General features: G+C 43.8%; 1 protein-coding gene across 3 annotated transcripts; it reads left to right on the forward strand.

Moving 5' to 3' along the window:
• The first annotated feature begins 372 nt into the window (after nt 1-372).
• On the forward strand, nt 373-91,566 carry NIPAL2 (NIPA like domain containing 2). Of its 3 annotated transcripts, none has more exons than XM_027561463.1 (11): nt 373-592; nt 27,872-27,940; nt 28,991-29,162; nt 45,640-45,699; nt 56,481-56,602; nt 71,950-72,046; nt 78,822-78,957; nt 80,882-80,970; nt 87,740-87,803; nt 88,931-89,025; nt 90,879-91,566. In XM_027561463.1, the coding sequence occupies exons 1-11, from the start codon at nt 458-460 to the stop codon at nt 90,989-90,991; spliced, it is 1,152 nt and encodes a 383-aa protein (XP_027417264.1). In that variant the 5' UTR covers nt 373-457; the 3' UTR covers nt 90,992-91,566. The 3 variants fall into 3 exon arrangements, with proteins under 3 accessions (XP_027417264.1, XP_027417265.1, XP_027417266.1); XM_027561465.1 differs by lacking the exon at nt 373-592 and adding an exon at nt 16,243-16,345; XM_027561464.1 differs by lacking the exon at nt 87,740-87,803 and having other exon boundaries at nt 397-592; nt 90,879-91,563.
• Nucleotides 91,567-125,938: the final 34,372 nt, after the last annotated feature.

Raw genomic sequence — 125,938 nt, forward strand, 5'->3', positions numbered from 1 at the left:
CGACTCAATGGACATGAGTCTGAATAAACTCTGGGAGTTGGTGATGGACAGGGAGGCCTGGCTGCTGCGGTCCATGGGGTCGCAAAGAGTCGGACACGACTGAGTGACTGTACCGAATTGAATGTCTCCTTTCACTCCTGTTCACTTTAAAGTGTTGACTCGGCGCTCCTGGGCTTGGAAGCGTTTTGGCCTTGAGCGCATCCCGACCCCGCGCGCAGAGGGGCCCGGCCCGGGAGGCCGCAGCGCGGGAAGGCCCCTGGGGCACCTGGCACCGCGCGGGGGCGGGAACCAGGTGGCCCGGGCGCGCCCGCTTTGCCCGGACACCGAGCAGGAAGTGGCTCCGGCGCGGCCCGGGCGCGGCCTCCGCAGGGCGCGCCTCCTCCGCGGCGCCTGGCGGGTGCGGCTGGGCCGGGAGGCGGCCGGAGCCAGAGCCCCGGCGAGCGGGCAGCGAGTGCTCATGGCGGCGCCGGCGCCGGGGGAGCCCGGGGCCGCCGCCTCGGCCGTCCTGGACGAGCTGGCTCGGAACTTCACGTATGGGGCGCAGGGCGCCGGCAATGGCTCCCTGTCGGGCGCGTGGTACCGCCGGAACCAGGTAAGGTCCGGCCGCCCCGCCGCCCGGGGGGGGACCGGGTTGGGGCCGCCCTCCGGCCGACGGTCCCGAGGACACCGGGCTGCCCACGTGGGCAGAGCTGACACGCAGTTTCCACACGTGGACCTCACTGCCCGGCGTTCGGGAGAGCGGGGAAGCCCTGGGCAGCAGCCCCCGGGAGTGGGTCACACAGGCCGGCGGTTCTGGGCCTCTGTGTCCCCACACATCCCTCCTCTCCAGCCTCTTCTCCCAGATGGACTCTAAGGCGTGTGGGGGCAACCCTCCTCCACCCGTATTCGCCCCCAGGATCATTTTACAGTTAAAAACATGAGTGACACTGTTTCTCAGAATCAGAGAACTGGTTCAAGGCCACCAGATAGCACCTCTGTGCAGATGCTCTGAGCGTGACTGTGTGTGTGTGTCCCCAGCGTGTCAGCTCAGCTCCTTCCATTTCCGCACAAGAACACTGACATTCTCAGGTTGCAGTTGCCAGACTCTCTCCTTGCTCACCGGCCCTGTGGGAAAACGTCGTCAGCCTCAACAACGCCCATGTACGCTGGAAACACACATTTAACAAGATCAAAGGGGATTGGAGCTGCCCATTTATTTCAGGCTTGGTTTAAGAGCAGGAGGGGGGAAAAAAGCCCTTCCTCTAGCCACATTTATATTCTTTCAAGAACGAGCAAGTGGTCTTGATATGGTGGATTCCAGGCTCCCTTCTGTTTTCATAATGTGTTACTTTGTTCTTGTTCTTTAACAAATCAATAGGTCTTTTTATTTTACAACAGTGTAATTATAAAATATCTGTTGTTGGTCTAAATCAGGGGCTTTAACCGTAATCAAACACCTGGAAGCCTTTATGCTTGCCAAGTGTTTTGAATGTTAGTTTCTGAAATGTTAGAATTTTGTTTTCAAAAATTTAGCTCAGAAGATAACTTACTTATATAAGGACAAAATAAACGTGTCCACCTTATTAGTTTTCAGCAGAGGAGAGAATGTCACTTTGAGTGTGCTTTACCACAAAACATACTAAAACAGGAAAAGTGAGAGGGCACTGAGCCTATTAGATTCCATTTCTCCTTCCTTCTACCAAGAAGAGTTACAAAGACTGCTTTTCATGGGGAGTTCTTTGAGCATATCTGTTATACTATGCTTATGCTAGCTTATGTTATAAAGCATATTATAATATGCTAATGCTAGAAACAGTCCCAAGAAAAGTCAACTGATTTTTTTGGTCTTTTTGGTAAAGGAATTAAAGAGTTAGTAAATGTGACCTGAGATGGCATCATCCAAAACAGGAGAAAACATTGTTTGCAGAGCGGAAATCTCTGTAGACATTAGTTTTCTTTAATGGTTCCTGGAATTCAAGATTGTCTTGGCTCTCTGACACCGAACATAGCTTATCATGTGACGTAAATGTGAAAACTTAACTTTATGTTTGCAAGGCTTAACTTGCCTTTGACAGTATAGGTTTGTACAGGTTAGAAAGAGTGTATCAGGAATATGCTAATTGAAACTACTCAGTTGACACGTGAACCATAGCTAGTTTGAGGTAAGACTGTATCAACTTTTCCCATTATTATGCAGATTTAGACTATCTTATAAGATTTTGGGATTTTAACTTTTCATTGATTGCATTTGTTTTTAAGCAAAAGTAAAACTTGATTTTTAAAAATTCATTCAGCAAAAATTTTATTGAGTGCCTCTTGTGCTGAGCAGGCCAGTAGAAATAAAATGGAATCTAATTTTTCTTTTCTTTTTGAACATTAACTGATTATGTACTGTGCTTAAGTCGCTCAGTCGTGTCCAACTCTTTGTGACCCCATAGACTGTAGCCATGGGGATTCGCCAGGCAAGAATATTGGAGTGGGTTGTCATGCCCTCCTCCAGAGGATCTTCCCAACCCAGGGATTGAACCCAGGTCTCCCATATTGCAGGTGGATTCTTTACTATCTGAGCCAGGAGGGAAGCCCTAACTGATTATAGATAGCTGCAAATGGGAGTGGCTTCAAGAAAACGAAATAAGGGATATAAGTTTAGGACTTCCACACTCAAAGTTAACCATGGTTATTGGATGGTGGTTTAGTCACTAAGTCATGTCCAACTCTGGTGACCCCGTGCGCTATAGCCCACCAAGCTCCTCCCTCCATGAGATTTCCCAGGCAAAAATACTGGAGTGGGTTGCCATTTCCTTCTCCGGGGGATCTTCCCGACCCAGGGATCAAACTCCGGTCTTCTGCATTGCAAACAGTACTCCTGCATGCAGATTCTTTACTGAGTGAGCCACCAGGGAAGCCCTGATTACTGGATAGCCAGAGTTTAAATTTTATTACTACTGAAATACTCGGACAGTGTCTGTTCAGTGATAGCTCAGCTCTCTGTGGTTTTTTAAGAGATAACCATCAGATCTGATAAATTAACCTTACTCACAGAAAAAGAGCAACTTCCCTGAAACACATTTCAGGTGACAGATGAATATTTAACAGTGCCTTCTTAGAATCAGTGACATCTAAAGCAAAGATGTGAGTGGTTTTAGAGGAAGAAATCTCCAAACAAGTAATAAGTGGGAGTTCAGAGGGGAAAGTGTTCTAGGGAATCAGGGAAGCAAGGCTTTTGCCCAATCTGCATCATTTAGGCATCTGCCTATACAAGTATAAATGCAATTAAGTTCTGCCAAGGTATTTTCTTTATGTTTGATCCACAAGTTTTCAGTAGAAAAAGATAATGCTTCTAAGATTATTATTGAACTCCCCACTTTGTATAAAGCACTGTGGAATATTCAACACAGTCTTTAGACACAAACTCTTCCTTCCTTCTTGTTATTAGATGCTTGGGGAAACGAGCTATGTAGGTAACTCTAAAGCAAGGCAGTATGTTTTAAGTGTCATGTGAGGGATATAAAGTCCTTTGGGAATTCAGAACAAGGTGGGTTTTAGCAGGGGCCATCAGGGATGTTTTCCAGAGAGGTGCTATTTGAACTGGACACTTAAAGACAGAGTTTCATTAATGAGAGTTCACAGATGGAAGGCATTGCAAGAAAGGAGAAAGTCTGCAGACGAAGGAGCAGCCCACATGGTCTGGACAGGTGCCCTTCTGAACGTTTTTGTACGTAGAGTAGAAGTCAGTGGCCGTTCTGGTTGCAGTGGAAAACTGACAGTGACCGGAAAGTGGAAGTACAGTTTCAGGTCTTAGACGTCAACATGAGTTGCCTTGAAGGACAACAGGTTAAGATGTCTGGACTCTGACTGGTAGACAGTGGGGAGCCAGTGAAGGTTTTTTTTTGTGAACAGAGAGTGAAGCAATCAAAGCAAATTCTGCTGCTGCTGCTGCTAAGTCACTTCAGACGTGTCTGACTCTGTGTGATCCCATAGATGGCAGCCCCATCAGGCTCCTCTGTCCCTGGGATTCTCCAGGCAAGAATACTGGAGTGGGTTGCCATTTCCTTCTCCCAAAGCAAATGAAAGACATTTGAATTAGAGTTGGCAGTGTGAAGGAGCCTCAAACAGGCCAACTGTGGACTGAATCCAGCCTGTAGATGTGTCTTGTGTCAAACTGCACAGAGGTTTAAAAATGTTTAATACATTGCCAACATTTAAAAAATGAGTATGTAAGGTTTCAAATTTCCATGATCTTTTTAAACATCAGAAGTGCTAGCAACTTGGCCCTCTTCCCCACATGATAACTGTGAGGGGGAGTTCACAGCGCAGAACATCTGTGCTCCCCACTTGGGCTGCCCCCCTGCTGTCTTCTCTTTTACCTACTGACCCCTGTAGGTATTTAATTTGCAACAAGCGTCAGAGGCTGTTGTCTAGTTTCTGCTGTCAACTAGCTCAGTGCATGTAGGCAAGTCACACTGGGCTTCAGTTTTCCTTGCTGGTAAACTCATGCTTAGAATGAAAGACCCACAGTCTTTTTCATGTTATCTGGTTGAATAAATAAGTGCTAATCCAGCAAGGCTGTAGAGGGAATGGCCAGGAAAGAATGAACGTGGGAAATATTGTAAAGGAGGGGTTTCGTGGCTGTTTCTTTAAGTTTATGCACGTTGCTAAATGTCTAAATTCAAAAAGATACTGTCAGAAAGGTTTCTTCTGCATAGGGTGGATGAAGAATTCAGATTTAATGTCCTTTGTTTGAACTTTTGATTTTCAATGGCTTGAATTTTTAAAGTCAACATATTTAAAGGAAAATTGATACATCTTGGCAGGGAAGAGGGGAATGGAAGAGACTGACATTTGTTATGCATTTGCTATGTGACACTTTATAGCTATTATCTCATTCGAGCCCCCCAACAACCTTGTAAGATATGTATTATCCTCACTGTTCATGTAAGGAAATTTGTGTTAAATCACTTGCCCCCAGATCTTACAGCAAGTAAGGTCTAAACCTAACTGCAGAGCTATTTTTATTCCATGCCTGAAGGCCATTGCTTAGAAACTAAAGCTTGAAAAGAATGTGGTAAGGGAAATGAATATGGCTTGTCTCACTGGACTAAAGAAAAATCACACTGCGTTTTATAGTGCCCTTTTATTGATTTTGCTTTGCTACCATTTATCTCTTTTCTGCTGGTCACTGCATCTGATTGCCTCTTAGAGACAGAAAAGTGTCAAAACTTAGAAATACCAAAGGGCGAGGTGGAGGTTACTGGTCCTTTCCATTTCATTCCCAAGAAAAGCCTCTTTTTAAATTTTGTTTATACTTATTGACCTTTTTTTTTTTAAGCCTTCCTTATATAGCCAATGTGGCATTTCCCCTTTACCAGGTTTTCTTCAAGAGGTACAGTATAAGGCAGCAAAAAGGAGGAAGGAAGAAATCAATTACCTCCAAGCAATTGTATCAAAGCTTTTCTAACCATTATCATCATTGTAGTCACCCCATGGTCCTCAATTGAGGAACAGATTCTTAATGCTGTCGTGAATTTGTCACACCACATGTTTGCATTTAAATCTACCTGTCACTCTCACTCTTTGTGACCCCACAGGCTGTAGCCCACCAGGTTCCTCTGCCCACAGGATTCTCTAGGCAAGAATGCTGAAGTGGGTTGCCATTTCCTCCTCCAGAGGATTTTCCCAGCCCAGGGACTGAACCCGTATCTCCTGCTTCTCCTGCATTGCAGGCGAATTCTCTACCACTGAGCCACCAGGAAGCCGATTCCTACTAACTAGTTATAAAGTTGCATTCATGCAGTCAGCTAAGTTCAGGCTGTGGGAAACTTCTCCAGTTTACAGGTTTATGTGGCTCAGCTTCTTCGCAAATCACTTTTACGGGGAGATAAAAGGGGGAGAGCAAGGATAGAGATTCTCCTTGCAGATTAAAATACAACTAGAAGAGATATTAGACAAAACAGACAGTCTCCCTTCACAGTGTTCAGGGATGCACACTTCTGTGGTGAAACCGTAAGGGAAAGGAAGGAAGTGATTGCCACGAAGTCAGACCAGGGTTTTCTTGGGCAACGGGAGAGGCTGTGATGGGATGAAGCAAAGGGAGGGCTTTGGGTGGGCACCCAGTTTCTGTTTCGTGATCTGGATGCTGTTATGAGAGTGTTTGCCTTATAATAATTCATTTTAGTAATTTGTTTGTCTATATCATTTTCTTTGCAGTTGCCTGTATCTATTATATTCCACAGTTTAAAAATGTTTAAAAATATTATCAATGCTATGACTGTTCAACTTGCTTGTTTTACCCAGATAGTGTGGGAAATGGTACGCTGTATTCATTTTGTTTGCTTAGGAGAATTATTTAAACAATTTCTTTTTAAAGTGTTGGTGATTGTTCAAATTGGCATTTGAGAGTTTACTGTGGAAAAGATGACTTTCCCCTAAGCTATCCATTTTGTTCTAGGATAGGGTGTTTTAAAAAGCTTGGCCTCTTTACTAGATGTGTTGGCAATTTTCTTAATTTCTCCAAATCTTGACTTTCTCTATCAAAATGGTAATAGCAATAACACTAATAACACTATATACCTTATAGGGTTGATGTAGGAATAAAATAAGATAATGTATATCAAATAGTTAGCAGTGCCAGACACATAGAAAGCACAGAATAAACACTAGCTAGGGACTTCCCTGGTAGTCCAGTGGCTAAAACTCCTTGCTCCCAAGGCCCAAGTTCAATCCCTGGTCAGGGAACTAGATCTCACATGCCACAGCTCAAAGACAACTAAGACCTGGCCCAACCAATTAAAGGTAATCTGCAAAACTGTTTTTCAAAACTAGCCATTATTAGAAGTATTACAGTCAACCTATGCTACAGGAAGTATCATAAAATATATATTTCTAATGATTAGTCATTACTGAATTTCAGTCAGTTCAGTTGCTCAGTCGTGTCCAACTCTTGGCAGCCCCATGGACTCCAGCACACCAGGCTTCCCTGTCCATCACCAACTCATGGAGCTCACTCAAACTCATGTCCATCGAGTTGGTGATGCCATCCAACCTTCTCATCCTCTGTCATCCCCTTCTCCTCCTGCCTTCAATCTTTCCCAGCATCAGGGAAAGAGTCAGTTCTTTGCATTAGGTGGCCAAAGTACTGGAGTTTCAGCTTCAGCATCAGTCCTTCCAATGAATATTCAGGACTGATTCCTTTAGGATGGACTGGTTGGATCTCCTTGCAGTCCAAGGGACTCTGAAGAGTCTTCTCCAACACCACAGTTCAAAAGCATTAATTCTTCGGCGCTCAGCTTTCTTTATAGTCCAACTTTCACATCCATACATGACTACTGGAAAAACCATAGCTTTGACTAGATGGACCTTTGTTGGCAAAGTAATGTCTCTGCTTTTTAATATGCTGTCTAGGTTGGTCATAGCTTTTCTTCCAAGTAGCAAGCGTCTTTTAATTTCATGACTGCAGTCACCATCTGCAGTGATTTTGGAGCCCCCGAAAATAAGTCTCACACTGTTTCCATTGTTTCTCCATTTATTTGTCATGAAGTGGTGGGACTGGATGCCATCATCTTCATTTTTTGAATGTTGAGTCTTAAGCCAACTTTTTCACTCTCCTCTTTCACTTTCACTTTCTTCTTTTTTTTTTTTTTCCCCTCTTTCACTTTCATCAAGAGGCTCTTTAGTTCCTTTTCATTTTCTGCCATAAGGGTGGTGTCACTTGCATATTTGAGGTTATTGATATTTCTCCTAGCAGTCTTAATTCCAGCTTGTGCTTCATCCAGCCCAGCGTTTCACATGATGTACTCTGCATGCAAGATATATAAGCAGGGTGACAATATACAGCCTTGACGGACTCCTTTCCCGATTTGGAACCAGTCTGTGGTTCTATGTCTGGTTCTAACTGTTGCTTCCTGACCTGCATACAGGTTTCTCAGGAGGCAGGTCAGGTGGTCTGGTATTCCCATCTCTTGAAGAATTTTCCACAGTTTGTTGTGATACACAGTCACAGGCTTTGGAGTAGTCAATAGAGCAGAAGTAGGTGTTTTTCTGGAACTCTCTTGCTTTTTCAGTGATCCAGTGGATGTTGGCAATTTGATCTCTGCTTCCTCCACCTTTTCTAAATCCAGCTTGAACATCTGGAAGTTCACAGTTCATGTACTGTTGAAGCCTGGCTTGGAGAATTTTGAGCATTTAACTCATTGCAAATGGAAATAAGAGAAATTTTGTCAATTATTTGATGCAACTCTCTTTTCTTTAATCCAGAACCAACTGTTTCTCTACCTCCACTGCCTTCCTCACTCCATTTGGTGTTTGGCTCCCCTTCACTCTCCAGACATAGTCACATTACAGAGCACTTCTTGATTGCAGTAATTTCCTAGTTGGAACACTTGTCATCTAAGGCAAGTGTACTAAGGCAAGGATTCCCCCCATGTCTTCTGCCTCTTTCCAGACTTCTGGATTGGGGAAGGATAGAAGTGTGGCCCTGGGAACAGCTGACAGGATTTGGTGTCAGAAGTGTGATGACATCTTCAGATGCTGACGGTAGTTTAACCGACTAAGGACCAGCACCCCAGCTTGGGAAAGCTCATGGTGTGTCAGCGTTAAGACTTAAATGCTGTTTATTTTAGCTTGGGTGTTTTGGTTTGTTTGTTTTGGCTTGTTTTTTTCTCAAGGTCCAGTATTCCTCCACTCAGTTCACGCCTTTTATATTGCACTTTACGTAAAGTCAGAGCTCTTCAGCACTCTGTCCTGGTCCACAGCCCAGAGGCTAGCAGGTACCACTCCACTTTCCCCTCCACCTAGTTCTCAGCACGTGCACACCTGTGCGTTTATTTCATCTTGTCACTTGGCCTGATGGCCACTCCCAGCGTGTTCTCCTGTCGTCTTTAGCACATGCCAGGAGATGCAGAGTAAACACAGGCTTGTGTAAACACAGGCAAGCTTATATTTAGTCATGAGCTCCACACCTCACCAAATATTGTGTTTGTCCTGGCGTGGCTCCTTCAGAGACCCACCCTGGTCTTGGCGGGTTGTTCCGAGGTCTGCCAGCAGCCTCAACTCTGTGGCTCCCTAAGCCACCCCCTCACCTTCTCAGCACCTCTCAAATGGTTTCCCCGTTTCAGTGACCTGGGCCTGACCTCTGTGGCTTGCAACAGGGGTCCATCTCTCTTCTGGCTTTGACACTTGGCTTCCCGATGAAGAACGCTTTGTAAACTAAGAGGCTTTGGTTGGCGAGTCCCTGGAAATCTAACTTTAACTGGCTTAAATAATAGAGGAAATTAATCAGTCTGGATGACATGGAAGGCCGGAAGAACTCCGGTTCCACACCAGCCTTGATCCACAGGCTGCAGTCGCATGGCAAACACAGGGTCTCCCTCTCCTCTTCCACTTCTGTTCCTCGGGGCTGTTGATCCCACTTTTTGCAGGCTCACCCCTGTAGCCTTCATCCTGCCTTTTCATTTTCAGGAAGGAAAGCTTGACTTTCTCCACCAATGAAAATCCATTGCCTTTAGTCTGACTGGACAAGGTTAGGTCCATATCCTTTCCTAAACCAGTTGCCAAGGCCCAAAGAACATGAGCCCTTGGGAAGGGCTGGATGAAAAAGAGGTCCTGTAGCTAGGATGAGAGATACTACGTGGCCCTAACAGCAGTGACCACTGGGTAGGCTGGAGTCCTCCTCCTCTGGTTCACTGTCTTCTTGGGCAGCCACCTCTCCCCCCCAGCTCATCAGAGACCTTCACTTTCTACATCCTGCCTCAGAGGAGCAGCCCCAGAAAAGTCACCCCAGTGTGGCCCACCTTGTCGTTGTGGGTGAACCAGAGCAGTAATCTCCTTAAAAGCTTAGTTATAGGATCAGTTTCTGAAATATTTTCCTTAGCGTCAACTCTAAGCTGTGACTTATCTCTAAATTCTAGACTTACCACCCTCACTCATGCTCTCTCCCCCAAGAGGGGCTTCTAGAAAAGCCTCTTGTCTTTCTGCAGACAGAAAAGTCAGAGGGTATCTGCTGGCAAAAGGAGTATCTCGGTCTTGCCTCTACCTGCTTAGTGATGTCTTTACCATCAACAACCACCTCTTCAGAAGGCAGGAGCCTCCTAAAAGTTTAGTGGATTTAGGTGAAATAGGTGTGGTATGTGAGTGCAACGCTGTATGGAGTCCTAGAAGCCACGTCAGCATTGCTGATAATGTCATTCAAGGTTGAGGTCAGTCCTGTGAATTCTGGGAGGTCTTTATTTCCTCTTCAGCCTCTGGACTTGCAGGGCTCTGATTGTTCCAGGGCTATTTGGGAGACAGAGATACTCTGTTCCCTCATTACAGCCCACACTGAGTTTGATCAGCCAGTCAACAGTGACGGCCCAATGCAGCCAACATTCCACTCAGTAAAAATCACAAGTAGAGAGCCCTTCTCAAGAGCGTTGGGCAGTGATACCAGAGAAATCGGAAACATGGACTCTGTCCTCAAACTGTAGCCATATATGGGGTGTGATATATGTAAATTAGATCACATATCCATTATCCAGGGCTTCCCTGGTAGTTCAGCTGGTAAAGAATCCGCCTGTAATGTGGGAGACCCCAGTTCAATTCCTGGGTCAGAAAGATCCCTTGGAGGAGGGCATGGCACCCCACTCCAGTATTCTTGCCAGGAGAATCCATGGACAGAGGAGCCTGGTGGGCTGCAGTCTGTGGGGTCACAAAGAGTTGGACGTGACTGGGCAACGAAGCGCAACACAGCACATACTTTATACGGGGCTTCCCAGGTGGTATTAGTGGTAAAGAACCCACCTGCCAGTGCAGGAAACAGAGGCACAGGTTTGAGCCATGGGCAGAAAGGTCCCCTGGAGAAGGGCGTGGCAACCCACTCCAGTATTCTTGCCAGGAGAATCCATGGACAGAGGATCCTGGAGAGTTACAGTCCATAGGGTCACAAAGAGTGCACACACACAGGCATACATTATACAGTGTACAATGTGTGTGTGTGAAAGATGTAGACAGAGAATGAGAATGCCTTAGAAATACTTGAAAAACCACAGTTGAAGGACTGGTGTGAAGCTGCCCTTGCTTATACAATCTGATGGACTGCTTCCATTGTGCTTCCAGGACTAGCATAGTACAGTTACATAATTGTACGTGAAGAGAGCCAGAGCAGAAGAGGAGACAGTGTGAAGTGCCTTTGGATGTGACTGCCTGAGCCGCGGCAGTGGAGAAACGAGTGGTTCTTTGCGAACAAGGTACAAGTGGACCCCCTGTCACAAGCGGCGGCCACAGCCACGAAGTCGAGAATAGTCCTGAGTTCCATGCTCAGCATTTTATTAGACTTCTGAACTGTTCTCTCAGACCCAAATCACAGTCACCATCTATGAGTTCTTTGGGTATCAGAGGTGGGCTGACCATAAGGTGGGTTGGGACCTGGTTGCTGGACCAGTGGGATGTGAGAATTTTGCCAGGAAAGGGGGAGCTTGGGGTTAGGGGGATTTATTTGGTTACGAGTACTGGCCCTTTAGAGGCAATGGAGTGTCCAGGTCACAGTGTCCCAGAGGAGAAAATCTGCACTTGATTCCTGCCTTGATGTCAGAAAGATCTGGTCTGGTGGGTGGAGAGGGCCGCAGGAGTCTCGGGCAGATGCGTGTCAGTAAGAGGCAGTGTCACTATCTCTCCCCCATATCGAGGCAAAAACTCACCCAGGGGCTGGGGCCTGACATACACAGTGGAGTTTAGTCTCCAGGAGGATGGAGCTGGCAGAATACAGCCCAAGTTCAAGGCTGGCATTGCTCTCAAAAGAGTCATGCACTCTTGAAACCCAATCAGGTGCGGGGGAAAGAGCTGTAATTCAGTGAGCTCCCAGGTTTTCCACCTCAAGGGAGGAAGCCTCTCGCGCATCCTGGGATTTCCCTGCAAAAGGCAGCCGGCAATCCTGCTTCTTTGAAAACAAAGAATGACCAATTTAGTTAAATTATTATTAAGAGTATGTTCTTAAAAAGCTAAAAAAAAAAAAAAAAAAGAGTATGTTCTTGCAAATTTGAAAGGTATGGGACCTCATATCTGGATGCAAACAATAGCATTCTTTGTGTTCAGCATGTCAGTCCTTGTTTCAAAGATCCCCTTTCCAACGTTAAACAGGATTGATTTGTTTTCTAATAGACCCAAGTTTAAGATTTCCTTAAGTGATATCTCACCTTTCTTGACTATTGTTGTTCTCCTTTTAATGAAGTGTTAAAAGCCCCCAAAGGATGTCTTATTAAATTTTTCCCATAAATTTGTTCTGCTACAACTTAAATTTCTCAAAAACAACAAACATGGTGGCTTAGTAAGCTAAGTAAGGCTTATCGTTAATGGGGTTCAGTTTTTTAAGATAACAAATGTATAATCATGTAAGTAAACGTGTTCCCAAGTAAAAGACAAAATGTAGCAGTGCTTAATTGTATGGGAAGGCAGTATGTTGGGCTTTTCTGCCTGGGTTTTTGAGGTTGATTAAAAATTGGCATAGACTAGCTTGTAGAATAGCAACGATACGCTGTGTTTTGTAACCCTGACCTTTTCTGTTGGCTTTAAATCACCAGATTTGGACCCAATGCTATGAGACTTTCTCAGGATAGAAAGGCAATAACCTTATGGCGTACAAAAACCAAGATAACAAATTAAAAATCTCTTCTGGAATGAAATTTTTTCTTTCTTCATTTTTACGTATGGGATTATAGCTTTAACTTAGTTTGGGTTAGTACTGCAGACAATGCAATTATCTACAAGGGCAAAGGAGATTAGGGGTAAGAATAGTCCAACCCATTCAGCATTCTAAAAAGCATTACATTTTTCCAGCGTTTGCTGCAATGAATGTGAATATTGTTTCTTCATGGCCCTGTTGTAGTTAACTCTCCACATTTACCCTCCTTCTTCTGAGATCCCAAAGAGTCTCCTAACTGGTTTTGCTGTTCCCTGGCCTTGCTCCCTCCCAGTCCATCCTCCACACTGCGCCAGGATGTCTAAATGTCTCCTTTGAACCTATCCTTCTCTGCTTTAGCATCCTTCGTGTTGCAGCACCACCTGCAGACCCATGGCGTAAAAAGGCTGCTGCCTGCCCCTCCAGTCCAGCTGTACTGGAGTCATGCCAGTGTAATTACGATAAAGATCTTGAGACAAGAAGATTAACCTGGATTATCTGGATGGACCCTAAATGCCATCACATGTTATCTTTTTTCTTTTTTTATGAGAGGGAGACACAGGGAGATTTCACATGGAAGAGGAAGGCAATGCGGCCACAGAGACAGAGGTTAGAGTGATGCAACCATAAACCAAGGATGTGCCAGCAGCCACCAGAAACTGGGGGAGGCACGGAACAGATTCTCTGCTAGAAACTCTAGAGGGAGTGTGGCCCTGCCATCTTGATTTCAGCCCAAAGAAATTGATTTGGAGCTTCCAGGCTCCAGAACCGTGAGAGAGTAAATTTCTGTTGTTTTAAGCCACCAGGTTTATGCTGATTTGTTACAGCAGCTTCAGGAAGCTAATATACTCTCCAATCTAGGCAGACTTGTGCTTTGTCCCTTCTGTTCGCATGGGTTCTATAGAGTGTACCTCTATTAGAGATTTCACAGGTGGTAGGCGGGGGGCTTCCCTCATAGCTCAGTCAGTAAAGAATCTGCCTGCAATGCGGGAGACCTCGGTTCAATTCTTGTGTGAGGAAGATCCCCTGGAGAAGGAAATGACAACCCACTCCAGTGTTCTTGCCTGGAGAATCCCATGGACAGAGGGGCCCAGTGGGCTACAGTCATGGAGTCCAAGAGTCGGACACGACTGAGTGACCAAACCACCACCAGGCTGTTACTGGGCTTCCCAGGTGGCGCTGGTGGTAAAGAACGAGCCTGCCAATGCAGGAGACGTGAGATGCGGGTTCGATCCCTGGGTCAGGAAGATCCCCCTGGAGGAGGGCATGGCACTCTACTCCAGTCTTCTTGCCTGGAGAATCCCATGGACAGAGGAGCCTGGTGGGCTACAGTCCACAAGGTCGCAAAGAGTCGGACATGACTGAGTGACTTAGGAGCAGCAGCTGTCTGTTATTGGTCACTTTTTCTACCTCTTCTGAGCTTCTCGAGGATTCTTTGCATCCTTTGGTTCTGAAATAGGACCTAATATTTATTAGTTGCTAAATAAATACCAAATGGGTTCATGACTGAGCAAATAGCCTCTGATGTGGACTTTGTCTGTCTCCCATATCCACCATCTTCTCTGTGGTCACTTGCATTTCATGTCCTTTTCCTCCACCTTCATATTTTTCACAACCAGTGTCTACATGTGGTTTTAAGTTGTGCAGTGGTCTTATTTTTCTCATTAATCTCTTTCCTTAGTTCAGCCAGCTTCCTATTTATTTCTCGCTTTTTTTTTCTTTCCTTGTTATCATCTCCTCTTTGAACTCTTTTAAAATGAACCCATATTCTCTTTAAAAAATTCATTGAGCCTCTAAAGCAGATTTCTTAACTTCTTAGTTTGGAATTTTTCCAACCTATAGAAAACTCAGAAGAATAATACAGTAAACACCACATGTCCTCATCTGGAGATTCACTTGTTAACACTATACCACATTTGTTTGTTCTTGCTCATTCTCTTTGTCTCTCCCTCTCTCTTCCTGTTTTTTATTTATATTGTCACGTATCACTTGAAAGTAAATTGCACACATTATGAATCTTTACTCCTACAAATTTAAGGGTGTATTGCGAAGACTTTGGATGTCTCCTATCCCCTCCCAACGTTCTGAAAGTGAGATTGCACCTGTTGACTAGGTGCAAATACAAAACCACCCCAGCTCACTCCTGAGAGTTTCCTGTGAGATGAGATGAACTGAATACTCATTTCTCAGGCATATCATCCCCTTTAGGTTCAGGTTCTGTAAGATCACTCCTTCACTGATGAGTTGACCTAAATCCCTTAACCTGTGATGTTTCCCATACTAAAAACTGGACCTCTCATTTCCATGTTCAGGGATATTTTACTGCCTGGAACAGGAGATAGCATTCTTCTAGCTGTGAGTTGAATATGACTATTATAGTGTTCAAAACTAGCTCTCACTCTATGGTTCTTTTGAACCATCTACTGGCTCCACCAGGGTCTGATTCCAAATTTATGTTTTGAAGGCAGAGCCAGAGACTGGAACAGACTATGACCAATTCCACACATCCCTATTATCATATCCCATCACCATCTGGCCAAACTCCTCCACCCATGGTTATAGGTCAGTAACTTTATGTGAAATATCTAAAGACCATTCTGGCACCAAAAAGTAGGATAGAAGATTGTTGTTCCAAGTAAAACAAAAATATCCTGAGTACTTATTAGTGCTGATATTTTCAAGCTCATTCTCCAGAAATTTTTGCTGTGGCTCCCACCATCTTTTTGCCAAAACATCCTGGAAAAGCCAGACCTTAAGCTGCAGTAGTGACAGGAGTGAACCCTACAAAAATAAAGGGCACCTTTCTGTGTTTCTGGTCTGCACTTGTAATCACATTGTTAAGATGTCGAGCCCCTTTGCTTCTTTTATCTTTGCTTTAGTTTATGTGCACTAGGAAAAAGAAACAGATTCTGCTAAGTTTAAAATTGTGGAAAACGAACATTGACTAGCCAGACAGTTACCTATTGCAGTCTATGAGGAAACAGTGATTCAGACGTGAGCTGGGTGCCTGGGGGCAAAATTGGTCTGGTATCTATCTAGCTGTGTGACTTTGTGCAAGTCACTTTCCTTCTCCAGCTCTCTGTTCTCCTTCCTGACCACCAGTCTCCAGATCAATAGGGAGGGGAGAAAAGGGGGTAGGGGGAGGAGAGGAACCTGAGCTTCCATTAATTCTAGTATGCTGGAAGGCAGAGAGCACTCTGAATAAAGTAATGAAGTAAACTAGATGTCTCTTAATTTATTAAGTGGCAAGTTTATAAGGGCTGCTCGCTGTATGCAAATGACACCACTGATTTCTGATGAGGATTCTGTTATCATTAAAGCACATTTACCAGAGGCTCTAATTGGAAACAGGGTTTAGTAGTGCTTCAGTTCAGTTCGCTTCAGTTCAGTAGCTCAGTTGTGTCCGACTCTCTGCGACCCCATGAACCGTAGCACACCAGGCCTCCCTGTCCACCCAAACCCATGTCCATTGAGTCGGTGATGCCATCCAACCATCTCATCCTCTGTTGTCCCCTTTTCTTCCTGCCCTCAATCTTTCCTAGCATCAGGGTCTTTTCAAATGAGTCAGCTCTTCACATCAGGTGGCCAAAGTATTGTAGTTTCAGCTTCAACATGAGCCCTTCCAATGAACACCCAGGACTGATCTCCTTTAGGATGGACTGGTTGGATCCCCTTGCAGTCCAAGGGACTCTTACCTCAAGTTATTCTAAGTCCTTGAAGGTAATTAAACCACCTTTTCTGGGAAAACATTGCAAATTTGAACCTCCCCATCGCAACCAATTAGGGACATTAATGAGGATTTACTGAATTACTACTATTTACAGGTATGTGTCAAATGAATTTAATGAGTATTCAATTAACCTTGAATAACTAGGTAAAATTTCAGAAAAACAAAGAATAATATATACCAGTTTATACAGTGCACAGGCATACTTCTGAGATATTGCAGTTTCAGTTCTAGGCCACTGTAATAGAGCAAGTATTGCAACAAAGTAAGTCACATGAAATTTTGGTTTCCTAGCATGTAAAAGTAATGTTTACACTTGCATTGTCTATCAAATGTGCAATTATGTTACATTTTGCATTGTGTCTTAAAAAAAAAAAAACAGTGTACATACCTTAATAATTCATTGCTAGGACTTCCCTGGTGTTCCATTGGTTAAGATGCCATGCTTCCAATGCAGAGGGCCTGGGTTTGATCCCTGGTCAAGGAACTAGATCCTGCATGTTATAACTAAGACCTGGCACAGAAAACTAAATTTATATATATGTATCAGATCAGATCAGTCGCTCAGTTGTGTCCGACTCTTTGCAACCCCATGAATCGCAGCACGCCAGGCCTCCCTGTCCATCACCAACTCCGGAAGTTCACTGAGACTCACATCCATTGAGTCAGTGATGCCATCCAGCCATCTCATCCTCTGTTGTCCCCTTCTCCTCCTGCCCCCAATCCCTCCCAGCATCAGAGTCTTTTCCAATGAGTCACCTCTTCGCATGAGGTGGCCAAAGTACTGGAGTTTCAGCTTTAGCATCATTCTTTCCAAAGAAATCCCAGGGCTGATCTCCTTCAGAATGGCCTGGTTGGATCTCCTTGCAGTCCAAGGGACTCTCAAGAGTCTTCTCCAACACCACAGTACAAAAGCATCAGTTCTTCAGCGCTCAGCCTTCTTCACAGTCCAACTCTCACATCCATACATGACCACAGGAAAAACCATAGCCTTGACTAGATGGACCTTTGTTGGCAAAGTAATGTCTCTGCTTTTGAATATGCTATCTAGGTTGGTCAACTTTCCTTCCAAGGAGTAAGCGTCTTTTAATTTCATGGCTGCAGTCACCATCTGCAGTGATTTTGGAGCCCAGAAAAATAAAGTCTTACACTGTTTCCACTGTTTCCCCATCTATTTCCCATGAAGTGATGGGACCGGATGCCATGATCTTCATTTTCTGAATGTTGAGCTTTAAGCCAACTTTTTCACTCTCCACTTTCACTTTCATCAAGAGGCTTTTGAGTTCCTCTTCACTTTCTGCCATAAGGGTGGTGTCATCTGCATATCTGAGGTTATTGATATTTCTCCTGGCAATCTTGATTCTAGCTTGTGTTTCTTCCAGTCCAGCGTTTCTCATGATGTACTCTGCATATAGGTTAAATATGCAGGGTGACAATATACAGCCTTGACGTACTCCTTTTCCTATTTGGAACCAGTCTGTTGTTCCATGTCCAGTTCTAACTGTTGCTTCCTGACCTGCATACAGATTTCTCAAGAGGCAGATCAGGTGGTCTGGTATTCCCATCTCTTGAAGAATTTTCCACAGTTTGTTGTGATCCACACAGTCAAAGGCTTTGGCATAGTCAAAAAGCAGAAATAGATGTTTTTCTGGAACTCTCTTGCTTTTTCCATGATCCAGCAGATGTTGGCAATTTGATCTCTGGTTCCTCTGCCTTTTCGAAAACCAGCTTGCGCATCAGGAAGTTCACGGTTCACATATTGCTGAAGCCTGGCTTGGAGAATTTTGAGCATTACTTTACTAGCGTGTGAGATGAGTGCAATTGTGCGGTAGTTTGAGCATTCTTTGGCATTGCCTTTCTTTGGGATTGGAATGAAAACGGACCTTTTCCAGTCCTGTGGCCGCTGCTGAGTTTTCCAAATTTGCTGGCATATTGAGTGTAGCACTTCACAGCATCATCTTTCAGGATTTGGAATAGCTCAACTGGAATTGCATCACCTCCACTAGCTTTGTTCATAGTGATGCTTTCTAAGGCCCACTTGACTTCACATTCCAGGATGTCTGGCTCTAGGTCAGTGATCACACCATCATGATTATCTGGGTCATGAAGATCTTTTTTGTACAGTTCTTCTGTGTATTCTTGCCATCTCTTCTTAATATCTTCTGCTTCTGTTAGGTCCATACTATTTCTGTCCTTTATCGAGCTCATCTTTGCATGCAATATTCCTTTGGTATCTCTGATTTTCTTGAAGAGATCCCTGGTCTTTCCCATGCTGTTGTTTTCCTCTATTTCTTTGCATTGATCGCTGAGGAAGGCTTTCTTATTTCTTCTTGCTATTCCTTGGAACTCTGCATTCAGATGTTTATATCTTTCCTTTTCTCCTTTGCTTTTCACTTCTCTTCTTTTCACAGCTATTTGTAAGGCCTCCCCAGACAGCCATTTTGCTTTTTTGCATTTCTTTTCCATGGGGATGGTCTTGATCCCTATCTCCTGTACAGTGTCACAAACCTCATTCCATAGTTCATCAGGCAATCTATCTATCAGATCTAGACCCTTAAATCTATTTCTCACTTCCACTGTATAATCATAAGGGATTTGATTTAGGTCATACCTGAATGGTCTAGTGCTTTTCCCTACTTTCTTCAATTTAAGTCTGAATTTGGTATAAGGAGTTCATGATCTGAGCCACAGTCAGCTTCTGGTCTTGTTTTTGCTGACTATATAGAGCTTCTCCATCTTTGGCTGCAAAGAATATAATCAATCTGATTTCGGTGTTGACCATCTGGTGATGTCCATGTGTAGAGTCTTCTCTTGTGTTGTTGAAAGAGGGTGTTTGCTATGACCAGTGCATTTTCTTGGCAAAACTCTATTAGTCCTTGCCCTGCTTCGTTCTGTATTCCAAGGCCAAATTTGCCTGTTACTCCAGGTGTTTCTTGACTTCCTACTTTTGCATTCCAGTCCCTTATAATGAAAAGGACATCTTTTTTGGGTGTTAGTTCTGAAAGGTCTTGTAGGTCTTCATAGAACCATGCAACTTCAGCTTCTTCAGTGTCACTGGTTAGGGCATAGACTTGGATTACTGTGATATTGAATGGTTTGCCTTGGAAACGAACAGAGATCATTCTGTCGTTTTTGAGATTGCATCCAAGTACTGCATTTCAGACTCTTTTGTTGACCATGATGGCTACTCCATTTCTTCTGAGGGATTCCTGCCCGCAGTAGTAGATATAATGGTCATCTGAGTTAAATTCACCCATTCCAGTCCATTTGAGTTTGCTGATTCCTAGAATGTCGACATTCACTCTTGCCATCTCTTGTTTGACCACTTCCAATTTGCCTTGATTCATGGACCTGACATTCCAGGTTCCTATGCAATATTGCTCTTTACAGCATCGGACCTTGCTTCTATCACCAGTCACATCCACAACTGGGTATTGTTTTTGCTTTGGCTCCATCCCTTCATTCTTTCTGGAGTTATTTCTCCACTGATCTCCAGTAGCATACTGGGCACCTATTGACCTGGGGAGTTTCTCTTTCAGTATCCTATCGTTTTGCCTTTTCATACTGTTCATGGGGTTCTCAAGGCAAGAATACTGAAGTGGTTTGCCATTCCCTTCTCTAATGGACCACATTCTGTCAAATCTGTCCACCATGACCTGCCTGTCTTGGGTTGCCCCACAGGCATGGCTTAGTTTCATTGAGTTAGACAAGGCTGTGGTCCTAGTGTGATTAGATTGACTAGTTTTCTGTGAGTATAGTTTCAGTGTGTCTGCCTTCTGCTGCCCTCTTGCAACACCTACCGTCTTACTTGGGTTTCTCTTACCTTGGGCGTGGGGTATCTCTTCACGGCTACTCCAGCAAAGTGCAGCCATTGCTCCTTGCCTTGGACAAGGGGTATCTCCTCACTGCCCTTCCTGACCTTCAACGTGGGATAGCTCCACTAGGCCCTCCTGCGCCCGTGCAGCCGCTAGCCATCGTCTGAGCCTTCAGTGAATCATAATCTTTTTGCAATAGTAGCATCAAATATCACTGATCACAGATAATTATAACAAATACTATGATAATGAAAAAGTTTGAAATATTGCAAGAATTACCAAAATGTGATATACAGACATGAAGTAAGCAAATACTGTTGGAAAAGAGGTGCTGAAAGACCTCAATGCAGGGTTGCCACAAACCTTCAACTTGTGCTTATCTGTGAGGCACAATAAATGAAGTATGTGTCTATTAGCAGGAAACTGCTTCTGACACCTGCTTTATACCTAAATATTTCAGTAGATATGAAATAACTAGACTTTAGAGGATAGCAGGCAGCTTTCTATTACACACAAGTGGACCCTTAATTGTTGAAATCTGAATTCTGGGACAAGCTTGTTTTCTCATGAAACTGAGTGTTTACTGAATTCCAACCCCAGTTGATTATAAAGTACTCCGTTTGAGATCTTCCTAAGGCCAAAGGTCAAAATTTACTATTTCTAGACAGTTTTTAATCAATCTGAGAGTAGTTAAGTTCAAATAGCCTTTAATAAACAACTTCTCTGTGCCAGAGACCTGTGCTAGTCATTAGGGTTACAAAGATGAGTTGGTAAGTCACAGCTCTGCCTTCAAGGAGCTTATAGTCTCCAGGGAAAATACACCTGTAAAGAATAATTATAGGGACTTCCCTGCTGGTCCAGTGGTTAAGAATCAGCCTTGCAGTGCAGGGGAGTGGGCTTCAATCCTTGGTCAGGAACTAAGATCCCACCTGCTGTGGAGCAACTAAGTCCACGCCACAGCTAAAGAGCCTGTGTGCTGCAACAGAAGATCCCACATGACGCAACTAATACCAGTCAGTTCAGTCCAGCTCAGTTGCTCAGTCTTGTCCGTACTCTTTGCGACCCCATGGACTGCAGCACGCCAGGCCTCCATGTTCATCACCAACTCCCAGAGTTTACCCAAACTCATGTCCATTGAGTTGGTGATGCCATCCAACCATGTCATCCTCAGTCATCCCCTTCTCCTCCCACCTTCAGTCTTTCCCAGCATCAGGGTCTATTCAAATGAGTCAATTCTTCGCATCAGGTGGCCAAAGTATTGGAGTTTCAGCTTCAGCATCAGTCCTTCCAATGAACACCCAGGACTGATTTCCTTTAGGATGGACTGGTTGGATCTTCTTTCAGTCCAAGGGACTCTCAAGAGTCTTCTCTAACACTACAGTTCAAAAGCATCAATTCTTTGGCACTCAGCTTTCTTAATAGTCCAAAAATACAACCAAATAAATATTTTTTAAAGATAATGATTATAGTACAGTTTAATATATGTACTGATGGGCATGTATATTCTGACCTCAAAGGGATGTCAGAAATGCTGAACTTGAGGATAGATCTGAGGAACTTCTCCATAATTCAGTACAAAGAGATAAGAGTTGGAAAATATGAGAGCTATTTTAGGGAAAAAAGAAATAAAAAGTCTAACATACTTGTAAGAGGAGTTCCACATGGAAAGGATAGAGGGAACCATAGATACTGGACTGTAATCGTGTAAAATGTCAACATCGAGGGGAAGGCTGGAGGAAGGGTGCGTAGACCTACCTCGACGTTTCTTTGTAGCCTACCGTGAATCCATAACTATTTCAAAATTGAAAGTTAAAAACCATTTAACAGTAGTTACTAACAGAATATAAATAAGATATGTAACTTCCCTGGCCAGAAGAACAGGGGAAAGAAAAGAATAAAGAAAACTCAGTCATTTCAACAGGATTCAGGAAAAGAGAAATTAGAAAGCAAAATAAAAAAAGTAAGATAAATGCAAAAACAAAAATGACATTGAAATAAATGAAAATATGTTTATAGTCACAATAAACAAAATGGACTCACCTCCCCATTTCACAAAGTGTCAGGGTTTTTTTAATCCAGTTATTTTCTGGGTATTAGAGATGACTAAAATATGACACACAAATGTTAAAGTGATGTGGAAAATGGCAAATATCAAAAGAAAGTATATTAATATCAGCTAAAATAGATTTTAAAGAAAAAACATTGAGATTAGTACTTAATGATAAAAGGAACAATTAGCTGGGACGATAAAACAATCCTGAACCTGTATACACCTGGCACTATGGTCTTAAAAACATAAAGCAAAGCTCAATAGATTTAAAAGGAAAAATGGGTAGGTACACATTTGAGTGTATTTTTAACATAAAGACGCTTACTCCTTGAAAGGAAATTATGACCAACCTAGACAGCATATTGAAAAGCAGAGACATTACTTTGCCAACAAAGGTCTGTCTGGTCAAGGCTATGGTTTTTCCACTAGTCATGTATGGATGTGAGAGTTGGACTGTGAAGAAAGCTGAGCACTGAAGAATTGATGCTTTTGAACTGTGGTGTTGGAGAAGACTCTTGAGAGTCCCTTGGACTGCAAGGAGATCCAACCAGTCCATTCTAAAGGACATCAGCCCTGGGTGTTCTTTGGAAGGAAGGATGCTAAAGCTGAAACTCCAATACTTTGGCCACCTCATGCGAAGAGTTGACTCATTGGAAAAGACTCTGATGCTGGGAGGGATTGGGGGCAGGAGGAGAAGGGGACGACAGAGGATGAGATGGCTAGATGGCATCACTGACTCAATGGACCTGGGTTTGAGTGAACTCCGCGAGTTGGTAATGGACAGGGAGGCCTGGCGTGCTGCGATTCATGGGGTCGCAAAGAGTCGGACACAACTGAGTGACTGAACTGAACTGAACTGACACATTTGAATGTATTTTTAACATACCTCCCTAGGTAATTAATAAACAAACAATCCAAAATTTAGTAAGAATAGCAAAGATTTGAGCAATGAATTAATGGAGATAGATGAATAGATAGAATATATAAAATATATTAACTCAACTATTAAGTAATTTTTTTTCAAACATACATGGATCACTTGTTTGACCTTACACCAGCCAGTCACAAATTTTAATTTACACAGTATAATAGGTGAAAGGCAAATGTTAATTTATACACAGCATGTTTTCTGCCCACAACTCAGTAAAATTAGAAATTAGCAAGAAAGTGAACATCAACACCCCATTCATTTAGAAATATTGAAAAATACACCTTTTAATAATATAGGCTCAGATTAAAATAAGATGATCATAAAATATTTAGAACTAAATGCCAGTGAAAACTGTGGATGCCAAAAGTATGCAGGCAGCTAAAACAGAAGATATACTTAGAAATGAGTATCCCTATTTGCATATATCACTGGATAGAAGCAGAAAAAGCTGATGAGTTAAGAGTTCAAATGAAGAAGACAAAAAAGGAAAAATGGAGTAAACAAAATTAAGATATTAAAAATAAATCAAGGAAGGAAAGAAATATATTTATGTTAACTTCATAAAAACAGTCATTTATCTCTGGGAGGGAGAAGAGACTGAAGTAGAGCTTGTTACATTTGTAGCATTTTATTTCTTTGGACAAAAAAAGTAAATGCCTGTGTTTTTAAAATCATTTTTTTTTTGGTAACAACTTTATTGAAATATAATTCACATAGCATATAATCTACTCATTTAAAGTGTACAGTTCACTGAGTGGTACAAACATCACCACAATCAACTTTAGAACATTTTTATCACCTCAAAAAGAAAGCCCCAGCCTTTAGCTGTCATGCCCAAGGCCCTCCTCCTTCCCATCCCTAAACAACCACAAATCTGCTTTCTGTCTCTATAGTTTTGCCTAATCTGGACCTATCATGTAAATAGAATCTTAAAATATGTGCTCTTCTGTGACTTAATTCTTTCACCCAGCATAAACTTTTCAAGGTTCACTTAGGTTGTAACATATTTCATTACTTCATTCATTTTTATGGATGAACAGTATCCCATTGTATGAATATCCCACATTTTGGTTGTCTGTTCACTACTTCCACTTTTGACTAATCTGAGCAATACTGGTATGGAGATCTGTGTACAAGTTTTTGTATGGACACATTTTCATTTCTATTGGATTTATACCTAGGAATGGAATTGCTGAGTCAAATGTAAATTCTGTGCTTAACTTTTTGAAGAACTGCCAGACTGTTTTCCAAAGTGGTTGCACCATTTTATATTTCCATGAGCAGTGTGTGAGAGTTCTGATTTATCTACCTCCTTACTAATGCTTGTTATTATCTGACTTTTTATTATAGCTATCTCATTTGGTATGAAGTGGTTTATCACCATGGTTTTGATTTGCAATCCCTAATGACTAGTGATGTTGAACATCTTTTCAATGTGCTTATTAGCCATTTGTCTTTTTCAGAGAAATGTCCATTCAGATCCTTTGCCCATTTTTAATTGGGTCATTTGTCATTATTACTGCATTATATGAGTTCTTTATAGATTCTAGGTATAAGTGCCTTATCAGATATATGATCAGATGTATGATTTCCAAATATTGTCTCCCATTTTGTAGATGATCTTTTCACTTTCTTGATCGTGTCCTTTGAAATACACAATTTTTTAATGTTAATGAGTCCAATTATTTTTTTCTTTGTTGTTTATGCTTTTGATGTCTTATCTATGGGAATCCATGGCCAAATCTAAGGTCACAAAGATTTACCCTTGTGTTTTATTCTGAGAATTTTATCGTATTGGCTGTTACATTTAGGTCTTTGGTTGATTTTGAGCTGATTTTTTTGTATATGGCATGAGATCAGCAGCCATCCCATTTTACATCTCCACTAGCAGTGAACAAGAATTTCAGTTTCTCCACATCCTTACCAAAGCTTACTATTATTTTTTAATTGTTTTGATTTGCCTTTTGCTAATGATTAGTGCTATTGAGCATGTTTTCATGTGCCTATTGGCCATTTATGGATCTTCTTTGGAGGAAAGTCTATTCAAGTTCTTTGACCATTTTTCAGCTGCATTGTTAATTTTTTTGTTGCTGTTCAGTTGTGGGGGTTCTTTATCTATTTTAGATACCAATCTTTATCAGATACATGATTGGCAAATATTTCCTCCCGTTGTGTGGGTTGCCTTTCACTGTGCTAATAGTGTCCTTTGATGCACAAAATACTTCACTGTTGATAAAGTCCAACTTATCTATTTTTTCTTCTGTTGCCTGTGCTTTTCATGTCATATCCAAGAAATCATTGCCAAATCCTGCTAACCAATTTCTAAACACTGGGCCTGGTGGTGTTTAAACTACTCAGTGAATCATTTAAAGAATTTTGAAGTAAGTTATTTCTATTCACCAATTTACTTTTATAATTACAGAAGATTTTCATAATTACTCATTCAATCCCAAACTTCTTCTGAATTTTTATTTTCCTGATTACTGCCAAATGTACTCAATTGTAAATCGAAAGCATGGAAATAGCACATTAGATTATGATACAATTGTTCCCCATGAGGAACAGTGATCAAAATTGTTGCCAACTGCCTTTATTAGGAAAAGAAAATTCTTAACTGATTAAAGACTATGGATATTATATGTCAGCTATTAAATGGGTTTTCAGCTTTTCTGCTTCATTTTTTAAAAAATACTGAATTTCACTTCAGCACGCATAATAAAGTTCTAAAACTTCAAAGGCATTTTGCATACTGAAAAGGGTTCCTTGTGCTTGTAATGTTCATTTGAAATTCAAATAATGCTTTGGAATTTGAAGCTAGTTAAAAGTTCTGTACTAAAGAAGAAGAAGGGGGAAGAGCCCTTCTATCATTACTAATTCTTACTACTAGCAGATATTACATCTTTGTACCTAGATGCTAAGTCACTTCAGTCGTGTCCGACTCTGTGTGACCCCATAGATGGCAGCCCACCAGGCTCCCCTGTCCCTGGGATTCTCCAGGCAAGAACACTGGAGTGGGTTGCCATTTCCTTCTCCAATGCATGAAAGTGAAAAGTGAAAGTGAAGTCACTCAGTCGTATCTGACTCTTAGCGACCCCATGGACTGCAGCCTACCAGGCTCCTCCATCCATGGGATTTTCCAGGCAAGAATACTGGAGTGGGGTGCCATTGCCTTCTCCGTGTACCTAGATAGTAGCAGTAAATACATCTTTTGAAGTTATCAAATAATACATATGCTATCTATAGTAAACATCTTGGACAATGTGTCAAAACTTATTTTTTTAACCTCTGTAGTTCTTGTTTTAAACCACTATATGCTTTTTCAAGCAAGTGTTTTTTTAAGCCGCTCATTGTGTATAGTAGATGATGTAGAAGACTTGGTGGAAGCCTAAGACACGATCCTCTTCCCTTGGAGAATTTGCCATCTCTTGATAGAGCCTGATGATACACAGGACAGTATAAAAGAAGAAATAGGGACGTGCACCGTTTAGATTCTGAGACAGTAAAGATGGGCTGTGGTGTCTGAGACGGTTGTAAGGCCAGGAGGGTGAGGTCTGTTTGGAATGACATCTCCTTCGGGGAAGGAGATGCTGCCTGGGTGAGAGGAATGACCTGAGCAGGGTATGACATCTGACCGGAGAAGACGAGAACCAGGTTACCCAAGGCAGAGAGAGCACCTTGAGTGTGCTGTGGACAGCAGGCGTTCAGGATGAGGATGGATTATGGGGAGCTGGAATAGTAGTTTTATATTCGATGTAGTTGACTGTAGAGAGGGATTGTGGGTTCTTGACCAGGGGAGCAGTGGAAAATTTAGTCTGTCTCCGGTAGAGTTCATAACACTTTAGAGGTAAAAGGATTTTGGAAACATCTTATCCAACAACCCCTGTCTACTGGATCCAGGGATCTGAAATAGCTTGCTCAAAGTTGCCCATCAGAAAATAGCAGATCTGAACTTCAGATTTATCCTTTAATTCCAAAGCCAATGATCTTTCTTTCATACCACAGTTTCCCAAAATACCTTCCCGTCTACCAGAATGTCTTAAGAAAAAGAAAAGAAAAGAAAAAAAAAAAGAGGGAGAAAAGCATTCACATACTTGAGGCAATGAACACCCCAATCAGAGGAGTTGCTGAGGAAAATTGAAAACAGGATAAGAAGCATCTTACTCCAGTACTCTTGCCTGGAAAATCCCATGGATGGAGGAGCCTGGTAGGCTGCAGTCCATGGGGTCGCAAAGAGTCGGACACAACTGAGTGACTTCCCTTTCACTTTTCACTTTCAGGCATTGGAGAAGGAAATGGCAACCCACTCCAGTGTTCTTGTCTGGAGAATCCCAGGGATGGGGGAGCCTGGTGGGCTGCTGTCTCTGGGGTCGCACAGAGTCGGACACGACTGAAGCGACTTAGCAGCAGCAGCAGCAGAAGCATCTTAATGGGAAAAAGTGAGAACCTGATGACGATTTATTTTAGTAAATGGAGCAAGTACCTAGAGAATTAAATACAGATTGAACTAGTTCTAAAAAATAATATTTGACTAAAGTGAGAAATTAATCCTAATAAAACCGTTGTCCGTATTCCAAATGACCCTGGCAAATGGGTGCTACGGAAATATTTGCAGAATGAATGAACAAAGGAATGAATGTATCAACTTAAATTTTTGTAGTTTTTTTTTTTTTTTTCTGGTAAATATCTTACAAGTGCTATTTAAAGAAAGCATTTTCTTTTATAGATTCACCTTTTTGGAGTTTTGCTGGCCATTTTAGGAAACCTGGTAATCAGCATTTCCCTAAATATTCAGGTAAGAAGAAGCTTATTTTTCTAACTCTGTTGTTTGATCCAAGAACACATTATGACTTTAATAAGCCTCAGACACTCTTGCCTTCTTCCTCCATTAAAGAAAGTGTATCTTATGTCCTTATTGATACAAAGACAGATGTAGTACTGATTGGATTGTATTCATGTTTTTTCTTCTGATTTTAAAAGAAGTTAAAAGTTTTTGTGAACCTCTTATTAATATTGTATACCCCAGTCAAACTTCATGTGAATTTGTATCACACTGAGAAAAGATGTTCATAATGTTGGCATAAACCAAGATTTATTTAATGTTCTACATTTTCTTATAGTACTTTTATTATTTTCTGAATAACTTCTGAAGCTTTTAAAAAAAATTTAAAGAAAAAATTTTAAAGTCATCTAGAATTGTACATACTTCTTAAAGAAGTGAGTTAAGTTATCATAAAAATCAAGAGGGAAATAGGGCTTTATTTAATGGCCAGTTTTTCAGGAATTCACATGTTTGCAATAAAAGAATATATTCAAAGCAGATAGAAATGAGTTCCTCCATCCCAACCCTCTGCTACCAGAGCTTTCTGCCCTGTAACATTTATTGTGGTAGCTACTTTGACTCATCCTAAGATATGCTTTCTTTAAATCCCTTTTCCAAAGGTGTTTCTTTAATAATTTAGCATATTTATTTCAATGATGTTTATTTTGGGAACCTGATTTTTTTTTTTGACAATCTAATAAAAGAAGTATTTTGGTGTGGTAGAATAAAAAGTCACTTAACTCCTTAACATACATCCCACCTTTAGATAGTAATAATGATATTTATTCACAGAGCTATGAGAATTAATTAATATTGAAGAAGGCCCTTTAAACTATAAAATACTGTGTCAGTATGAGTCACTTTTAGTATGTTTGGAACAAAACAGAAAATCATAATAATTGCTCTATTATAATCGGCAAATAAATTTAAGAGCCATGAAGCAATTTTATAGGACCAAAATTTTCAAGGCAAGTTTTAGTTACGTGGAAATGTTTTCTTATTTACATTCTGTTTGACTTCTAGAAGTATTCACATCTCCGGTTGGCACAGCAGGAACACCCAAGGCCGTACTTCAGGAGCGTGTTGTGGTGGGGCGGAGTCATACTGATGGCCCTGGGAGAGATGGGAAACTTCGTGGCCTATGGAGTCGCCCCCATTACTCTCATCGCTCCCTTAGGCTGTATGTCTGTTACAGGTGGGCCATTTCTCTGTGTTTTGACAAATAGAAATTCTAAGAGATCAGAATAATCGGTGAAAAAACATCCAACTGAACACAGGCCCAGAAGAAAAAAGTCTGTTTCCTTTTTTCTTAGCATGCTCACTTGGAACAATTATACTCCTAATTTCAGTTATTCATTGTCATGGTGCCCCATTAACCATGAAGAAACTGGCATTTTGTAGCTGTAACGTTTATGTTTAAAAGCCTGATTCCTGGTGTCTGAGTCAATAAATCAACAGCCACAGCAAATGTTATACATGCTTTTTAATCATTAATGAATTATCTTAAAACATTTGTGATAGAAGGACATATTTTATTCATATGTTAAACTGACATGACATGTAGAGTCCTTGATGCCTGATCCATAGTTTAGCATCTCTTTTACATTAAGAGTTAGATATATTACTATCTCTAAGAATGTGTAATTTTACAGTAATGTCATAATTAACCTACTTTCAAAATTTTTTATGACTTGCTAGATACATTTAGACAAGAGAATATGGGATGTTGCTAAAGACTAAAGAAAAAGCAAAAATTACTGCTAAAAAAGAGAGCAAATTCTCTAAGCTCTGTTAAAATCAATAAAATCTTTTGAGTTTCACCCTTTATCTGCTGCTATGGAAACAGCATGTTTCTAAGTTTCTGTGAACTTGGAATCTTCATTGAAATAGAAACAAGTTGATGGTTATTGTCTGGTAGCAACTAGATCAGGCATATTATCCCAAGTGTAATATTTTCCAAAAAATTGTATGATATTCTTTTTAAAAACATAATTTAAACTGAAATAATGTATACTCAAAGGGAAGTTTGTTTCATTTTGAAAGCAGTCTCCCCTTCTTAATCATTTAAAGTATCTTATTTAAAATAATTTCATAATGTACAATAATAGAATGGTTAGCAAAGAATGCTTTTTTGGCTTTCTAGAAATTGTTCAGTTAAAATCACCCTACTCTGAATAGGCACACAATTTATATAATCATTTGACATTTTTAACATTCAGATAAAATCAGCAATTTGAAAGTATCTTATCAAAATTAAAAAAAATAAAACAAAAGCTGCTTCAGATCAGATCAGTCACTCAGTCATGTCCGACTCTTTGCAACCCCATGAATCGCAGCACGCCAGGCCTCCCTGTCCATCATCAACTCCTGGAGTTCACTCACACTCACGTCCATGGAGTCGGTGATGCCATCCAGCCATCTCATCCTCTGTCATCCCTTTCTCCTCTTGCCCCCAATCCCTCCCAGCATCAGAGTCTTTTCCAATGAGTCAACTCTTCGCATGAGGTGACCAAAGTATTGGAGTTTCAGCTTTAGCATCATTCCTTCCAAAGAAATCCCAGGGCTGATCTCCTTCAGAATGGACTGGTTGGATCTCCTTGCAGTCCAAGGGACTTTTAAGAGTCTTCTCCAACACCACAGTACAAAAGCATCAATTCTTCAGCGCTCAGCCTTCTTCACAGTCCAACTCTCACATCCATACATGACCACAGGAAAAACCATAGCCTTGACTGACGAACCTTTGTTGGCAAAGTAGTGTCTGCTTTTGAATATGCTATCTAGGTTGGTCATAACTTTCCTTCCAAGGAATAAGCATCTTTTAATTTCATGGCTGCAGTCACCATCTGCAGTGATTTTGGAGCCCAAAAAAATAAAGTCTGACATTGTTTCCACTGTTTCCCCATCTATTTCCCATGAAGTGGTGGGACCTGATGCCATGATCTTCGTTTTCTGAATGTTGAGCTTTAAGCCAACTTTTTCACTCTCCACTTTCACTTTTATCAAGAGGCTTTTGAGTTCCTCTTCACTTCCTGCCATAAGGGTGGTGTCATCTGCATATCTGAGGTCATTGATATTTCTCCTGGCAATCTTGATTCTAGCTTGTGTTTCTTCCAGTCCAGCGTTTCTCATTATGTACTCTGCATATAGGTTAAATAAGCAGGGTGACAATATACAGCCTTGACGTACTCCTTTTCCTGTTTGGAACCAGTCTGTTGTTCCATGTCCAGTTCTAACTGTTGCTTCCTGACCTGCATACAGATTTCTTAAGAGGCAGATCAGGTGGTCTGGTATTCCCATCTCTTTCAGAATTTTCCACAGTTTATTGTGAGCCACACAGTCAAAGGCCTTGGCATAGTCAATAAAGCAGAAATAGATGTTTTTCTGGAACTCTCTTGCTTTTTCCATGATCCAGCAGATGTTGGCAATTTGATCTCTGGTTCCTCTGCCTTTTCGAAAACCAGCTTGCGCATCAGGAAGTTCACGGTTCACATATTGCTGAAGCCTGGCTTGGAGAATTTTGAGCATTACTTTACTAGCGTGTGAGATGAGTGCAATTGTGCGGTAGTTTGGGCATTCTTTGGCATTGCCTTTCTTTGGGATTGGAATGAAAACGGACCTTTTCCAGTCCTGTGGCCACTGCTGAGTTTTCCAAATTTGCTGGCATATTGAGTGCAGCACTTTCACAGCATCATGTTTCAGGATTTGGAATAGCTCAACTGGAATTCCATCACCTCCACTAGCTTTGTTCGTAGTGATGCTTCCTAAGGCCCACTTGACTTCACATTCCAGGATGTCTGGCTCTAGGTCAGTGATCACACCATCGTGATTATCTGGGTCATGAAGCTCTTTTTTGTACAGTTCTTAGATATTAAAAAAAAAAAGGTATCTTATCTTCTATTTACTATTGCATATACTATGTACAGGGACATTCTTTATATTTTTTCCTTCTCAAAATCTAAGAAATAATAGATAAAAAGGTATAGCTATATTGTGCTTCCCCACTGGCACTAATGGTAAAGAACCTGCCTGCCAATGCAGGAGACATAAGAGATGCAGGTTCTATCCCTGGGTCAGGAAGATTTCCTGGAGGAAGGCATGGCAGCCCACTCCAGTATTCTCTTTTGGAGACTCCCATGGACGTAGGAGCCTGGAGGACTGTGGTCTGTAGGGTCGCAAAGAGTTGCACATGACTGAAGTGATTGGCACGCACGCATAGTTATATTGTCACCTTGAGACTTCTGTAGGCCCCGGTTGTTCTGAAAATGTTGTATTATTTTTCATAGCGACTGTCTGTTCAGAGCTCATCTCTAGTTTCGGTTCTTCTGCTTCGTGCTGTTTCAGTGCAATAGCCTAGAACAGAAGTATCCAGGCAGATCACACAGAGGCCCGGGGGAGGGCTGAGTGCACCACATTGTACTGAAATTCTCCGTTTATCTCAAATCCCCTGCTCCTGGGAAGCTTTTTTCTGGGAACAAGAAAAGAGCCATTCCAACTAGCACAAAGGAAGGCGGGTGTGCCGGATTTATTATAAACACCAGAGATCTCACAGAAATGAAGATAAGCCAGGCCGCTTGAGACCCGAAGTGAGAATTCGGAAATTATCAGAGATGAAGGGCCAGCCCTGATAAACTCCTCACAGACCTTCAGTGAAGCCGCCTGTGAAGCTGCTTGTCTCGGCCTGACTTGCTCGAAGCTCTCATTAATAATGGGAGGTTTTAAGTTTAACTGCCTACCCCTCGGACAGTGTCCTGCCAGCTTTCCTGGAGGGGTGGGGCAGTCCACCCACCTTCGGACTTGGAGGTGGGCTCTTCTCCAGGCTCTCCTTCGTTTGTCTTCGTCTACCCCTAGCCTGGATTAATGCTTCAACTTTAGAGCATTTTTAGCAACCTCCCTCTCTACCCATTTAAAATGATTCCAAGAAGTAAAGCTATAGCCTCAAACAAATTGTTTCTTGCTTTGCAGTCTTTGCACACGGTAATATGTGCTCACAAATAATATTCCCACAGCACTCTTGCTTTGAATTCAGGTCACTGTGCAGCGCTATGGGTGGGTAAGGGATGCTGGAGATGCAGGATTTTCCCCAGGACAACCCCCTACCACTTTTATAATTCTTTATAAAGGTTCTAGAAACTCTAGAAAACGTGAAGCGAAGGGGACAGTATTTTTTAATAAATACATTATCCTAAGGCTGTATCTACAGCTGAGGCAGAAAAGGGTCTACACTTCACTAATTTCATTTTCCCTATTATTTCTTGGGAGCTTCAAGAAGGAAATCAAACCTTCCTATGATTTTTTTTTTAAACAAAGGTAATATTTGTTGCAATGTTGCATGAGAGACTGCATATTCTTTTCTGGCTTTTCTGCTGTCTTTTGTGGCTTTCAAAGTTTGAAAAGAAAAAAAAAAAAGAAAACTGAAGTCCAAACATTTTTTTTTTTTTTTAAGTTTTAGCTCTTAAATCCAAGTGAAGGAACTTTCTTCCATCTTCTTCATTTACCTTGGGTAGCCTGGTTCATACCAACACACTGTGTTCCTTTTCCTCCTCTCCAGAAGTAAGGCGATACTGTGTGGGTCACTAAGCCCAGGCTGCTAATATGTCAGTCCCACTGCTTTGTCTTACATAATCAAATTCCTCCTCCCTTTGTACACTTCAGTGCAACAGATTTTTTTTTAGGACTAGCACGTAAGAAGCACTACAGTAACCACCAGGGACATTTCAGTTTGTACTCCACCCACGTTCTCGCCTTGAACCATCTTCCCTTCTAGTCTTTCTTTCCTTCTCTCTGTGTGTCCTGCTGCTCTACACGGACATGCTTACCTGGAGGTGGCATCTTCTCAGGCACGAGTTTTACTGATGGTTTCATAGGCTTTCTAAGAAACAAAGAATTCTGTAATCAAGCAGGTTTCTGCAATATTGGATTTAAAACAGTACACAGGTTTCCTGAGTAGAGGATTTCTTGAGGCTCTGGGATAGGCCCAGGCATGCTGTCAATTTTTCAGAAGCAAATGCAGTAAGCCAGCTTTCCAAATCTATTGTCCACAAGATGCCTTTATAAGAAGCATCTTAAGGGACAACAGTTCTGCAGAAAACCCTCTAGAGAGTCCTTACGGCAACGCTCACAAGCAGTCAGAGCGTTCAAGAGACTCAGACAGGATAGATACCTGGCCAGTACCTACAGCAGGGTGGGGAGGTGGATAATGGGAGTAATCCTGATACACAGGCAGCTCTGAATGCCCAGGCCTTGGTCCTCTATTGGATAAAGAGGCTCAGAGCCCTCATATTCTTGTATCACCTTCTACTTTTACCTTCCTTTTCTCACTGGAGAGCTTTCTCAGTGAATAATAAGTACAAAAGCTTGTTCTGGCCAAAATGCTGATTATATGCTGGCAGGCCTCCCTGGTGGCCCAGACAGTCAAGAATCTGCCCACAATGCAGGAGACCTGGGTTCAATCCCTGGGTTGGGAGAAAGAAATGGCTACCTCCATTCCCTGGAGAAGGGAATGGCAACCAACTCCAGTAATCCATGGAGAATCCCATGGACAGAGGAGTCTGGTGGGCTACAATCCATGGGGCCGCAAAGAGTCAGACATGACTGAGTGACTACCAGTTTCACTTTTTTTCATGGTTAATTCTAGGAGTTTGTTTTTCCATTAATTAAGAAATCTTAAGAGTTGGTGTTTCAATTTTGTCTAAAGCCTTGGCTGGATACTCTTCCCAATAAGACAGGGCAGTAGAATGGTGACGAGTACCAGCCCTAGGAGCTACGCCTGGAAAGCTCTGTGACCTCAGGCAAGTGGCTTAGATGGGTTTATGCCTCAGTTCCATCATCTATAAAATGGGAATAGAATCAGTTCTTCCCTCAGAAGTTGTCATGGGAAAGAACTGAGCAAACAAACACTGAAGAACAGTGTTGGATACACAGTGCAGTGTTTGACGCAGTGACAAGTCTGGCCATCGTCACTGTGATTTATATTTTTAATTAACTAGAAGCAGAGTACATTATTCTTTATAAGGGACTTTACTTCCGTGCTTATGAAGACGGCTGGTTGTTAAATTCTCAAAAATGAATGAACCACTCAAGAAATGCCTTTTATTGTCCTTACCATTGTCGTTGTTCATTGTTCAGTCACTAAAGTCGTGTCCGACTCTTTGCAACCCCATGGGCTGAAGCACACCAGGCTTCCCTGTCCTTCACTGTCTCCCAGAGTCTGCTCAAACTCATGTTCACTGAGTCAGTGATGCCATCCAACCATCTCATCCTCCGTTGCTCCCTACATCTCCTCCCCTCAATCTTTCCCAGCATCAGAGTCTTTTCCAATGAGTTGGTTGTTCCCATCAGGAGACCGAAGTATTGGAGCTTCAGCTTCAGCATTGGTCCTCCAGTAATTAATTCTCAGGGAGAAGAAGGGTAGGCTCCTCACAGCTCATTTGTTCAGCCACTAAGCAGCAATTATCTTTTGACTCCTCCACATATTTCCCACCAAAATGTGTTGGAAACTACCAGAATTTCCAAATAACCTAGCAAAACAAAATACATATAAAAAACAAACACAGAATTTTGTCCGAGGGAAAACAGTCTAAAATGTGCGTGCAACTTTCTGTCTTCTTGCTCTGGCTTCAGAGCACTTTTGTTCACTTCCTAATTAACTTCAGAGAGACATTCAGATCTAACTGCAATTTGAGAAAGTGTTTTTCTGAGAAACTATTTATTACACCAGAAGTCCAATAAAGAGAAATAACTTGGATATTCTGTGCAGTTTGTAATAAAATTTTAAACTGCTGCTAATCTTTCCTGTCCCTCTTCCCCAGGAGGCCTTTTTTTTTTTTTTTTTGGCTTCTGTGTTAAATTAAACCGGCTTCTTCTCTGCTCCCTTAGCACCCTGCATGGGCCCTCCTCTCATCTATTGGTGCCCTTTTGTGAATTAGAAAAAGGCAGCCTTTCTCATACTTTATTTTGGTCTGCAGATTATGTTAAGACAATAATGTCATTGGAGCAGGACACACTAGTGCCATCTGTCGGAAAATCGTCCTGAGAAATATACGAAGCACCAAGACCTGAGCTGTGGGTGGTGCCCCCTCACATGTAGTGTCTTTGTGCAGTGCACAACCTGTTCAACTGCATGTAGAAGCTTTGACCCTTACTTCCCCTTTGGCGATGCTCATCATGCAATGCATGAGCTGCTTAATGTTCATCTTGGCCATTCAGCTGAGACCCGGAGATTGGGACTATGTGTCATGTTGCTGGCTGTCTGATTTTTTCAGGACAGCATGATACAAGAAATCATACAGCCTCACAGAATTGGTTTGAATTTGAATTTTGATAAAGTGATGATTGAGTATTCTAGGACATCCTGTTCTAGGATATAGGAAGAGAAGTGTTCTGTTCTAGGGTGTTGCTTGTTTGTTCTCTTACTTCAGTTGTGTCCGACTCTCTGCAATCCCATAAACTGTAGCCTGCCAGGCTCCTCTGTCCATGGGATTCTCCAGGCAAGAATACTGGAGTGGGTTGCCATTTCCTTCTCCAAGGTGTTACTTAAAAGATTTCAATTCCTGATGAAGTGCAATGGTTAAACATTTATTGCAAAGAACTTGTGAATATTCACTTCTGTAAAGACTTACAGGTTTATAAGCCTGTCCTTGGGGGGTTGAGTTAGATTATTTGTGCATCTATTAATACAAAGTGTGCCCTTACATTTTATGTTTGCTTTTTTCTGTTTATCCCCTGATGGTGATGTATGCTATGCATAACCATTGAGAGATGAGTGAAAATAATAAAGTTATCAATAAACTGAAGAGTTGAAGCCACAGAAAATGAAGGAGGTTCATGGTAGACTTCTCTCAGTATAAAATTGACTTGTCTAGGGGTAGCTAGGGAGTGGGATATGAAAGGATGTTGTTGTGGGGGCAGGAAGGGTGGGAGAAATAAAACATGATGGACATTTTTCAGTTCTATACCTCTGAGTGTATTGATTGAAAGTAATTAGAGTTCAGAGAATAGATCCACTTTTTCCAAATTAAATTCAGGTAACAGTTTAGAAATAGTTAAAGGTAGGAAACTAATGCTGAATGAACATCCACCGTGCCGGGAACTGTATGAGACATACAACCTTGTTATTTTACTTAATTACTGCCCAGGTGAATAGAAGCGAGTAATAAGTAGATTAAAATCACGATGAATTATATGAGATCAAACACTTGAAATTTTATATGGAATGATAAAATTGATAGCAGTGAGGTCTCCTTGGCCCTGGGATAATTTCCTAAGAGAAGTAGTCACCCTGTGACTCGGCTAATTTGAATTAAGGCTGGAGATCTGAACTGCACTGAGAAAATGAGGCGAGAATGAAGCAGATGACTGGTAAGTCTTTTCCATCGTGCATTTTCCCTAACATGCTGGCTTTTGTTCAAATTGAAATTCATGATGTGGAAATATATGTTGTTTCATGTATTTCTGTGTGCCGTCATGAAGCTGTAAGCTGCAATGTGTCTGTATTCCATTAAACAATGGTCATAGCGCAGCCAGAAAACCCTGGTGAGGCCTTTTGGAATTCCAGAGAAGTCATCTCAAGCAGTAACTTTGGTCTCCAAGATTTTTATTAGAAACAAATGAAGGAAAACACAAACAGGCCCATAAGCGAGTGACCTGTAGCGTCCCACAAGCCTCAGTGTGGCAGATTCTCTGTCCTTTAATGCCCTGTGCTCGGCGCCAGCCTGAATGAGGTTGTCAGGGCTCATGGGCTGCCTGTGATGGTGGCACTTCACACGGACGCTTGTTTTTACTCTGGAAATATGCGGAAAATATCCCTTTTCTCGGTGGCTTGCTGGGTTGTCTGCCGTCGCACATTTGTCCCAAAAACCTGCCTAAATAAAATGTGTGGAATAAATCCCTGAAGTCCTTATTTTATGTCTGCTCATGCACTCTCAGCTGAAAGCATTCCTAAAACCCAAAAACCTTTATTTGAAACATCTTTTTCCACCCATCCTTACTTTTTGAGGACACCACAGTATTGCTAAAGAAATTGCTGATGATGATATATTGCACTATTACATGTATAATACACAGTTAATCCTGTCAGAGATCGTATTTTTACATTTTTGGAGTCCTTTCATTCAATTTAATCACTAATGTATATCAAGAAAAATGTAGAAAAGATGTTTGTTCTTAATCCAGGTAACTTTCCTCATGTGAAATTATGCATGTTACCTATAATTTCATTATCTTCAATAAATGACAATAGCAATTTTTTCTCTTTTTAAAAAAACTGAGGTGTAGTTAACTTACAATATTGTGTCAGTTTCATGTATACAGCAAAGTGATTTAGTTATATATGTGTGCGTGTTTTTCAGACTCTTTTCTGTGATAGAGTGTTATAAAAATATTGAGTGTATCTCCCTGTGCTATACTGTAAGTCCTTGTTGTTTTCCTGTCTTATATTTACATCTAGAGTGTAACCATAGTTTATTTTCTGTGTCTGTGAGTTTCTTTCTGTGTTGTGAATAAATTCATTTGTATCATTTTCTTAGATTCCACAAATAAGTGATAACACAATATTTGTCTTTCTCTGTCTGCCTTGCTCTACTTAATATGAAAATCTCTAGGGCCATCTACGTTGCTGCAAATGGCATTATGTCATTCTTCTCGTGGCTGAGTAATATTCCATTGTATATGTGTACCGCACCTTCTTTATCCGCTCACCTGCCAACTCATCTGTCAGTGGACATGTAGGTTGCCTGCATGTCTTGCCTGTTGTAAGTAGTGCTGCTATGAATATAGGGGTGCATGTATCTCTTTGAATTATAGTTTTGTCTGGATGTATGCTCAGGAGTGGAGTTCCAGATCACATGGTAACTCTATTTTTAGTTTTTTAGGGAGCTTCCATACTGTTCTCCATAGCGGCTGTACCAATTTACCTTCCCACCAATGGTGTAGGAAGGTTCCTTTTTCTCCACACCCGTTAGCAATTTTTACTAACGTGAATTACTGGATACTTTCCTGCCAATATAGGTGGTGGGACAACTTTTTCTCGGTCAAGAAACATTTTTCAGAGTGTTACATCCTCAGATTTTCGAATCCTAATTCCTTGGAATTCATTGTAATTGACATACTTCTCTCCTCCAATTCTGCAACTAAAGAGGAGTGATCCTTTTGGAGAAGTCAGTACCTCAAAATGGCTAGAGTTGCTTGAGCCTGTGAGTGCACTCAACATTGCCCACGTATTTGAAGTTTGATTGTGACTGACATGAAAGTGCTTTTGTGGTTTGCTTTTTAGCAGCACAATAAAGTTGCCATTTTAAGCGGTCAGAAACCACAAGCCAGATATTTACATGTGAGGAACTGCTTGTAGCATTATTGTATAAATATGTTCTTTTCATGTCATGGGATCTTTTTTTTATAAAAGAGTGTTTTCTTTAGTACTTTGTGTTCTGCTTCCCTGTATTATAAACATATACCCTGGTTTCTCTTCGGATTATAGAGGTTAAACAATAAATTGAATATCTAGGCAGGCGAGCTGATGGAATTTTCATTTGCGGACTAGATCAGAGTTTACAAAGGGGTGGCCTGTAGACCAGATCTGGCCTCTGCTGTGTTTGTTTGGCTCAAAGAATGCTTTTTAAGAATACAAATTGATTTCCCGTGTTTAAAAATTGGACAGTGATGCACAAAAACTGGATTTTTGTCTTAAAGAATCAGATCCGGTAACATTGGACTTAAAGTTGGCTAGGACTGAGTTCTGGCTACCGCCTTTCATTGATCTTGTGTACGCCAGGTCACCACAGGCCCACAGCCCCTGATCAGCACAGCCCACCACCCTTATTATTCCTTCTTCTTTAGAGAATTACCCAACTGGCCCCTGTAGGCATTTGGGTTTGTGATCCTGGAACCAAAGGTTTTTCCTTTCCAGCTGAATCAGATAAGAATGTCATATACATACTCACATTTAAATAAAGTATAATTGATTTTTTAAAACTTTGGGTTAAATCTGTCTTTATAGCAGTGGTCATAAAAGGGTAAAACAGTGGAGAAAAGTAAATAAATGTGAATGAAAAAATAGCCATACCATAACACATTTGAATAGTTACTGAAGCCTCTTTTGTGTTCTTAAACCCTTAATTAAAAAAAAAATATATTGTTTGTGTTGGAGGGGAGAATTTAAGTAAAATGTGCAGATATATCATCATGCTGCAAACTGAAACATGTGTACACTTGGGACTGACAGCTCCTCATACTTATACCTGGTGCAGCTGAAACACGGGGATCTTGGCTTGGCCTCTGTTTTCATCTGGAAATCCAAGGCAGAATGTCCGTGTATCTCACCCTTGTACACAGCCATGACAGGAAATCGTTTCCATTCTGCCTGCAAGCCAGGTGACGCTTCATCACCAAAAAGAGTATAGATGACTTCCCAATAGGAGTCAGCCCGTTGTAACTGTGGTTGATTCTCCTGACCATGAAGTATTATGATCGAGGCTGTGTGAATACATTAATAAACGGCGCCATGAGAGCACGCTTTTGCACCAAAGGAAATACAAGAAGACACTTTTTTGTCCTTCTCTCTTACGTAGTATTCCCGCTGTATTTTTTCCCGTGATTCCTACATAACCACTGTTTGAACTTGGGCATGTTTTCTTCCATAGGCTACCTTTTTTTTTAATGCATTTAATCATTGTGGCCCACAGTGCCTCTGGAGTCACTGTGTTCACCATGCAATGAATTAACTCCTGTGCCAGGAGCACTGTGTGTAGGCCTGTGTCTGGGAGCATTCTCTGTGTAGAAGCATGACCTGTGAAAGCCAGCATGGAAGAGGATTTATGAGCCTCTGCTCAACGATGCCTTTAGTCAAAAATGTCCATAAACTGTGAGTGCTGCAGTTAGGGCTCCGTAGTAACTTCAGTTTAATATACTTAGTGAAAATCTGTTCAGTTACCAGCATTATCTGTTTCAATGCTTTTTAAACTATTGCTCTTTAGATGCTCTATTTTTAAATATTAATTTTTACTATAGAAATAAAAGCGTAATAGTTTTCCCTTCCTTGTACATGTTTAGAAGGCAAGGTTGTTGTTATAGCAACAACTAGACAGGGCTGAGTTTGACAGATTTCTGATTGCAGATGTATATGGGAACAGTGCAGTTTGCTTATTTTTTTATCATTAAAAAAATTTACTACTGTTCTTGACAGCCTGAAAGGGTGGGATGGGAGTGGGGAGGGTGGCTCAAGAGGAAGGGTGTGTATATATAATTATGACTGATTCTTGTTGTATGGCAGAAACCAACACAACATTGTAAAGCAATAATCCTCCAATTAAAAAATAAATAAAATTAAAATTTACTGCTGTTCTTAGAAATCATGTTATTAGCTGTTGCTCAGAAACTGTCTTTTTGCTCAATACAGATCTCATTTTAATCATGTTTTGCAAGATAAATTAGTTATAAGTAGATGTATCTTAAGAGAATGTTCTTTTCATTACTTTCTTTGCTAGATAAATTTTAAAAAATCTCATTCCCTTATCTTAGCTAAAATTTTGTAGCAAATTACATGTTCTCTCAAAACTTATGGAAAATACACCAGGCACATAAATTATTTCAGAAAGTAAAAGTAGTATATTTGTGTTTCATAAGACTCTGATAACTATTTTATGGCAATTGATATAATTTGATGTATATAGTACATTTCAAGTTTATCGTTACCAATCATGTCCTTTTTGCTTTTAGCAATGAAATTGTCTACTACATAGCGTTCTTCTGTCTTCCTTCTGAAAGTGACATTATTTCTGAAACTGTGGCTTAGCAATGAGAAGGAAAATGATGCCTTTCTTACTCTAAGGAAGGAAATGGAGTGTAGTATGCTAGAAAGTGCTGTGAAGTGGGACAAGGAAATGTGGGTGCTGGTTCCAGCTGTGCTGTAATATAAATGTTTGTTAAATGAACGGATCAATAAATATGAGACTTTGGACCTCAGTTTCCCAACTGTAAAGGTTAGAACCTAGAGTAGATTATCTCTGTTTCTCCTGCTAACTCTAAAATCTCCTTATTCCATGTAAGCAGTGTCTCCCTTCTTGATGGAATCCTTCACTGTGAAATAGACATCTCAAGGATTGTTATAATGGAATGCATTTAGTATGTGTTAGTATAATGATACTTAACCTATTTTTTTATTGTTACCTATTGTTAATCCATCTCCCTCTGCTTGGAAGGGCTTTCCTGGTAGGTTAGCTGGTAAAGAATCCACCTGCAATGCAGAAGACCCTGGTTTGATTCCTGGGTTAAGATCCCCTGGAGAAGGGCTGCTTGGAAAGATTCCTTACATATACACAGGATGTTAGTAATGGGAGTTGGGAGTGAGATCTTGATTTTTTTTATACCTTTTCTAATGCTCTAAAATGTGAAATTAGTTTCCCTGAATTATTTGGTCCAAATCTGAAATAGAAAATTTTCATACATTTTTATGCTAGTCCCAAACTCAGTTCTTAATGCAATGAGCTATGTATCTATACATTAATTTATCTGTAGAAAATATTGCTTTCATGTTCTAAAGCCACTGCTGTTGTTGTTCAGTTGCTAAGTTGTGTCCAACTCTTTGCGACCCCATGGACGGCAGCACACCAGGCTTCCCTGTCCTTCACTATCTCCCGGTGTTTGCTCAAACTCATGTCCATTGAGTCAGTGATGCCATCCAACCACTTCATTCTCTGTTACCCACTTCTCCTCCTACCCTCAATCTTTCCCAATTTCAGGGTCTTTTCCAATAAGTCGGCTCTTTGCATCATGTGACTAAAGTAGTGGAGCTTCAGCTTCAGCATCAGGTCTTCCAATGAATATTCAGGGTTGATTTCCTTTTGGATGGACTGGTTTGATTTCCTTGCTGTCCAAGGGACTCTCAAGAGTCTTCTCCAGCACCACAGCTCAAAAGCATTGATTCTTCAGCACTCAGCCTTCTTTATGGTCCAGCTCTCACATCCATACATGACTACTGGAAAAACCACAGCTTTGACTATACAGACCTTTGACGGCAAAGTGATGTCTCTGCTTTTTAATATGCTGTCTAGGTTTGTCATAACTTTTCTTACGAAGAGTGGCCATGCCACACAATCAAACTCATGCTTGGTGGACGTTTCCCATGCTCTGTTTATTTTGTGTGAAACCTCTGTTTCTATAAATACCTGCCCAGGAAAGCTCTGCAAGAACGTGTCTCCCTTGAATGAGAGAGAGCTAGGTTGAGAAAAAGATGGAGGAAGCGGAGATTCCAGCTTATCTTGAATGGAGGTTTCTGGTGTTTTTATTTTATTTTGTGCTTTTATTTTAAATCAGTTGCCAAAATACCAGATATGTGTGTGTGTTAGTTGCTCAGTCATTTCCGACTCTTTGTGATCCCATGGACTGTAGCCCGCCAGGCTCCTTTGCCCATAGAATTCTCTAGGCAAGAATACTGGAGTGGGTTGCCATTCACTTCTCCAGAGGATCATCCTGACCCAGGGATTGAACCCAGGTCTCCTGTATTGCAAGCAGATTCTTTACCATCTGAGCCACTAGGGAAACCCCAATACCAGATAGAGTTACATTCAAATGTAACTGATTTGGTGGATTATAATTCAGACTCATTAAAATTATATCTATGAAGAATTTTTAATGATATGGCAAATTGTTTTTAGTACAGTAACTAAAAAAAGAAAATTTGCATTATGATTTGATCTCAACAAAAGGGAAGTAAACACACAAGTATATTAACTGTGGGGTTTTTTTTAGATTATAATATTATTTTATGGTGATTTTTCTTTCTGTATTTTTGCTTTAAGAAAACAAAAAGTTCAGCCAATGGTTTTTAAAAAATTTTAAATGCAAGTTATGTTGTGAAGTTTTGGTTTTTGTGTTTGTATTATTGCAAATTCGGATGTTCCCATTGTCTCATGATTCCGGAGGAGGAACAACTCAGATTCAGCTTACCCCACACATCTTAGTAGGTCATGGTTCGGTTGTAAGGTTGAGGGTTAATTAGCATCAGTAATGGGAAAGAGGGTCCTAAATATCACAAGGGTCAACAAATGCAGGAGATCCCACCAACCCTTTTATTTATGTGTTGGGTACTAACTCCTTGGGCTTCCCTGGTGGCTCAGATGGTTAAGAATCCGTCTTTAATTCAGGAGCCGTGGGTTCAATCCCTGGGTCAGGAAGATACCCTGGAGAAGGGAATGGCTACCCACTCCAATATTCATGCCTGGAGAATTCCATGGATGGAGGAGCCTGGTGGGCTACAGTCCATGGGGTCCCAAAGAATTGAACATGACTGAGCAACTAACACACACACACTAACTACATACAAGAGATCTTCAAAAAATAAGACATATCTCAGGACTTCCAGGTCTTATCTCATAAGACATATCTCAGGTCCAGTAGTTAAGAATCTGCCTTCCAATGCAGGGGTTGTGAGTTCAATCCCTGGTCAGGGAACTAAGACTGCACTCACTACAGGGCATGCCACAACTAAGACCCAACACAGCCGAATAAATAGTTTTTAAAAAGACATATCTTAGAATAAAAGAGCCTAAATGTCTTTTGCAGAAAAGAGGCAAAAATAAAAGTCTTATGTAATGAGAAAGCTGTATGAGGGGTAATGACACATACGTGGAGTGGTCAACTCAGTCTGGGAGAATCCAGAGGTGATGCTTGAGTCTAGAGTTGGGTTAAAAGATGGAGGCAGAGATGCATAGGGAACCGCTTATAGAAAATCCTTTAGCATGAAACTCAGTGGTGCTTCTGGGGATTATGATTAATTTAGTGACAGTGGACACTGAATATAGAAGAGATGAAGAGCAAACATGGTAAGGAAATTGTCAGGAGTAAAATCGTGGCTGTCTTTGAATGTTATGCTTAGTAGTTTGGCCTTTGTCCTCTGTATGACAGGAAGCCATTAAGAGGTTTTAAGCTGTGGATTTACTCTTGATTTGCCTCTTAGAAAGATGCCTCTAGTGCTGTGGGGAAGGGGTAGTGAAATGAGAGGCTCCAGAGGGGAGCTGCTACCACCATCTGAGCCTGAGGTGAAGCTGGCCGGAATCGTGACAGAGGGAATGAAGAGGCAGGTGTGGACTTGAGAGACAGTGAAATCCCAACCTAACCGGCCCAGTAGGCTGTTGGGGGAGTCTCGTGAAGGAGAGGGGAGACCGGGAGGAGCCCTCGGGTCCTGGTGCTCAATGGAGGTATCCTTGGAAGAGGGATTTTGGGAGGAGGTAAGGGGAAGTATGTATCAGTTTGAGATATGAAGTTAAGGGGGGTTTTTTGTCCTTTCTTTTTCCCTTCCCTTCTGTCTCTTTCTGCCTTTCCATCCTTCTCTTCTGTCTCTACCTTCCTCCTTCCTTCCTTATTCCCTCCCTCCCTCCCTCTTTTCTTTCTTTCTTTTCTTTTCACTCAGGCATTTAGTCATTCAGTCAGCCTTTATTAAGCCCTCACTGTATACCATGTGCCATCCCGGTCACTGCTGTAGGTTCATTATAAAGCAGGCCCATTTCTGTGAATCCTCAGCCATGAGGGGGACAGAGGCCGTTTCCACGGCCACAGTCACCAGGTGTCTCTGACCAGGACACAGCTAGTCAGACCGGAGACTACTTAACTCCTTTCAAATGGTGTTGCATAATACGTGCTTTTATATTTGGAAACACCTCTAATGGCCATTTTCTTTCTAGGTAGTGCTATTACTTCTGTTATGTTTCTGAGAGAAAATTTGAGAGCCTCGGATTTAATAGGTAAGTAATTATTTAATTCAGATAATTAAAGCTCGATTTGATGAGGAAATAACTAATCCTATCCATTAAAAATGTGTGCTTTAAAAGCAAGGAACAAATTACTGCAATGGATATAGTGTCATCTAGAGGCGAACGTTATTCTGCCTCGGAGTTGCCGTCTGCTCTTTGACATGAAATACGTGCGTCTTCATTGAGGCCGCTGCCCAAGCTATTGACCACAGCAGATCATCATTACAGTATTATTACTATTGTGAATGTTATGAAAAGTTTATGAATGTAATAAAATCCAAGAAAACATCTGTGTTACCTAATAGAGTATTCCACTTCAAACGACATACTTGATAGATTGTTGCATGAAGGGACTGCATGAAAATGAAAACCACATCCAAAAAGTAGATGTACCAATTAACTACCTAATTTTTTGTTAGCCTTTTCCAAAAGTAACATAGAATATTGATCTTCAAAATTTTATTTAGAGGGAATTCCCTGGCAATCCAGTGGTGAGGACCCCACGTACTCACTGCTAAGAATATGGGTTCAATCCCCAGGCAGGAAATTTAAGATCTCATAAGCCGTGCAGTATAGCCAAAAAAAAAATTTTTTTTTTAATTTAGAAATACAGCTATTAATGAAAAATCACAGTAGCCTTACTGGCTGTAAAAAATATTTCTGCTGCACGGCAAAGCCATCACATATTGATTGTATCTTCTACCTCTTGTTGGAAATATCACTGATGAGAAGAATTATAAAAATTCATATTTTCTTCCTTGACAAAATCCTGTCTGAATTACTGCCGACATATGATAATGAGTATGAGAGTTTAGGCACTTTAAATAAAGCCACATCTACTCAGTTCCAAGGAGATCATATTAAAGAAAAAACTGTTTGAGTTTAAATGTGACACCAGTGTTCGTATGTTGAACATTTGTTTCCCTGATCCTGTTTCCCTTGAGCCTAGTGTCTTGAAGTTTTCACTTTTTCTTTTTCCTCCTTGATTTGATTCTGCTAGTAGAGTTTTTTAGTCAACACTGTCAAATTTTCATGGTTAAAATGTTTTTCCAAATGCATTCATATGTGGATTGTGGCTTTTCAAATACATTATTTTCCTATACTCTTTTTTTGTACTATGGTTATGGCCTCATTTGGGGACGTTGTATGGAATCAGAAATAAGAATGAGCAATGCCTGAGTTTTATAGATTAAAGCAATTAGGTCCTACGTTATGTTTCTCATTTATCAAAAGTCTTATGGAAACTTTAAGTCGTTTAATCTTACGTATGTCATCTTTTGTAATTAATGGCTGATTAATGTTTAAATAAATGTAAGGTATTTAATGAAGTAATACAGATGGATATAGAGGAAGTCTTGCCAATTATTATGAACCCTTGTGATAAAACGATGATTAAGACAGAATCCCTGCCTTCAAGTAATATGGTCAATGATCAAATGTATACAAAAATACATTTTTTAAAGCAGAGAATAATATGTATTATAATGCCTGAACCGTTATTTAGAACAGAGTTTCTCAACCTCAGCGCTACTAACATTTTAGGTTGGCTAATTCATCGTGGGGGGACGTCCTGCACATTGTAGTGTGTTTAGCAGCATCTCTTTTGGCCTTTACCCATTAGCTGCCAGTAGCACACTCTGCCCCAGTTATGACAACCAGAAATAACTTCAGACATTGTCAAATCCCCCTTGGTGGGCGGAGGGCAGGCAAAATTGCCTCCGGTTGAGAACCACTGGTTTAAAATAAAGAGAGATTACTCTAGCTAGAAAGCTTAGAGAGGATTTTCTGTAGCACAGATACCTATTCACAGCTGAATAGGACAGGCATGGACCACCTCCCAGCATTTGGAGGATGGCAAACAGAGGGAATAACGTGAGCACTGTTGACAAACGTACGAAAGTCAAGACGAGTTTCTATGTAGTACTGTGCTACAAGCACTGCCAATGAGGATTAGGAGAAAAATCAGTGAAAGTCATAGCTATAGGAAGGAAAGAAATAGAAATAGCAATATGTGCCAGTGATTTGATTATATTCTTAGAAAACCCAAGATCAACTGAACATTACTAAAAGCAGTAAACTAGTTCAACATCAAAGGATATAAAATAAACTCACTCTCAAGGATTCAAAGCTGGATTCAACTTCTGCTATCAACTGTGTGGCCAACGTATTACTTAACTTCTCTAAGCCAGTGTGCTGACAAATACAGAAGACTATTTTAAGGGTCAAATTGGATAATTGATACAAGCACTTTGAGACATGGAAAGCCCTGTTATTAATAATAAAATTATTATTTCTATGATTAACTTCATTCCTAAGAGGTAATACTAAAAATGTAAGAAATAGGAAATACACTCACATACACATGTAATTAAAAAAAACACCTCTATTAATTCTTTGATTCTTTGCTAATTTTTCTTACTTTAAAAATAGCCAAGATTTATTAAATATCTACTTCTCTCAGGTGCTATAAGTGTTTTGCATGAACCGTCTCATTTAAATGTAGGAACATTCATTTATAGATTGGCTTTGTTGTTGTTGGTTAGTCGCTAAGTCATGTCCAACTCTTTTGCAACCCCCTGGACTGTAGCCCACTAGGCTCCTCTGTCCATGGGATTTCCCAGGCGAAAATACTGGAGTGGGTTGCCATTTCCCACTCAAAGAGTTATGTCTTTTTTGCTAAATTACTTAATCCCTTTAAGCCCCAAATTTCCTCATCCTTAAAATGAAGATAGTATTACCTATGTCATAGGATTAAACAAGTATATAAAACTTGTGCATGTAAGACTCTTGGAAGAGGGTTTGTCATGTAATATGTCCTCAATAATGGCCACTATTATTATCATAGCTATTAATACCACCACCCACCACTTTGTGCTATTTCTTTATGAGAGAAAACCTTGATTAGGATATTTTAGTGAACTTTTAATAACATTAAAGTTAACATTTCCTTCAACTCTGAGTTTTTTTGCCTTTTACCTGAATGCTTGGGAAATATTGAGAGCAGGAGGAGAAGGGGACGACAGAGGATGAGATGGTTGGATGGCATCACTGACTCAATGGACATGGGTTTGGGTGGACTCCTGGAGTTGGTGATGGACAGGGAAGCCTAATGTGCTGCGGTTCATGGGGTCGCAAAGAGTCGGACACGACTGAGCGACTGAACTGAACTGAATGCTTTTTGAGCAGGGATTTATCTGTTATCATATTTGTATCATACTGTAGTTAAAAGTGATCAATTTTTGATTAACATCACAGGAATAAGAAAGGATATAGTCACTGATTCCATACCCATGCCTCCGACAGCAATACCGTATGATTATCATGATTTGAGGTGTAATAACCCTTTTCAGGCTTAGGGAAGGACTCTACCCCAACCATCCTCAGTAGTGTCTTAGGTCACATACATTTTCTTGGGACCTATATTGTTGTTGCCTTGAGAAAACTTGGCTTTTTCTGTTAAAAGCTAAAAATGCATTGTTTTTCCTTTACAGGGACTAAAACCAAACAGGGAAAAGAGTAGTTAGTGGCATTTTGTACAAAATTAACATATAAGCATGCTAAAAATTAAATTGTCAAAATGTGTAAAAGAAAATCATTTATTTTTCCCTGCTTCAAGCAAATGAAAGTTTGTTTTTCATGATGGAACAAATGAAGATTTTTTGGACCATGTGGAAACAAGCTGAACTAATTTATTGCCAAATGTTGATCTGTGGCTATGAAGCTTTTCACCACTAACCTCAAAAAAATGACCTCACAAACGCTATGTCTGAAAGAAATCGCCAACTATTATTAATTCAATGACAGGCTTTGGACTGTGCTCTGATTCTTAGTGGATTAATAACTTTAAATTATTGTAATGATTATTTTTCCTCTAAAATGCACCAAAATTCTCTCCCCTTCAATCAGCCAAAACTATAGTATTTCCCCCTCTCTTCCCTTAGTCATCAAAAATACTGAATCTAATAGTCTGTGAGATCCTAGTTGACTTAAGTCCAGATATTGTCATCATAAAAATAAAAATTACATCAGCACTCTCCAGAGACCAGTAACTTGATTATTTCAAGTCACCTATACATGGTTTCCCCATTGATAGAATGTCACGAGATTAATAGTGAGACAAAGACCACTTCCTTCCTTCCTTCTCCCACACCAGAGGTCAGCTTGGTTTGAAGCCAGGACCTAGAATACTAATCTAGCCAAACAAAAATCATTTCTGGTTGAGAGGACAGATTGGCTATTTTGTTTTAAAACTGCCTCAAGAATGGGAGACTTTATGATGGTAGATTCAGAACTATTTAAATTCACTATATTATTTAGATAAGTTAAATAAGCAGGATGACAATATACACCCTACTTAGTTAACTTATTGAAAGGACTGACACTGAAGCTGAAGCTCCAATACTTTGGCCACCTGATGTGAAGAGCTGACTCATTGGAAAAGACCCTGATGCTGGGAAAGATTGAAGGCAAAAGGAGAAGGGGATGACAGAGGATGAGATGGCTGGATGGCATCACCAACTCAATGGACATGAGTTTGAGCAAACTCCAAGAAATGGTGAAGGACAGGGAAGCCTGGCATGCTGCAGTCCACGGGGATCACAAAGAGTCAGACATGACTGATCGACTGAACAACAATACTTTTGAGACTTGCCAATCCAGGGCTTCTTCAGGACTTGCCTGCCTTAAGCCTGAGGAATCTGGAGAGACTATACTGAGGAGAAGGCACCCTTTGGTGTGAAGGAATCCAGTTTATGCTGTGGTGTTTAGTGGTATACCACCACTAAAGCAATAGCTGGACCGCCATTGATCAGGCGGCATATTGCAGTCTCTAAGAAAACCAGACAGTGATGTAGGGTAAGGTCAGGTTAGCTGAATTTTTCAACTCTTGAGGCTATCAGAAGTCCGATCAAGCCAGATTCCAGAAGCTAGCTAAATGGCAGTTAACACTAGCTGGCATTGAGCTGGAGAGTGGGGACACAATTAAAAGCAATTTCAGGTTTTACTTAAGGAGAAGGGTGGGCTGGGAAACTGGATGTCTTTTGAGGAAGAACTCTGCAAGGATTCTAGAATCCAAGGGTTGCGCAGGTGAGGAACTCAGCAGGCTGTAGATGCCGGTGAACAGACGCATCAGAAGGAGCCTGACTATACGCTGTTTTCCCTTCCTCCATCTTTATATGTCAGCCTCCATCCACAAGCATCTATAGGAGACTTTGCAACAGAGCTTCAGTAGCCTCTTGAAACAGAGGCTGTATTCTCACAGCTGGATCCAGTTAAATGTCAGGCATTTCTCAGAGTATAAAATATTCCTCCAAACACTACTTCAGGATGATATAAATGGTCAAATATGTTTAGAAAATATTACAACCATATCCTCCCCAAGGAGATTCACAATGAACACTAACACATTCAGGCTCTCAGGGGTCTTCCAGTAAAATAGCTATTTAAATTTGTTTAACTCACCTCTCTCCAAATAGATTTGAGTTGAAACTTTTTGTGGTGGTGTGTCCCTCTTATGACACTGGGTTCTAGGGAACACCAGTTTGGAGACGCTTTTCTCAAGGAACTTCAGGGCCATTCGGGGCCTTCAGGAACAGCTGCCAGAAGGAGTCCATTCCTTCTGTCCCCTGTGGAGACGCTTCATCCAGCCTCACGTTGTGTTCAGTACAACTCCTGGGGTGCCACTCATTGAGACTACAAGGTGAATGACAGGCTTGTGTAGTCCATTTATCAGCCCCGTTCTGTTATGCATACAAGAGGCAGAAGAGGATAATCATTAAGAACAGGTTACCTAGGGACTTCTCTGGTGGTCCAGTGGTTAAGACTCCACACTCCCAATGCAGGGGGCCCGGGTTTGATCCCTGGTCAGGGAACTAGATCCCACATGGCACAATTAAGACCCAGCACAACCAAGTAGATTAAAAAAAAATATATATATATATACACACATACACACACACATATATAAAAAGAGAGTACGTTACCTAGGTTCCAGTTCAAGCTCTTCACTTAGCCCAGACAAGATAGTTATTCCCTCTGTGATTCAATTTTCTCATATATCAAATACGGCTAGCAATAGTTTAATAGTATCCAATGTTACATATTATACAGTATACACATACTATATGTTGGTATAGTAACATGCAGTATAGTTATTTTTGTAGGCTTTTTGTAAGAAATATTAGTTATGTTTGTATAAAGCATTTAGAGTATGTTAAGTATTAGCTATTACTATTATAGTTCTTATTATCATCACATTTCTGTGTGATGGTGATCATAATGTAACTCTCATGTCAGCCACAATTGTCTATGAAATCTATAGCTTTGGACACGTTGCTTAAAAAGAATGATTACCTTCCCTTGGCATATGCCCTCCCAGTACACCTAGTCTATCTACTCCAAAGAGCAGGGATGAGCCTGTTTCCCTGTTTTGTATATGACAAGTTTATAGGAAGAGATTTTATTAATACTTGTATCAAGCTGAATCTGAAACGCCCACCAGATCATTGTAGATTTTTATGTGACTTCAGTTATATTTGATGAGAAAATGTATTTGGTGCAGGTCTGGGCATAAGGCTGGCGGATGAGCCCACATCCCTATATCATGGATTGTATCCAGCATCCCGTGGTTGACGACCGCCTGCAGCTTACTCACTGCTGCCTGACTGCTCCACCTCTGGACCCTACCAATAGTCAGCTCTCAGTGCTTTGTGTACTGAACAGACGGTTAGGGCTTCCCTGGTGGCTCAGACGGTAAAGCGTATACCTGCAATGTGGGAGACCTGAATGGCTACCCACTCCAGTACTCTTGCCTGGAAAATCCCATGGATGGAGGAGCCTGGTAGGCTTCAGTCCATGGGGTCACTAAGAGTCTGACCCGACTGAGCGACTTCACTCCCTGAGGTCGGCAGTGGGTAGCAAACATATGCTGGTGTTTCTTCCTGTCTGTATTCTGTCAGTTACATCATTTCCTTTCTTCTCTGTTTTTTTAAGACCAACGGAGAGAGGTCTTCACTAGATAATCAGAAAGTGCTGAGTCCTTCCTGCCCTGTCCTTTCATTTTCAAATTGAGTTGTTAACCCTGTACAGACAGCCCCAGGGACACTCCCTCTAGTCATCTCTAGACCAATATTAGAGATACAAGTTTGGATTAATTTCGAAGTTTGACTCAGATGGCCTTTGACCCTTGGCAGTCAGCATCCTAAGTTGCATTTGTCCCAGGGTCCTTTGTCACAGGCCTCCAGATGAGCTTTCAAACATATTCTGCTTCCCAGGATGGCCTCTTCCAGAGCCAAATTCCTGGAGTCTAGCAGGTATGAAAAGTTAATTTGTGCCTAGAAATGAGGAGACTGTGTCACAGAGGGATAAACAACTCACCTGGCCTGTGCAACTAGCAGTAGCAGTGAGATTTTAATTCTGGGGAGCCAGTCTCAGTTCAGATTAGACTCCCACTGTCCAAGTCTGGACTTGAAATTCAACCATGTCCGTGGTCCAAGGGCATGTCAAGTGCTGCTTTCCTTCTTTTGGTATCTTACACTTCCAGAGCACTCCTTTGGGCAAATGGGCCAACAGAAGGTAAACTAGCAAGTTTTCTAAGTCAAAAATGTGTACCTTTCCAAAGATTGGTGGCTTTACTGAAATAAAAATAGTAGGAACTGTGATGTTTCATATTAGCTTTCCAGGTGGCTCAGTGGTAAAGAATCTGCCTACCAAGCTGAAGACACAGGTTCCATCCCTAGGTTGGGAAGATCCCCTGGAGAAGGAAATGGCAACCCACTCCAGTATTCTTGCCTGGGAAATCCCATGGACAGAGGAGCCTAGCGGGCTACAGTCTATGGGGGTCACAAAGAGTCAGACACGATTTAGCAACTAAACAGCAACAGCAACGTGATATTTCATGCCACTTTTAGGAAACGGTGGAATATAAAAATATTTTGCAGAAATTTATTGAAGCAACTGCTAGTGGCTGTCTGCAGCACTTTTAAACACTTATGAAAAATGTGCACATGACTCATGAAGGAGACAGTAAGTCACATAGGAAAATAAAATGATGCCAAAGAAATAAGCAAATAAGAGCAGTTATCCAGAACTGCCTTCCTAGACGTAGGACGTTGCTGAGATTAAAATTATTAGCAAGAAAGAACATGTGACCTCCTGAGCTGCCATAGAGTTACTCACTAGACTTGCAGTGATGTGAGGTTCACGTGAGAGAATACGTGTGAAAAATTACTTTGAAAGGGACCTCGCAAAACCATCAGTCATTACATTTGTTTTTAACAAACTTTGGAAGGCAGAGAAGATCTGCACTGGTGGAAATGGGCACAGGCCGCACGTGAGAGAGCAGAGGTGGGACAGGGAGGGGTGTGTCAGGGTGTGAAACAGGGACCATGCTGGAAATAACGCCGCCTCCATAAATGGAACACTCTGCAGACTCTGAAAGAACGAGGCTGCCCGACATATAACATGAAACGTTTTCCGAGATGTTCTTGGAGTAGAAAAAGATGTTCTGTTAAGTAGGAAAAAAGCAAGATACAGAAAAGTGTGTATGATATGCTAACATCATTCTGTGTAAAAAAATCAAAACGCATGCACTCTCACCCACGCCTGCCTAAAGCGTCTCTGGAAAGAAAATCTCAAGCACCAGCAGCAGTAGCTCACTTTGAGGAGGGGACCTCGTGGGCCACAAGGACGTGAGAAAGAGTTTCCTTTCACTGATCCCTCTTGTATGGCTTTTGAGTTTTTTACTGTACGCATGTGCTATATATTCAAAACTAAAATTTCAGGGTTTTCCCTGCTGGCTCAGCGGTAAAGAATCCACCTGCCAATGCAGGAGACATGGGTTCGATCCCTCATCTGGGAAGATCCCACATGCCGTGCCACAACTATTGAGCCTGTGCTCTAGAGCCTGGGAGCCACAGCTACTGAGCCACTGGCCACAACTGTTGAAGCCCACGTGCCCTAGGGCCCCTCCTCTTGCAGCAAGAGAAGTCACCACAATGAGAAACCCATGCACTGCAACTAAAGAGTAGCCCTCACTTGCCTCAACTGAAGAAAAGCCCACGCAGCTATGAAGACCAGCACAGCCAAAGATAAATAAATGAAAACCAAATTCTTGAAAAATTAAATTTGACACTAGATACAGCTAGATGAGATAAAGAAATAACTGGCAGAGGAACTCAATATAAATAAGAAATTTAGATTTCACAAGAATAGGTTGGAAGTCTCTGAGATTGTGAAATTGTATTCAATGCATTTATTCTGCTTTACTAAGTTTAGAAAGCTGGGTTTTTAAAATATTGCTTCTTCCTAGGAATGTAATATTGGACAATTATCTTATAAGATCTTTGGTTTCTTCTTTTTTTTTTATTTTGGTCAAAGAAAGGACAGACCTGACCAATAATTTTTCCCAAGTTCTTATATATGGTTTTTATTGTTTCCTTTTATTACAATGCTTAATAATGTATATTGTTTTCTTTTTAAAAATTCTCATTAGAAAATAGCTTTTAAAATTGTGTGTATAATTTCTGTCTTCACAAAGTAGTACTGAATAAATTGTTACATTAGAGTAAGCTTATTTTATAGCTCGTACTATACCATGAATAGCTATTATCTAGCTTGTATAAAAAGTCAAATGGATTCTCAGAAACTAGAGTTCAAAACTCTAAATCATTAGGTTGAGAACAATAGGAAATTGATGTCTTCAAATTATGAGATTGTTTAGACAAACCAAATTGTTTCAGGTTGGAGTGTATGCTGGTTGTAAATTATATACACAACAATGATGACCTCAGTGGTGAAACAGGTTGAATTATGTTTTTAAGTTGTGCTACCCAAAAAATGCTACATAAATCAGTTTTTCTCAGGCTGCTAATTATTAATAAATAAGCAGTTTCCAGTGTTATTTGGAAAGCCAAATCCGCTTCTCTGTGGCCACTTCTCCCCCACATTTTCCGTCCCTCCATTATTATAAGTAATGTTAAAGTGATGACAGTAACACATTCCTACATAGGTTTATAATGTGATATTTTACCAAGCTATCCCTGGAATTCTAGATTTTAAATTAGATCAAGTCAATCTGACTCAGAGTCAGCATTCACTTTGTTATTTCTCCTAAAAAGACTCCAAAAAATGACAATGATTATGGTATTCATTTACAAGAGTTTCAAAGTGTAAAATACCCAAGTACGTGTGTGTAAAGGATCCAAGGTGAGTAAGTGCAGAGTGGACCATCAGGTGATGGATTTCCCCACTCTCTGGGCCCTGCCATCTAGATCTAGGTGGATCCAGAGTCATCATGCACTTCCTGATCCACATGGAAACAAGCAGCCAGGTTGGATGTGTTTCCATGTCTTCATATGCATGTGTTCTGATCATCCCCATCTCTGAGGAAAGCTTCTCTGTAGAGGTCAAGATTCATCTTGAAACGACAGAGAAAAATCAGAAGTTATATGCTACCCCATCCATCCTGTGGCCCTTATATTATCCCCTTCTAAAGGTAATGTTGTTGGGTAAATGCGTGAAGTTCTTGGGATGGTTTGATAGATTGTATTTTCATAGGCATCCCTTGGAGAAGGGAAAGGCTACTCACTCCAGTATTCTGGCCTGGAGAATTCCATGGACTATATAGCCCATGGGGTCGTAAAGAGTTGGACATGACTGAGCAACTTTCACTTTCATGACTTTTACAAGTAATGCTCAGTGTATAGGAAATGTTTACATAAACAAAAAGACTTGAATGGCCCTTTTCAACATGGTTTGTCTTTTCAATTTAAAAGGTATGACGTTGGCATTGGCAGGAACATATCTATTGGTGAACTTTGCTCCAAATATAACTCAGGCTATCTCCGCAAGAACAGTACAGTATTACTTTGTTGGCTGGCAGTTCATGATCTACATGGTAAGAATTCTAAAAATTTTACTATCCCAGAAGCGATATTGTCTAGACCACTGGTACATGGAGATGTTGGAGAGCTACTATAATCTTTTCTTCTCAGTGTTAATAACTCATTAAAATGTAAATATACCTGACCAATATTTGAAACACTAAATCAAAAATAGAAGTACCCCTGTTCCCTGGGTATTCTGTCCTTGGGGATAACTTATCACTGGAACAGTTTCCACAATTTATGGAATTTAATCCAGCAAAGTCCAGAGTCACATATTTTAGGACAACTCAAAAAAACAAACAAACAAAAAAAAAACCTCTCTTCCCAAGTCAAAGGAAAGTACCTTAAGATATACTTTACTTCACTGAATTTTATTTAAGGTAGGTATTCTCTTCAAAAAAGCACTCATAGAGACCCATGCAATAGGCTGTCTGAAGAGAAATTAGACAATACTGAGAGGTGGGGAAAAGAAAAAACAGAATGAGCTGATGTAGAAATTGGAAGCCACTAATTGCGATTTTTTAAAAATTTGATGCAATGACTATGTCTGGTGGGTATTAAGAAAGAATGTGATTGAAATACTTGGCCTATAACTTGTTATGGAAGTCAGTTTAGATTGGAAAATAAGAATATTCTAGGAAAGGCAGGCAGGAAGAAGAAAAATTGGGTTGTCTAGATCAGCATTTAACCAAGAACTGAATTGGTAAAATAGTTGTGAATTCAATAAAAAGAATCAAGGCACACAGAATCATACATTTTTAGGGTTAGAAGTGACCTCAAAAAGCTATCGGGCCCAGTGCTCTGCCTTTAAAACAGGTTCAGTTCAGTTCAGTTCAGTTCAGTCACTCAGTCGTGTCTGACTCTGCAACCCCATGGACTGCAGCACACCAGGCCTCCCTGTCCATCATCAACTACCAGATGATGACTTTACTCAAACTCATGTCCCTTGAGTCAGTGATGCCATCCAACCATCTCATCCTCTGTTGTCCCCTTCTCCTCCCACCTTCAATCTTTCCCAGCATCAGGGTCTTTTCAAATGAGTCAGCTCTTCACATAAGGTGGCCGAAGTATTGAAGTTTCAGCTTCAACATTAGTCCTGCCAATGAACACTCAGGACTGATCTCCTTTAGGATGGCCTAGTTGGATCTCCTTGCAGTCCAAGGGACTCTAAAGAGTCTTCTTCAACACCACACACAGTTCAAAAGCATCAATTCTTTGGTGCTCAGCTTTCTTTATAGGCCAACTCTCACATCCATACATGACCACAGGAAAAAACCATAGCCTTGACTAGAAGGACCTTTGTCGGCAAAGTAATGTCTCTGCTTTTCAATATGCTGTCTAGGTTGGTCATAACTTTCCTTCCAAGGAGTAAGCGTCTTTTAATTTCATGGCTGCAAAAACCATCTGCAATGCTTTTGGAGCCTAAAAAAATAAAGTCTAACACTGTTTCCACTGTTTCCCCATCTATTTGCCATGAAGTGATGGGACCAGATGCCATGATCTTCGTTTTCTGAATGTTGAGCTTTAGGCCAACTTTTTCACTCTCCTCTTTCACTTTCATCAAGGGGCTCTTTAGTTCTTCTTCACTTTCTGCCATAAGGGTGGTGTCATCTGCATATCTGAGGTTATTGATATTTCTCCCAGGAATCTTGATTCCAGCTTGTGCTTCTTCTAGCCCAGCATTTCTCATGATGTACTGTGCATATAAATTAAATAAGCAGGGTGACAATATACAGCCTTGACGTGTTCCTCTCCTGATTTGGAACCAGTCTGTTGTTCCAAGCCCAGTTCTAACTGTTGCTTCCTGACCTGCATACAGATTTCTCAAGAGGCAGGTCAGGTGGTCTGGTATTCCCATCTCTTTCAGGATTTTCCACAGTTTATTGTGATCCACACAGTCAAAGGCTTTGGCATAGTCAATAAAGCAGAAATAGATGTTTTTCTGGAACTCTCTTGCTTTTTCCATGATCCAGCAGATGTTGGCAATTTGATCTCTGGTTCCTCTGCCTTTTTGAAAACCAGCTTGAACATTAGGAAGTTCACGGTTCATGTATTGCTGAAGCCTAGCTTGGAAAATTTTGAGCATTACTTTACTAGCATGTGAGATGAGTGCATTTGTGCGATAGTTTGAGCATTCTTTGGCATTGCCTTTCTTTAGGATTGGAATGAAAACCGACCTTTTCCAGTCCTGTGGCCACTGCTGAGTTTTCCAAATTTGCTGGCATATTGAGTGCAGCACTTTCACAGCATCATCTTTTAGGATTTGAAATAGCTCAACTGGAATTGCATCACCTCCACTAGCTTTGTTCATAGTGATGCTTCCTAAGGCCCACTTGACTTCACATTCCAGGATGTCTGGCTCTAGGTCAGTGATCACACCATCGTGATTATCTGGGTCGTGAAGATCTTTTTTGTACAGTTCTTCTGTGTATTCTTGCCACCTCTTCTTAATATCTTCTGCTTCTGTTAGGCCCATACCATTGCTGTCCTTTATCGAGCCCATCTTTGCATGAAATGTCCCCTTGGTATCTCTGATTTTCTTGAAGAGATCTCTAGTCTTTCCCATGCTGTTGTTTTCCTCTATTTCTTTGCATTGATCGCTGAGGAAGGCTTTCTTATCTCTTCTTGTTATTCTTTGGAACTCTGCATTCAGATGTTTATATCTTTCCTTTTCTCCTTTGCTTTTCCCTTCTCTTCTTTTCACAGCTATTTGTAAGGCCTCCCCAGACAGCCATTTTGCTTTTTTGCATTTCTTTTCCATGGGGATGGTCTTGAGCCCTGTCTCCTGTACAATGTCACGGACCTCATTCCATAGTTCATCAGGCACTCTATCTATCAGATCTAGGCCCTTAAATCTATTTCTCATTTCCACTGTATAATCATAAGGGATTTGATTTAGGTCATACCTGAATGGTCTAGTGGTTTTCCCTACTTTCTTCAATTTAAGTCTGAATTTGGTAATAAGGAGTTCATGATCTGAGCCACAGTCAGCTCCTGGTCTTGTTTTTGCTGACTGTATAGAGCGTCTCCATCTTTGGCTGCAAAGAATATAATCAATCTGATTTCGGTGTTGACCATCTGGTGATGTCCATGTGTAGAGTCTTCTCTTGTGTTGTTGGAAGAGGGTGTTTGCTATGACCAGTGCATTTTCTTGGCAAAACTCTATTAGTCTTTGCCCTGCTTCATTCCGTATTCCAAGGCCAAATTTGCCTGTTACTTCCAGGTGTTTCTTGCCTTCCTACTTTTGCATTCCAGTCCCCTATAATGAAAAGGACATCTTTTTTGGGTGTTAGTTCTAAAAGGTCTTGTAGGTCTTCATAGAACCATTCAACTTCAGCTTCTTCAGCATTACTGGTTGGGGCATAGACTTGGATTACTGTGATATTGAATGGTTTGCCTTGGAAACGAACAGAGATCATTCTGTTGTTTTTGAGATTGCATCCAAGTAGTGCATTTCAAACTCTTTTGTTGACCATGATGGCTACTCCATTTCTTCTGAGGGATTCCTGCCCGCAGTAGTAGATATAATGGTCATCTGAGTTAAATTCACCCATTCCAGTCCATTTGAGTTCACTGATAACTAGAATGTCAACATTCACTCTTGCCGTCTCTTGTTTGACCACTTCTAATTTGCCTTGATTCATGGACCTGACATTCCAGGTTCCTATGCAATATTGCTCTTTACAGCATTGGACCTTGCTTCTATCACCAGTCACATCCACAACTGGGTATTGTTTTTGCTTTGGCTCCATCCCTTCATTCTTTCTGGAGTTATTTCTCCACTGATCTCCAGTAGCATATTGGGCACCTACTGACCTGGGGAGTCCCTCTTTCAGTATCCTATCATTTTGCCTTTTCATACTGTTCATGGGGTTCTCAAGGCAAGAATACTGAAGTGGTTTGCCATTCCCTTCTCCAGTGGACCACATTCTATCAGATCTCGCCACCATGACCTGCCTGTCTTGGGTTGCCCCACTGGCATGGTTTAGTTTCATTGAGTTAGACAAGTCTGTGGTCCTAGTGTGATTAGATTGACTAGTTTTCTGTGAGTATGGTTTCAGTGTGTCTGCCTTCTGCTGCCCTCTTGCAACACCTACCATCTTACTTGGGTTTCTCTTACCTTGGGCGTGGGGTATCTATTCACGGCTGCTCCAGCAAGGCGCAGCTGCTGCTCCTTACCTTGGACGAGGGGTATCTCCTCACCGCCACCCTTCCTGACCTTCAATGTGGGATAGCTCCTCTAGGCCCTCCTGCACCCACGCAGCCACCGCTCCTTGGACATGGGGTTGGCCCTCCCTACCGCCGCCCCTGGCCTCGGGCATGGGGTTGGTCCTCCTGGCCAACGCCCCTGACCTCGGACGTGGGGTAGCTCCTCCGGGCCGCCGCCCCTGACCTTGGACTTGTGTAGCTCTTCTCAGCCGTTCCTGCACCGTTGCAGCCTGGCACTCTCGGCCGCTGCCTCGACCTCGGATGTGGGGTAACTCCTCTTGGCCACCGCCCTTCGGGCATGGGGTCCTCCTGGCTTCTGCCCCTGACCTCGGATGTGGGGTAGCTCCTGTCAGCCACACTTAGTGCTCTGGTTGCAGCTGCCCGCCTCATACACTACACACCCTTTAATAAACTAACTGATTTCCCCTCTAAACACCACCAAAAATGTATTCCCCTCTACCCTCTCAGCTCCCAGTCACTCCTCACTCATCATAATGTGGTAGATCCCTCCCCAAGAATTGCTGGATGGAGGTGCTGCATTGGTCCTGATCCTTCTTGCCTTTTGTGCGGCGTTTTCTGACAGCCCACTCTCTTCTCCTGGCGTCGCTCTTGTCCCGGGCTTCTTCAGTTTGTTTTCCCTGTTTCTCTTCCTCTTGTCTGAGCAGTCCATCCCAGGCTCTTGGTGGGCACCTCCTCCCCTTCAACATCCTCTTATCTTTCCATGCTGCACAACCCTTCCAGGGTTTTCTGGAGTGATCTCATTGCCTACTCCACCACCATCATTCTTTAGAAAGACTTTCAAATCCAGACTTGCATCTCCTTCTCAGATCTCTCTTGACCCCAAAGCTATGTTTTCATCTGTCCGCTTATTACCACCGATTCAATGAGTTTGAGCAAACTCCGGGAGAGAGTGAAGGACAGTGAAGCCTGGCATGTTACATTCCAAGGGGTCTCAAAGAGTCAGACACGACTGAGGGGATGAACAACAGCAACGTATTCCTTATTCCTTTTTGGATATCCCATAGAGTCTGCAGGACTAACATCTCAAAAACTGAACTCAATATCTTCTCCCCTAAACTCCCTCCTCTCTTAAATTGGAAGGTTCCCCTTACCCTCATCCTCCAGCAAACTTTAGGAGTGGGCTTTCCAATTCAGAGTAGGCTTCCTCAGGTCTGTCGTACTTTGTCCCCCCTTCCGTCTTTTATCTTCCTACTTTCCACTGTACCCAGTCCTTTAACTATTAAAGCTTTCATCAATCATATCTAAGCACTAGAAGGACTCTGAGTATTTCGTGATAGTCTAGACTTGAAGTCCTACCAACACATTATTATTCTTTGCCTACAGGCAAAACAAATTCTTCATCCGGTAAGAAAAGGGTCACAGAGTCTGTAACCAGAAAATTAAAAGCCTGCACTGAATCCTTTGGAGATTAAAGATGCCTCAAGACTTATTTCCTGGAATAAACAGCATTGTTTGATGATGATGTATTTTATATTGTTTTAATACCAGAGAAAACATTTTAAAAGAACAAATCTACTTTTTTAAGCCTTATAGTTCCACAAAAATGTACGCTGAAGTAATTGCATTTTTCTGTTTTCCAAAGGTAAATCTTAAGTTAATTTATTCACAAATTCATCCAACTAATTTAGTCACCTAGAATATAGAGGAGAATTCCTGAAGCAGGAATTTTACAGTCCTGGGAGAGACTCATATTTCTGTAAAACAATGAAAGTATATTTGAAAATAAATGTCACCAAAAATGCAAATAATTACAGATATTTGTAAGACAGCATAAAATGAACCTTTAATAGAGTCACCTTTGAATAACAATATTGGCATTAGACTCTTAGGGGAATAGATCGATATTATCTTAGTTTATCTCAGTTTGGAATTTAATCCATTATATGTTACATCTCTAAAGACTCTAGAAGTTATCAATTATATACTAAGATCTTGACTTGAAGTTTGGTTTTAAGTCTGTTAACATGTACATGATTAATATTTAATCCTTCATCGTGCCAGGTTCTGTACTTTTTCTGCAAACCATGATTGCAGAGATCATAATGATAGTAATTAAGGCAATTCTTTGAAGAAACGTTCATCTAACTGTTTTTATATTGCATATTATTTATATGGTGGTTGTATTATATCTTGTATTTGTATATTACACCAAGTATAAATACAACACCTGAACTGCCTTTTGAGACTGATCAAATAAGCAGTAAAATGAATGAAAATATTTTACAATCTAAATAAATTTTACATATCTCAAAGGGGGATTGTAAAGTCATATTATCGGAGAAGGCAATGGCACCCCACTCCAGAACTCTTGCCTGGAAAATCCCATGGGTGGAGGAGCCTGGTGGGCTGCAGCCCATGGGGTCGTGAAGAGTTGGACACGACTGAGCGACTTCACTTTCACTTTTCACTGTCCTGCATTGGAGAAGGAAATGGCAACCCACTCCAGTGTTCTTGCCTGGAGAATCCCAGGAACTAGGGGAGCCTGGTGGGCTGCCATCTATGGGGTCTCACAGAGTCGGACACGACTGAAGCGACGTAGCAGCAGCAGCAGCAAAGTCATATTATAGACCAGCTAAGGGCATCTCCTTTAATCATGTGTTTAGCTGTCTCAGGTCAATATCCATCTTCCCTTTAAGGATTACATGAAGTGGGAGCCTCAGAAACAAGGCCCAACCTCTGAGCTGGGACTCTTTGGGGAAGGAAGACAATTTGAGAAGCCTGGTGTCTACTACTCAGAGAGGAATGAAATGTCCTTTGCTCAACCACTAAAACTTACTTTCCCACCTGGTGCTTGCCAAAAAGCAAAAATCAATCAGGTTTTCAAGGTCAAACTAGCTTGGAGAGATGCTGTGAAACATACGTGGCCCCCTGAGAAATTCATCATTTCCGTTAGCACATTAAAAACTAGAAGTCCTTTAGGGAAGAGTTAGATTTAACCTTGTTAATCCTGCCCTGCCCAGGCTTATTTGACCACGAGGCCCTTTTCTCAATGGGCCTTTAGTTGAATAGCAACTATGAATACCTCGGCAGAACCCACATGAGGGGCCGTGGCTCTGAGTCTCAGTTACTCTGTGTTCTTTGGCAGGCTTGATTATGGCTGGCTAATTTTTTTTTTTTTTTTTTGCATACCCAGATTTCCCCACAGACTATTCTCCTTCACAAAATAATCTGCATGGTGCTCATTTTCTCTCCACCAGAAAAAAAATAAGCAGAAGCAGGGGCCCAGCCAGTCGTTTGGTGTGATTTTCTACCCCAAAGCCCATTATTAAGTCAGCCTTTCCGGAAAAAGCGGCTTCAACCCACCAGCAGGTGTTAAAACCTGAAAGGAGAAAACTCTGTTTGTGTAAGCCCTCTGTGTCTGGTGCATGAGGTTCACCTGCTTGGTTGTCTGAATGTAAGAAGCACTCACAGGTCTGCACTCAGACCCACTTCTGCAGCCGAGGTCACCAACCTCACTGAGCAGGTTGAGCCCTGTGCCCGCTCCGACCATGTTGCATCCTTCACCCGGGCTGCAAGCAGCCCTAGACATTGGCAGATGGGGAAGCCCAAGTAGCGAGGTTCAGTAACTTGTCTGAGGTCACATAAATACTAAGTGAAAGAGCCAGAATTCAAAACCAGGTGGACCACTTCTGGGGTACACGCTCCAATTCATTCCCCACCCACCTCCACACAGAATCAATACAGGCTGACCTCCAAGCATCAGACCTTTGTCCAGACTGGGCTTTAGAGAGAATCTTTGCAGAGCCCATTTCTTTTGGACAAGGACACTATATCAAAAGCTACACTTTCAGAGAGAACTTGAGAAGATGAGATGACTGCAGGCTTGGTACTGGGAGTGGGGTTTCCAGTGGTGAAATGTTGTGTATCTCTCTTGTCACACCATCCCATGGACTGCCAGTGCTCTTTTTGCCACTGAAAACAAAGTGATTGTTATTGTTGTTGTTGAGTCGTTAAGTTGTGTCTACTCTTTGTAACCCCATGGATTGCAGCACACCAGACTCCTCTGTCCTTTACTGTCTTCCCAGAGTTTGCTCAAATTCATGTCCATTGAGTTGGTGATGTTAGCTAACCACCTCATCCTCTGCCGAAAACAGGGTGAGGAGTGCCTTTAAATTCAATTAGAGAATGAATCCAGAAAAACCCAGCATCAATTCAGAAAACTCATCCTGAAGATTTTGTTCCTCTGGAAAGACTTCAAGTACCCAAACCTGAATTAGTTTCCTATGTTTCCTATAACCAACTGTCACACAATTTAGTGGCTTAAAACAATGCGATTTTATTTTCTTAACAGTTTTGAAAGTCAGAGATTCAACATGGGTCTCATGGACTAAAATCAAGATATTGGCAGAGCTGTATTCCTTGCTAGCGCCCCTGGGGAAGAATCTGTTTCCTTGCCTTTTCCAACTTCTAGAGGCGGCCAGCATTCCTTGACTTGGGTCTTTCTCATGTTACATCTCTCTCTGACCGCAGCTGGGAAGGTTCTCTGCTTTTAAGGACCCTTGTGACTACTCTGGGCCCACTTGGACAATCCAGGATAATCTCTGCATCTCAAGGTCCATAGCCTTAATCATGTCTGGGAAGCCCCTTTGCTGTGTAATATAACATGCACACAAGTTCCAGAGACCAGGGCATGGACATCTTGAGGTGGGGTGGGACATCACCCTACCTACCAGTGGAAACCCCTCTGAGCCTTGGTATCCTTATCTGTAAAACGAGGATAATAGTAGCGCCCACCTTCTGAGACGGTTGTGAGAATTAAATGAATTTGTACACGTAAAGCCTGTGGAGAGCGTGCACCCTGTGCTGTTATCACTTCTGGCCTCTGAGATAGCAGTGAGCAAAGCTGCTTCTTCTGGGTTGCAGCAACCTGCAGAAGTCACAGCTTCTTTAATACTGAATTTTTGTTCAGAGAGGAGGGAAAATGTTACTAAGAAAAAAATTAACATTAACTCATGCGGCTTGGATATCTTACTCCTGGGAGCTCTGTGATCTCTTGCCACAGGACAGAACCCAGGGGCAAATAACAGTCATTCTGTGAATAACAGAAACTCATATTTTATTGATCTGAAATCATAGAGATGAAGTTTGCAAAAAAAGTCACATGTGATTTTTTTAAACTGATAGCTACCAAAATCCCCCGCAAAAAAATAATCGGCATGCTAACAGGTTGAGCTAACATGCTCTATGCCTTGGTGTAGGAGTGGCTGCCTTCCCTCCAGCCACAAATACCATGATCCCAAAGGCTGCTGGGAGCTGTCTGTAACTGCGTCACGTGAGAAATGGACTCCTCTGGTTGAGGGGAGACCAAGCTGAGAGGGATGTTTCGGTTTTCATGGCAGCTTTCGGGAAGGTGAAGAGATAAGAGTTGAAAAGATTTTGTAGCACAACCTGATTAAATTAAAGGTCTGGCAAATAAGTCCTATAAGAAAAAGTTAAAATAATTGGTTTCATTTGCCAGGAAAAAGACAAGACTAAGGGATGAGTTAATCTTCCGTATTAGATGAAAAGGTTTTAAGTGAGAAAGATATGATCCTGCTGCTTTCCATACCCACAGAGGATTAAAGGGAGAAACAAAGCAATGGGTGAAACCTTGAGTTGGAACAAGAGACATTTGTGTTTATTTAGAAAAGACTCCATGAGTAAAATGCAATCCTGAAAGTAGTGAAATCCCCAACTGCTGGGGTCCAGCCCCGGCTGATCCAGGGTATTAGAAGGAGAGAGAGCTTCAGCGACCTATTTATTTAAATATTCATTAAAGATATAAAGAGTAATAGAATGAGGATAGCTCAGTAGGAAAATTCAGTGGAGAAAAGAGGCTGAGTAGCTTGGTTTACGCAGAAAATCAATATAACCTGTGACACCAGGTTAGCTCTGACCACAGAGGCCGCAGGCACCCTCTTGAATAGAGGAAGGTGCCCCACCTTAGACACCTTCTCTAGTGGGTCTTAGAAGCCCAGGCAAATAAATGGTCGCAGAGGACCTTCGCGCTCCAGATGGAGACTCAGCTGGAAATTGAGGAGGAGAATGACATGGGGAGACCAAGCTTTGGTGAGCAAGGCCCGTAGCTTTATTTTCAACGGGGGTTTTTATACCCTAAGTTACACATAGAGGATAATAGGGGATGCCAAGTCAGCAGTCTTTGATCCTTATCAAAAACCAGGGTTTCTTTCCTGCAAATTTATCGTATACAAATGGTTTAGGTGATTTATATCATCTTCTGGCCAGAAGGCCTATTAACATTTTATGACTCTTGACAAAGACTTATTTTCTCTAAGAGTAATTATTTTAAGGTTTGGCGCCATCTTCCGAAGGTGTTAGATAAAATTGCATTCCTATAAGGTGGATGTGTAATGGGTTTACAACAAAGGAAAGAATTTATTACCTTAAGGATCTAAAGTCGCTAACACTAAGGCCGCTACTTATTTTTTCTACATACCAACTATATTAATTAATACATATTCAAGGATACAATACAGGGGATGTGAAAACTTGGCAACAAGCATTGGTTCATCAATGAAATCTTTTACTAGTTTTATTCGGACAGTTTCTAACTCTCTGAGAGGCTCTAAGCTATTTGAATATCTTAAGCTTCCCATGCCCCTCGAGGCTGGGAGACTGTAAACAATCGTATGCATAGCTGTAGGAGTCCGGGTAAACTTGACAGGCAAGTTAGAGAGCTATCTGAGGGGGCTGGATTTAAACACTCCTAATTGCCCAGGAACTTTATTAATTGGAGCTATAAGTTAACTCTTTGACAGAGAGAGCGAGATAGTGGTGGGGGACAGCCCCCAGTAAAGTCAGAGGTGAGAGCACAAAGCAATAAAGTAGGCAGACTCTGGTTTTGGGGGGAAGATGCTCAAGAATATCCAGGGGGACTCCCAAGGCTCGATCCCACCTTTGCGTATGCCGAGCCTTCTTCCTCATGACCTTTGTCACGAGTGGAATGCCTCACCGGCTCCTGGCACCCAACTCTCATCATTTTTAAGAAAGAAAAAAAAAAAACTAGTGCTGATATTTTTACGTGTCCAATGTAAACATTCATATTTATAATTTCAGTCCAGAGATACTGTCTCTTTGGGGGAAAGAAAAGAGCTTTGCTTCAGGTATCTTGTTGTGGTTGATCAGTCGCTAAGTCATATCTGACTCTTCGTGACCTCATGGACTGCAGCACACCAGGTTTCCCTGTCCTTCACTATCTCCCTGAGTTTGCTCAAATTGTGTCAATGATGCCATCCAACCATCTCATTCTCTGTCACCCCCTTCTCCTCCTGCTCTCAATCTTTCCCAGCCTCACTGTCTTTTCACTGAGTCAGCTCTTCGCATCAGGTGGCCAAACTATTGGAGCTTCAACATCAATCCTTCCAATGAATATTCAGGATTGATTTCCTTTAGGATTGACTGGTTTGATCTCCTTGTTGTCCAAGGGACTCCCAAGAGTCTTCTCCAGCACCACAGTTCAAAAGCATCAATTCTTCAGTGCTCAGCCTTCTTTATGACCTGACTCTCATACTTGTACATGACTACTGGAAAAACCATAGCTTTGACTGTAAGCACCTTTGTCAGCAAAGTGATGTCTCTGCTTTTTAATATACTGCCTAGTTTTATCATAGCTTTCCTTCCAAGGAACGGTCACCATTCGCAGTGATTTTGGAGCCTGAGAAAATAAAAGTCTGTCACTGTTTCCACTTTTTCCCCATCTATTTGCCATGAAATGATGGGACAGGATGCCATGATCTTAGCTTTTTGAATGTTGAGTTTTAAGCCAGTTTTTTCACTCTCCTCTTTCAACTTCCTCAAGAGGCTATGTAGCTCCTCTTCAAGTTTTTCCCATTAGAGTGGTATCATCTGCATATCTGAGGTTGTTGATATTTCTCCTGGCAGTCTTGATTCCAGCTTGTGATTCACCCAGCCTGGCATTTCATATGATGTACTCTGCATATAAGTTAAATAAGCAGGATGACAATATCCAGCCTTGATGGACTTCTTTCCCAATTTTGAACCAGTCCATTGTTCCATGTCTGGTTCTGTTACTTCTTGATGTATATACAGGTTTCTAAGAAGACAGGTAAGGTGGTCTGGTAGTCCCATCTCTTTAAAAAATTTTCCATAGTTTGTTGTGATCCACACAGTCAAAGGCTTTAGCATAGTCAGTGAAGGAAGATGTTTTTCTAGAATTCCCTTGCTTTCTTTATGACCCAATGGATGATGGCAACTTAATTTCTGGTTCCTCTGCCTTTTCTAAATCCAGCTTGTACATCTGGAAGTTCTTGATTCACTTATTGCTGAAACTTAGCTTGAAGGATTTTGACCATTACCTTTCTAGCATGCGGAATGAGTGCAATTGTATGGTAGTTTGAACATTCTTTGGCATTGGCCTTCTTTGGGATTAGAATGAAAACTGACCTTTTCCAGTCTTGTGGCCACTGCTGTGTTTTCCAAAGTTCCTGATGCATCGAGTGCAGCACTTTAACAGCATCATCTTTAAGGAATAGTTCAGCTGGAATTCTATCACCTCCACTAGCTTTGTTCATAGTAATGCTTCCTAAGGCCCACTTGACTTCACACTCCAGGATGTCTGGCTCTAGGTGAGTGACCACACCATCATGCCTGGGTAATTCAGATCTTTTTTGTATAGTTCTGTGTATTCTTGCCCCCTCTTCTTAATCTCCTCTTCTTCTGTTAGGTCTTTGCCATTTCTGTCTTTATTGTGCCATCCTTGCATTGCTCCCTTGGTATCTCTAATTTTCTTGAAGAGATCTCTAGTCCTTCCCATTCTATTGTTTTCCTCTATTTCTTTGTATTGTTCACTTAAGAAGTCTTTCTTCTCTCTCCTTGCTACTCTCTGGAACTCTGCATTCACTTGGGTATATCTTTCCATCTCTTCTTTGCCTTTCACTTCTCTTCTTTTCTCAGGTGTCTGTAAGGTTTTCTCAGACAACTTTTGGATTATCTTAAGGACCTCAAAAAAGAAAAAAAAAACTAAAAAATAAAATTGAGGGTTCAAAATTATACTCGTTTTCTTAAAGGAAGGAAAATTTTAGACATTCAGTCAATCAATACTTATTGAATACTCAGTTTATTAGACATTTGGTCTGTTTTTTGGCAAACTGTTGATAATAAATTTGATGTGTAATTGACTCATTAATTCCAAAAATACTTATTGAGTGACCAACTGAGTGCCAGGCACTGGAGGCAGAAAAGGTTCCTGTTCTTACAGAGCTGATGTGCTGGTGGAGACAGACAAGAAACAAACACATGGACAGGTCATGGTTAAGACACTCTACAGTTGCCACCTGAAGTCGAGGTTGTGAAAGGATGACTAGGTGACTCTGTTAGAACAGAATGATCTAGGAAGACCTCTCCAAGGGTCTGAGTGACTAGGAATCATTGTGCAAATAAAAGCTCAGGGAAAGCGCATTCCAGGCAGGGCAAACTGTCAGTGCAAAGGCCCAAAGGCAGGAGCAGCCTGAGAACCACAAAGAACCGAAGTGGGGCGGTGGGGAAGCCGTTGTAGCTACTGCAGGTGGACCATCCATGAGCCAGCCATACCCGATGATGAGGTCCCAGGAGTCTTAAGCAAAGGAATGACTAGGTCTAATTTATATTTTTACTACATGTATCATCCTGGATGAATCTTATAATACACAGTGGGAAAAAAAAAGCAAATGAGCAAAGGCAAGTATATGACTCCACTTGTATAAAGAACAAATGTGTAAAAATAAATGGTATCATTTGGGAATGCATAGAAACATAATTAAAGAAAATGAATGGTAAACACAAAATTCAATACAGTGGTTCCTGGGGAGGCCACAGAAGGGGAGAGCAGCTGTGAAGGGAAGACTTCACGGAGATTGATGGGTTCTCGTCTCAGGTTGGGTAGAGGGCGCAGTGGTACTTGTCATAGTACTGTAAATACCTAATATGTATATCAGACAAGTAATGAGTCTCTATGAATGAAATAGTTCATTATCCAAATTGCATTTTTAAATGACTCCTCTAGTTGCTCAATGGCTGGATGATTAAGAGACAGGAGTCAAGTCAAAGACAAAGTAGAAGCTGTTGCAACAGTCAGAGAGGGTGGGGGGAGGGAGGGAAAGAGAGGACTTTTCAGCTTGTGCAACAGGGCACCTCCTAAGGGGGTAGGGGCCCAGTAGGAACAGGCAGAGAAGCTAGGCGATCATGAATTAAGTGTTGCCCAAACCAGTGAAGAAAATGTGTATTGAGTCCTGGTTTCCATCCTATCAGCTACCTTGGGCATAAGTAAAGTGTTACACATATTATTATTATGGTATATAATACCATAATATGGTTACAGATCTTAATAATATGGTATATTATTTTTATAACAAGAGTCAAACTGTGTTTCCAGGGGCTTCCCTGGTGGTCCAGTGGCTGAGAGTCTGCGCTTAGTGCAGGGGGCAGAGTTCAATCCCTGGTCAGGGCTCTAGACCCCACTTGATACAATGAAAGATCCAGCATGCTGCAACTAAGACCCCACACAGCCAAATAAATAAATTAAATATATTTAAAAGGAAAAAAAAAATTGTTTCCAAAACCACACACAAAAAAATAGTCTTCTAAATGTTGTACCATTGATTCTTTATTTTTGTTATCACTGGAATGAGCCATAACAATTCAACCTTGTTGATGGAGAGGGGAAAAAAAAAAGAGTTAAGTGTTGGGATTTCTCTGGCAGTCCAGTGGTTAAGATTCCGCACTTCTACTGCACGGTATATGGGTTCCATCCCTGGTCAGGGAACTAAGATCCTACAAGCCCCATGGTACAGCCCCTCCCCCTCAAAGAGTGTTAAGTGTTGCCCATATTCATATGATATGGCTGTTGAACATGCCCGTGGGAATGTCTGGTCGATGCCTGGGTAAATGAGACTGGAGTTGCAGGGAGAACTGGAGATCTAGAGCTGGGTGTCATTGCCCTGTAGGTGGTGGTAGAACTCTTGAGTTTGGATGGCTGAGGCTCCTTATGTTGTTCTCATGTATTTAGAATTGTCCTTGGGAACTCTAGTCACCCTCAACCCTCGTATGATACTCATTGCAAAATCAAAAAGTGGCATTCTGAAGACTTTGTGTAGAATAATTTAAACTTTACTCTTCCTATTTCCCTTTCTAGATTTTAGAAATATTAGTTTTCTGCATCCTCCTGTATTTCCATAAAAGAAAAGGAATGAAACATATTGTGATACTGCTAACCCTGGTGGCACTCCTAGGTAAGGATATGTCTTATTTTCTAATTCTCTAATCTAGCCATGCTAAGTTATAAAGGAGTTTAGAGGGGAAATATTTGAGCGTTCTGTTTTTTCTCATTGTTTCTACTTTTGAATTCTGATCTGTAGAAAGAAACTCCCAGTTATGCCAATTATACTTTGCATGTCCATTGCTACAATGGATATGTGTTTATTTTTTTAGTATATTAAAGGAGTTCTTGCCTGGAGAATCCCAGGGACGGGCAGCCTGGTGGGCTACCGTCTATGCGGTCGCACGGAGTCGGGCACGACCGAAGCGACTTAGCAGCAGCAAAGGAATTTTACTTCTTGATAATTCTCTTTACTCTCTGACAATTTGAGGGTTTTTTTTTTTTTTTTTTTTGGCAGTAAATAATTAAAGAAACAACTGAATCAACCCAATTGAAACTTTTATATCAGAAATGAACTATCAAAGCCTATCCTGTTTACATTTTTTAAGAAAAATTTAAAACATGGCTAATATGAAACACAAATGTGAGCAGTATGATTTTTTTTGTTCTTATTTATTTATTTTTGGCTGCATCAGGTCTTAGTTGAGGCATGCGGGACTTTTCATTGTGGTATGCAGGCTCAGAACATGTGGGTTGTCTTGCTGATGCCTGCAAGCTCAGCAGTTGAGGCCCATGGGCTTAGTTGCCCCACGGTGTGTGGGATCTTATTCCCTAACCAGGGAATCAAACCCATGTCCCCTGCATCGGAAGGCAGATTCTTAACCACTGGACCACCAGGCAAGTCAGTGATTTTCTTAAATACAACATTTCTCTCACTCATTTACCTACCCATTTCCTTTTTTCCAGATATATCTTATAAGATTTGAAAACTGATGCCTACGTAAGCCCTCTCTATATTTTAAAACCTATTTTCCTTCCCCACTCCTCCATCTCTGTCTGTCTGTCTGTCTCTCTGTCTCTGTCTCTCTCTCTGTCTCTCTGTCTCTCTCTCTCTCTCTCTATATATATATATATATAATATCTCAACACTAGGAAATCTCACTAATAATTTGGGAAATTCCCTTTTTAAAGATTTTTATTTATAATCCTCCCTTTTCCTCTTCTTTGCCAATAAGATGACCCATCCATCCTGTGTTGTTTGCCCTGACTTTGAATTGGAAGATTTGCATTTGTGGTAGTTACTATATAGAAACAAATTTACTCTAGAACACATTCAAGTATGCAGTTGATCAAAAGAACAGAAAAGAAACTTTGTTTTCTTCCAAATTACCAGACAGGGAGAACAAAAGCAAACTGAGAAGATGTACACTACCCAGAAAATATTGAAAATAAAGGGAATTTTAAATCTTCTTGAAAAAACAAAGTAAGATAACAGAATTAAGACCATATATATCAGCTTTGATCATAAAGATAAATGGGCTAAGTTTACCAAGTGAAAAAGAAAGAGTTCCAAATTGGATTTCAGAAAAATTCCACTATTGATTTTGAAAACGATTCTCAAATTGGATTCAGCCTGTTTGCTCTGGTTCAGCTCCATAAGGATTACTGAAATAGCATCCTGATTGGCCCTTGCTGGTTGTGAAATATTTTGACTTCATATATAATTTCATCTAAAGCAAGGTAACTCAGATTGAAAGTAAAAGAAAGCAGAAGGTTGTGAGATTACCATATAAGTTAAAATCAAGGCAGAAGCGTTAAGTGCAGTGGAGGATCCTGGAGGCACCCTCATGGTGCAAGCGTACTCAGTCACGTCTGGCTGTGCGACTCTGTGGACTGTAGCCCACCAGGCTCCTCTGTCCATGGGATTCTCCAGGCAAGAACACTGGAGTAGGTTGCCATGTCCTCCTCTGTGGGGATCTTCCCGACCCAGGGATCAAATCCACGTCTCCTAAATTGCAGGATTCTCTACCCTCTGAGCTGCCTGGGAAGCCCAATCAGGGTAGAACTGGAACTTAGAAGGGGAGGCCTTAGGGGACTGAGGCCTTCAGTAGACTGGGCAGCAGCTATTTCAGAAAGTACATTAACAGAAATATAAGTAGAATATTACTCTTAGCTCATGGAAATAAGTAGACAGAAAAATATGTAAAATTAGAGAAACTGAATGCTTAATTTTGATCTGGCAGTTCTATTGTTGAACTCCAAATCCAGAAAGCAGAGAATATACCTTCTTTCAAGTGCCTGTGTAACATTTACAAAAGCTGATCTTATAATTGGCCACAAAGACATTTTTGATAAATTCCAGGAAGTTGAAATAGTACAGACCACATTTTCAGATCACAGTGAAAGAAAAGCCGAAAATAATAACAAAAATAGAAACCAGTAAAGCAATACCGCCTGGGAATGTTAAACACTACACTTAAACTGCAGCTGGGCTGAAACAGAAACCTCAATTTCATTACAACATTTATTTCTTAAATTATTGTGAAAACAATATTAAACCTATAGTTTATGACTAATGCTGTATTCAGAAGGAGATTCATTGCTTTAAATGTAAGTCAGTTAAGCACTCAACTCAAGAAATCAGGGGAGGGCTTCCCTGGTGGCCCAGTGGTTTGGCATTCTCCTTGCAAAGCAGGGGGTGCTGGTTCAATCCCTGGTCAGGGAAGATCCCACATGTTGTGAGGCAACTAAACCCGTGAACCACAACTATTAAGCCCATTGGCACCCCACTCCAGTACTACTTGCCTGGAGAATCCCATGGATGGAGGAGCCTGGAAGGCTGCAGTCCATGGGGTCACTAAGAGTCAGACACGACTGAATGACTTCACTTTGACTTTTCACTTTCATGCATTGGAGAAGGAAATGGCAACCCACTCCAGTGTTCTTGCCTGGAGAATCCCAGGGACGGGGGAGCCTGGTGGGCTGCCGTCTATGGGGTCGCACAGAGTCGGACACGACTGAAGCGATTTAGCAGCAGCAGCAGCAGCAAAGCCATCAAGTCACAACTGCTGAGCCCACGTGCACAACTTCTGAAGCCCACGTGCCTGGAGCCCAGGCGCTACAACAAGAGAAGCCACTGCAATATGACGCAACTACAAAATAGCCTCTACTGGCCACAGCTGGAGAAAGCCTGAGAAGAGCAACAGAGAGCCAGCGCAGCCAATAATTAAATAAATAAGTTAGTAAGAAGTCAGGGAGAAAGCCCCAAAATAAAGCTGAGGCCAGCAGAAAAGATCAATTAATAAAAGTAAAGGCAAACATTAACAAAATAGAAAACAGGAAAGCAATGGACAGGTAAATAAGCCCAAGAATCAGTTCTGGTGAAAAACTAGGAATAAACTGAGAAGGCTGACTTTCAAACATGGCTCAGTATAATGTTGGGCCAAAAATGGAACTGTTATAATGATGAAAGTAATACACATCTGTTGTTGAGAATTAAGAAAACAGAGAAAGATACCAAGAAAATATAAAATGTTTTCATGTAAAACATAAAAATCCATGTAGTTGAGCACTGCAGCATGACATGATGGAAGTGTGTCTGTTCCCCTGTAGAAGATAGTTTGCCAATAGATTTCAGAAAAACAGTAATTGTTGCCCTTTAAGTGTTTTCCTACAGATACTGGAAGAATGATATACAAAGATTTGTATTCAAGGATATTCATCACAGCTTCATTTTTAATACCAAAAAAAATGGATACAATCTAAATATTCAAGCACATGGAATTACCAAAATATAGTATACATTTGTACAAATCGTGTGTTAGAAGAATACTTACTGGCGTAGAAAATACTTAATGGCAATGGAAAACAGGTTCCTAAGTAATATATATTGTATGGTTCACATGTTATGATATATCTGTGCTTAGCAATAGAAAAATAATTACAAGTCTCAAATGTTAAGAATGATTTGAGGATGACTGCTGAGATGGCAGGTGATTTTTATTTTTCTTTCTAGACTTCTCTGTATTTTCCATTTCTTTTTGAATGAGCATGTATACCTTTATAGTTTGAAAAAATGAGTTTAAAGTTTATTCATAATCCTAGTGCCTAGAGATAATCATTGATAGTATCTTGATGTCGTTTCTTCGGGGTTTTTTTCTATGCAGATGTAAGTACTTCCTATTTTTATATCTACAGCATTAGAATGATACTGCACTACAATTCGGTATTCCCACCCATCCTCATTAACCATGCTCCCCAGCCACCCCCCTCTCTCATTTAGAACTCAACACCAGCCTAGAAATAACTTGGAGAGTTACAATAAACAGTGATTAATCAGGGGGTGATGGTGCATGCTTTGAAAATATAATGATTAACTCTAGCAACTGATAGTTGGTTTTGCTAAAGAATTCTAGTTTTGTTTTTGTTTTGTATTTAAGTATAATTTAACATCAGATGGTGATTGAATTAGGTGGCCTTTACAATTCTAAGGTTCTGAGAGGAAGGAACAGTGTGTTCAACTCTTTCGCAGTTAATGATCTATTTGGGAAACCTGGCTCTTCGGACCACAAACCCCTCACCACATCACGCTCTAGTTTCAAGCCAAGTGTTTAAGAGGAAATCTAAGTCCCTCAAGAGCTAACCTTATAAACTGAAACCGTCAAGTGGCATACATGTCTATAGATATTGTAAATTTCTGGATTAGCTAAAGTATGACTATTTTCATAATCTATAGAAAATATGTAAAATGATTCAGTTGAAAATGTTTAAGGTGAAGAGGGGCCCAGCTGTAAGGGCCTGTTTGTTTAGGTAGAGGGTTTATTTTTAGAATTTATCACCTGGTCTCTTATGTTAATTATGACTTTTAACAGAGAGAAAATGCCTGATTTGGAAGTATGCCCTGGTACCCTTCAAGTCAAAGTATAGTTTTAGTTTTTTTAAAATTAGGCTTTTTCTAGTTGGCCACCACCTGTTATTTTAAACACTGTACACACAGACACTCACACTCACACACACACACACACACACACATACTTTTCAAGAGCTAAAAGGAACAAAGCTCAGATATATTATGACCAAGTAAATCAAAGGTAGTATTTCTTCTTCACATTGCCTTTGACTTACAGATATTTGATATCAGATAAAAATTATTTTCAACTTTCTGTGGGTTTCAGCTAAATTGTAGAATTATATGCAACAGTAATTTCAAGGGACCTAAGACAAAAGCTTGGAGAAATATCAATAACCTCAGATATGCAGATGACACCACCCTTATGGCAGAAAGTGAAGAGGAACTCAAAAGCCTCTTGATGAAGGTGAAAGAGGAGAGTGAAAAAGTTGGCTTAAAGCTCAACATTCAGAAAACTAAGATCATGGCATCTGGTCCCATCACTTCATGGCAAATAGATGGGGAAACAGTGGAAACAGTGTCAGATGTTATTTTTTTGGGCTCCAAAATCACTGTAGACGGTGACTGCAGCCATGAAATTAAAAGATGCTTACTCCTTGGAAGGAAAGTTATGACCAACCTAGATAGCATATTCAAAAGCAGAGACATTACTTTGCCAACAAAAGTCCATCTAGTCAAGGCTATGATTTTTCCAGTGGTCATGTATGGATGTGAGAGTTGTACTGTGAAGAAAGCTGAGCGCCGAAGAATTGATGCTTTTGAACTGTGGTGTTGGAGAAGACTCTTGAGAGTCCCTTGGACTGCAAGGAGATCCAACCAGTCCATTCTGAAGGAGATCAGCCCTGGGATTTCTTTGGAGGGAATGATGCTGAAGCTGAAACTCCAGTACTTTGGCCACCTCATGCAAAGAGTTGACTGATTGGAAAAGACTCTGATGTTGGGAGGGATTGGGGGCAGGAGGCGAAGGGGACGACAGAGGATGAGATGGCTGGATGGCATCACCGAATCAATGGACATGAGTTTGAGTGAACTCCGGGAGTTGGCGATGGACAGGGAGGCCTGGCGTGCTGCGATTCATGGGGTCACAAAAGAGTCGGACACGACTGAGCGACTGAACTGAACTGAACTGAAGACAAAAAGAGAACACTGTCTTCTTCCTGCAGAAAAACTGTGTTTCCAGAAAATGCTTCCTTGCTATCATATTGACAGAACCTTAGCAAGTCACTTTTTCTTTATTGATATTTGGAACCTATGGTCTCATAGAGATAGGTTTCTCTTCAACATAGAAAATAAATAGACACTGCTTATGTAAATCTTAGACTTCTGGTTGACGCTGAGAAATGAATACTCAGCTCTGTGCTGTACTGTGTGTCTGTCTATCAAAAAATATTTTTAGTGAAACTTCTAAGCCTTTACTAGCAAAAGGGCTCAACAAGCATTGTTGTACAGTGAATACAATACAACATTGTAAAGCAATTATCTTCCAGTTAAAAAATAAAGAGAAAGTTTAATAAAAGAGCTCACGTCTGGACTTTAGTACAGCTCTTAATAAACTCACTGAGTGAGTTGCTTTTCACTTTCCAGTCTTCTCATCTATTTGCCTTCAAGTCTTTTCAGTATAGTTTAGTGGTTATTTTCCCATTAACATCACATGGGCAGTCTGCCTTTTCTTATCTCCTCCCTTCATTGTTTTTCTCCTTTCTGTCTACTAGTAATTACAACCTCCGCAGCATCCTTTCAACAGTGAGAGCTGGAAAATAAGCATCTTGCTCCAAAGATAAGAAGCACGTTGATTTAAGCAAATGGAAAGCCCAGCAGAGCTTGAGCAACAAGGTTACTACTTGGCCTGCGTCTCATTCCTCCCTACACCTCTCACAGCAGTCTTCATTCTTAAAGCATACCAGGAGTATTTACTACTCTACCATATAAATTTAAGATACTTATTTGCAATTCTCTCTCAACTATGACTTTTATTTGTGTTTTGTGTTTTCTTTTGCAGCCTCGGTGACTGTTATTTCCGTAAAAGCCGTCTCAGGCATGATCACTTTTTCTGTGACGGATAAAATGCAACTAACTTATCCCATCTTCTATATCATGTGTATCATCATGATCGCATCTTGTGTTTTCCAAGTCAAGTAAGTTAGCTCCTGCACACTCACTGATCTTTCAACATTCCTGTGCTTCTCTGAGCAGTAATTCATATTGGCTTCAGATGATAATTAAAATTAGCTGCAACTGATTTCTAAGGGTGAGGGGTCTAAGCTTATCCTCAGCCAATGTGCCTGGCTTTATCCTTCACATCCAATAATAAGTTTTTGCAAAGCATTGCCTCCACATTTTGTGAGTTCTAAAGTGTGGCCCTAATCCAGCCAAGTGCACTTTGATACTTTCCTGATGCTCTTCTGCTTGTAATTAATATCCATCGTACACAGGTTGTCATTAGCAATAAATCAAAGGGGCAGGTCCACATCAAGGATTTCATTCTAAATATGGAAAATACATGAACCCTTCACCTTCATCTCTTAGCTCATGCTCATTAATTGCCCAGAGATGGACAAAACCAGACGTTTGGCTGGGAGGGAAATCCTTTCTCCAAAACTTTGCATCTTTAGCCAGAATTTTCTTTGCACCCATGGGATTGCAGAATGATTGTTTTATGTTTCTCTTGGGGCCTCACAGTGGCAACATGGAACATTTCTAATTTCTGCTCTTCTCTTCCCTCACCTCCATCGGCTCCAATTACTTCCCACCCATTTCACATTGTGATTTTGCCTTCAGCTGCTCGATTCTCCTGAGTCTACCCGCTAAGTTTTTTGTTTACTCTAAAGTGCTATGCAAGCGCACCAGCCGGGAAATCAGAGCCCAAACCTTGAAGAGAGTGGTTCCTGCCTTAGGTGCTGGAAATCAAGTCTAATTGTTATGGGTTGACTATGGACCCTGTTACAAGGAATGTGTTACTGGAGAAATCCAATGTCACGTCACTGTTTTGTATGTCATAAACAAACTGTTTCTTTCGTTTGTTTATAAGATCAAGTGTGTTTCTAATACTTGCGTCTTGCTATTTGCTTCATCTCCCTTCTTCTGAATTAATCAGTACTGTTATAATAGCTTTCAGAATTGAGTGATTAGCATCCTTAGCTTGAAACTCTTGCTTCATGAATTTAAAAGCCAAACACAATTGAAGGTAAAGGACATTCCTGCCTCCTTGTTTCAGTCCCCACAACTTTTACACTAGAACTGTGTGACCACAGTAGAACTGTGCAACTGTGGTTCTCAGCCCTGCCTGCCCATTACACTTATATTACCAAGGAGGTTTGTTTGTACATGTATGTATATACTTACATGCCTGTATACATGCATGTGTGTGTATTCCTGCATGCATGTATACACACACACACGCACAAAGGAGCACTTGGGTTCTACCCACAAATTTTATCTCCCAGTTGCTCTAGAATACGACCTAAGCATTAGTGCTGTTTTGAGCGTCCAGGTGATACCAGTCTGGTGCACTGCTTTGGAAAAGGTCTAGTCCCTGGCAAGGCCACAGCATGCCATTGTGGGAACCTGAACCCTTTGGCAACCAGAGTGGGAAGCCAAGCTCCCACATGTGCTCTGCAGCTGGAGGGCTGAGCATTGTTTTTGAAACCTTAAACATTGCTTTGCTTCTCCATCTTCTCTCTTGGCACGTGGCATGTCAAGGGATAGCTAGACCATTCCCCAGACATGATATTTAACAGATTCTAGGGTCTATCCTAATGAATCAGCCGCAGTGTGATACCGGTCCAGCAGCTTGAATCGCTTCCAACTCAAACTTCTGTGGCCTCCAAAGATGATTAATTGCTTTTCATTGTTACTGTTGTTGGTTTAAACAGACCGTAAAACCTGACATCTGATCTCATACATCAGATGCATGTGAGCTATGACTGCTGATTGGAAATGCCTTTTCACTGCACTTCCTTTCCCTTTGTAGTCGCAGCTAAAGAACATGCATTTCTCATTGTTAACTTATTGTTGAGCGTCTCGTAAAGACAGAGCTTCAGTATGTGTCTTCTGCTCTAGGCTCCTGAATCAAGCCACAAAACTCTACAACACAGCGACGGTGGTGCCTGTTAACCATATTTTCTTCACCATCAGTGCCATTATCGCAGGTGAGTTTGGGCTTTCTACGCTTAGGTGACTCTACCCCTACAACAAGGGTAAATGAAGTCTCACTCAGAGTAATAAGGAAATCAAAGAATCTTTGGTTAGAAGGGATAAATAGCCCAAATCCTCCTAGCCACCACCCGTGTCTGACTTTCTTCCACAGCATCCTCTAGGAGAGGTTATCCTGCTTTGCGTGAATGTTCCCCAGAGCTCTCTGCCCCCCAGAGGCAGTTCAGTCCCGGTTCTAATCACTCGAATTATTTGGAGAGCTCTAATCATTAGAAGTATTACCTTGTATTGGGGCTGAAATTAGCCTCCCTGTGAATTCAAGATGCTCATCTTAGTCCTGCTTTGTAGAGTCTTCTCTGTCAGTCCTTCTGATAATCAGAGCAGCAGAAGGGTCCTCTTGTGTCCTATCTCCGTGACTCTCCTCTCCCTGGCCCTCACCGCCTGAATCAGAGAGTGGGGTCCTAAAGGGAATCCAGTGTTGCACAGAAGGCCAGACAGATGAGAATAGGAACTACTGCCTTTGCGGTGATGGCCTCTGTTTTTCTACTATTGCACTTCTTTTCTTTCTATGGATAAGAATGTCCATAGAAATGTCTAAATATATCAGACACAACACTATTACAAAAACATAAGTCCAAAACTGGTCCAAACAAAACTACAGTAGATTCAGGTATGCCACTCCTAAGTTTGGTACTGGTATGCCCTAGTTCTTTAGCTTATTGGCTGTATTTTCTACCTGGTTGTATTGGGACTTCATTTCCCCATGCAAAACTTATGTATTTTGGAGGGATTATTTTTACCTAATGGATATGTCCTTTTTATTTCATGGCAAACAGAGTTCCTGCCAATAGGAAATTTTAAAATGTAATTAACTTTTCATTTCCCAAAATTGAACCTTACTTTTAAAGAGACAGGTTATATCTGAAGACATCTACTTTTTTTTTGCATTTTTGACAAAAGAAAGTAACAAAAGACTGTATATTTATGTGCTCTAGAATTATTGATAAAGGAAAAAAGCAAGGCCAAAAACAGTTAGAAGCATGACATACAGCATAATAGTTAAAATTACTGTGCTAAAGATCTGTAAAACATATAGTTCCCCTGAAAGAAAAGTTTTGCGAGAGTATCAACAGGGCAGAATCTGAATACTTAGCACACCTATGAGTACTTAGCACACACTCACACAATCGATGAGTCAGGGGAGCTGGAACTTTCAGGAGTGATAACAGTTCATCTGATGTTACTCAAGTATGGAATGGAGGTGAAGCTTCTTGACTTACTTCTTCTCTTTGCCTCCATCAAAAAGTATAGCTTAAAATTAAAATGAGATGCCATATTTTGTCTGCTAAATTAGTAAAGCTTTTGTTTTGTTCTTTTTATTACAATAAGCAATGCTGACATGGCTAAAGTGTTGCAGGCAGTCTTGTGGAGTCGGGTACCAGGGTACCACCTTCCTAGAATTGAGTTTCATAGTTTTTATCAAGAGCCTTAAAAATGTCTCTCCTCTTTGATCCTGCAACTCAAAAACAAAAAACAACCCAATTAAAAAATGGGCAAAGGACTTGAAACATTTCTTCAGAGATGTCCAACTGGCTGACAAGTACATGGAAAAATGCTCAACATCCCTAATCATTCAGTTCAGTTCAGTTCAGTTCAGTCACTCAGTCATGTCCTAATCATTATGGAAATTCAAATGGAATCCACAAATCACCACACATCCATTAGGATGGCTACTAGCAAAAACAAAACAAAAACATAAAATAGCAAGTGTTGGCAAGCATATGAAGAAATTGGAACCCTTGTGCACTGTTAGTGGGAATGTAATGTGGTGCAGCCACTATGAGAGACACTGCGGCAGTTCCTCAAAAAATTAAATATGGAATTACCATGTGATCCAACAAGTCTACTGCTGGGTGTATGTCCCAAAGAATTGAAAGCAGGGACTCAAACAGATATTTGTACACCTAGGTTCATAACAGCATTATTCACAGTAGCCAGATGGCAGAAGCAACCTAAGTTGATGAATGGATACAGAAAATGTGGTGTATATATATATACAGAGGAATATTTTCAGCCATAAAAAAAGAAGGGACTTTTGATACATGCTACAACACAGGTGAACCTTAAGAAGGACATTATCTAACTGAAACAAGCCAGTCATGACATGACAAATGCTGTATGATTCCACTTACATGAGGTATCCAGAGTAGTCAAACTTACAGAAATGGAAAGTTGAGTGGTGATTGCCAAGGGCTGGGGGAAGGTGGAAATGGGGATCTGTTTAATGAGTATAGAGTTTGTTTTACAAGATAAAAAAGTTCTGAAAATTGTCTGCACTCCAATGTGAATACAGTTGGCCCTCTATATCCACATTTCTGTATCTGTGGCTACCACCAATAGTAGATAGACTATATCCCCTCCCCCCCAAATTCCAGAATATTCCAGAAAGCAAAAATTTAATTTGCCAAGTGATAGCAACATTCACATGGCATTTATGTTGTATTAGGTATTATAAGTAATCTAGAGATGATTTAAAATATTTGTGGAGAACGTGTATAGTTCAGTTCACTTCATTGGGTCAGTTATGTCTGACTCTTTGCAACCCCATGAATTGCAGTACACCAAGCCTCCCTGTCCATCACCAACTGCTGGAGTTCACCCAAACCCATGTTCATTGAGTCGGTGATGCCATACAACCATCTCATCCTCTGTCATCCCCTTCTCCTCCTGCCCTCAATCTTTCCCAGCATCAGAGTCTTTTCAAATGAGTCAGCTCTTCTCATCAGGTGGCCAAAGTATTGGAGTTTCAGCTTCAAAATCAGTCCTACCAATGAACACCCAGGACTGATCTCCTTTGGGAGGGCCTGGTTGGACCTCCTTGCGGTCCAAGAACTCTCAAGAGTCTTCTCCAACACCACAGTTGAAAAGCATCAATTCTTTGCAGTGGAAGTGAGAAATAGATTTAAGGGACTAGATCTGACAGACAGAGTGCCTGATGAACTATGGATGGAGATTCATGACATTGTACAGGAGACAGGGATCAAGACCATCCCCAAGAAAAATGCAAAACAGCAAAATGGCTGTCTGAGGAGGCCTTACAAGTAGCTGTGAAAAGAAGGGAAGCAAAAAGCAAAGGAGAAAAGGAAAGATATACCCATTTGAATGCAGAATTCCAAATAGCAAGGAGCGATAAGAAAGCCTTCCTCAGTGATCAATGCAAAGAAATAGAGGAAAACAATAGAATAGGAAAGACTAGAGACCTCTTCAAGATAATTAGAGATACCAAGGGAACATTTTATGCAAAAATGGGCTCAATAAAGGACAGAAATGGTATGGACCTAACAGAAGCAGAAGATATTAAGAAGAGGTGGCAAGAATACACAGAAGAACTGTACAAAAAAGATCTTCACGACCCAGATAATCATGATGGTGTGATCACCCACCTAGAGCCAGACATCCTGGAATGTGAAGTCAAGTGGGCCTTAGGAAGCATCATTACGAACAAAGCTAGTGGAGGTGATGGAATTCCAGTTGAGCTATTTCAAATCCTAAAAGATGATGCTGTGAAAGTGCTGCACTCAATATGCCAGCAAATTTGGAAAACTCAGCAGTCTCAGCAGTGGCCACAGGACCGGAAAAGGTCAGTTTTCATTCCAATCCCAAAGAAAGGCAATGCCAGAGAATGCTCAAACTACCGCACAATTGCACTCATCTCACACGCTAGTCAAGTAATGCTCAAAATTCTCCAAGCCAGGCTTCAGCAATACATGAACCGTGAACTTCCTGATGTTCAAGCTGGTTTTAGAAAAGTCAGAGGAACCAGAGATCAAATTGCCAACATCTGCTGGATCATGGAAAAAGCAAGACAGTTCCAGAAAAACATCTATTTCTGCTTTATTGACTATGCCAAAGCCTTTGACTGTGGAAAATCCTGAAAGAGATGGGAATACCAGACCTGCCTCTTGAGAAACCTATATGCAGGTCAGGAAGCAACAGTTAGAACTGGGCTTGGAACAACAGACTAGTTCCAAATCAGGAGAGGAACACGTCAAGGCTGTATATTGTCACCCTGCTTATTTAACTTCTATGCAGAGTACATCATAAGAAATGCTGGGCTGGAAGAAGCACAAGCTGGAATCAAGATTGCCAGGAGAAATATCAATAATCTCAGATATGCAGATGATACCACCCTTATGGCAGAAAGTGAAGAAGAACTAAAGAGCCCTTGATGAAAGTGAAAGAGGAGAGTGAAAAAGTTGGCCTAAAGCTCAACATTCAAAAAACGAAGATCATGGCATCCGGTCCCATCACTTCATGGGAAATAGATGGGGAAAAAGTAGAAACAGTGGCTGACTTTATTTTTCTGGGCTCCAAAATCACTGCAGATGGTTTTTGCAGCCATGAAATTAAAAGACGCTTACTCCTTGGAAGAAAAGTTATGACCAACCTAGACAGCATATTAAAAAGCAGAGATATTACTTTGCCAACAAAGGTCTGTCTAGTCAAAGCTATGGTTTTTCCAATGATCATGTATGGGTGTGAGAGCTGGACTATAAAGAAAGCTGAGCGCTGAAGCATTGATGCTTTTGAACTGTGGTGTTGGAGAATGTGTATAAGTTATATGTAAATATTATGCCACTTTATATAAGGGACTTGGGCATCCTCAGATTTTAGTATCCACTGAGGGGTCCTACAACCAAATTCTTTGTATACTGAGTGATGACTGTATACTTAACACAACTGAACTGTATGCTTTAAAATGTTTAGGACAGTAAATTTTCTGCTATGTATGCATGCACGCTTGCATGCTCAGTCATGTCCAACTCTTTGTGACTCCATGGACTGTACCCCACCAGGCTTCTCTGTCCATTGGGATTTTCCAGGCAAGAATACTGGAGTGCGTAGCCATTTCCTTCTCCAAGGGATCTTCCTGACCCAGGGATCAAACCTGCGTCTTTTGTACCTCCTGCATTGGCAGGTGGATTCTTTACCACTGCACGACCTGGGAAGCCGCTATTATTGTGTGTATTATGTGTATTTTGCTAAAATTTTTGAAAAATTTTTACTCTTGAAGACAGAAATTCCTCTTTGAGCGACGACAACGAAAAAAGATCCTAAAATACCAGGAAGAAACCTTCCTGATACCATGCCTCAGGAAGAAACATGTGCAAAGAAGTTTATTAACATCACAAAAGCAAAAGCGTTTGAAGCAATTTAAAATGTCCTTCGAGAAATGAATATTATGGGGCACAGGCTTAGAATAACAAGAAAACATTCAAATGACTCCAAGGACGTGTGTAATCACAGGGAAAAATGTTTTAGCAACATTATTCACTCAACAAATATTCACCAGAATGCGACATGGCTTGTTCCCACAGGAAGTGAGGCGACAGACCTCAGACTGAGGAAGCCCTCGTCTTGGTCTCTGTGGCACCGGCAATACTTAAGCAGCAGCCGGCACTCACGACTCTCAGTAAATACTTGTCGACAGGATAGCAAGGCTAACACCACACACGCACACACACAATGTGATTCCAGGTAGTAGATAATTAAAAGATAACTTATTTAGGACTCCCCTGGTGATCTAGTGATTAAGAATCCACCTGCCAATGCAGAGGACATGGGTTCGATCCCTGGTCCAGGAAGATTCCACAGGGCAACGAGGCCCACGTGCCGCAGCTGCTGAGCCCAGGCACCCCAACTACTGGAGCCCACACGCTCTAGAGCCTGTGCTTGGCGACAAGAGAAGCCACTGCAATGAGAAGCCATGCACCACAACTAGAGAAAGCCCACACGCAACCATAAGTAAATACAGAAAATGTAAAACAAACATAAAAGGTAATTTATTTAGTAAAAAAAAAAGTCTGTGAAGGCTTTGGGACCATAGGCCAAAAGGGAATCACTGATACTAAGAAGGAGAGAAGGAGGGCTCTCTGGAATCAAGGACAGATGCACATTTCCCTTAACCCAGAAGGAAAGATCAGCAGAGGTTAGATGGGAGAGGGGTTGGCAGTGAGAAATGGAGCTCGGGCAGCACGTTAGCATCCTCCAGTGCACACGTGAGCCTGTGACCAGACCCGCAGACCACAGGGTGAGGCCCAGGCCAACAGCGTGGGGAGCAGCTGGCCTGAAGTGCAAGTGCTATGTGAAAGGCCCAGCGTCCACCCAGACGCTCAGGCCAGGCTTGCTGACCCCCGGCTTAAACAACTGGAGGTGGGAAATGTCACTCTTCTTGCACGTTCCAGTGGTACAAATCTTGCACTGGACAGAAAAATTCTGTTGGCGAAAGCTATGTTACTGGCGCTGCTTTTGTAATAATGATACTTGCATTATGTAAAGTCTACAAATCTGTGTTATTTGGAATCATTGAAAACTTAGTATCACATGCAAATATTTTTTAAACTAAGCTACTGAATGTGCCTTTTTAGGGCTTCCCTGGTAGCTCAGTGGTAAAAAACCCACCTGCCAATGCAGGAGATGTGGGTTTGATCCCTGGGTCACGAAAGTCCCCTGGAGAAGGAAATGGCAACCCATTCCAGTATTCTTGCCTGGGAGAATTCTATGGACAGAGGGGCCTGGTGGGCTACAGTCCATGGGGTCGCAAAGAGTAGGACATGACTTAGTGACTAAACAGCAACAACTGGATGTGCACTTTAAGGGTAACTATTTACTTCGAAAAAATAATATAGGAATTTGAAAAACAATATGTAGCTATTGTAAATATTCTTACCCTAAAGTTAATTTTATCTTCTGTCCCTATTGTAGGGATCATATTTTATCAGGAGTTTCTTGGTGCAGCTTTTCTCACTATATTTATATATCTTTTTGGGTGAGTAAATGTCTCAGAGGTAAGGCATGTGAAATCCTATTACTTTTACGTGAGATTTTTGGCATTGGACCTGAGGCATGGAAAATTGGAAAATAATATAAGAAACATCAGTTTCCCGAGCTCTTAAAAGAAGCATATTTTTCAACTTAACACCCTACCCAGAGCTCAGTGTCTTTGTGATTTAAATATCTCTGTGAGGGATCTGAAACACTGGAGATTTTCAGTTCCAGCCAAAGTCAAGGTAAATCAAAGGCCCTTGTAGCTACTCCACCTTTTTATACTCCATCAGACCTATCCCAGCCTTAGGAACCTTTAGGTTAGATCTCAGTCAGGGAACCACAGATACCTCTAGGATCACCTAGGATCCAAGGCCAAGACTGGGGCAGATCTCTGCCTTGAGACCTAATAACATCAGATTGGTGCCATCCCTCTCTTGGGTCTAGGTGCCCAGCTTTAACCCTGCCTCGGAATTTGCTGGACAATCATTGCTGGTGTTCTGGCAGATAGAGAGTAGAACCTTGACAGAATATCACCGATGTACTGATTCTTCCCTTGGCTCCCACCTGGAACTCTCTGAATGCTTAGTTGCTTCTTGATGTGGTATTCTGCATGACCATTGTTATGCAAACTTGAGCCCAGACTATTTTCAACATAGAAAGCTATCTATCTTGAAAATTCATTTTTGTGAGATTTTTGGGCGAAGCTAAACTTCTGGGGTCTGGAAACTATGACTATGCTTATGGCCAAGGACAACGAAATTTCTTAGAAAATTAAAGAATAAATTATTTTTTTGCTTGTGTTGCATGCCAGTAATGGGTCTGAGCATGCATGGATAGAAAATGAGACTTAGTGTCTACCCAAAGGGTTTAGAGCCTGAATTAACCTCCAGATGGTAAAAACCTGGGGCAGAGACTTACTGGAAGCTGCCCAGGTCTTGGTTCTGGGGACAAATATTATTGGCTGCAGCAATTAAGACAATTTCTAGGCAGCTTACCATGAGAAACAGAAAGAACAAAACCAATGGAATGTATGTCATCATGTAGAAGATGGAGTTCAGTTACTTAATACCGCGCGTTCAGTTATTTAATACAGTGACCTTGTGTTCTTTATTAACATTACTCTTACAGGTGTTTTCTGTCATTCCTTGGTGTGGTTTTGGTCACAAGAAATAGAGAAAAGGAACATCTGCCACAGCCTTACATTGATTTTGGAAATGTTCCTGGTAAGATGTATATTCCTTAATTTATAATAGAAAATTTTATCCTACAAATGAATTATTGCTGGTATGATTTCTGGAGTTGAATTAATATAAAACGTAATTCTTACCCTCAGAAAATGTACATTTAATGAGGAAAGCAGAGGTGATAGTTTAACTGTAAATGTTAATAATCATTTATTTGATTATCAGTTTTGCACAAAACACTGGGGATAGAAAAGGACTGACCCTGTTTTCTTGATTTGGGTGGTAGTGAGAATTTCTGTTTTAGATTTCTTTAAATTGGAAAAGGGTAGGAAAAAGAGTGGGAATGGCAGGAACAGACCCTTGTTGCTTGGAGAACCTTTGAGGGGAATTCTACATCTAAGACCAGACGCTTAGGAACATCATTCCTTGGGAAGCGTGAGGTGGCCCTTGTACTGGGTCCAAGAGTGACGTTCTTCTTGGTCACCTGAACGTGAAGAGCTTCTTCCCCTGATCCTCACCTCATCCATCCAGAGGGGTTTCACATGCATTGTCATCCCAGCTCTCCACTCCCACTGAGAATAACACTTCCGTGATGCAGGCTTGGGGCTTCCCTGGTGTCTCAGATGGTTAAGAATCTGCCTGAAATGCAGGAGACCTGGGTTCGATCTCCGGGTTGGGAAGATCCTCTGGAGACGAGAAAAGCTACCCACTCTAGGGGGGTTTTCCCTGGTAGCTCATCTGGTAAAGAATCCACCTGTAATGCAGGAGACCCCGGTTTGATTCCTGGGTCGGGAAGATCCCCTGGAGAAGGGATAGGCTGCCTACTCCAGTATTCTTAGGCTTCCCTGGTGTCTCAGATGGTAAAGAATCCAGCTGCAATGCAGGAGACCTGGGTTCAGTCCCTGGGTTGGGAAGGTCCCCTGAAGGAGGGCATGGCAATCCACTCCAGTATTCTTGCCTGGAGACTCCCATGGACAGAGGAGCCTGGTGGGCTACAGTCCGTAGGGTCACAAAGAGTCAGATAAAACTAAGGGACTAACACTTTCAGTTTCATGTAGACCCAACAGAAGCGATGTCCAGAACAAAGGAAACAGGTTTCTGTGTCCTCACTTCCTTCCCTGCTCACCACCCCCAACAATCTCTGGCTTTGCTAGGGATTTGGGGTGACCTATAGGCTTCTAGGCAAGGAGTAGTTATGTTCTCACAGCTTCCTCCACCATGCAGTTAGGACCAAGCCTTTGAAGCAAAAAACCGTTAAAACCTTGTGCCTATGACTGAGAAAATATGGCCCCATGAGTTCTGTGTTCTCTTTCCCATTTGAACCATCTTATCAGCTAAGAACACTCAGCGCAAGAATCGGCGTTCATGGCAAGGCTGTGCCTTAGAGAGGCCTTCTATGGTTAGGGGTTCTTTGGTAGGAAGTGAAGTTTACTTACTTTTAACTTTTTTTCACTTCACACAGTTGTATATGTAGAATCAGTAAGAGCTTTAGAAGGCATTCCGAAAGTCTATTTTCCTCTGTTGTTACATGCGTTAGACTAAACATGGACCAGGAGACAGAACAGCGGAGAGAGAGGTCTGGAGATGCGTACACACTTCATGTTAGTCTCCTGACTGATCCAGCCTGATTTCTGTCCCCAGCATGGTCATGGGGACAGCACATGCTCCCCGGGTGGGAAGACGGCTTGCTCATGTGGACAGCCACGATCTTACATCAGGGGCACGGAACTCTGTGGGCCTTTCTTCCCTGACGTTTATGTCTTCTATTTAGAGGGCGACCACATTGTCCTTTTTAAAAAAGGAATAAAATCTGGCCTAGATAGAGGAGAAATTATTAAGACTTATTATTCTACAAGAGCTCAAAAGATTCTTTGTGATTATTGTCTCCACAGGGAAACAAATTTTGGATAAAATACAACCAGATTCAAGTGGCTTATCCTATGGAACTCTGCCTGATGGAAGTGACTCCATAAAGAGCCCGAATGAAGAGAAGAAAGGGGTCTGAGATGCCGAGAGGGATGGCTGTGGGCCTGTTATTCAATACCACCTTTTAAAAAATTGCACATGTTCAATTTATGTCAGCAGCTAGTTTATGCTGACATGTGCTCGCCTTCATTTCAGTCCCTGACCCCAACTCCATGTCTATGGATGATCAGTGCCTTCCTAAGCTTTGACAGTTTAAGGTTTTCATGGAATGTAATATGAAGTGTTCCCCACCCCCTGGACCTCTCTCCCTGATGATCATCTAACTGGCTAGATCTTAATTAGAGCCTGGCTGCCCAGGCAGGAATGTCACACAAAAATGTGCGTTCACGATTTGGCTGCAGAACGCATAGGTTGCTTTTCCCATACAGCTTGCAAGGTCAGTTGCTTTACTTTAAAAAGACACTTTAGTCCCACAGCCTCCTCCCTAAACCAAAGGTTTGAAAGCATTCATTTTTCCTTAGACATCTTTTAGGAACCTTCCCATAAAGATTTCACCTTTCTGTTCCCAGATGAGAGTGGTAAATCATCTTTTCTGAAAACTAGCCCTATCGTATTTATCCTTTGAAAAGTAAAAGTGTCTTTTTTTTTTTTTTTTCATAATTAAGCATCTGTGTTTTGACTACACTTAGGTCACTCGTTTTCATCTTTCCTTTTTTTTATTGGAGTATAATTGCTATACAGTGTTGTGTTAGTTTCCGCTGTACAATGAAGTGAAGCAGCTATGAAAGTGAAAGGCGCTCAATCGTGTCCAACTCTCTGCGACCCCATGGACTATACAGTCCATGGAATTCTCCAGGCCAGAATACTGGAGTGGGTAGCTGTTCCCTTCTCCAGGGAATCTTCCCAACCCAGGGCTCGAACCCAGGTCTCCCGCATTGCAGGCAGATTCCTTACCAGCTGAGCCACAGGGGAGGCCCAAGAATACTGGAGTGGGTAGCCTGTCCCTTCTCCAGTGGGTCTTCCCAACCCAGGAATCGAACCGGGGTCTCCTACATTGCAGGCAGATTCTTTGCCAACTATATGTATACATATATCCCCTCCCTCCTGAGTCTCACTCCTACCCTGCCATCCCACCCCTCTGGGTCATTGCGGAGCACCAAGCTGAGCTCCTGTGCTTTATAGCATGTTCTCCCTAGCTGTCTATTTTACACACGGTATAGTGTATATATGTCATCCTAACCTCCCAGTTCAGCCCACTTTTCTCTTCCCCTCCATCCTGCCCCAGGTCCATGTGTCTGTTCTCTGCATCTGCATCCGTATTCCTATCCTGGAAACAGGTTCATCGGTGCCATTTTCTGGATTCCACATATATGCGTGAATGCACAATACTTCTTTTTCTTTTGACTGACTTCACTCTGTATGACAGATTCAAGATCCAGTTTATACCCCATTTGATGATGGGGTATACCAAAACCAGAAGACCTTGGCTGGTGAACTTTTTAAGCTTAAGAAAGGAAAAACTTAAGAATTAGTACCAAAAAATGAATCAGTATCAATTTTTTTAAGTAAGAGTGTAGAGCAGTGATGTTTTCCTCAGCATATGATCCTGTTATACTTGAAACTGAAGAGAAACTTCATATCCTATGCCTTTATTTGTTTAGATCTTATAATTCATCAAGTGGGTTTTTAATGTTTTTAACTTTCACATTAAGTCTCAAAAATCATATTTAAATTTTTAGTGATATTTTCATGAACACTCCATCTTTTCCTCAAGTCATTACTTCAAGTTTTAGAATAAAATCCTTCTAGGTAAAAGAACTGCTATGATTAGAGAACTGGATTTCGGCCATTTTCAATCCACAGGCATAGCACACAGCCAGGTGGTCCAGCCTGAGTCTAGTCCAGGTTCTCCTGTGCCCTGAATGGCTCTTCTGCTGCCATAGATGCAGGTCTACAAAGACACATTTGCAGGTAGAGTCCATAATTGTATCTGTTATTATTTATGATCTCCTAATATTGAAATGAGGCAAAAAGAGCTAGCCTTCATTGTAAGCAACATGAAATAATAAGCCCCATCCTTAATGACATTTCAAAACCTTCAGATCACACGCCAGTCCAATATTGTCCCAGCCAGTTGTCTTGCATTTGTTTGATTGTTTAACTCAGGGCTATCGAAACTGTAGTCTCAGCTGCTTTAGGTCTTTAATCTTTGTACTTTGTCATGACCTGCACTCCTGACCAGACCAACCAAACCTGGCCACAAAGGTGAGATTCAAATCTATCACTGAAGTATGAATAATAACCTAGAGCCCATGTCTGGCTTTTGAACTCCTGGTAACAATTCCTGCCATTGTAGAAAGTGTCCCATTAATTCAAATAACATAGTCATATAATTTATGGCATGCTTCACTGAATTGGTCCAGCATGTCAGCATTGGAAGGCTCAGCTAAGAAATGTGTCTGGTGTCTTAAACTACAGCTTTCTGGTGACTCTTACGACTGGTTTCAAAGATTTGGAAAATAAGTAGACAGAAGAGTTTGACTTGAAGTGGGACTGTATTTATAGCTACAGCACGTGGTTTGCACATTGTAGAATTTTGCACAGAGACAAGCATAATGCCAGTACTTAGTGGTCGCCAACATTTGTATCTTTTAAAAGTTGTAAGAAATGACATTGACTTATGCACAGTTGGGCAACCCAGAAATGCTTTAGAAGTTTAGGCAACATATAAAATATAGTTAGGTAACATAAAATATAGTCAGACTTAATTTTACTTTCCATATTGCTTCTCCAAAGTAAGGTGAATAGGAGTTTTACTTGTACCAGCTTGTAAAGATTTTTTAAATTACTCACTGCGTGACAACAACCAAAGCCAATCCAGTCCGTCTCTTGGCATTGTGAGTTGGGGACCTTTAGCCAACACTTGGCTCCACTGACTGTCTAGACCAGGGGTCTGTGAACTCTTCCTGTAGCAACACAGAGAGTAAATATTTGGGAGTTTTGTTGGCCATACGGTGTCTCTCGCAACCACTGAGCTCTCCCACTGTAGCACGGAAACGGCCATAGACAAGACATAAACAAATGAGCGTGGCTGGTGTCAGTAAAACTTTATTGACAAAAGCAGGTGGCCAGTTCATGCACTACCGTTTTCCAACCCTCAGTCTAGACTGCTCTGCCCTTCTTTCTTACTCCTTGAGCATTCAAGAGTTTGGAAAACAAATTGGACACAATGGGGGTGTTAGCCATGTGTTGATATTTACATTAGGATCTTGTTGCTCGTGTAAGATACAAACAGAAGCAATGAGTTCATCACTGGTGCCGAGTTCTTCTCTCTCGAAGGCAGTGGTTCTTTTGTGAGCACCACTGACTGCACTGGAGGAACCTCTCCAGTCCCACACTCCCAAGTGGATAATTGCTTCATAAACAAGTAGAAGTCACCTCTCATGCAGTGGATTAAAGCAGAGATCCTTACCATTTGATTGTTTTCAGTTTAAATGTTTGCTTGCCCTGTGACTATACTACTTTCGTCACCAGAGTCACTTGAAAAAATAAAAAAATGTCTCAAGCAGTGACTTGAGAAAGTAGTTTTCAATCCCTCAACCCATCTCCACAAGCTCCTGGAGATTCTGTTCTGTGACAGAGAAAGAAAGGACAAAGACAGATTTCGTAGATTGGTGTCGTTTCAGTACTATTGAATGAGTGATGGTGATAATGTGTATGTCTGGCTTCAGAAGAAGCTGGTGCAATGGTGGACATGGCTCAGGTGGATAGAACCATTGAGCCAAATTCCTGAAGCCAAGAACCCTCTTTACACTCCCTGTTTCAAAGCACACAGATCATCCAGAGGTGGTGACTATACAGGCTCGCCCACACCGAAGGCTGCCTCGTACTTGCCAATTTAATAGTGATATTATGGACATGAATACAACCAGTTATTAAAGTGAAACTTTACAACAGCCTTCCGGACTGCTTGATTTTAAATTCCAGGGCTGGTTATAGAGCCATCCTTGAGCTGGGCAATAGCAAACCGAATGCACATGTCTGGCACCAACCAATGTGAGTGCTTTAGTGAGGTTCCTAGATAAACACCACACGGTTTGAACTTTTAGAACGAGATCTCAGAATTGAACCCAAGATGACTGTGTTGGGAAATTTAGAAGCTGCTTCTAATTGTTAGACTCATCAACAGTCTGGCTCCTATTATGGCCATTTTGAAGTTAAAAAATAAAATAGAATTCCACATATATGTGGTTTCCATGCAAATACAGACCAGTCTTGAGCTATTAAATGTGGTGTTTTAGTAGTTGTGGTAAATACAGGGTAGAGCCTTCCACCCAGGAATTCTTGACTCTGTCCCCTTTCTCACCAGCCTCAGGGTACCACACAGCACGCTGTCCCATGCCAGCAGACCAAGTCAGTCACAGGAGCTGTGGCCCATCCAAAGAAACTTTTTTTTTTTTCCCCCTAGAAGAGGAGGAAACTCTGCCTTCCATGTTGGTCCTTATTGAGTTAATGAGGACCAACCACAATGTAAAAAGAGGAATATCAATCCCAATATCAAATAAATGTGATGCTTAGGGGGTGTGGGGGGCATGCAGCCAGGGCAGATGCTGCCAAGAGTTTCACGGGATTCCAGGCAAGATGCAAGATAGGCTCTGAGTTCCAGGAAAGAATCTGCTTCCCAGGGAGCTGGCAAGTGTGTGTAACGAGGCAGGAGCCCATCCATCCCTGACCAACCGGCACGCATGGACCCATGCCACTTAGCACGTTTGAGCCGCTGCTCTCCAGACACGAGCTAATACTCCAGGGCACACGCATCCCGCTCTGGGAGCCTCTTCCCTTATGGCTCTAATTTGAAAACCAGCCTCAGCGACTTTCTGAGGCTTTGGGCTCTACTCCCACTGTCCAGAACACCTCACCTAAATCTGCTAAACAGTGAATGTGAACAAGGAAATGAATCAGTTCAAGAAGTCTTGATCCAGGCCCTCGGAGCTTGACTTGTCTGCCTGGTGATAGACGCTAACCCAAATTACATGCCTCAGACAGCAAGCCCGCATTAATGTACTCACACATAATTGATCACATGCTCCTTTCAATGTAATGTGTTTAAAGTTATTAGAAACATAAAAACGAGTTAGACATAAAGACTTCAGGAGCTTAGGTCAGAGAATGAACAGCCCTCATCTCTGGAGCCCTTACTGTGTAAGTCTTTGACTTTGGCCCTTCATTCAGTTCTTTTCATCTCTCTCTCAGGGAGGTTGCTATCCCTAGTTTACAGATTAAAAGACCAGGGCAAGAGGCAGGACAGGGGCAAGGGTAAGACAAGAGAGACACCTGGGGGACAACGTGTAAGGAGGCTTATGGAAATCTCCCTCCCAGGATAGAGAGAGGGCTGACTCTGCACGCGCAGGCCTGCAGAGGAAGGCCCCCTTCAGCCGTGTGCCCCAGGGGCCTCTCTCTGTCCTGGCCCTGGATGGAGGAAGTTAAATGACTTGACAAGAGCCATTCAGCTGGCAGGTGGCCCAGCTGGGATTTGAACCCAGGACAACCCTGCAACCCACACTATTACCACTAGTACCAGAGTATCTAAATTGCATAGTAGAACGTCAAAAGGCCTTTGAGATTCTTGAATAAAGGGCTTTGGAACCCAAAAGCGAAAAGGGTCCCTTATGGCCAGGTGACAGTCTTCAAGGGAATGGGGGACTGTGATAGATTAAAGGATGCCCCACACCCTAAAGAGATATGTCCACCTCCCAACTCCTAGAACCTATGAATATGACCTTATTTGGAAAAAGGGGCCTTTGCAGATGGAATTAAATTAATCTTGAGATGCTATCATTCTGGATTTCCTGGATAGTCCCTAAATCTAATGACATAGATCCTCATAAGAAACAGAAAAGACACAAACAGAAGAGAAGGCTACATGAAGACGGAGACAGAGAAATGCATAGAGCCTCCAAAAACCCGAAGTGGTGAGAAAGAGTTCTTCCCTGAAGCCTTTGGAGGGAACACAGCCCTGCTGACACCTTGATTTCAGCTCAGGCCTCCAGAACTGCGAGAGAAGTTGTTTTAAGCCACCAAGTTCATGGTAGTTTGTTGAAGCAGCCATAGGAAGGGAACATAGGTATTGAACTAGCTTTTGAGGCACAGGCAGAAAGAGGACGTTACAAGAAGCCCTAAAAAAGAAGCTGATTAACTCAGGGCAAGCTTGGGAGACGTCTGGAACGTGGCTCATGTGAAGAGGAAGATGGGTCCACAGGACTCGAAAGGCAGCTAAGACAGCCTTTGGTGGCCAGCTCTGACAAGAGACTTGAGAAGCCGGACTTGATTTGGGAGATACCCGATGGCATTAACCTTCATTCCTGGAGGTGTGGGCTGGACCTGTGGATGTCATTGGTGTCTCTTCAAACACTCACCTGTCAGAATTTAAGGACGTCTTCGCTGTATCTTTCTTAGTCACTTGTGAGCAATATCAGATGGTATAATTGCGGTACATCAGGTCTTATTCCCTTGTGACTCAGCTGGTAAAGAATCCGCCTGCAATACGGGAGACCTGGGTTCAATCCCTGGGTTGGGAAGATCCCCTGGAGAAGGAAAAGGCTGCCCACTCCAGTATTCTGGCCTGGAGAATTCCATGGACTGTATAGTCCATGGGGTTGCAAAGAGTTGGACACAACTGAGCAACTTTCACTGAGTCTCTCACTCAGGTCTTATGAGAAATGACCAAGTGAAGCAGGGCTGTAGGCTGGACAGCGACCACTGAGAGGGTCTGGGGGCACAGAAAGCTGTGCCCAGAGGAGGGTGAACTGGGCCAACCAGAGCCAGGCACTCCAGAAGCTGAACTGGAAGTCCTGGAGACAGCTGAGGAGTCAGGAGTGGGAGCTAAAGTTGGAAGGCTTCCTAGACTATGGCAGAAACCAACACAATACTGTAAAGCAATTATCCTTCAGTGAAAAATAAATACATTTTTTAAAAAAAAAGAAAGACTTCCTCGAAAGGTATAAAGGTAAAAAGACAGCAAAGGGCCATGAGTAAGCCATGCTTGTTAGCAAATTAAAATTATAGCAGAGAAGGGATTGTGAGAGTAAAAGAGCTAAGAGCCAAATCTGTTAGCAGAGGAAGGGCAATCAAGCAGGTCTGACAAGAGAAGCAAAGACTCAGAGGCTGAGAAGCTGACCAGGAGAGAGCCAAGGCCCAGACCTGTGTCAGGAAGGCCCGGGTGTGTGAGGCTCACCACCTGCGCTCATGGGCACACTTACAACACCGGCCAAGCCCTTCACAGCTGGCCTCCGAGAACACGTGTGCCGGCCGCTCCCAGAGCCTGATTTCCCCAGGGCTCGTTGGGTTTCCTTCTGGACATGCACTGGATGTGGCTGCAGCACAGAAAGGGAAAATGTGAGCCCACTGGAGAAACACTTCATTAAAAGCAAGAGGACGTTCTTTCAAGTATTCAAATGATAATGCTGACCTGTTCACCAGGAGTCCATAGCAGGCAGGGTACAGTCTTCAAACAGGAGGCGGAAGAAGGTGGGCCCAAGAAAACGACCAGGCTTGATGACATCTTCAGTTCGGTTCAGTCGCTCAGTCATGTCCGATTCTGTGACCCCATGAACCGCAGCACGCCAGGCCTCCCCGTTCATTACCTACTCCCGGAGTTTGCTCAAACTCATGTCCATTGCATCGGTGATGCCATCCAACCATCTCATCCTCTGCCGTCCCCTTCTCCTCCCGCCTTCAATCTTTCCCAGCGTCAGGATCTTTTCCAATGAGTCAGTTCTTCATCAGGTGGCCAAAGTATTGGAGTTTCAGCTTCAACATCAGTCCTTCCAATTAGTATTCAGGACTGATTTCCTTTAGGATGGACTGGTTGGATCTCCTTACAGTCCAAAGGACTCTCAAGAGTCTTCTCCATCATAACCTTGTTCTTTTTTCAAATGTGTAGTAATCCTGAAAGATGGTGACTGAAGGATGGCCAAGGCATCTACTGAGTGAGAGAGGGGAAGAAGAAAAGAAGTGCTGAGGGGAGACGTAGGTGGAGGCTTCTCAATGTAGAGAGAAGTCACATAGACAGGATAAAAACTGAGGAGCTTGACCACAAAAGAGCCCTTTAACTATCTCATTCCTCAACTCTTTCACCAGGGCATGCGGATCTGAGCAGGTGGGCCCTAGGGCAAAACCGGCCATGCATCACACACACCCCAGCCCAACCTCTGGCCGCATCCTTAGGCCAAGTTCGCAGCCTCCAGGAAGGCTTGGGTGTCCTTACAGACCAGGCGGCCACGGCCATCCTTTCCCCACGGCGGCCCCCACCTCGCCCCCCGCTCAGTTGCCTGGTGTGGGACCAGGAGCAGAGCTGACCCCCCGTCAGCGGCTGACTGACAGGAAGCAGGCGGCTGCAGAGCAGCAACGTCTGCCCCGCTCAGTCTCCTCTAAAGCAAGCCACCTGCTTCCCGCCCGCCCGGCCAAGGTCTCCCCACACAGGAGAACCGGCTCCAAAACCACCATGGAGGAACCACAGCCTTGGCGCTGCCTCCCCGTCTGTTTGCTGTTCACTCAGGAGTCTGTGGAATGCAGACTCATTTTCCACTGAAAGGAGGGAAAGCAAAGACTGCCCCAAATAAAACAGATTCCTGGTGTTTCCTGTTTACTCAGCACCGCTGCTCTGGGCCCCAGGCCAGGAGGCCCGCTAGGACCGATGGGCCCGGCGCCCCCCTCAAGGAAGCCCTGGAAAGAGGAGAACTTTCCTCCCGTATTTCTATTCGCCTTCCTCTGGTGGCAGGTGGGTTCGTTTGTGGAGGGAGGTGTGGTGTCCGCTGGCTTAAGTCTCAAACCTCCCATTTCTCTCCCTGTTTAGAAGCATGCCGGTTGCTGGGACGAGACGGTGGGAGGGCATCACCGACTCAGTGGAAATGCATTTGAGCAAACTCAGAGGTGGTGAAGGACAGGGGAGCCTGGCATGCTGCAGTCCACGGGGTCGCAAAGAATAGGACACGACTGAGCGACTGAACAACAAGCTGTTGGGTGTTTGCCTGCCTCTGACACCCCATTTTCCTGTTTATATAGCAGAGCTCCTATTCCCTCGCTGCTGGGCCTAGAAGGAAGATGTGGGAGAAAAGGCAGGTGACACATAAACGGATAGCAGAGAAAGTGAAAATGTTAGTCACTCAATCATGTCTGATTCTTTGCAACCCCATGGACTGTAGCCCACCAGGCGCCTCTATTCATGGGATTCTCCTGGCAAGAGTGGGCCTCCGTTCCCTTCTCCAGGGGGTCTTCCCTTCTCCAGGGATCGAACCCGAGTCTCCTGAATTGCAGGTGGATTCTTTACTGTCTTAACCAGCAGGGACGCTAAAGGGATGGCAGAAAGAGGGGACTTGACGCCTGCTATCACCAAGGCCTCATAGCTTCCTTCAGGAAAATGCTCCTGAGAGAGAGTGGAGCGGAATGGCAAAGCCTCGGGTGACAAGATGGGAGAAGCTCTTCCAGACGGACTGAGCAGAAGCGCCCAGACGTCGGGTCTAACACATGTGCGACTTGAGTTCTTTCTGGAAACCACAGGACGTCAAGTACGTGTGGGGAGAAGGTCTGACTGGCGAGGCGGCCACCCCAGGTGGGCCAGGGTGATGGGTCTCTGCTGCAGACTGGTGTTTGGCCCCTAGACACAGCCCAAATGCTGAACATGTTTTCTCAGTCCAAAAGCAACGGAACGCCTCCACTTCCTTCATTTATGCATCACCACAGTAAAAATCACGGGAAAATATCTGTCCCACGGCCAGAGACGCTCCACAAGCAGGGCCTTGGCGCTCCAACTTATGAACAGAAATTGCTGCGGGCAAACCTGAGCTGGCTAACTGACTTCCGTGAATGATTGAAACAGCAGAGCAGATTTATTTCATTTCCATAATTTAAAAATTGACAATTACACATTTATCTTCCTAAAACCATCAGGATGAAAATCATCCACTTCTGGAGAAGTGAACTGAAGTTACAAAAAGCTAAACCAACATGCTATCGCTGTGGGCTGAATTGTGTCCCCCTACTGCCCCACCAGGGATTCCCTGGTGGCTCAGATGGGAAAGAATCTACCTGCAATGCGGGAGACCTGAGTTCGATCCCTGGGTTGGGAAGATGCCCTGGAGGAGTCATGGAAACCCACTCTAGTATTCTTGCCTGGAGAATCCCCATGGACAGAGGAGCCTGGCGGGCTACAGTCCATGGGGTGGCCAAGAGTTGGACAGGACTGAGTAACTAACACTAGTCACCCCTGGAAAATACACTCAAGTCTTACACCCCACTGTCTCAGAATGGAACTGTATTTAGAAATAGGGTCTATTTTTTAATTTATTTGGTGGTGCCAAATTTATTAGATGTAGCATAAGGGATCTAGTTCCCTGACCAGGGATTGAAACCAGGTCCCCTGCATTGGGAGCACAGACTCTTAACCTCTGGACTAGCAGGGAAGTCCCAGAATTAGGGTCTTGACAGAGGCAGTCAAGTTAAAAATGAGGTCATTAGGGTGGGCCCTGATCTGATATAGACTTCGCTGGTGGCCCAGATGGTAAAGTGTCTGCCTACAATGTGGGAGATCCAGGTTTGATCCCTACGAGGGGAAGATCCCCTGAAGAAGGAAATGGCAACCCACTTCAGTACTCTTGCCTGGAAAATCCCATGGACAGAGGAGCCTGGTGGGCTACAGTCCATGGGGTCACGAAGAGTCGGAAACGACTGAGCGACCAAACTTTCATGTTTCTTTCACTGATCTGATATGACCAGTGTCCTTAGAAAAACAGGGAATTTAAATACAAAGAGGGAAGACACACAGAGGAAGACTGTGAAAACACAGATGGGAGAAGATAGCCATCTACATGCCTAGGAGTGAAAGCCTGGAGCCACCAGAAGCTGGGAGAGATGTGAAGATCAGAGCCTTCCTTGGGGCCCTCAGAAGCAGCCAACTCTCCCCACACCCTGACCTCAGACTCCTAGACCCCAGGACTATGAGATGATACATTTCTGGTTGTATGCCCCAGGCCCACAGTCCTTCATTACAGCAGCCCTGGTGAACCAACACAGGGACTTTCATCTCCTTCAGCTTCCAGCACGTGCCCTGTGCCCTGTGACTGGGGAATTGACCATGGAGAGAACCTTGCTGTGGAGCAGACACCTCCCACCCTTCCACCATGGAAGCCGAAAGGCAAGACCCCCAGTCCCCCACCTCTGGCAGTTGACACTTCCTCCAGAACATTGAGTCTAAAGCAAAGGCCCGTTAAAAATGTCTTTTTTTGCCACCAGCAGGGGTGGCATCCAACGTCCAGCTGTGAAGGTGCCAGCGACGCTACCCAGCATTTGCCGGAGGCCTGACCTTGGCCACTTGGTTTCATTTGGATTCTGTCTTTTTCCCATCCCCTGACTCTGCAGGCTCTCCACTGACCCTGGGAGCCCCCAACAGATTAGTGCAAAGCAACCAAGAGCCAAGTGTGGGCACAACTCCTTGACCGGTGTTTCGATTCCTGCCCGACCGCTGCCTCCTGACATCTTGCTCTCAGTGTGTTCAAAGGCAAAGCCTTTGCCTCTCTCCTCTCCTGTTTTCTGCCAACTACCCATTTTAGTGGTACCCCTGGCTGGGCCTCAGGGCGGTCTCCAACTCCAACCTTGGCCAACAGCCAGCATCCTACCTTCCCCATCTCCCCAGGCCCCCCAGCTTCAGACTTTGTTCCACGTCCTCCTGACCTCCCACCTGAAGTACCAGCCCTCCAGCTTCCCCACTAGTCAGCCTGGCCCAGCTGTCTCCACTTTTTCTGCTGCCCCACATGCTTGGTGCCCACTGTGGGCTGGGGGAAGCCTGAGACAAAGGATAGATGGAGAAGGCCTGGTTCTGTCCCTACCTCTCCCACCTTCACGCTTTGCCTGGATGCCACACCTGCCCTCACTGCCCTCCCAGCCCTACTCCTGGTTGGAATCTATCCATCCTCCAAAGCCCGTCCTGAACACTTGAAGACTTCCGTGATTTCATCAGCCAGATGTGTTCCTTCCCTCCCTTCTACATTTTATTTTATTATTTTTTTTTATTTTTGTGTGTGTGCAACTTGGGTTGTTCCACTTTGAGTCACAGTCATCTTTGTGCTCATCTGACTTCTGGTATGCAATGTCAGCTTTTTGTGGAAAGTGGCTTGCCCTGGACTCGTCTCCAATGCCACCACCATCATCTCCCACTGGATGAGCGCCGCAGACTGGTAACTGGTCACGGAGTGGTGGTGGTTTAGTCACTAAGTCATGTGGGAATCATGTGACCCCATGGACTGCAGCCCACTGGGCTCCTCTGTCCATGGGATTTCCCAGGCAAAGATATTGGAGTGGCTTGCCATTTCCTTCTCCAGGCAATCTTCCCCACCCAGGGATCGAACCCTCATCTCCTACATTGCAGGTGGATTCTTTACCAACTGAGCTACCAGGGAAGCCCATAGGAAAGCCCATCAGATGACTGGATGTGGTCTGATGTCCCGAGGGCCCCTCCTGCCTTCTTCTCTCATCTCCCCAGCCTCACAGCCTCCTCCCTGCTCCTCGAACACACCATGCACACTCTTGCCTCAGGGCCCTTGCACATGCTGTTCTCTCTCTGCCAGGCTAGTTCCAGAAACTTCTCTAAGTCTGGCTCAAATGTTCCCTCCACAAGGAAGCCTCCTCTGACCACATGATTTCAGTTGTAACCCACCCCACCTCCACCCAGCTCTCATAGTTCCCATTACCTCTTTCTCTTCATACCATGGCTCGCCTCCTAAAACACTGTATAATGTATGTGTTGATCACACTTCATCTTCATTGCCTGCCTCTCCACCCCACCTGCCACGTCGTGAGTGCCTCGGGAACAGGATCTCTGTTATGCTCACCGATACACCCCATGTGCCTGGTATGTGGTAGATGCTGAATAAATATTTGTTTTGTAAACGAATCTCTGTATTTTGCACACACAGAGCTATGACAGTCACTAGGATCCCAAATCGTGCTACCTTTTTTTTTTTTTAAGCATAACTGCCTGGTTGCTTGGCTGCTCTTCCCTGTGCTGCCATGGAAACCAACAGCCCAGGGACAGGTTGCTTCTCATCAAGTCAGGCAACGTGTATCACCCCCCAGAGAACCCACAGATGTGTGCCCATGCCCTCCACAACCAGGGGCTTGGCTGCTGTGGCCGGTCAGCTGGAGGAACCCAGGATGGCCCCTGGGACCAGCACCCTACCCTGCTCAGCAGGTGGCCTCGGGATTTCCCCTGGGGGGTTGAGGGGAGCCCCATGCTGTGAGCAGTGGAGACTCCGGGGAGGACTCACCCCTGCCTAAGGTGTGCCCACACAGACCACACATTCCAGATGTCCCCACTGCCTTCCCCAGGCATCGTTTGTCTCTATCCCTGATACCAGCAGGCATTTATGGAGCAGCTACTATGGATGAGGTACTTGATGTATATATTACTTCCAAGCCTCACAGCTTTGCAAAGGACCTGTGATTCTTCTCCCATCACAGATGGCAGGACTGAAGCTCAGGGATTCTAAGCAGCCTCGCCTTACTTAGGTCACAGAGCAAATCAGAGGTAGGTGGAATTGAATCCAGGCACCAAACTCTGCAGACTTTTCACACACCCAGCTGCTCACACCTTCTCTGTCCTCTGCGCTCCATGGCCGCCTCGTCTCAGACCCTGTGCCTGCAGAAGGGGGCAGAGGAGGAGTCGCCAAAACCCTAGTGCGGGCACATTGCACACACACTCGGTTCCACGTGGCCTAGGGAACATTGGATCACCCGAGTGGTTTCCGAAGGAGGCTGAGCTCTCTCTGGAGGTCTTTAAAAACTAACAACAAATAAAAGATAATGCCTTCTCTCTGGAATGATGTAGGTGTGGTCATGCCTTTTAAAAGCAGAAATTAGTTGACCCCTAATCGTCCCATTTAGCTTTATGACTATGATGAACCATTACTGGACAGGGGGACTCGCTGCTTGGAACATTACTAAATCTGTTTTTAATAACGTCGCCAACCCAGGACCAAACCCTGACCCATCGCTCCAGTAAAGGTCCATGATCGCTGGAGAGAGCTGCTGGGTCACGGGGGGCGGGGGCGGGCGAGTGGGGACAGGCTGTTTGTTCCCAAGGATGGGACTTGGTGAGTCATAAACCAGCTCAGGGAGGGGTGGAAAGCTTGAAGATTTATCTCAGATGAGGGCCGAGGAATAAAGAAGAAAACAATGGCAACAAGACCAGAGCCACAAAGATAACAGCTCAGCCTGAAAATTGCTCAGGAAAGGGTTGTCACTGGGATCTGTGGATAAAACGTGCAAACCACAAACACACAAAGAGAACACCCAGTGTGTACATGATGATCTGACAAATTTGTCTCGGGCTATGCCAAAAGCGACCAAGCACCTAATACGTGACTCCGAGATTAAACATTAAATTAAACGTTAAATTGAAGATCCACCAAGTCCGCTGGTAGGAGCTGAGAAACAAGAAGGACCTACAGGGGAGAGCAGGACCCCGGAGCCACCTTCCAAGAGCAACATAAGCTCATTTCTGGCGTAAGATGTTTAAAAATGTGTCGGCATTTGCAGCCCTGGCCTCCAGATTCCAAGCAGAAAATCCCATTGATCTCAGCCCTTTATTCCAAAACAGCTGTGGCCCATGATGGAAACGCTGAAGGACTCAGGAGGAAAGTCATCTGCTGTCTCGTGTTTTTTGCCCAAACCAGCCAGCCTGGGGCCGGGGTAGAAGGCTGACAGCAAGCAGAGCCGACGCGCTGGTGGTGCTGAGCACTGGGGCAGCCACTGAGGAATGTTGGCGACACCCAGGCCTGGGGACCACAGAGCAACACCGAGGCTGTGAAGAGGAGGGCTGGCGGGGCGACAACGTGGAGCACATGTGGCCACCGTGCGATTTTAAAATGCTTCCAGGCCACGTGGCAACAGCCTCGCTCCAAGAGTAGGCAGCTCAGTTCTAGAAAGGGTCTTCATGTCTGAAATCCTACCCTTTGAGTGCTGTCTGTGAAAGTGAAGTTGCTCAGTTATGTCCAACCCTTCGCGACCCCATGAACTATATCATCCATGGAATTCTCCAGGCCAGAATACTGGAGTGGGTTGCCTTTCCCTTACTCCAGGGGGATCTTCCCAACCCGGGGATTGAACCCAGGTCTCCTGCATTGCAGGCGGATTATTTACCAGCCGAGCCACAATGGAAGCCCAGTCCTGTCTGTATTGGGTAGTTAATGCTATGTAACAAATCACTCTAAGACTTAGGCAAACACCAGTAGGACTTCCCTGGTGGCGCAGTGGACAAGAATCAGCCTGCCAGTGCAGGGGAAACACATTCAGTCCCTGGTCCGAGAAGATTCCGCATGCTGCTGAGCAACTAAGCCCCTGTGTCACAACTGAACCCACACACCCTAGAGCTCTGCGACAAGAGAAGCCCCTGCAATAAGAAGCTCCAGCGCCACAACCAAGAGCAGCCCCCGCTCGCTGCAACTAGAGAAGGCCTGAGCACAGCAATGAAGACCTAGCATAGGGTAGCCAAAAATTTAATTAAATTTTTATTTTAAAAAATACCAATATCCATCAGTTATCTCTCATCATTTCTGTGCATCAGGAATCTAGGAGCAGCTTGGCTGGACCGTTCTGTCTCAGAGTCTCTCATGAAGTTACAGTTAGGTTCCCATTAAGGCGGCGGCTACCTACAGGCTTGGCTGGGAATGGAGGATCCACTTCCAAAGTAGTTCACACACATGGCAAACTGGTGCTGGGCTGTTGGCCTAGGGCCTCTGTTCCTGCCCGTGTGGGCCTCTCCACAGGACCACAGGAGTCTCCTCCTGGCACAGAGACCGGCTTGCTCCAGAGCAAGCTATCCAAGGAGCAGAGCAGAAGCTGCAATGCCTTTCTGACATAGCCTTGAAAGTCACCCATCATCATTTCTACCATGGACCAGTCCTCACAGGCCAGCCCTGATCCAGTGTAGAGGGGCTACACAAGTTGTGGATACCTGAAGGCGAAGGTCATTGGGAGCTTTCTCGGAAGCCAGTGAGCACACTGTCTTTTGTGACATCAAGTCATCTCCCTGAGTTGAAGTAAATGGGCCTCTGGTTTCAAGACTGAGTTAGAATTGGAGCTGTGTAGCCCACAGGTCATTACTTAAATTTCCTCTGCCTCCATTTTTCATCTGGAATGTGGGTCTAATGATGCTGTTGTGGGGATTCGAGGATTCGGTTAGGCAACTGTCTTTGTTGGCTTGGGCTGCCATCACAAAATACCATGGACTGGGTGACTTAAACAACAAATACTTATTTCCCGTAGTTCTAGAGGTGGAGAAGTCTGAGATCCGGATGTCATGGGGTGGGTTGTATTCTAAGGCTTCTCTTGGTGTGTAGGTAGCGTCATCTTGCTGGTGCTCTTTGTGTGAGCATGGCGAGAGAGTGCTTATTTCCTGTAGTTCTAGAGGTGGGGAAGTCTGAGATCCGGATGTCATGGGGTGGGTTGTATTCTAAGGCTTCTCTTGGTGTGTAGGTAGCATCATCTTGCTGGTGCTCTTTGTGTGAGCATGGCGAGAGAGTGTCAAGCAAGCTCTCTGGTGTCTCTCCTTGGAGGCGCACCAATCCCATCATAAGGGCCCCACCCTTGTGACCGCATCTAACCCTAATTAATGCCCAAAGGCCTCATCTCCAAATACCATCACATTTGGGGGGTTAGGGCTTCAACATACTAACGAGAGAGCTGGGGGCAGGAAAAAAGCTTTCAGTCCAAAGCAGTAACATACACTGAGGAGTCCCTAAGAGCCAAGCGCTAATCCGTGACCCGCGTGACCTCCCTCGACTCTCCTTACAGCCCAGCTTCCTGGCTAACAGCCCCGCTCAGAAACTACCTGCCTGACATGCAGAACAGGCCAGCCAGGTTTTGCCATCACTTGCTCTACTTTATGGATAATGTGAAGTTGCTCAGTGTCTGACTCTTTGAGACCCCATGGACTGTAGCCTACCAGGCTCCTCCGTCCACGGGATTTATGGATAAGGTAATTGAAAGGAAAGAAGACAAGAAACTTGCCCAAGAGGTGAGCTGGGCCATCCGTCCGGAGTCCACGTAGAGAGCCCTTGGTGTGACTCCCGGCACGAAGCAGAGACACAGAACAGGACACCCAAGTGAAGCGCCGCCAGTGCTGGGGACCACGGTTTCCTTCTCAGGCAGCCACCCAGCTGCTGTTTCAAAGGCACTGAGGGACACCCCCCAGGGACAAGCCCCTGTCCCTGAGCCATGCCCACCCCTGCAAACTGTGGTGTCACCTTCCACCTTCCCTCACTCCCATCAGTCGCAGCCCAATTGCAAGACAAAGCTTCTTCCACTGGTGCTGACGTGGGGACTTCAGGCCGCCCAAGGAAGTCAGGGCTCTGGCATGTAGAGTAGCCTTGGCCGTGGCTCCAGCCTCCTCCCCACCCTTTCCATGCACTTCCCATCAGGGGTCGGCTGCTCGGGTGGTGCTGAGCAAGCTCCCATGTGCCTGAGTCTGTGCTCCTTCCCGTCAGAGCTAAGTGGAACCTCATTCCAAGAGCTGGTGTGAAGATCCCCAAATCACCCGGTTCCCCCCTACACATCCACCACCACCTCCTCCACGGGGTCTCCACCTTCCTCTTTGTCTACCAGTCACCAGAGTACGTGTGTTCTTTCTCTCACCAAATTGCAAGCACCCTGCAGGCAGAATCCAAGAGAACATCATATTCTGAGCATCCAGGGATGTGCCAGGCTCCCCTGGCATTTGCTCCAGGTATGTTTATCAAACTGGATTGAGCTGTTGGAGTGAAATCCAAAGCTCTCAGGGAATCTCATTATCGCCTGAGCAGGGCCAGAAACGCCCGGCGAAGGAAGGTCTCTGTGTCCCAAACACTCACTCCAGGCCTCCCCGGAGAGTGGAAAGGAGAGATAAATCAGCACTGTAGGCTTAAAACCTTGGCTTTTTAAAATTTTCCCCTTAAGGCATGTTTATTTTTATAATCGGCTCCAAAATCTTAATTCCCACAAAGACATGTCACCTCCAGTCTCTATAATGTCAAAATGTCATCGGGTAATCTACCCAAGTCACTCGTAACCTTGGCGTCAGCCATCAACACCTGCGGGACAGGCACAGCACAAAGCCACGGGGAGGGGCAATGTGGTTAGCCTGTCTTCCTGCCTCTCCTGTTTCTATATATACATGAAACAGTTATCAAAAATAAGACCACTGTCTCTGGTGCTCAAGCTAAATCTTGCAAAGATGATGCCCTTCTGCTCCCTCCTTAAGCCACGCAGGAAGGCTTGTCTCCAGAGCTCTGTCATCCTCAAAACACAGAGACCACCTCGTCTCTCTGTGTCCTCCTTGCTTTCATCCGCTCGTCTGCTGCACTGTAAATGTGACACTTTGCTAAATAATGGTGACGCGGGTTCCATCGCAGGGTTGGGAAGATCCCCTGGAGAAGGTCATGGCAACCCACTCGGGGATTCTTGCCGGGAGAATCCCATGGGCAGAGGAGGGCTACACTCCAGAGGGTGGCAAAGAGTCTGACACGACGGAAGCGACTGAGCCCACAAATAATAGTGAGAAAGCTGGCTTCTTTAAGAAATGCAGCCCTTTTGGTTTTCCAGCTTGCAGATTCTTTTAAATCCTTTCTTTGGAAAATGCATGGTGTTCTGCAGGCTCTCTGTGTCTGTAGAGGTGCTCTGCCAGGACTTGAGCCACGGCACGATTCAGAGGTGTGTACGCTCCTATATGCGCATCTGTATGTGGGTACGTGTGTAGTCCGGTCTGTGAGCACATACCCAGCTACACAGCGTGATCTTGTAGCAATTTGATAGCCTCACCAGATACACAAGTGCTCCTCACATTTCTCAGCTCCCCTGGCTGTATTTTGGCACCACATGCTAGTTTTGACCAATGAATTGTGAAGAGAAGTGACTTCTCGGCCAAGGCAGGCCATGTGTCCATGTAGTGGAAGCTGTTACTAATCAAATGTTTGCATTCCCCAGACTCCTAGTTGAAGCCCTAATCCCGAGTGCGATGGTATTTGGAGGTGGGGCCTTTGGGAGGTGATTAGGGTTAGATGAAGTCATGAGAATAGGGCCCCCACTATGGGGTTAGTGTTCTTCTAAGAAGAGGAAGAGAGACCAGAGCACTCTCATTAATATCTCTCTCTGCCATAGGAAGACACAAGCAAGAAGGTGGCCGTCTGCAAGTCAGAAAGAGTCCTCACCAGGAACCAAATCTCCTGGCACCTTGATCCTCCAGATCCTCCAGAACTGAAAATATAAATGTTTATGGTAAAAGCCACTCAGTCTATGATATTTTGTTACAGCAGCCCGAGCAGCAGTCTTGGGGAGATATAGTCTAGACTAAGTAGCTTTGAGGTTGAAGAAGGCTATAGCTGTGATGTGATACTTCTGGTGTGTTAGGCCTTGAGATTTCAGGGCTGACTTGTTGCAGCAAGTAGAATCACCTCGTTTATAAAATAATGCAGAAAAAAGCAAGTTCACAGGGTGTTATTAGGCCTGAACAGGTAGTCGCTGTTAAAAAAATCCTGCCTGCATTCTCTCTCGGGGAACTCAATTAAATTCAGCAAGTGCCTAAGGAGCACATTCTACCTGCCTGGCGCTGCGTTGGGTGTAAGGAATGCAAGCCCAGGGACCCAGTTCTCAGGGACATGTTAGTCCAGCAAGTGAACAGACAGACTCAGTCACTTCAGCCTTGTCCGACTCTGTGCGACCCCATGGATTGCAGTCTGCCAGGCTCCTCTGTCTGCTGTCACATGGCAAATGTCCAATTATTGGAGGGTACGCAGTGCCCAGGAAACAGTGCTTAATTCTGGAGGATTCAGGAAAAATTACACCAAAAGGACAGATGGGTAAAGATTTGAGGAAGAACCAGAGCTCGCCAGGAGAGAGGAGACAGAGGCCCCGCCCAGGTGAGATGGGGACTGATCAGGACATGCTTAGACAGGAGGGCCATTGACGGGCCTCTAGAAGAGTCATCTAAGCCCCAGGACACCCAGATTCCACTTCCTATGGGGATGGGTCACTCCCAGTGAGCAGGCAGGGCTGGTGGGGGGTCTGGGACACGTGAAGTTGCCATTCGTTTGTGGGAAAGAAAATTTAAGGCCGTGAAAACTGTCCCGTTTTCTTTGTGTTCGTATTGAAGGGACCCGTGGCATCTGCATCTGCCTCCACAGGTAGATTATGAACTCCCTACAGGCCTGGTCGCACATGCTTCTGGGTCCCCAAAGCCCAGGGCCTGGTCTGCAGCCAGAGCTCCTCAAAGGCCTGTTGAATCCAAAGGAACCGCAGCGCTCAACAGCAAAATGGAATGCCCCTCCAGGGTCCGCTTTCCTGAATCTCCATACAGGGTGGTATCAGTGATGTCAGTTCGGTTCAGTTCAGTTGCTCAGTCGTGTCCGACTCTTTGCGACCCCATGAATCACAGCACGCCAGGCCTCCCTGTCCATCGCCAACTCCTGGAGTTTATTCAAACTCATGTCCATTGAGTCGGTGATGCCATTCAACCATCTCATCCTCCGTCGTCCCCTTCTCCTCCCGCCTTCAATCTTTCCCAGCATCAGGGTCTTTTCCAATGAGTCAGTTCTTTGCATCAGGTGGCCAAAGTATTGGAGTTTCAGCTTCAGCATCAGTCCTTCCGATGAATATTCAGGACTGATTTCCTTTAGGATGGACTGGTTGGATCTCCTTGCAGTCCAAGGGACTCTCAAGAGGTGGTGTCAGGACTGAGCTAAGGTTCCTCTCCTGGGGACCTGGGGGAATCTGTGTCGGTCCATGGCGCCACCCTGCGGCCAGGCCTGGGAACTGCCTCGTCTCGGACCACAGGTGCCCCGCTCTCTCTTATTGGTAGGGTCATCTTCATCCCAAACGCCCCTCGACTCCCGCCCCAGTTTTGAGGGAAATAGGGTTTCTGAGCTGGTCATCCTCCGCCCCACTTCCTTCCCCCTATGAAGTCTCTGAGAACGGACAGGCAGTGTTGACCTGGGTTATTTTGACCCTTGATACCCAAAGTCCCTGTTCACTAAGAGGTGGCCATGACAATCCTGTTAAGGATGCCAGCAGAAGTGGTTTTAATCCCAACTAGCTGTGTGACTCTGGGCACTGCCTCACCTCACCGAGCCTCAGCTTACCTCTCTATCAAATGCAGATTATACAGCTCACAGAACGGCTGGCTGCAAGGACTGAAGACCATAAGCCATAAAAAGTAAGCTAAGGCTCTACGATGGGCGTGGGCTCGACAAATATTAACACAAAGCACCGCATTTCTATTACTGTACCTGAGTCTCGCTTCGAGGCGGTGAGGTGGACGTTCGTATTCTTTCTTTTGTTGACAGGAGCACTGAGGGTCCGATCACTTAGGCTGGGGGTCCCCAGGCTCCTGGATCTAAGTCCCCTGATGATCTGCAGGGGAGCTGATGTAATAAAAAATAGAAATAAAGTGCACAATAAGTGCAATACACGTGAATCATCCTGAAAACCACTCCCAACCCTACCCCAGTGGGTGGAAAAATCGTCTTCCACAAAACCGGTCCCAGATGCCAAAAAAAGGTTGGGGACTGCTGGCCCAGGGGACCTGCCTGGGGCCTTTCTGGGCGGGAAGTCAGGACTTGAACCCAAGCCTCCTTGTTCTCCCAGCAGCATCCCAGGCAGCTCCTCGAAAGAAGAGATGAGTAGAGCAGAGCTGCTGAAGACAAGTCAGGAGATGGCAGGAGAGGAAGAAAGCAGATACTCAGAACTGGAGCATGGCCCTGCTCCATCTCCTTCTGGATGCCAGTCTGGCCAGGAGAAGTTTTTGTTTCAAAGCCGGTCCTGAGAAGCACCTGGCCACGTCAGGAGACCTGGGCTCTGGTCTCGGCCGTTACCCAGCAGCTGTGACTGGGCCACAGTTGCGAATTCTCCTCCTGGGCAAGATGAGCCAGGGGGATCGGCCAAGACGCCCCTCAGAGCCTCTCAGCCCCCAGCCTGTCCTGAGGCCTCAGGCCCTGCACGTGTCCAGGATGCGGAGCTCATCACCAATGGCCCTCAGAGACCTTGGGTGGAAGGAAGAAAGGACACAGCACTCGGGCCCTCGGGGGGTGACAGATGGAAAGAATAACTCAAGTCACTCTCGTGAACAGGAGATTAACATTAATCTTCACCAGGCCCGCAGCGCTGGGCCCGAGGAGGCCCACCCAAGCAGCCAGGGGAGCAGGAGGCTATGAGGGAGGCGGGTCAGGGGAGCCGGGTTCAGCGACTCTGAGGCAAGATGAAAAGAATTAAATGCACTGAGGCTTCGAAGACCCACACTGGGCCGAGTGGGAGGAGAGGCCAGCACTTGGAGAACCACCCCCCCACCCCCCGTCCCCTGGGTTCAGAAGACAATGCTATGCCAGGTACCCACTCCTTTGTGGGTAGAGGGGTGGCTGTGTGTTTTTTCTTTTATTTATTGCTTTGCCTTTGGCTGATGTTTCAAATACAAGCAGGCCAACTGGGAGACGTAATCACAGGCCTTTCATACATGTCTATCAATGGCAAGATGAATGGTCTGGGTGGTGCTCGAATCGTAAATAATAGTGGCGTACAGGGCAAAATGAAAGAGAGGAAAGCAAGTGAAATAAATCTATTGGGACTCCGGGGCCACCCTTCCTAGGAAAACATCAGGAGGAGAAGGCTTGATTCTTGTGCCAGACCGAGGGCCAAAATTCTGAACACTCCTCACGTGGCACCAAAGGAGCAATTCTTTGACCTCAAATGGCTTCATCTGATCCACTTTTGATCCACGCTTGCATTTGACCCCTCCGGTGCCTCCCACAAAATTCAGACCCCTGATGGTCTGAATGAGTGTGGGACTGGGGTCTGCCCAGCCTGGAGTGTGGCTGTGAGTTAGCTAACCCAAATCTGTGTCTTTCCAGCAACATTCTGACCTTATCTAAACCTCAGTTTCCTGATCTGTAAGATGGAGACAGTACTAAGAGTATGTGGAGACGAGCATGGCAAACCCACTCCAGTGTTCTTGCCTGGAGAATCCCACGGACAGAGGAGCCTGGCAGGCGATGGTCCTTGGGGTCACAAAGAGTCGGCCACGCGCTAAGGGTGTGCTTGTGAGTTGTGACTGGAATAGTGCACACAGAATCTAGTGCACAGCCTGTCGGTGCCCCTGTTTGTGGCTACTAACGACTGAAGGAGGTAACCAGAACCTGAAAATCCATCCCACATGCCACGCTGGTGGGATTAATTTTTTTCCCTCTGCAGGGAGACGCAGGCTGAGGAAACAGGGGTGACGGCGATGAAGGAGGCATCAGGCGAGGGTTGGGGGTTTCCTGGCCATCCCTCCTCTCCTCTCTCCTCTCTCGACTCGCCCTCACGCTTGGGGAGGTGTCCCCTGATTCAGGCTGTGAACTGGCAGACATGTAGCCCTTGCCACCCTTTCCTCCAGCCTCTGGGAGGGCAGGCTGGGCAGAGCACTCTCTGAAGATGCTGGCCCGGGAGAAACAAACCTGAGACCCCAACCCTCACTGACTCCAGGCTAAAAGGCCAGCTCCCCATTAACAGCCACCCACTCCCCTGTCAGGGTACCCCACCCCCCAGTGTGCTCAGCTGAACAAATGGCAAGTTTTGGGGGGAACCAGCCTCTGCCCTTAGGAAAAAAAAAAATTCTACCTTCTTTCTGTTCCAAAGAGTTAGCTCTGCCTGCCCCAGAGAGGCAGAAAACCATGAATGACGCAGAAAGGAAGTGTAATGGGATGAGATATTCGGGCTTCGCGCGAGAGCCCGAGTTCCAGGAGGACCTTCGAAGGAAATCTTCCTTGGGGTTTGGCGTCTCCTGCCACCTTGTAGCATCTCAGCCTGGCTGGGGTGCCCCGAGGTCTTCAGCCTTCTCCTCTCGCCTCAGTGCTCTGTGCCCTGGGGGCAGCCAGCTAGTGCCAAGTCCCTCTCCATGGGCGGTGCCACTCAGATGCCCCCGCCAGGGCGCCCAGGGAGAGGGATTGCTGCCTCTCAAGGCCGCTCAGGCTTGCGAGGGCATGATGTGGGTGGACAGGACCAACTCAGGGCATTCGAGACGAGCCCAAATGCAAACAGACACTCTGACTTCTCTCCGTAGCCGCTCCAGGCTCCATCTCTCAACATCACCAGGGAGTTCATCACTTGGCATCTCAGACACAGCATCCAGCACTTAACGTCTGGGGAGCTAGGGCAAAATGCCATCCCAGGCACCACCGGAGTGTCCCCAGTGGGAGCTTGCAGGGCCTGGCAAAGTACCCGTGAAGGGACCTCTATTAGATGTTGGAAGAAAAACAAGTTCCTGACCAGAATATTCAGAAATTAGAAACCAGGCCTGTTGAAAACATACACACACAAACCAAAAAACCTTAGGCCCCATTAATTCGTAACACCCGAAAAGAGTGACGTTCAAATCTGTGATAAGTCAGTGAGTGGCAAAAACAGAATCCTGGAGTGGAAAAGACCCAAAAGATGCCTATTCTGGTGATTCCCCGACGTGATCCCACAAACAGCCTGTGTTGGAATCACAAAGGGAGCTTAGCAAAAATGACTCATTTTAGGATCACTGATGCTCAGAAATGTGTGCTTTTATCAAAGTGCCCAGATGCTTCTGATGACAACCAGGTTTAGAAACCACTTTGATCTACCGCTTTTGCAACTTTCCTGTGGACACGAATCCCCTAGTGACCTTGTTCACACGCAGACTTGTTTCAGGAGGTCTGGGGTGTGGCCTGAATTTCTAATGTTGATGCCGTCGGTCTTATGACCATGTTCTAAGTAGTAAGAGGTCTCTTTGCAACCTCCCCTCTACTGAAATGGTGGAATACATCTGGGGGCTAGAACACAGGTTCTTCCGTCTTGGTACAGAAAGAATTCAGTGAGAGGCGGAGTGACAGGTGAGGAAAGAGTTTATTAGTATAGGACAAGCCGGCAGGCAAGAGTTCCGCCCCAAGAGCGTCGTGTGCTACAGCTTTGCTTTTTAGTTTTTGGCTGCCCTGGCTCTTCACTGTGGCACACGGGCTTCTCTAGTTGTGGCTCACAGGCTCAGTAGTTGTGGCATGGGGCTTAGCTGCCCCAGGCATGTGGAATCTTAGTTTCTTGATGGGAGAGCGAACCTGCGTCCCTGGATGGAACCCATGTCCCCTGCATTGGAAGGCAGATTCTTAACCACTGGACCACCAGGGAAGTCCTGGGCTGCAGTTTTATAATCAGAGGGAAAGTGGGAGCGAGAAGAAGACCACCTTCTGCCTCATTCCTGTGTAAATGCCACACTCCCATCATCAGTTCCTCCTCCATGTCGGACGGGGGAGTTTTCTTGTCCCCACACGGTCAAAACGGGACTCTCGTGATGCAATGGAAATGAGCTGAAAGGCAGTAACATATACGAAGACCTCAAATCATTTCAGGCTTCCCTCAGAACTCAGCTGGTAAAGAATCCGCCTGCAATGCAGGAGACCCCGGTTCCTGGGTGGGGAAGATCCGCTGGAGAAGGGATAGGCTACCCACTCCAGTATTCTTGGGCTTCCCTTGTGGCTCAGCTGGTAAAGCATCTGCCTGCAATGTGGGAGACCTGGGCCCGATCCCTGGGTTGGGAAGATCCCCTGGAGAAGGGAAGGGCTACCCACTGCAGTATTCTAGCCTGGAGAAGTCCATGGACTGTATAGTCTGTGGGGTCACAAAGATTTGGACACGACTGAGTGATTTTCACTTCAGTACAAGGCACCTTTCCTTGTATTTTCTTTTTTTGTGTGCACAGAGGAGCTTGTCGTAGGAATCCTGGGCTTACTGGTCTCGCCGGGCAGGACGTGGGTCTCACTTTACCGTTGTTTTGTTGCTTTGGTGCCTGTTTCATGCTTCTGTTGCTTGTTTTGTTGCTAAACAAGCCTGCTTGGTTTGGTTGCTAAGCAAGCCTGCTTTCTTGAGTGATCATTCACTTACAGGGTCTCCCATATTTGGCTGTCTACTTACCATTCCCTAGCAGGATGAACTATTTAACCACCTACTTTGGCCCTTTTCTCTGTCCCAGAAAAACTGAGCTCCAGCCATAGGGGGAGGCTGAGAGGGGAACCACTGAGTTAGGAGAGAAAAAATGAAGTGGGTACGGATGAACCAGAGGGAGGCTGGACGCTCGTTGGGCAAAAATGATGGGAGAGTGGCCCTTGAGCCAGCAGAACACCTCTGCTGGGAGATTTTCTTACCAGACAACACTCTTGGGACTTGTTGCCTAATGATGGTTGCAGGCATACGACGGAGAATATTCAGAACTGCGCCAGGTGGAGCTCAAGGAGAAAGGCTCTTTGCAGGGACACCCTTCCCGACGGCTGAGAGCTAGCAGGGCTGGACTGCAGCTGTCCCCACCTTGGCAAGATCAGCTTCACTCATTCCAGAAAGCTCATCCAGCACCCACACCTCCCCCCATACAAGCATACGAGTGTGTGCGTGTGTGTACACACACACACAACTGGGCTTCGCAAAAGTGGCAGCACAAGTGAGTCCCCTGTCCTGAGGGCTCTACCCCTGGGCTCAGCTTCTGTTCAGTGCTGGTTGCAGCCCTGACTTCTCTGCACCTCTTCTGCCTCCAGGCTTCACGCTGGCCTTCCTGGAGGGCCCACAAACTCAGCTCTTCTAGCCTTTGTGCAAACCTGGAGGTGCAAGCAAATCAAGACTCCCTGGCCTGGGGCATCCCTTGCCCAGGAGGAATGAGAGCTGGTAAAGAAATTGCCCTCTCCCGGGGCTCCCGTGGGCAGCAAAGGGCACCCTCACTTGCACCCCCCTCCACCGTGTGACCAGCTGAATAATGCAAGCTTCCATGGGCTCTCACTCCTTCCCTGTCCCCCATCTCTGTGTTCCTGTTCCCTTAGGTCACTTCCTAAAATAAACTACCTGCATGGAAGCCATCCAGGCTATGCTTTTGAGGAAAACCACGCTCACACATGTCTCCAGCAGTAAAAACTAAATCCTGTGGGACAAGGGAGTAGAAGGCTGGAGGCTTCAGAGAGGGCCCAGAGTGACCCAGAACGTTCGAGGTGCTCCCTGAAGCCGGCACCCCTGCCTGAGGCTCATGCAGCTGTGCAGGGGTGTTCTGAGAACAAATTATGTCTTGTTCAAAAAACAAAGTCCTCTGTGAGATATGGTGAACAAGAGCAAAGAAGCTGAAAGAAATGAGGCTTGTTTAGCCTGGAGAAGAGAAAGCAAATAGCTGACTTCCTAAAAATTAAGGGCTGGCTTTCTTGGTGGCTCAGATGGTAAAGAATCTGCCTGCAGTGTGTGAGACCCAGGTTCAATCCCTGGGTGGGGAGTATCCCCTGGAGAAGGAAATGGCTACCCACTCCAGTATTCTTGCCTAAAGAATTCCATGGACAGAGGAGCCTGGAGAGCTACAGTCCATGGGATCACACAGAGTTGGACACGACTGAGAGGCTAACATACATACTCCCAGTTTTAGGTGACAAAAGCAACGAGGAGGGAAGACAGGCTGAAACGGGGGCTTAGGGGGCAGTCCACCCATCAGCACGTGGCCAGTGGAGAAGCGGCATCTCCGGGTGAAGCAACGAACTGCCCGTCATTGAAGGCATTCAGCTCATGGTAGAGGACAAACCTATGGAGGATAATATGGATGGGACTTATTCTTTAGATGAGAGCTTTTAAAGTTGTTTCTTCTCTGTGCTGTGTTGTGCTTAGTCGCTTAGTTGTGTCCCACTCTTTGTGACCCCATGGACTACAGCCTGCCACGCTCTTCAGTCCATGGGGATTCTCCAGGAAAGAATACTGGAGTGGGTTGCCACGCCTTCCTCCAGGGGATCTTCCCAACCCAGGGATCGAACCCAGGTCTCCCGCACTGTGGGCGGATTCTTTACCATCTGAGCCACCAGGGAAGGGCAAGAATACTGGAGTGGGTAGCCTATCCCTTCTCCAGGGGATCGTCCCAACCCAGGAATTGAACAGGGGTCTCCTGCATTGCAGGAGGATTCTTTACCACCTGAGCCACCAGGGAAGCCCCGTTTCTTCTCTAGTCCCCTCTTTAAAAAGCACGGAACCTTTTCAAACTATGACCTTGGGAATAGGGGGTCTACCCCTACCCCAAATGAGGGAATACTAGTCACGTCATAAACTCCCCCAGGCCGACAACACACACACACACACACACACACACACACACACACACACACACACACACACACACACACACACACACACACACACACACACACACACACACACACACACACACACACACACACACACACACACACACACACACACACACACACACACACACACACACACACACACACACACACGACTGAATTGTGTTTTAGTTCCGGTGTTTTCCCAGAGCAGACCTTTTTCTCCTGAGGTCTTGGCGCCACCTAGTGGCTCATTCGTCCACTACGACATACATTGGAGATAAAATGTATTGTAGCTGAACCCTCTTTGATTCAGGCATCAATTCAATAAAAATATATTAAATACAAGATGTGGATGAGGGACTGTGCTAGAATCTGAGGTGCAACAGTTAGCGAAGAAGACGTGGGCTCCTCTTCATGAGGCTCACAGCCTAATGGCATAGACAGCAAACGAGTAAACAGCAAAACGCATCGTTGTACATTGTGATGTCATCGGAAAATAAATCCATTGCGTGATCAAAAATCACCCAGGCAGGAGGAGGCCTCCCTGAGAAACCTTCCGTCGAGCTTGGCGGGATGGGGCGAGCGGGTTCGGGGTTCAGGGAGCGTGGGGGAGGGGTGAGAACATCCCAAGGACAGAGCACAGCGCATGCCTGGTGGCATCGCAAGCCCGGCTCCTCAAGGATCCCACAGGTCAGTGTCTTCACTGCGAAGTGAGGAGGACGAAGCTGGGTGCGATGAGGCTTGGGAAAGGACCCAGGAGCGGTCTCCGTGTATAAACGCTTCCTCCGCGTAAGCACACAGGTGCTTAGGATGGGTTTTTCCAGGACAGTACCTGGTTGAATTTTAATTCTTAAAAAAGAAGGACTTCCCTGGTGGTCCAGTTTGATCGCGGTCCGATCCCTGGTCGGGGACTTAAGATTTATACTCCGAGTCAGCTAAGCCCCCTTGCCTCAACAAGAGAAGTCTGTGCGCCTCATCGGAGACCCAGCACAGCCCCAAAAAATAAAAGAAGAAAGGAAATGCCACCATGTGAACTTGGCCACTTGCTCCCGTGCAGCAGGACAGCTTCCAGGGACATTAGGAACAGGTGCACACCCTGCTCAAGACAGCCTACGTCTATCTGCTCCGACCCTGCGTGACAAGCTGATAAGCTTCTGAGTCCTGGGATAATTGCACTGAACCTCATATTAAAGTCTAGGGCACGGGTCTCAACTCTGCTGCAAGTCACCTGGAGCTTCTGAGAATCCCAAAGACCGCACCCCAACTCGGGAAGTTGGCAGGCCTGCAGGTGGGTGTGGGCACCGGGGTTTCAAAAGCCCCTGAGTGATTTCAATGCTCAGCCAAGATTGAGGACAGCTGATCTGATCTTCCCAAGAAAAAAAAAAAAAAACAAAGAAGAATGACTCCCAAGTAGTAAAAGTGGAAGTCACTCAGTTGTGTTCGACTCTGCAACTCTTAGCCTGCCAGGATCCTCTGTCCATGGATTTCTCCAGGCCAGAATACTGGAGTGGGTAGCTATTCCCTTCTCCAGGGGATCTTCCTGACCCAGGGATCAAACCCAGCTCTCCCGCATTGCAGGTGGATTCCTTACCAGCTGAGCCATCAGGAAAGCCAAGAATGCTGGAGTAGGTAGCCTATCCCTTCTCCAGGAGATCTTCCCAAGCCAGATTTGAACTGGGGTTTCCTGCACTGCAGGCAGATTCTTTACCAACAGAACTCCCAGGGAAGCTCCCCAAGTAGTGAAGGTTATATTGATTCAAGCAAGCAGGCTGTTTTCTTCTTTGAAAGGAAGCCTCCTCCCCAGGCAGAAGCCCCCTCTCTGGGCCCCCAGCCCTCGCCAATCTGCTCAGTTTCAGCTCCCACCTGGCTGTTTCACAGGCAGGCAGACCTATGAGCTGGGCCAGTTGCAGGCAGGAGAGTTGTAAGGTTTGGTTAACTGAGCAAAGGCTGGTGTGTGCGAGGCGCAGAAAGCTGAAATCCGGGGCGGTGGTAGTTTGCTGCCAAGTAAAAGTTGAAGCAGAGACATTACTTTGCCAACAAAGGTCCGTCTAGTCAAGGCTATGGTTTTTCCAGTGGTCATGTATGGATGTGAGAGTTGGACTGTGAAGAAAGCTGAGCGCCAAAGAATTGATGCTTTTGAACTGTGGTGTTGGAGAAGACTCTTGAGAGTCCCTTGGACTGTAAGGAGATCCAACCAGTCCATTCTGAAGGAGATCAGCCCTGGGTGTTCTTTGGAAGGACTGATGCTAAAGCTGAAACTCCAGTACTTTAGCCACCTCACGTGAAGAGTTGACTCATTGGAAAAGACTCTGATGCTGGGAGGGATTGGGGGCAGGTGGAAAAGGGGACGACAGAGGATGAGATGGCTGGATGGCATCACCGACTCGATGGACGTGAGTGTGAATGAACTCCGGGAGTTGGTGATGGACAGGGAGGCCTGGCATGCTGCGATTCATGGGGTCACAAAGAGTCGGACACGACTGAGCAACTGAACTGAACTGAAGAGTTTTATTTGCAGGGCAGCCAAGCAAGGGGGTGGAAGTCAGCCTCAGACCCACTCCCACGCGGGCTCTGCGTTAGGGCTGTTTTCAAAGGGGAAGAACAAAGAGGCTGCGATTAGTCATTTCTTGCAGTGTTTCTCAACTGCAGCCTCAGGGCTCAGGATGTTTCTGGTTTACATTCTCTAACCAGGTGGTCCATGGCTAGGAGGCCTGTGAGCTCATCTTGACCCAAGAGTTTGTATGTTAATGACGTTATCCATTATGTTATCGAAGCAGCAATTGTAGTCATAACAACCTCAGTCATCTGACTGGTTGCTTAGTGTTCAGGACTGAGGTCAGAAGGGTCAAGAAAGGGGATTGAGGGGACTTCTCTGGTGGTCCAGTGTTTAAGAATCCGCCTTCCAATGCAGGGGACAAGGGTTCGGTCCCTGGTCTGAGACGATCCCACATTCCCATGCTGAATGAAAGACCCAGTGTAGCCAAAAAAACAAAAAAAAGAGAGATTGAAGTCAGAAGAGACAAGCAACGGAACAAAGTCTAGGGAAAGGAGATTAACCACACACTTGGTAAGGGAACTGGGTTTTAGGTTGCCCCATTGCCACAGCCCGGTTACCCAGCCCACAGACCCGTTGCTTTCTCAAGGAGCAGGGGCTCCAGACTCCCTGAAGCCAAAGACTCAACCCAAGTTACATATCAAAATGGCCTGGGAGCTCGTAATGAAGGAGGAGACAGACAGAACAGGCTCCATCTTGAAAGCAGGACTCCATGTTGGGCTGGACTGTGGACTTTGAGCTATGTGCCCAGTATTTATGGAAATGACATACCAATTGGAAAACCAGACCCCTCCCGCCCCCTATGAAAGAGCCCCAGGGCTCGTATCTAGACTCTCCATCGCCTAAAAGAATACACTGATTATCTGTGTAACCAAATAGAATCATAAATTCTATTACACTTTTTGGGGTATGACCACAGGCCTATTGATAATTGTCCACTGTTAACTACCTAGGCTTAAGGCATACGAATCATGGGCTTAAGGCTTATGAATCACGAGTTAACTTTGTATCTTTCTTTTCCTTTGTTCAGACTAGTTTCAGAGAAGTTGGGGAGGTGGGTTTGAACATGTACACTTAGGGTATATAAGGTTTTCACAAAAACTGGCCGGGGTCCTTGGCTAAGAGGAGACTCTGCCTTGGGCCCGCGGGTGTAATAAACTGCACTTGACTATCTGCATCGTCCTTCTGAGTCAGTTTGTTTCCCGGAACGCGTGGCTACAATAGTGAGAAACGCTGAGGCTCGGGCCCAACCCACGACTGCTTTCCAGGCGAGGTTTGGGTTATCAGGCGGTTCAGACACGCTGCCGGGAATCAAAGCCACTGTTGTCAAAGGGGAGACAGGGCCCGGGCCTCCGTGTCCTGGGGCCACCAGCTTCACTGTGTGACTGGGGAGCTGGGGCTACACTGGACAACCCCAGTGGCTGCCTCTGTTCCCTCCTATCAGGGGCCAAGCAGCGCACCCCCAGCCTCAGACTGGCTACCACAGGCTTCAGAAGGGGTAAGACGACCCTGGAGTCCACCCGGCCATCCGCTGCCTGCCTCACTTCCCACTGGCCAGGAAGAAAGAACTCAACTTGGGCACGTGGCAGCCAAGACAGCAACGTGACACTGAGGCCACGATGGCCAGCTCCTATGAACTTCCGGTAAAAGGAGGATGAATTTCAGAGTTCACGATCATTAAGCCCCATAAGGAAATGGCTTCTAATTGTGGTGCTGGAGAAGCCTCTTGAGAGAATCCCTTGGACAGCAAGGAGATCCAACCAGTCCATCCTAAAGGAGATCAACCCTGAATATTCATTGGAAGGACTGATGCTGAAGCTGAAGCTCCAATACTTTGGCCACCTGATGCGAAGAACCCATTCATTGGAAAAGACCCTGATGCTAGGAAAGATTAAGGGCAAGAGGAGAAGGGGGCGACAGAGGATGAGATGGTTGGAGGGCATCACCAGCTCAATGGACATGAGTTTGAGCAAACTCCGAGAGATGGTGAAGGACAGGGGCGTCCACGGGGTCTCAAAGAGTCGAACACAACAAGGGAAGGAAATGATTGCTACATCCACTTAAGGGGCACACACACTGCATGGGTTTCTATGTATTATATGTTGCTGACGATACTTTCCTTAAAGGAGAACTACAGACACACATCTCAAAGCTTAGAAGTGAACTTGCATGCTCAGTCACTCAGTCATGTCTAACTCTTTGCAACCCCATGGACTGCAGCACTCCAGATTCTTTTGCCCATAGGATTTTTCAGGCAAGAATACTGGAGTGGGTTGCCATGCCCTCCTCCAAGGGATCTTTCCAACCCAGGGATCGAACAGGGTCTCTTAGGCCTCCTGTATTGGGAGGCAGACTCTTTCCCAGTGGTGTCACCTGGAAAGCCACACAGCCTGTCTTTCCCTAACTTTATGTAGCCAGGAAACACTTTTTTCCCAGGAAACATCTCCAGGGACCAGTGCTCCCAGGAGTATATTTTGGGAAATGCTAGTCTGTCCTCTCAACGCATAGTTCTTTGCCATCAGCAAGCAGAGCAATTAATTGTCCCTTGTGATGAGGGCAGGGCAGCAGCCCCCACGAGACGTGCTGTATAGAGACTCGGTGACACAGCTCACTCAGACTTGTCATCAAGCGAGTGAAGCCACAAAAGGAGTGGCTTAGAGCCTAGAGAACAAATGAGCACTAGCTCAATAAATACTAATAACTGAGCATCAGGTGACATTCTAACGTATTCTGCTTACAGCCACCACTAAGCAATACTGTTTTTTTCAGTCTCATTTGGATGGGGCACAAATACATTCAGAGGCAGGGTGAGAGGGGAAACAACAGATGTTTCATCATCAGCTACAGTATCCACTCCTTAGAGAATCACAATGTACCTATCATATGGAAGGTTCTAGAATTCCTTTAAAAAGAAGTGCTGAACTGTATTTAACCCAGAGTTTTCAAAATCACTCAGTCCTTGGACTCTTTTCCTTAGGTCGTATATTTCATAGAGCATGTTTTGAGAAATGGCTGTGAAACACTCTTTGCAAAAACAAAGAGCACAGAAACATTAAGTAACTTCTGGAAACATGTGCTGGTCAACAACACAGAGGATGAAGAGCTATGAAACCACAGACCCCACTCTCATTCCATCTCAGCACTTGCCGTAAACCAAACCGCCGAAGCAGCAATGCGTTTTCCACGATGTCCTTCTTTATGGTGTGAAGTGGCGGGACTGCTGATTACAGCACAGAAGTGAATGTGGCCCACGGGGGATCCACCGGTCAGGTACAGAGACCAGACATTTAGTCTTTTCCTCTTTGAAAGTGAAAGTGAAAGTAGCTAAGTTGTGTCTGACTCTTGTGACTTCACGCACTGTAGCCCGCCAGGCTCCTCTGTCCATGGGATTCTCCAGACAAGAATGCTGGAATGGGTTGCCATGCCCTCCTCCAGGGGATCTTCCCAACCCAGGGACTGAACTCAGGTCTCCCACATTGCAGGCAGATTCTTTACCATGTGACCTACCCAGGAAGCCCTCTTTTCCTCTTTGGTAACAATCAAATCATTAAACAACTGTCATCGTCGCTTATCACATGACTACAAGATTTTTCAAATAGACTTGACAGCCCTTCAGTTCAGTTCAGTCGCTCAGTCATGTCCGACCCTTTGTGACCCCATGAATCACAGCACGCCAGGCCTCCCTGTCCATCACCAACTCCCGGAGTTTACTCAAACTCATGTCCATCGAGTTGGTGATGCCATCCAGCCATCTCATCCTCTGTCGTCCCCTTCTCCTCCTGCCCCCAATCCCTCCCAGCATCAGAGTCTTTTCCAATGAGTCAACTCTTCGCACGAGGTAGCCAAAGTATTGGAGTTTCAGCCTCAGCATTCAGTCCTTCCAAAGAACACCCAGGACTGGTCTCCTTTAGGATGGACTGGTTGGATCTCCTTACAGTCCAAGGGACTCTCAAGAGTCTTCTCCAACACCACAGTTCAAAAGCATCAATTCTTCGGCGCTCAGCTTTCTTCACAGTCCAACTCTCACATCCATACATGACTAGTGGAAAAACCATAGCCTTGACTAGACGGACCTTTGTTGGCAAAGTAATGTCTCTGCTTTTTAATATGCTATCTGCTGCTGCTAAGTCGCTTCAGTCATGTCCGACTCTGTGCGACCCCAGAGACGACAGCCCACCAGGCTCCCCTGTCCCTGGGATTCTCCAGGCAAGAACACTGGAGTGGGTTGCCATTTCCTTCTCCAATATGCTATCTAGGTTGGTCATAACTTTCCTTACAAGGAGTAAGCTTCTTTTAATTTCATGGTTGCAATCACCATCTGCAGTGATTT

The sequence above is a fragment of the Bos indicus x Bos taurus genome, chromosome 14 (genome assembly GCF_003369695.1).
Source record: "Bos indicus x Bos taurus breed Angus x Brahman F1 hybrid chromosome 14, Bos_hybrid_MaternalHap_v2.0, whole genome shotgun sequence".
Lineage (NCBI taxonomy): Eukaryota > Metazoa > Chordata > Mammalia > Artiodactyla > Bovidae > Bos > Bos indicus x Bos taurus.

Coding starts and splice junctions, on each gene's coding strand:
- NIPAL2 (XM_027561463.1), top strand. CDS start 458: ATGGCGGCGCCGGCGCCGGGGGAGCCCGGGGCCGCCGCCTCGGCCGTC. Junction 29,163..45,639: donor AGGCTGTATGTCTGTTACAG/GTGGGCCATTTC, acceptor TTTTCTTTCTAG/GTAGTGCTATTACTTCTGTT. Junction 87,804..88,930: donor ATATTTATATATCTTTTTGG/GTGAGTAAATGT, acceptor TTACTCTTACAG/GTGTTTTCTGTCATTCCTTG.